General features: G+C 35.1%; 12 protein-coding genes, 2 long non-coding RNA genes, 1 other non-coding gene and 1 pseudogene across 19 annotated transcripts; 7 read left to right on the top strand and 9 right to left on the bottom strand.

Moving 5' to 3' along the window:
• Positions 1–9757: 9757 nt before the first annotated feature.
• LOC147555767 (uncharacterized) lies at positions 9758–10983 on the bottom strand. The gene has a single exon (XM_086658529.1). The coding sequence runs from the start codon at positions 10898–10900 to the stop codon at positions 9758–9760; it is 1143 nt and encodes a 380-aa protein (XP_086514655.1). The 5' UTR covers positions 10901–10983.
• A 2519-nt stretch (positions 10984–13502) lies between these two features.
• Positions 13503–15718, top strand: LOC147555766 (organic cation/carnitine transporter 4-like). Its single transcript, XM_086664338.1, has 2 exons — positions 13503–13965; positions 14417–15718. Exons 1-2 carry the CDS (start codon positions 13551–13553, stop codon positions 15586–15588), a joined length of 1587 nt encoding a protein of 528 aa, XP_086520464.1. The 5' UTR covers positions 13503–13550; the 3' UTR covers positions 15589–15718.
• A 140-nt stretch (positions 15719–15858) lies between these two features.
• Positions 15859–15946, bottom strand: TRNAM-CAU (transfer RNA methionine (anticodon CAU)). The gene is given in 2 exon segments: positions 15859–15894; positions 15909–15946. It is a non-coding gene; the product is annotated as a tRNA-Met (tRNA).
• Positions 15947–24181: 8235 nt separating this feature from the next.
• On the top strand, positions 24182–27739 carry LOC147555764 (Phototropic-responsive NPH3 family protein). Its single transcript, XM_086663923.1, has 3 exons — positions 24182–25072; positions 25860–26966; positions 27069–27739. The coding sequence occupies exons 1-3, from the start codon at positions 25004–25006 to the stop codon at positions 27528–27530; spliced, it is 1638 nt and encodes a 545-aa protein (XP_086520049.1). The 5' UTR covers positions 24182–25003; the 3' UTR covers positions 27531–27739.
• A 7676-nt stretch (positions 27740–35415) lies between these two features.
• LOC147555763 (large ribosomal subunit protein uL2z-like) lies at positions 35416–36658 on the bottom strand. Its single transcript, XM_086662816.1, has 2 exons — positions 36125–36658; positions 35416–35947 (listed from the first exon to the last, which is right to left on the bottom strand). The coding sequence occupies exons 1-2, from the start codon at positions 36562–36564 to the stop codon at positions 35605–35607; spliced, it is 783 nt and encodes a 260-aa protein (XP_086518942.1). The 5' UTR covers positions 36565–36658; the 3' UTR covers positions 35416–35604.
• Positions 36659–37108: 450 nt separating this feature from the next.
• LOC147555762 (antimicrobial ginkbilobin-2-like protein pseudogene) lies at positions 37109–37855 on the bottom strand (annotated as a pseudogene).
• A 1848-nt stretch (positions 37856–39703) lies between these two features.
• On the bottom strand, positions 39704–40503 carry LOC147555761 (antimicrobial ginkbilobin-2-like protein). The gene has a single exon (XM_086658528.1). It carries the CDS (start codon positions 40501–40503, stop codon positions 39751–39753), a length of 753 nt encoding a protein of 250 aa, XP_086514654.1. The 3' UTR covers positions 39704–39750.
• A 15192-nt stretch (positions 40504–55695) lies between these two features.
• On the bottom strand, positions 55696–62903 carry LOC147555760 (antimicrobial ginkbilobin-2-like protein). Its single transcript, XM_086664552.1, has 2 exons — positions 62371–62903; positions 55696–55984 (listed from the first exon to the last, which is right to left on the bottom strand). Exons 1-2 carry the CDS (start codon positions 62865–62867, stop codon positions 55696–55698), a joined length of 786 nt encoding a protein of 261 aa, XP_086520678.1. The 5' UTR covers positions 62868–62903.
• Positions 62904–64965: 2062 nt separating this feature from the next.
• On the top strand, positions 64966–67381 carry LOC147555759 (uncharacterized). The gene is made up of 3 exons (XR_015235267.1): positions 64966–65014; positions 65200–65414; positions 67256–67381. It is a non-coding gene; the product is annotated as an uncharacterized LOC147555759 (long non-coding RNA).
• A 1248-nt stretch (positions 67382–68629) lies between these two features.
• On the bottom strand, positions 68630–71027 carry LOC147555758 (protein neprosin-like). Its single transcript, XM_086658527.1, has 7 exons — positions 70818–71027; positions 70614–70700; positions 70241–70432; positions 69929–70096; positions 69523–69576; positions 69317–69418; positions 68630–68998 (listed from the first exon to the last, which is right to left on the bottom strand). The coding sequence occupies exons 1-7, from the start codon at positions 71025–71027 to the stop codon at positions 68630–68632; spliced, it is 1182 nt and encodes a 393-aa protein (XP_086514653.1).
• A 9099-nt stretch (positions 71028–80126) lies between these two features.
• BGLU41 (beta glucosidase 41) lies at positions 80127–84078 on the top strand. Of its 4 annotated transcripts, none has more exons than XM_086663420.1 (13): positions 80127–80331; positions 80768–80837; positions 80962–81020; positions 81383–81458; positions 81552–81623; positions 81728–81815; positions 82264–82519; positions 82613–82728; positions 82832–83055; positions 83145–83176; positions 83267–83369; positions 83477–83585; positions 83713–84078. In XM_086663420.1, the coding sequence occupies exons 1-13, from the start codon at positions 80221–80223 to the stop codon at positions 83912–83914; spliced, it is 1518 nt and encodes a 505-aa protein (XP_086519546.1). In that variant the 5' UTR covers positions 80127–80220; the 3' UTR covers positions 83915–84078. The 4 variants fall into 4 exon arrangements, 3 of the variants coding, with proteins under 3 accessions (XP_086519546.1, XP_086519547.1, XP_086519548.1); XR_015234987.1 differs by having other exon boundaries at positions 80153–80331; positions 83470–83585; XM_086663421.1 differs by lacking the exon at positions 83713–84078 and having other exon boundaries at positions 80153–80331; positions 83477–83589.
• On the bottom strand, positions 81197–85035 carry LOC147555756 (uncharacterized). 2 transcript variants are annotated; one of them, XR_015234989.1, is made up of 3 exons: positions 83560–85035; positions 82291–83360; positions 81197–81566 (listed from the first exon to the last, which is right to left on the bottom strand). It is a non-coding gene; the product is annotated as an uncharacterized LOC147555756 (long non-coding RNA). The 2 variants fall into 2 exon arrangements; XR_015234988.1 differs by having other exon boundaries at positions 82291–83348; positions 83560–84796.
• A 315-nt stretch (positions 85036–85350) lies between these two features.
• Positions 85351–86751, top strand: DYT1 (basic helix-loop-helix (bHLH) DNA-binding superfamily protein). The gene is made up of 4 exons (XM_086663425.1): positions 85351–85543; positions 85724–85894; positions 85979–86155; positions 86484–86751. Exons 1-4 carry the CDS (start codon positions 85391–85393, stop codon positions 86559–86561), a joined length of 579 nt encoding a protein of 192 aa, XP_086519551.1. The 5' UTR covers positions 85351–85390; the 3' UTR covers positions 86562–86751.
• A 1032-nt stretch (positions 86752–87783) lies between these two features.
• On the top strand, positions 87784–92975 carry LOC147555754 (mRNA cap guanine-N(7) methyltransferase 1-like). The gene is made up of 13 exons (XM_086663423.1): positions 87784–88285; positions 88403–88548; positions 89390–89458; positions 89569–89640; positions 90073–90174; positions 90446–90502; positions 90827–90965; positions 91373–91437; positions 91534–91584; positions 91769–91831; positions 92031–92154; positions 92313–92374; positions 92480–92975. The coding sequence occupies exons 1-13, from the start codon at positions 88210–88212 to the stop codon at positions 92579–92581; spliced, it is 1128 nt and encodes a 375-aa protein (XP_086519549.1). The 5' UTR covers positions 87784–88209; the 3' UTR covers positions 92582–92975.
• A 2033-nt stretch (positions 92976–95008) lies between these two features.
• LOC147555753 (S-adenosyl-L-methionine-dependent methyltransferases superfamily protein) lies at positions 95009–95956 on the top strand. Its single transcript, XM_086662901.1, has one exon. The coding sequence runs from the start codon at positions 95116–95118 to the stop codon at positions 95806–95808; it is 693 nt and encodes a 230-aa protein (XP_086519027.1). The 5' UTR covers positions 95009–95115; the 3' UTR covers positions 95809–95956.
• Positions 95957–115996: 20040 nt separating this feature from the next.
• Positions 115997–119218, bottom strand: DFL1 (Auxin-responsive GH3 family protein). The gene is made up of 3 exons (XM_086663419.1): positions 118445–119218; positions 117074–118002; positions 115997–116816 (listed from the first exon to the last, which is right to left on the bottom strand). The coding sequence occupies exons 1-3, from the start codon at positions 118759–118761 to the stop codon at positions 116236–116238; spliced, it is 1827 nt and encodes a 608-aa protein (XP_086519545.1). The 5' UTR covers positions 118762–119218; the 3' UTR covers positions 115997–116235.
• Positions 119219–130134: the final 10916 nt, after the last annotated feature.

Below are 130134 nucleotides of genomic sequence, written 5' to 3'. Positions count from 1 at the left end.
TGCAATTAACACATGAGTAATTATTGCCAATGAATTTTCCAATCTTAGCTCTAACTGGTAGGCTATTGGTGCAGCATTTCCAAAGGCATAATTTAATCCGAGGAATGGTAATCATGTTCCATATAAAGAACCAGTCCATCTGAGCATGATTATTATAGATAGTTTGGTTTCTAAGAAAATTATACATGGATTTGAGAGAGAAATTACCTGATTTGGTCAGTGTCCATATGGCGTTATCCTCTTCGTTAGGATTAAGGTTGATGCTAAGAATCGATCTGCAAATATCATTGTTAAAACACATATTAATTAAATTAGTGTTCCAGGTACCATTCGTAATGAGTTGAGAAACCATCTCGATAGTGCATCCTCTTTCATTATTGATTGGAGGTGGATGATTAGGTATCCAATAGTCAGACCAAATATGGATATGCTCACCTTTATTAATATTCCAAAAAATAAGGTTGTCAAGATTATGATGGTATTTGGAAATAGATTTCCAAGTCCAAGAATGATGATTCTTAGGCGGTGTTGGTTGGGGAGAGTTATGAAAGTATTTACCTTTGAGAACTTGAACCCAAATAGCTTACGGATTTTTAATAATGCGCCAATTGAGCTTATGCAGAAAAGCTTGATTATCGAGCTGAGGAAGGCGCAGACCTAGTCCACCCTGATTACGAGGTTTGCAAATAGAATTCCAGTTTATGGTGTGAAAGGTTTTGGATTTTCCCCACCAATAAGTCCTCTGAATGGACTCAATGCTGTCACTAATGCCTTTCGGAAGGGCAAAACACTGCATTTGGTATCGGGGAACAGCCGCTGCGATAGTTGAGATGACTACCGAGCGGCCAGCTTGCGAGAGAAGATGAGTTTGCCATTTGGCAAGTTTATTCTTAATCTGAGTGATGAGGGAATTGAAAGCTTGTTTCTTGTTACGATCAATGAAGAGCTTGGTGCCTAAGTATTTATCCCCGGAAGACGACTGATGAACTTTAAGTTCACGGATAATCATCCGTTTGAATTTCGGGTGAGAGTTTTTAGAGAAAAAAATGTTCGATTTAGCATAATTAATCATCTGCCCCGAAGCCTCGCTGAATTCCTTAAGGATCTGTTTCAAATTGTAGATATTCTCCAGAGAGTTTTGCCCGAAAATGATACAGTCGTCGGCAAAAAGAAGATGTTTTATAGAGAGGCTGGAGTGCGGAATGGGAAAGCCAATGAAAGAAGACTCGTTGTGGTGCTTCTCTAAAAGACGACTAAGACCTTCCATCGCGATGGCAAAAAGAAAAGGGGAAAGAGGATCACCCTGCCGAATACCCCTGCTCACATTGAATGTGCTGCCAGGGCGCCCGTTGATAAGAACCGCCATCGAGCTAGAGGTGATACAGGTCTGGATAAGGTTGATCCCGGAGTTAGAAAAGCCCATCAAGTTCATAACCTTATTCAGATAACTCCACTCGATTCTATCAAAAGCTTTGGACATGTCCAACTTAAGACCGAAATAGCTTTTGGGGCCCTTAACTTTTTTGAAAGAATGGATGAGTTCTTGGCTTATGATGATATTATCAGTGATTTGCCTACCTGGAACATAGGCTCCCTGAAAAGGAGAAATAATATCAACCAAAACAGGTTTAAGTCTATTAGCCAAGATTTTGGTGATGATTTTATAAGTGGTGTTAAGTAAGCTAATGGGACGATAATCAGCTGGAGTCTGAGGGGTCTTAGTTTTGGGAAAAAGGCAGATATGAGTGTGATTGGAAGTAGCCGGAAGCGTAGCATTCTGAAAGAACGAAGAGATCATCAACTGAATATCATCCTTCACTGTCTCCCAATTGGTTTGGTAGAAATGCGGCGGGAAGCCGTCAGGGCCAGGAGCCGCACCAGGTTTAAGAGCAAAAGTGGCCATTCTAATCTCGTCATGGTTAGGATTAACAGTGAGCGATTCATTCTGTTCATCCGAGATTTGAGGGAAGAAGCAGTCTTGAAGCCTAACAGACATCGAAGAACCAGCCGCGTAGAAATCTGTTGAATATGATTAGTAAAAATCAAAGCTATTTCGGTCTCATCATTGGCCCAGGTATTATCGTGTCTCTTAATGGACATAATCTTGTTTTTACGAAGTCTAGTAGTGGCTTTCGCATGGAAAAATTGGGTGTTTCTATCTCCTAAGTTGATGTTAGCTATTCTGGACTTTTCCTTCCATAAATTGTCTTGCTGAAGAAGAAGATTTTCAATCTGGGAATAAATGGATCGGAAGTCTTCAGCATTCGTAATCCTTTGCAGATTATGAGTAAGTTGTTTAATGTTATTGTCGAGATTACCAAAAACTTCTTTGTTCCATTTAGAGAGCTTAATGGCAAGAAAGTTAAGCTTAGAGTGGATAGGATTAGGGATAGAAAGCCAGTTAGATTTGATGAAACTAGCACAGTTGGGATGAGACATCCAAGTACGAATGAATTTGAAGGGTTTACGACCTCTATTAGAATGATTATCTGTAGAAAGCAGAATAGGATTGTGATCAGAGCCCAGAGTATCCAGATGATTTATCCGAGAATGAGGGTAATTGATGAGCCAATTATAGCTAGCTACTGCTCTGTCCAGCCTTTCTTCAATCAGATTACCCGCAAATTGTCTATTAGTCCAAGTATACGGATAACCAATAAATCCTAGATCGTGAAGGCCTAGGTTATTGATAACATTCTTATGTTGCTGGATAGTGGGAAGATGAGCCGGTTGACCCCCCGACTTCTCTGAAGGATCGAGAATACAGTTAAGGTCTCCAATGACAATCCAAGGAGCGTCATCTTTTGGAGCCACGTGAGCCAAATTATCCTATGGTTTCATCTTATTGTTTTTATAAGGACAACCATAGAAACCAGTGAGATAACTTTTAGTGCCCGAGACCGCTTGAGTGCTTTGAACGTGGATCATGTTCTGGTCCGCGTAAATAATTTCCATGTCATAGTTGGTATTCCAGAAAAGGCCCAGCCCTCCTGCTTTATTAATAGGTTCTATAATGTACTTGTTGTGGATATTGTGAGTGTTAAGCAGTTGGTCTATGTTCACATTCATACATTTAGTTTCTGACAAGAAGATTATGTCGGGATTATGCTCTTTAACCAATCTGATCAGATGCTTACTGTTGGGATTTACACCCTTCTACTAGTGTTTATAGCGGAAATAAGACATCTAATGTCTACACTAGTATTCCCAGGATCACATGCAAAACTAGTAATTAAACTAACGGAGATAGTAGATTACCTTAATCGCTTTTCCCTCGAACTAGTTGAATTGATTGAAGAAGACCAAGAGCTTCAAGTGTAGCTCCTCTACTTGGGACACGAGCAATCAACTTGATCTCCCACCTTGTTGTATAGCTAGCACACCAATGGTGGTTGGATAGAAGAACACCTTCTTCTTTGACTAGATAGATAGTTAATGGGAATTAGCTCACTTTCTCCTCTCTACTTGATGTGGTAGAGTAAGAAAGCTTAGAGAGAAATTTCACACCTTATTCTCTGCCCTAAGAGTGTTTATATAGAACCCTAATAAGAATCCACCTCCTTTTAGGTTTCCCAAAACACCCTTTAGAATAAGATTTAGGGAAATAGTCGAAAATAGCAACCATTGGTATTTTCTCAATTCCCTAAGGAGATGACGTCCAAACCCAGCCAAAATTGTCAGATTTAATGTTCATAACATAAGGAAACGTCCCTCCAAAAATCAGCCCAATCCGAGCCCTAAAAGTGCCCGAATCGGCTAAGGCCCAAAAACCCTGTTTTTGGCCTTTTTGTACTATCTTTGCCTAATTCCTTTTTAGGCCTATGAGATATGTTTATGGGACACTCCCATGATTATATCTCACTCCCACTAGTCATATCCTAGATCAATTTGACACTCTTATGTGTAACCCGTTGTAGGATCCGATCGAAGTTAGCCGCGAATTACTTCGTAATTCGACGATCATAGTTGGTCTCTAGCTACAACTCTACGATCCCTAAATCAATCGGACTTGATGATCTTCCACATCAATTATCCTATCCGACATATTGCTCGCATTGTCACTTTGGTCGAAGGACATCTCCTTCAACTCCTTCACTTACGATTAGCAAAGTTGTTGCAGCCTCTAACATTCCAAGCTAGAAGTTTAAGATTCATAGAGACCAACCAACCTAGTAACAACCAGAAACAAGAAGGAGCCTCTAAACTGAGGCCAAGAGAAAACCCCCCAAAAGCCCACCCCCTGAACTCGAACAAAGTCTAACGACACCCTGCACAAGAACTACAGAAGCAGACCCATCCCTTCCACAACTAAGGATAGCACCCAAAGCAATCAGCAACTGAAGATAACCCGCCCAGTTCTAGAGGCACTCAGAATCTCAACCTCTCCGGAGTGCCCTAGACAGAAGTCCAAGGAAACCTCTAAAAGAAGCCCCCGAATAAAGAATTCTGTCTATAGGCACTCACATTCCAAGCAATTCTATAATGATACGGAGAAACTTATATTAGAGATGTTTGAGAGAGTGTCCTCTTAAAGATTTGTAAGTGTCATCGCGACACTTAATAAAATATTTGACTTTTAGAGTGTTTATATTAGAGAATGTTTTACTTTAATTAAAGTACCTCTAAATGATTGATTACTTAGGAAATTAGGAGGCAATTTATAGATTAGATTTTCACACTTGACAACTCATGTTTTTATTATTTTTCTTGAATCTCAAATGAGAAATGTTCTACGTGTCTTAACGTAAAAATTTTTAGTTTACAGTGAAGAGGGGCATACCCGTACTCATTCCTTAGAGCATCTCCAATAGGACACTCTAACAAACACTCTATAAATCCTAATTGTCAAGTGTCAATATAGATTCTCTTTCCTAATTGTCAATTGTCAAGTGTCAATAGAGATTGTCAACTGTTAATATAAAGACACTCTAACGTTTGTTGGTCTCCAATGGAGATCTCTAAAGTCTTTGTACTTAATACACATGTCCCTCTTCAATCCAATAGATAAAAAGTAGTTGAAAAGTAAAGTTTTCTATTGGTTGGAATTCTGAAGTAACACTTAGAGAGTCTCAAGTGACACTCTCTAGACACTCTATAATAAATGTGTCCACCTCATATTAGACTATTAGAGTGTCTAACAAAGTGTTCTATTGGAGATGGTTTTTTAACAAAAACTCTAAAAAGTCATATGTGACACTCTAAGTGTTAGAGATTGAGTGTCCCATTGGAGATGCTCTTATTTATATTCTCCATCCCTTTATCACGAGAGAAGAGGGACATACCCATAGCCAGTGACAGAGAGAAGAAGGTGTCTAGTGAAACTTTTGTCTAGTAGCCCTTCCCTTTGCCCTTTGTTTGGGACCTCTCTCATTTAGGATGAGAGGAAGAGAGATGTCATGGTGGTGGTAATACTCGTTGATAACGATGGTTACAACTACAAAAATGAATAAAATTGGTTTTGAGAAAGAAAAAACGTTAAGGAATTTTAAACGTAGAAGTAAATGGGCCTTTAACGTTTTCGTTCTCACTAAATAAAAAGAAAAGTTCACCTCATATGTTTAAAACGATTGTGTGGCCATAGCTTTCAGTTTGCATCCACCTTTTTGTTCAAGTTGTGGGTGGGGTATAGAGAGTTCATATGTAGAGTAACCAACCGTCTAAAGTCTTACCTTTCAAACCTAAATGCACCTAATCCTATAAATTGTGGTCAAGGGCTTTTAATGAGAGTTGATATTTTCAATAATATTATCCATTCTAATCACACAAAACATTCCTTATTTAGAGATTATCACATTAAAGGGAAACAAGTTGTTTTCAAGAGTACTCGCAAGGACACACGCTTTCATGGGCTATTTACTAATGACAGCTTGTTTATAAAGTTACAACTATTTGCAATTTAGATTAGAGTAGTTGATTTTGATATCAGTAAGACGAGAGTATATAATTAGAACGATCGTATCTCAATATTTTAAAGTGAAAATAAGTATTATCTAAATTTAAAAGTTCTAAATTTTTTAAAATATTGAGTCAGGACGACATGCTAAATTGAGAATTGCAGTGTTCAGAGCAAATGTTTGCATTTCGTTGAGTGAATTTTGAGTCAAAGAGAGAATTTGCGTCAACACTTCAATTTTTAGGATGTTTGATGATTTTGGGTAATTTTTGTATAAATTTATCAAGAATAGGGTTGAGTAACAAAGCTACCCTCAAGCTTTTCCATTTCCCTTTCATTCTAACCGAAAATAAAATGGATTTTGATTAAGGAGTCGTACTTATGTTAGCATGTGCTATGTTTTTTCCTTATCTTTCAACGGACATCGACAAATAAATGAATACAAATAATTTTCATCCCCATCTTTCTCTTACATTGGAGTATTTGATAAACTCATCGCCTTTTACATAATTTTATTTCTTATACCACCATTATTATTATTATGGGACCCTAATGTCGTAAATGATGTCAACAGCCACATCCCATGCCAATTGAAAATGAATGATAACTATTTCTCTTTTTCTTAAATTTACGCAAAGGGAAAAATATACTCCATTCATTAAAGGGAAGAAAGATTTGTATGATGTTCCATTTCAGTTGGAGAAATATATTATATGTCAAACCACCAACTCAACCAAGGTATTTTGTCTCTTCATAGTTCATAAAATGAGCACTGAAATAATATTTACTGTACTTTATTTTAGAGTAAAAATGAATAATTGTCTGAAAGTAAAATAAATTGATAATGACATTTATAATATATTAGAGATTGACCGTATCAACTCACGATTACGCCATAAATAACTTTAGATTTGACTATCTAGTTTCAACATTAGTGCATTATATTTAACTAAGATATATTGGTTTACACAAATATCTGACTAAGATGAACTAGTTAACGAGATACGGCGACTAAAGACTATCCCTAGTCTTTCCAATATATGTTATTCTTTTTTTGTTAAAAATTTTCATAATTCTAATCATTTTTATTTTGACAAAGAAGGCAGACTCGTGAGAAAAACACCAAAAGCTTGATTGTTGCTTGTCCAATAAGCAATTTTTATTTTGACAAAGAAGGTCCAAATCATAGTATATCTACTTGTGGATAATGAGAATGTGAGGGGCTTTTCTAGTTTACTATTTCTTCTAAAAATTAACTCGTAGAAATGCGGTACAATTAGAATATACACAAATTATAGAATTAAGAGAATGCATAAATTTAAGAATCAAATTTGACTTATTCCACAGTCCAACTGTTAATTTGTAGCATAGGTCAGATTTCTGAGCACCTAAGACACACTACAATTCAATAGTCCGGGTAGGGAATAAAGCAAATTTGTTTCACAAATCAAACCAAGATGGAAGGCGTGCCTGATCGTAAAGCTAGGTTTTTCAAAAGTATATAAGTGAAGACATGTTTGCTAATTTGTGAGCACTTACTTTAGTTGTCCATATTTTCACCATACTGAATTTTTCTTTTTGTTGAACATTCACCATACTGAATTAGTGAATTATCCTTCCTCCCCCCGTTAACTCCCTACCTAAAGTTAGGTTGGGCTAAAAGTATGTAATGGAAGTCATGTTCCTTTGTTCATCAATTAGTTTGTTTAACAATTTGAGTCCTTGATTCCGAAAACAAGAAACGTGTGTGTATATAAACATGTATGTATAGTATCCATAAACAAACTTGGTAGGTTCATGAATACTATACTTAACAATCGAAACGCTATAAAATTCAAGATTTTATGGGTAAGAGATCCAAATTGTGCTCTAACAAGGCTTCTAAATCCAAATTTTAAGTAAGGTTGATATCTTTCTTGACCACTTAATAATTCTTTTTTTTCTATCTCCCAAGATGCCCAAGAAAGTGGAATGCACGTATGTGCATGTGAGAAGACATCAATATGTCCATGTGCCTTCCTTCTCAATTCTCTATTTACTTATTTATTTGGGGACATGCAAGAATGGATGTTTGTAACTTTGGATCCATCATCTGTCCATCCCATGTTTGAATTTCTCAACTCTTTCTTTGTTTATGTTTTATTATTAATATTTTAATGTCGGTTTTGTCGTTTTCAATTCTACCTTAATATTTTCTTTGTTTAATTTGATCTATTTTGATATTTATAAATAATTTAAAATTTGTACTTAAGATATATCCAGCGTTATAGAACTCTATATGTAATATGTGTGTATAATGTAGAAAAATAAAATACGTGAAAAGTAATATCTAATGTTCAATCGTCATTTTCATATATCATGGCGAGAGAAAAATCATAGTTCCATTCAAAGAATTTTTTATAGGTAATACAGTTGTGCAACTTACTAAAGAAGCGCTAGAGCCTGGAGGTTTCCCGTTTCCGGCATTATGCTTGTATACGGCAGTTTCACATATAAATGTCTGTGACTAAAAAACGCTTTGAAGTCGATCATATCCATTTATACTTGGGCTCAAGCTAGGGTAATATTAGTTGAATCAAAGATATAGGCAATAACTTACGGAAAATGTTTGAGCTCAACAGCCTGATTTCAGGTCAATATCCAATAGGGAAGTTTGTTGTAGGCGCCACCATTATGCTATAACCTCCCCCTCTACAGCAAAATCTTATGGGTTGTGGTTAGCAAAAGAAAGGGTGTGCCCCTAAAGCTTCCCACCACATCGTGTTTTATGATATTTTGGGTTATGAGGGCGCTCCTGTTATTATACAACTTGTGTGACAAGGGTGAGTACTATGGGGCAGAAAGCTTCTCAAATGAAGCATAATATAGGCTTTTTTGGGCTTCTGGTGATGCCTATTAACTCCTTTTGGCAGTTCTCAAATGGAAGTCTTATTTTTCCTTAAATCAAGAGTAATAGGTATTCATATAAAAAATTTTTTGAACATATCAATGGTAAACGCCCATAAATTCAGGGGAGACCACGAGCTGAAAGGAAATGTGGCCGGCCCAAATCGGTCAAACCATTAATCTTCTCACGGCCTGGCCGATTGAGGCCGGCTACGTCACGTTGACACCTTGTGACCCGCGATAAGCCCCAAATTTGGGGGTCATTCAGATTTTTTCATCACAAAGTTGCAAGTTCATCAAATCATTGAAATTTTTTAGAAGAAAAAGAAAGTCTCATAAGCAGAGTTCCAGTACAACTTAAACCCCTTGCACACATTCAGCTAAAAACCCCTATTACATTAAGAGAGGAAAATTATAAGGCCCAAAATTCGGGTCAAAATAGCAAATGAAGCCCAACCCGGAATAATAATGCAAAAAAAACCCAAAATTTGAAATTACAAAACATTTATGAAAATTTCTGAACAAAACACAATTTGCTCTCAACAATTTTGTATTTGCTCTCAACAATTTTGTAAATGTATGAACAAATTTGTTTTTGTTCACACATAATTATATATGTTGTCACAGTTTCAAAAGTGTTGTAATAGTTTCAAAAGTGTTGCCAACAGTTTAAAAATTGGGTTTTTTTTACATTATTATTCCCGAGTGGGTTTTTTTTCGTATTTGGCCCCAAATCTTGGGTTTTTCTTACATAGTTTCATTACATTAATACTACAGATAAAACTCCGGTAAAATCGCATCAAACCGCCATAACTCTATCAAAAAAAGGAACCCCTAATCTCAAAACCCTAAATTAGAATCAGAAAAACAACATCATCAAAATGCATCAAGCTAATTAAGTTTGTACATAAAAACCAAGTAAACGAAAACTACTACGTATATCCATTAACATACCTTCAAATCTTCAACAAATGATATTCAGATACGACTCGAAGAAGAACAAGATGAAGTAGTAGAAGAAGAAGACATCATCATCTGTTGAAGACCAACATTATTCTTAAGCAAAATCAACTGTTCCATTGAATAAACACAGCATTCTTGTGAGGATAAAATTGATTGAGCCACTGATGAATTTACCAGAATCTCAAGAAGTTGTTGTCGGTTCAGTTTTTCTAATCCACCAAACACATCAAAATTACTATAACCACTAGAACCGACATTATTGACAGTCATTATCTGAGAATTAGTTATAAAGCTTGACTGACAAGGCATTGATTCAAGCACGCTAACCTGAGCCTGTAAAAACTTTATGTACTTGTATGCCTCTTCTAGGGTTTTTGCTGTGTCCATTTTTGTATCCCATGGCATCAGCTTTTGCAGACACCTTGTTCTATCGCTTATCGGTTTTCTTCTTTGCTGAGCTAAAACATTCTGAGTAATTCTTTCTGGTGATGATGCAAGCTTAGTCGGTGATGATTTTAGGGTTAAGTACCTAGGGCTTGATACAACAACAGCGTTTTTTCTTTTCATTGATTTCGTCTCAAACTTGTATGAATCAGAGGTAGGTTCTGATGACAATGATGAATATCTAAATCGTTTCTGAGAAGGTTCATGATCTGTAAATCGCATTTCTTGTTCCGGATGATAGAAGATCTGTCTAATAGATCGATGAACTGGTAACTGATGATGATCATGAACAGAATCGGAATAACACATCTTGAAATTTCGATCATCAGAACTTCCTCCAATATAATTAGACGGTTTGATTGATGTATCAACCGGAGAATGATTTCGTTCTTCTACATAATCAAGATGTTCATAATTTTGAATTTGAAGCTTATCATCTGAATCTTCATTGATGAATCTCATCATATTAATATATTCATTACCTATTGATGATGATGATCTTTGAAGTAATAACTGGTATTTCTGTAACTCCGATAAACACTCCTCACTGAAATAGCTTAAACTAGCTACGGATGATGAATGATCAGTCTCCAGTGGAAGTCTCGCCGTTGAGATTCCAATGTCGTAAAGCTGTTGATTAGGGTTCTGACCGATGAATAATGGATCACCTGATTCTTCATTGATGATGAATCTTGAAGGATAATCTCCTTCCATTTGAACCTTAACTCTGAAAACCCTACCCAAACTAGAAGAAGATGCTAAAAACCTAGAGAGAGAAAAGAGAGAGAGAGCTTCACAAGTTCGTTGGAAATGAAGGAATGAGTGGCGATTTGATATGATTGAGCTTAAAACGTGATGGGATAAGAACACGTGTAATAATCGTAACGGTTCTACAATAATATCGTGTGTTTAGTTAGGCGGCGGGAGAATCAAGGACGATTCGGAATTGTACAGGTAACGAACAGGAAACGGTGGCGCTTCCTCTACTTGTCGACTGTTTGTCTCTTTTGTCGTTTCTGATTACCGGCAAATACTGATTACAGTTCCTGAATATATACACGTCAGCTGAAAATGCCGGTCACCTAGAGAGTATAAGAAACATAGACCGTAGGATTCTATGTGTATCCTTATCTTGTCATCTTATCCAACGGCTTAGAATTATTTCTTAGCGTAATGTAGAAAGAGGACGTAAGATCACACGGGCGATCACGCCCAAAACATGAGGCAAATATTAATGAGTTAATAAATGAATGCGTTATTTTGTTTTATTACAAGTATGCCATTCAGAAATAAATGCTAGTTTTGAGAATGTTTTTAGCTCGAAATCTTCATGAGGGTAGTGTTGTTATTTTAACTTTATACGAAGGGTGTTAATTGGGAGAGGAGGAAACGTACTAATGCTACGCGTGGCTTTACACGTCCCAAAAGGTATGTATAATTACAAAAACGCACCTCAATTTATGAATTAGTTCTTGAATGATCATTTATGTGATGCTAGTAGTCACACCATTTATATTTATTTTAAAGTGCACAACAACACATGAATTGAACCGAGTATGTAAACTATCATAATATAAAGAGATCTAACTACTGTATACGACAACCCAAAGACCATCTAGACATACTTTTATTTTATTTACACCGTAAATTATATATAAGGTGATATAAGAGGATAAGCTTCGACCTGGTGGATCGAACTCGTGGCCTATTTATAAAGTTTGAAAAAAAATCAGGGAATTTGAAATCTATCATGGACATCCGAGTCTGTTGGAGGCTATAGACACACGAAACCCACAGACAGTACCGATGCGACATGCCAAATGAAATAAATGGGACAGACTCGGATGTGGAAGTGTTACACGATATCATGGACCCCAACCCAATAACATTTGTCTGAGTGCTTATTAATATCCACCCATTCAACAATAGAGTGGGAATAGAAGTGGTTTAATATTCCATGGTTAAAGAGAGGTTACATGTCTAAATGACCTTCATTTATAGTGTTGGAACTTACAAACTGCGCCTTGGTATTGATGTGTTCATGTCGAAAGCGTCTGAAGATGTCGCTCTCTTAAGTAGCGTGTAAAAGTAGTTTTCCTATTCAATAGTGTAAACCTGAACCCGGACCATCTGATTTTCGATTAACTCGAAAGATCTGATGGGTTTGGACGGATTTTGGTCACTAATATTTAAAAGTAAGACACTCCCCAAGTCTGCCAAATACCTTCAATAGACATAAAACTCCGGAGTGTGACTGACCAATATTGTTTGTCATTTATAAATTTGAATTATTAACTTCTCACTTCTTCAACAAAAAAAAGAAAAAAATTGTTATTTCGAAAACGAGAAGGGTTGCTTTGCAAAGGGTCCATAGTCTCATCATTTATGCTTGTTTTAAGTGAACAAGAACGCATGTATTGCAAGAGTACGTAAGCTATTTGCAACAAAAAGCAGGAAAAAGGGTGCCTAAACTATAATACGTATAAAGGCATATGACTATTCACATCATGACCCAAAGTCCATCTTACTGTACTTTTACTTTATTTAGACAATAAATTACATAAAATAATACAAGAGGATAATTATGGTCGATCTGGTGGCCTGTTAAAGAGTTGGAAAAAAAATCTGAGCATCCCAAATTTATTATAGACACCCGAGTCCGTTTAGAAACCATGGACACATGAAACCAGAAAGGCAGAAACATATCTGTTTAGAAACCATGGCCTACTAAAAGTTTAAAAGTACGGCGCGAGTCTGCCGGATAACTTTACTCAACATAAGGTTCCAGAGAACAATATATCTAATCCAATCCGATGAGAGAGTAAACCCGTAGTCACCTCACCATAGCCGGACCCGACCGACCATCCCGACCTCTTGGTTAATTATTCTCAGGAATTGTCAACATTTAGTTGTCCAAGTAGTTTTTTTTTTTTTGTATTGACATAAACTCTAAAATCCTAGAGGTCTCAGGTTCGATTCCGATAGGAAGTTGAATCAATGGTTATTGAATTTGAGTTATTAATAATAAGTTTGTCGGGCTTTGGACGTCTTTAATATGTTGTTGGGCTTTAATCTTTTATTCGTTGTTTAATTTCGACGGTTATCGTACTTATCACATCTTCATGATACTTCATGATGTATCAATGTATGCAATGACTAACATAAATCGTAATCCATATTAAAAAAAAATAAAAATAAATAATATCCGGGATTAAGGCGAAGGTTAATTACCTACCACGAGATAAATCTAAAATTTCCTCTGTTCCTCCTAAAACTACTCCTCTATTTCTATCCAAACAAAGAACAAGAAGAAGATAAATTACTCAAGAAAAACGAATACCCGATTTCATAGAAACTCCCAATAATGTCTACATCATTGTCGGATGCCGGCAACCAAAATCTCACATCTTCATTACTTCCGGCGAATACCAATGCCGGAGAAGATGAAAAAATGGGCATTGACGATATGTTACAAAGATATTCAGGTGAGTTTGGGCCATGGCAATTAAAACACTTTATGTTAACAAGTTTGGCTTGGGCATTAGAAGCTTCTCATACTATGGTTATGATATTTGCTGATCATCAACCTGATTGGAAATGTACAAGTAATGATTCGGGTTGCTCAGCAATGGCAAAATCATTTTGTCGGTTTGAACCTGGGTCTTGGGAATGGGTTGAAGGATCAGAAAGTTCAACCGTTTCAGAATGGGGTCTTATTTGCGGTGATAAATATAAAGTGGGGTTGGTTCAATCCGCTTTTTTTGCTGGTTGTATGGTCGGTACGTTGTCTTGCACTAACCTAACTCTGTTTTTATAGAGTAATGTTAGAGAACAAGAAAAACTAGTCAGACTCGCCCTAAAAACACTATTTGGGTTTGCCTTGATTCGCGCTTCAGTGCATCAAACTCATGGCAGCACGAATCACAATAGGTCACATGAATTTCTTCTCAGAGTCTACTTGGTTTTTCCTGTCACCTGACATTTTTTTGTTTCAAATTCTAATCTTGGAAAGTTTCGAAATGACTAATTGATACCTAAATTTTAGATGTGAGGTAGAATCACATTGGGTAAATTGGCTAAATTACATAAGTAATCTTTAAGACCATGTTTGGTGTGCGGAATGGAATGTGAAAGCCAACCCGAGTAACACATAAATTTGTAGCCAAATGATTCTAAAAATTTAAAATATGTACTAGATCATAATTTCGTAATTGAACTTGAAAATTTCAGGTGCGGGTATATTCGGCCATCTATCGGATTCCTTCATGGGAAGAAAAGGATCTCTAACTGTCGTTTGTTTTTTAAATGCCATTTTTGGTTTCTTGACGGCTTTTTCTCCTACATTTTGGATCTACACTTTACTACGTTTCCTCACGGGCTTTAGCACCGGTGGCGTGGGCTTATGCGCCTTCATTCTCTCCACCGAACCCATTGGGCCTAATTGGAGAGGTTCCGTTGGAATGTCAACTTTCTACTTCTTCTCAGGTGGAATTGTAATTCTCTCTGGTATTGCCTACATTTTCCGTTCGTGGAGAATGCTCTACATTGCCTCTTCCATCCCCTCATTGCTTTATCTCACAGTGGTAATTCCATTTCTTAATGAATCCCCAAGATGGTATCTTGTTCGAGGGAAAATTGACAGTGCAATGAAGATCATGCGGGAAATCGCCCAAGGCAATGGAAATGAATTTCCAGAGGGAATTCAACTTGCATTAGATGACGAAAACAGCAATAAACCATCAAATGAAATAGAGAATTCGACAGAAGAGACTGAAGTGAGATCAAGTTCACTAATAGATGTCATGAAATTACCCATGACTCGAGTTCGTTTAATCCTAACCATAGTTATAAATTTCTTGTGTTCAGTTGTATATTACGGTTTGAGTTTGAACGTTGTAAACCTCGAGACAAATATTTACGTTAACGTGGTTCTAAACGCAATAGCAGAGATGCCAGCATTTACATTAACAGCAATTCTATTAGACAGGTATGGAAGAAAACCATTGGCAATGGGAACCATGTGGTTTAGTGGAATATTTTGTATAGCAGGAAGTTTAGTACCAAATCATGGAATATGGAAGATAGTGAGAATGGTATGTGGGATTTTAGGGATCTTTGGAATGGCAGGTACATATAATTTGTTGTTTATTTATACGGCAGAACTTTTCCCAACGGTCGTTAGGAATGCAGCTTTAGGGTGTGCAACACAAGCGGCACAGTTGGGAGCAATTTTGACGCCTTTTTTGGTGGTTATGGGTGGTGGATTTCCATTTGCGGTGTTTGGTTTGTGCGGAATGATAGGAGGGTTGCTTGCTTTTCTTCTCCCCGAGACTTTAAACCGTCCTTTGTATGATACTATGGCGGGAATGGAAGATGGAGAGAAAGAAAGTCTGGTTGGTTAAGGGACTCTAAAATTTTGTAGGTTCGATATTATCAAATGATGAGAGTTTGTGGAAATCGATTCAAATGATGAGAGTTTGTAATAATTGTGCATAAGTAGTTGGCAATTGGTATCATATTGTTTTAGCGCTACTGTCTATGCTTTCCCCAACCAGAGGTCGAGAACCTAGCTCTACAAGTTCAAGGTTTTGTATGGCTTCTTAAAAGAGTGAGTTCATATGTCAACTTTATATAGCTTAGGACACCTAAAACAGAAGTAAAAAAAGATGGAATGGGGTGAGAGAGGCTCGAACTCTCGACCTCAGGATTACTCGCTTTAAGCTATGAGACCTACGCGCTAGCCAACTGCGCCACCACCCCCTTGTGCTTTATTTCTCTCACTGGGCTTTATAGACTAAGCTTTTCATAAGTTCAGAAAGGGTTACATTTACCAAATCAATTATTAAATACTAAGTGCTTTAACTCAAAAAAATAAATTACTAAGTGCTTCGAAAGCTATTAATCCAAAGGAAATATGTTGAAAAAGGATAGGTTCAACTAGGAGTGGGATTTTGGCCCAGAAATCCGGAACCCGCCCACGACCGTCCGTGTCCGAAGGGTCCGTGACTGTCCGATGCCCGATTCGGTCTGTACTCGCCCGACCGAAAGAGCTTAAGCGGACGGACGCGGGCATAGGTTTCAAGGATAAAAAATATACGACCCTAGAAATCACTTTTCTTAATTTTGTCTTCGCCTCTCTACTTCTCTAGTCGCTATCTCCTTTAAAATCTCAAGATTTCATTAGTAACTCAAGAATCCACAATACACCGATACGATCCATGAGAAGAAGAATAGAACCGATCGTAATCCACGAGAAATCTCAATGATTATCCTTTAATTTTGTATTCAATTACGTTTTGGAATTGTAAAGTGAGAGTTTAGAAAGTTGTATTTAGCTACTAAACAGTTTTAATTCGCATAAAAATTACTTTATTTGTTGATTAGTGACCGGTGTCCGACCAACCGATATCCGGTTTGCCCGACTATCAAAATGGTCACGGACGGCCAATTTGTTGGAAAAAAATCTGAAATGTCCGCCCGTTTTGTCCGGATGCCCGACTGGACACTTAGAACTTGTGCCCGTTCCGCCCGGACCGGTTGAGTTAGTGTCTGTTTCCCGCCCGTCCGGACCAATTACTCTTGTAAGTTCGAGCAGGTCACACTCATAGTCTAGTACCACTTCCACTTATAGTACTATACTGCTTGAGAATAGCGTTGGGAACCGGTCCGGTCCAGGCCCAACATCATCATGTCCGACTAGAATTCCAGTTCGGGCATAACTTAAAAGTCCCGTGCCCAGAACCCGCCCGAAGCTCGATTTTTTCTTCTGGTACCCGGGTACCGGTCCCGGTCTCGGCCCAACATCATCATGTCCGACTTAATTTAAGATAGTAATTTAATTACTCTTTTGTTGAATAATAGGAATCTGGATCAATTTTTTCTATCATTTGAAATTAGGAGGGATAATTTTGGGAACTTTAGTCTAAAGTGATTTGATTTAGAAGTGTAATTCGGAATTTGGGAAGTTTAACTTCACTCTCATGCACCTAGTACAGGAAGGGCGGGTCCTCAAAGTAAGGTAAAGCTTAACTGGGTTGAACCTATTGGGCTTTGCTAAAGTTTATGGGCGCACGTACTAACCTATAGGCACCGCACAGAGTTTGCTAGGAGTTTCAACAACTTCCATTAGAAGATGACAAAACGACTCAATAAAAATACGGTCTCCACTCTCCACAACCCACCGACATAATACAGCACGTTGTTCATGTTTCAAAGAGTCCTTAATCACAAGATTAGAATCTAAAAAGAATTCTATAAAACGTGCTCTATTGGGGCGACCACAACCAAATTAACTAAAGCGACTATTTTAAAAAATGGGCTTAGGGTCCAAAAAAGATGACCCTAAAGAGGATAAGATCCAGGGCAGAATTTAAATGAGTTGCAGGTCCAATGGTATGCAACTGGTGGGCCTGAACTGAAAAGCACAAAAAAAAGATGTGCCTTATTTCTTTAATACCCTAAATAGCCTTCTTACTCAAATGTCAGCTTAATATTAAATTTTCCTTTCTCTCTCTAACTTTCCATATCTTTTACTTTTTTTTCAAACAAAAGCTTTCTATCTCTCGATCAATGAAAATTGTATCTCCTTTTCCTTCTCATTGTATCTATCTCTTTCAAAGAGAGACTCATCACCATTTTTCTCTCTTTCAAACTCACTCACAGTCAGATTTGTTTTCATTTTATTTTCAAGAATCAAGATCGGAAGATACAAAGATCTATACACTAAGAAGATCTATGATTATTGATTTTGTTAGGGTTTGATTTCTTGAACAAAGACTTGTGTTTATTTTGTTAGGGTTTGATCTGTACACTAAGAAGATCTGGGATTGTTTTCATTTTATCTTCAAAGACCTATGTTTATTTTAATGGTGAAGAAATCAGATCTGGGATTATTGGTTTTGTTATGGTTTGATTTCTTGAACAAATTTGATGAAAGTTTATTGGTAAAGAAATTTAATGGTGAAGAACTCAGACATGTTGGTCTTGTTGATTTGGGGAAGAAATATTGAGATTTGTTTTTGTGTTTTTGTTCTTCATAGATCTTAAGGGTTTTGGTTCTTCAACCTATTTTTCTCGCGCCTTCTTAGGAAGTTGTTTCGGTTCTCACATTTTCTCACCTTACCATGATGTAGATGGTAAACAAGCCTTACGAAGATTCAAAATCGAAGGCTATGGAAGAACATTACAACATGTACTAAATGTGCTATTTAGTTCTCTCTACATTGTTCACTTGAAAATGTTATATTATTTAAGCATCCCTATACATATGTCCATGAACTTACTATGTTTGAATGTTTACACAATTTTGTTCCATGTACACCAGATTCATTCGTTACAAAAAACCCGAGTAGATTAGAGCCAACAAGATATATCGAAGAGGAAGAGGAAGGTTACTGAAGAACAGTTAGAATGTAACATACTTGTATTACTATCGAACTGCCCCTCTACAATTAGAATTGTTTAGGAAATAGATTTGTGTACAAGAAAAAAATTTGTGTACAGAAAATATGTTCGGGTACAGGGGAAAAAGTTGTGTACATGGCAGAAAGTTGGGTTTAGAGGAGAATGAAATCAATATCTATTTCACTATGTTTCATGAAATTGTTTGAATATGGTTTATCATATTAAGTTTCCCTGAATTTGTGAATGAATTTTTCTTGAAATGTAATGTACAGTACTGGACATTGGATTGTGTATTGTACATAATAAAATTTCTTATACTTTCTATTCAAGAAGTGTCTAATACATAACAAAATATCCAGCACATAAAAAAATGTCCAGTACATAACAAAATGTCTTATGAATCTTTAATGAAATAGTTTACCTTTTGAAAGGAATGTATAGGAAATTTTATTATGTACTGTACATAACAAAATTTCCTACACTTTCTTTTCAATAAGTATTCAGTACATAACAAAATGCCCAGTACATATGAAAATGTCCAGTACATAATAAACTTTCCCACACTTTCTAATCATATGTCTAGTACATAACAAAATGTCTTATGAATTTTTAATGAAATAGTTTACCTTTTGAAAGGAATGTACAGGAAATTTTATTATGTACTGTACATAACAAAATTTCCTACACTTTCGTTTCAATAAGTGTTCAGTACATAACAAAATGGCCAGTACATATGAGAAGGCTTATGTTTATTTTATGTACAGTGTTGTTTCTTGCCGATGATGAATGAGGATGGCTATGTAAATTATTTTATTATGTTAACAAATCAGATTATAATCTTCTTAAATTCTGTAAGAAACTTCATACCTTACAGATCAGGGTATTTTATCTCTTTTTGTGATACGAGAGTGATGATGATATCAGGAAAAGATTGTATAGTAAGTTGTTAGGTGTTCAGTAAAATATTATTTTTATAGTACATTACAAAATGTAGAATACAATCTTCAGTTTTTGTTATATTTATCGACATAGATATATGTTTACGTGTTGTAAATATCAAAACGTACTGTAAATATCAAAACATCCTACACATTTCCAAATGTACTGGGAATTTAAAAATGTACTACACATTTTCCCAATGTACTGTACAAAATGTACACTATCTTATTTCGAATTTTGGATAGGAACCTACTGTTGAAGTTTCACTTTGTACACGTTTGTTATCATTTGCATCTTAGAATTTTCACATAGTAAGTTTTGTAGAGTTCAAGAAAAGTCATGTAATGTAAGTGCATTATTTTATGTACAGTACATTTCTAAATGTACAGTTGGAACGCATTGTAAACCAAATCAAGAGAAGGCTTGTAATGTAGGGTATATATTTCTATGTACAATAAATTAGCAAATGTACAAATAAAATGTATTGTTAATACAAAAAATGTATGATACATAGCAAAATGAACAGTAAATTACGAAAATGTGTAGTACATTACAGAATGTACAGTCAATGTTTTGCAAAACCCAATCAAAATAAGGCTATGTAGACCAAATACATTACAGAATCTTTAGTACATTACGAAATGTACATCACATTACAAAATGTACTTAATATTACAAAATGTATTTAACGTTATATATTTCATTTGCACACTTTGACGCATTACATTTACTAAGGAATGTGTTGGTAGCTTTCAACAAAAAAAATGAATATAGAGGGAGTGTAACATATTTAATTTTCATTAAAAAAATCTACCAATAGACAAGGAGAGAAAGTTTGAGAAAAGGAAAGTAGTTAAGATTGGAGAGAGAATTTTTTTAAAAGGAAATAAAGTAAAAAATAGAAAATATGGAGAGAGAAAAATCTAGAGATAAAATAGGAAAAAAGAATAAAATTCAAGATAAGCTATTGAGTGTAGGGTAAATACGTGTATGTACAATAAATTACAAAATGTACACTTAGTTTTTATGTACATATCTGGTTGTAGTAGATGATTCTCCTCCAAACCAAACTTTCTTTCCTGTACACAACTTTCTCCCATGTACACAATTATATTTTCTGTACACAAATTTATTTCTTCTACACAAATCTATATGCTAAACATTTCTAATTGTAGTATGGACAGTTAAAATGTAACATAAGTATGTTACATTTTAATTGTTTCTTCAGTAACCTTCCTCTCTCCTTCGCTATATCTTGTTGGCTCTTATCTACTTGGACTCCTGGAATGAATGAATCTGGTGTACATGGAACAAAATTGTGTAAACATTATAACATACTAAGTTCATGAACATATGCACAGGGAACATATTAATGTGCAAACAATATAACATTTTCAAGTGAACAATGTACAGGGAACAGAGTAGCACATTCAATACATGTTGTAATATTCTCCTAACAGTTGGGTGGAGAGAAAAAAATCAATGATAAACTACTAAAAAAATCAGATGACATAATGTCCGAGTACATCCATTTATGTATTGTAAATTTATTAAAGGTACACGATATTATCTACTGCAATCGAAATATAATCTTAGTCAATGGGTATATGTACAGGAAACTATTTACCGGGAAGGAAACAATTTACCGAGTCGAAAACTATGTACCGAAAAGTTCATACTGAAATTTTTTGTTAGATTTAGGTTTTTCCAATAAAAATGAAACAAAATAGTTTTGTTAGATTTATGGTTTTTAAATAAAATGAAAGAAAAAAGCTTTTTCAGATTTAGGGTTCTTGACAAAAACCAAACTAGAAAGTTTCGAAGTTTTATGGTTCTTAAATGAAAACCAAACAAAAAATTTCTTCGGTTTAGGGTTTCAAAATAAAAATCAATCCCGGAAAGATTCTCAAATCAAACCAGAAAGTTAATGTGATTTAGGTTATGTTGATGAAAGAGAAGGAAAAAAACCATTTTAACAAACTCAAAATCTCATCTGAAAGTTTCTTCCCCAAATGAACAAAAGTTTTTTTTTCACTTGTGAAGAAAAACAAAAAAGAAAATGTTTAAGATCTAAGCAAATACTTACATTTCTGTGTGTTTCTTCCCCAAATCTAGGCAACATTGAGGGAGATTAACTTTTCTGAAATATTTTTTGAAGCTTTTACTCTTATAATAATGGCAGTCAAGAAGTGATGTGGGAAGAAAAGAAGTTTTTAGAGAGAGAAAGAATTAGTAACTGGTAAAGAGAGTGTTTTGGATTTTGAATTGATGAGATGGGATGGTTTAGTGTACGGTTTAAAAGAAAATGGAAAGGCGAGTGATTTTTGGCACGATTTTAGGGATGGTTTTTTCGTAATTTCGCCGAAAGAACATGCCCTTTCCGTCATTTAACACTCAATCTGACTCCTAGGACCTGCCCCTAATTGTTTCCCTGACATGGGCTGGCCTCTTATTGTGGCCCTGTTTTTGGGTGTTTTGCCCAACTCCTCTTTAGTTAAGGCCTTATGTTTTGGATTTTGAATGTCACTTTTGAAATAATTATATTCTAAACAAACAGGTACCTTTGTAAAAGTAATAACAAAGTTAAGATTATGTGCAAGAGGTCAAAAACTCACATCCTCGCCTTATGTTCGATCCGGATTCTACATCTTCTACTTCTTCCCTAAATTAGTCTTATTTGAGTTTACTATTAGCTACCCAAGGTACTATAGGTTCCATTCACATTCTTTTGTTACTTTTGGTTTTTGTGACACCAAACCGCTAAACCGAGATAAATCTTTTTATTTAAGATCAGTTCTTATATATTATTGTTCCGCGTCATGTATTAGAGAATCTGAGAAATAGTAAATATGTCTACAAGAGTTCTTTTATCACTGGTCCTAAAGACAAATTAGAAGTAATAAATTCTTTCTAGTTCTAACAAATCAAAATTCAACTCTCTTTACTGATTCTAAAATTTCCAAAAATATGACAAGAAATATATCTCTCATCATAAACTGGAACATCGCAAACTAGAAAAACCCAATAATTGGTTTAATTTTTGTTCCATTATCCAGAACCACTGGTTGTCCGGTCTAATAACAATAATGGTTCTGGTTATGGAACCTGATGATACAAATAAATGGTCATTAGTTGACTGAGGTCAATGAGTCAAGAGAACCAAAAGCATGTGGGTCAACCCGCGTCAAGTCAGCAAGAGATATCGAATCCGAAGGAGGTTTGTCACTCAAGCTCGAAATTGGGGGATCGACACGATTGACATAGGAGCCTAAGCCTTGCCCTTACTCAAATACAACCAGGTCTGCCCCTGAGATTTGTGGAAAGGTTAGGGGATCCACGTAAGCAAGACCGATACCCTAAATCTTAAATATGGAAGGTGGAAGCGTGCCAAACGCTTATCGACTTAATCCCGAATCTAATCAAAGATCTCAGTCGGTGAAGATCTTAAGTATTTTCCTAACTCGTGCTTCAAGAGTCTCAAAATGAGGAAACTTCTTCTAGACTCGGAAAGATGTCTATCGAAGATCCTTAAACAGAGGAAGTCCTAAATATCCAAGATACGAGATAACTCCAAAGGGAACCCCTAAATCTCATAACTACGGAATAGAAGTTCCAGTACAATACGCTGGGTCTCAACCGCCTTATCATCACCGTCTATTGGCCGTCGATCTTAAGCAGCTTATACAAGGGCATCAACTCACCTTAGACCATCTCTAACGAAAAACTAAATTTAGAAATTCGGAGTGCCACATAGGAATTTCTGAGTTTTTCTTAAAAAATCATCTTCAATACAAAACTCAACTATGATCTTAAATATGATGTGTCCAGAGTGGAAATATCTCAAGAGGACACTCTATTACTAGAGTGCCTACTTGAGATATCTCGAATTGTCCAACTCATCAATATTTTAATTTGAACCAATAGAAATCAATGACTAATTATTTTTTTACAAAAATAACCATGCCATATAAGTAAAATAAAAAAGTTTAGAGTTTTGCATTGGAGACATACAAGAATTGAGAATCTCTATTTTTGCCACCTAGGAGTGAGAATCTCAACTAGAACTCGACAAATAAGACGAACACATTTTTTTGAGTTTTGCATTGGAGATGCTCTTAAACAAGGTATGCACTCCAAAGTTTAATCAATACTCAATCTTTTATCTGCAAGGACAATCTGACTGTCTTGAGCATCAGGAAGGTTTTCGAACTTCTTACAGGTTTTCCCCAAATTTCCAATAGCAGAAGCAGGAGTAGGAATGATCGTGAAATGAATCAACCTAGCAGAACCAATCAATTAGACGCGGATGAAGATCAAGTCATCTTTGTTCTGGCTGATACTAGATTGCCGAAAATCAACATTAGCAGAACCAATAAATTACTAAGAGCACCTTTGCCAATGAAGCACCATCCCCTAGGGAAACACTCATGTAAATTGAAGCTTTTTCCTCCACATCTTTAGGAGGGTAATATATCTCTCTCTGTCCAATATTTCAAGTTTTCTATATGCCATTTATATCTCCAAGTAGATTTAGGTTTCACACAAACTACATGGAGACTACTTCGAGATTAGACTAACTTACGTATATTCTATAAGCATAGTCAAACATAAACATCAAAATGTTTTAATTCAGGTCTAAAAGTAATAGATTTCAGATATAAAATCCAATGAGACCCGCAAAATTTTACATTTTCCTAGTTTTTCTCCTCAAGAAAAAAAGGGGGAAAGTGGAAGAGACAAGGACAAGTCATTAAGATTTTTAGATCACATGGAAAAGCAAGAAACTTTAGCATTGGGGACTAGAGGGGAAGAGAAAGAAAGAGGAGTTGTTGTTCAATCCACTTTTGAATATAAAAATTGTATAGGGTAGTAGTGGGTAAGTGACATGATATCTCCTAGTAATGCTTGACTATAGAAGACACACTTGTATTGAACAAACCCACTAGAATATGTATATAAGATGAAAGGATAGACAACAAGGTGACTTCAACTCTAAGACACTATTAAGGTTCTAAACAATTTTTTTCTCTTCTCCTTTCCCAACATTTCTTATATATTTATTTATTTGATTAAATCTTTTCCCAAGTAGAAAACTTTTGCAGGAATGTCAGAATGGGTGGGTTGGGGCCACTACATATCTCTACTAGTAACAACAACTGTTTTTCTATGAAGGGTCTCCTTCTTCTTTCTCTTCTTCACTATTCTCTCTCTCTCTCTCTCTAAAGTTGAGAAACAAGATATCTATATTTTCCTAAGTGAGTGAGTAAACAGTAGAAAACAAAACTGACTTCTTTTAGTTGTCTTGTTATCAATCAAAGAATATTACCTTATTCATGTCCTCTGTGTTGATTTCTTTAAGAATTCTTTCTTCTCTGTTCTCTTTTGTTTGTTCTTTCAAGTTGTCTTCTCTTTAGCTAGTCTATTGAGAATTTGGTTTAGGGTGTGTTTTTGGGGATTCATTTTTGTTCTAAAATCATGGAAGAAGTCAGTAGTTGTGCTCTTGAAGTTGATGTTAATGGGGAAGAAACCTTCTTGGTGGATAAGGTAAACATTTTTCACAGATTCTTAATTCTTTTTTGTATGATGAATTTGTTTCTGTTTTCCTTACTTGGGTTTTCTTTGATTTAAAATTTTGTCTTCAATTTAAGCTCAATCAAGTATTGATGAACTTGCTTCTAGGTTACAATTCTTGATTGATTGGTCAAATGTGATTATGTTTTCATTATAGATTTTGATTTTTAAGGGTTACCCATTTTTACCATGATCAATCTTCTCTACTTTAACCACTCATTAATGTCATCCATTAATAATCCTGGTTTCTTCTCTCTCTCTCTCTCATCCTGTTTCACAAGATACAGTTAAGCATTGATGAGCTGTTCCTAGGGTTTGAATTCCCTCTTTCCCTTCTTTCATTTATTACAGCTTTTAATGAGGATCAAAGTTGTTACACCTTTCTTTGATTTCTTTCACACTTTATGAAAGAGACTTGAATAGCTTGAGACTTGAGTGAGGTTGCTCTAATGACCACTTATTTAATACTTCACAATATATAAGGATCTTTCACCAATCTCTGTCAACAATTTGTACAATATTCTCTCAAATTTGGGTATTTGCTAGTTCTTAGAAATTTAATGCTTTTGATTATATACCACTTAAAGCTTTTACCTAGCCCTATATCTCTAGCTAGCCTATATTCTTAGCTAGTCTTCAAATTGCTACAAAATTACAATTTTTGTTAAATGAACTTGTACACATTTAGTGCTTTTTAGGAATGAATTAGTTAGTGGATATAATGTCTCATCTAACAATCTAAATTTGTGTTTTAATGTAGAGAATTATTTCGTCGTACTCGGGTCGAATAAGCAATTTATTTGGTAAAACGGCGGATACTAAAGCGAAGAAACTTAGGGTGATATTTCATGACTTCCCCGGCGGAGCAGAGGGTTTTGAGCTTATGGCAAGATTTTGCTATAACAATGGCAAAACTCATATAACTCCATCAAATATTTCGGTCTTACAATGTGTCGCTTATTTTATGGAAATGACAAACGATATATCGGGAAGTAGAAATTTAATCGAACAAACTGAAAAATCACTTGAAGAGATTGGTTATTGGAGCTGGTCTGAACTTTTGATAGCTTTAAAGAAGAGTCAAGAATTAGTTCAAGACAAAAATTCTTCAATTCTACTTGAGAAATGCTTAGACCTGATAGTATCGAAGTTGGTTTCAGCTAGTGATGAGAGTTCAACTATTTCTTCCCCAGAAAGCTCTGGTTTTCGCTTCTCATTCGATACTAAAAGCACAGAAAGTGGGAAGAACAATTACTCTAGACCAAATTGGTGGTTCGAAGATCTTGTTAGTTTGGACTTGATTTTGATTGAGAAGTTGATAAAGGCAATGCTCGCACGAAAATTCGACAATGTCACTATTAGTAAGTTTCTCTTTTATTATCAAAAATCAAGATCTTTTAGTGTTAGTATAGATAAGAAGCGAAAAACGACAGAGACAATTATCGATCTTCTTTTTTTACTCGATTGGAATTCTGTTTCTTGCAAGAACTTATTTGAGATTCTTCGGGTAGCTTTGGGTCTGAACATAAGCAAATGTAGCAGGAACAAGTTAGAGAGTATGATAGGTTTGCAGTTAGATCAAGCGAATCTCGATAATCTACTTGTTCCACCCCCACCGGGGATTAATTCTCTGTACGACATAAATCTTGTTTTGAGGTTCTTGAAATCGTTTCTACTCGGAGGCGATTCTTGGGTATCGGTAACTAGAACGAGAAAAGTTGCCAAACTAATTGATCTGTATATCTCAGAAGTTGCTCCTGATCCTTCTTTAAAACCTTCAAAGTTTATTGCATTAGCCATTGCTGTCCCGGATTCTGGGAGAGACTCTTATGATGGGATTTATCGAGCTATCGACATGTATCTTGAGGTATAATCAGATCCTTGTTTATCCTTAATCTTCATTGATTTCAAAATTGTGAAACTTTTATATTGATTTTCGGTTTTTTCCTTCCAATTTGAACTTCAATAGGTACATTCTGCATTATCTGAAGAGGAAAAGATGAAGATATGTTGTTTATTGAAGTATGAGAAGCTATCATTAGAAACTTGCAAACACTTAGCTCAAAACTCGAAATTTCCGCCAAAATCAACAATTCAAGCTCTAGCTTCTCAAAAATCCAAGCTCAATAGCTTACTCGAAGAAACCGATCACCATAAAACATTGTCCGATTCACGGTGTAGTTATACGGGGAATGAAAACAAGGGTAAGAAGATAGAGAAAGATAAAGAACAAGTTGTGGTGTATGCAAGAAAACTTGATTTCTCAACGGAGAATGAAAAGCTAAGAGAAAATTTTCAAGGAATTCAATGGAAAATGATTGAATTGGAGAAGGTTTATAAGAAAATTCATACCCAAGTTTCTAAAGTCATTAAATCTAAAGTATCAAGTAATACAAATTCTAGTAAATCCTTGCCTAGGTTATGTTCATGATGGAATTTTCTTCTTTTATTTTGGGTTTGATTATTTATTTTATGTGGTATTTTTTTATGTAATTTATGAAATTGTGTAAATAGTATGAGAAATGGGGTTATTGTATTTTGTAATAGTTCTTTTTGTTTTTGTATGGAAAAGTGAAAGATGATGATTTGGAAGGAGTTTCTTTTGTATGGATTAATTGGAGAAAGAAGCTTTTTGCATGATGAATATTCTCCCTTGTTCTTATTATTATGAGATGTCTCTTTGGGACTTTAGGGTTAGGTCACTTTCTCAGTCCCACTCAATCTCATTTTTATGTGTACTATTCTACTAGACAGCTGGGTATGCAAGTAAAGGAAACATGTTTGGGTGGAACAAAAGCTGGCGGGTGCATCAACTATGACCTCTTTTTCTGTTCTCTTTTTCTTGTTTTATTTTTTTTATACAAGTGGTTGCTAACTTAGATTAGATGATGTAGATTGTTGCGGAAGCGTAAAAGTAATGGAATCCACCATTGTTATTAAACTAAACTAATGAAATAATGCTGATGAAATAAAGATAAAAGCGATAAAACGATACACTTGATTAATAATAAACGATAAACTTGATTAGTAATAAACTTGATTCATAATATTCTCTGATCTGAATGACCAACACAAACTGGACTTCCTTTTATAGGAACTAAGACACTTCTAGATAGACTCAAACTAGGATTCCTATATATCAAAGATACTCAAACATAGAAACTTCTAAACCTGAAACTCTCAAATCTAACCCTAATGGACTCGGCCGTGAAGCCCAATGACTTGAACGTGAGGCCCATGATGATGGCCTCCATCATACTCCCCGTCCGAGAACGAACTTGCCCTCAAGTGAGACTTAACAATGCGATCCTTAATTCCCACTTTGCACGAAAGTTCGCGAAAATCTGAAGAAGACAATGATGGACCAAATCACTGACATAAATCTCATATTGCAAAGAATCTCGCAAAAATAAATGTAGGAAAGAAACTTCTAACAAATTGCGACATCTCCCGTCGTCTTTTAGTTTGATGAAGAAGACCACGAACACCACATAATTCACTATGGAAAAATTAACTATGAATTTCATCATCCACTTCATCACTTTCTCTATTTCGTCCTTCTCAATAATAACTTGAATTATCTTCCCTCGTTCATCTTCGTGAAGTTTATAAACTCTAAGAAACCTAATATCGAACAGGTGATGGGCATCAACTTCGACACCTATGTTCATTGTTTCTTTGAGAAAAGAGACTCTTACAAGAGGGAGCATGAACTTCTTGGTACTAATGTCTCGTGAAGGAAAATCACTTTCGTCTTCTTCCTCGGTCATTGATAGAATTTTGTTCCGTTTGTCAAGAACTTCTTCAACATCATCGATCCCGGTGACCAAAGTAACGTTGGAGAACTGCCTACTTGATTCAATCATTGTTTCAGCATATGACAAATATTCATCCAAGGGTAGAAAAACATACCTGAAGATACTTTTCAATGTCGTCCAATCGTCTATGAATTTTTTTCCTTCGTCAATGAGTCTCCATTGCATTGCATTGAATTGTTCATAGATTCTTTCGGACATATGTTGTTCCACGACAAAAACCTTATCTTCGACATGTACATCTTGATTTCTGAACCAATCCTCCATCTGTTGAATCCAAAAATCTATATGGTATTGACCGTCGAAGAGAGGAATTTTGGAAACGTTATTAATTTTTTCTTGATCTTTTCGATCAACGTAGAATTGTTTAAAATCTCGAAAGGGATCCCAACCTAAATGTGGAAAAAAATTCCAGCATTCAAGGAGAGATGTATCCATGAAAAAAAATTCATCTGTTCCCAGATTCTTCAAGCTCTGAATACCAGCTGATGTAGATTGTTGCGGAAGCGTAAAAGTAATGGAATCCACCATTGTTATTAAACTAAACTAATGAAATAATGCTGATGAAATAAAGATAAAAGCGATAAAACGATACACTTGATTAATAATAAACGATAAACTTGATTAGTAATAAACTTGATTCATAATATTCTCTGATCTGAATGACCAACACAAACTGGACTTCCTTTTATAGGAACTAAGACACTTCTAGATAGACTCAAACTAGGATTCCTATATATCAAAGATACTCAAACATAGAAACTTCTAAACCTGAAACTCTCAAATCTAACCCTAATGGACTCGGCCGTGAAGCCCAATGACTTGAACGTGAGGCCCATGATGATGGCCTCCATCATTAGAGGAGAATAGTGAATTGAATCTAGCAATTGTTCCACGAGGGATGTGAAACTATCTTAGGTACTGTGGTAACATGTGTTGTTATCGACAATGTTGTCAGAAGTAATGAACTCCGACAATGAAGTTTTTAGTGTTCTACCAAAATCATGTAAGTCATTTAAGAGAAAAAGGTTTTAACCGAACTAATTGACTGAGAAAAGGGTTTATATGTATATCTGTGTCATATACCTTGAAACTCGAGTATTCTCTAGAAAATTAGCAGGTTCTTAGCTCACAACCCGACTGAGGTAAAAATTGTAAGGTAAATTGAGTTTTACTAGCCAACTCGCCCAAATCAATCTCTACATACAATATACCCTTGATTCGGATTAGATCATTATGTATTTGTACAAAATCTACAACATTCTCACTAGTTAGATTTTTTAAATGTCGTTGGTAATGTCTCTTCTACCAATTCAGTCATGAAATCTTGATTCAGTAACTCTCTAATCATATCAGTTATTCAACTCACTCGGTAGAGTTACGTTCATCACTCCTTTCAATTACTCTCTTATCATATCATCAATTCAACTCACTCAACATAACTAAGCGTTTGAACGACCAGTACTAGCTAGGATTATTACTTGACTTTTTTATTACATTGAGATCACGAAATTAAGTATTAAAATGGAGAAGACTAAAGAAAAAGTAAGAAGCTTTCCCTTCCCTTCAACCCTACTCTTCCCAATTCACGACCCAATCAATACAAAATCATAGATTAACTCTGTCACTTATCCATTTTTAACTCCCTAAAGCTGTCATTTAAGTATTATTAAAATAAGGACACGATAGGTATTTCTAGAAGTTCGTTAAAGTTTGTTATCTCCTTCAACTGGTGTCAGGCTCTAGCAGGAACCAAATCAAAGAAAGAACCAAATGGTTTGGTTCTGGTTCCCATAAACTTAAACCCAAGTTTGTTATTATACTCAAAATACCTAGGATCGGAACAAAACCCATAACTTGTTAGATGTTTAATGGCCAGCGCTTTGGGAAAAGCTAAATAGTTTCCGGGGTATGAAGACTTGGTCAAAAATTGGTCAATTTTGTTTGACAATTTTATTTAGGTGGAAAGCAAAATACTTCTCCACCTCAACTCTCTCTCCACCTCACCTCTATCTTCTCCGATTAGGTCGCCGGGCGGAAAATTTTCCGGCCGGCGACCATAAAGAAAAAAAAAAAATTTTCACTCTCTCTCTCTCTAGAAACTCCGGCTAAGGGAAACCCCTTCGCCGGGGTTTCTAGAGAGAGAGAGAGTGAAATTTTTTTTTTTTCATGGTCGCCGGCCGGAAAATTTTCCGGCCGGCAACCTAATCGGAGAAGACAAAAAGGTGAGGTGGAGATAGAGTGAGGTGAGGTGGAGATAGAGTGAGGTGAGGTGGAGTGTTTTTTTTAATTTCCGCTTAAAATTTATTTCCCCGGAAAATTTCTAAAATTCTACATATTCCCTTTAAAATTTCACACCCCGGAAACTATTTAGCTTTCCCAAAGCGCTGGCCATGTTCAATTATTGATTCCTATTCCAGCCAAAGATCAAAGTAGTGGGTGGGTCAGGGCCAGAACCAGAACTGAACCGTTCCTGTTCGGTTTATAATCTTGGGGTTATTTTCCTAATGGCCCCCAACTTTGTGACCGGCTTCCCGCCTGGCCTCCTATTTTACGAAAAATATCCATATGGCCCCTTCCGTTATAACACCGTCACTCTCTCTCCTCCATCATGTTTTCTCTCTCTGCCAAGTCACGCCACATCATCTGTTACGCCACCTCACGCCGGCCGGCCAAATTTCCGGCTGACGACCTTCAACCAAAAAAAATAATAATTTTTTTCTCTCTTCCTCTCTCTCTCCAAAACTACTCTGGCGAAGCAAGACCTTCGTCGGAGTGGTCTGCTCACCACTCCGGCGAAGGTCTCCCTTCGCCGGAGTAGTTTTAGAGAGAGAGAGAGGAAGAGAGAAAATATATATTTTTTTTTTAGTTTGAAGGTCGCCGGCCGAAAATTTGGCCGGCCGGCGACCTCTGCCGGAGAAGGTGATGAGGTGGCGTAATAGATGATGTGGCGTGACTTGGCAGAGAGAGAAAACATGATGGAGAAGAGAGAGTGACGGTGTTATAACAGAAGGGGGTCATATGAGTATTTCTCGTAAAGTAGGGGGCCAGGCAGGAAGCCAGTCACAAAGTTGGGGGCCATTAGGGAAATAACCCACGATTTTGCAACAAAAAAAACTAGAACAGTTGGTATCTAGGGTTTTGTGAAGGTGGAGGAACCTCGAGATTCTAAAAAGTGAGAGATGACGTTACATACGCAAACATGTCTTTTCTCTCACTATCTTTCCTACGACTTGCCTGATCCGTGCAACCAAAGTAACGAGGCTTTATTTTGGTCTTTTAATCCCATACTCCTCTTCTCATTCACTTTCGGTACTCCGACAGATCATTACCGTTTATATCAGTGAGATAGAGTTTTTAGATATTCTGTTTGGGGTTCTCGAGGAAAAGGTAGTTGATGACTGCAACGTGGCAGTGGAAGGGGTAGACACTCTTGTAGTTATATAACAACGAGGAGTATGGGATAAGAAGTTCTAGGATTGAGACATCGAGGAAGCGGTGGCGGGGAGTAAGGTTCGTTGTTAAAAACACCACTAAGGATGGAGGAACATTGACCGCAACGTTAAGAAACAACTAACTGAGGGCAAACTGACTTTTATTTTGTTTTGTTATACCTTTTGGCGCGTTAACTCCACGGCAGTTTAGTTACAAAAAAAACAAAAGAGAAGTGAATATTGGCAATTATGGTCCATTGGTCCTCTCTCGGCTGAGTTAAATGTCTTGAGTATTATATAGGCCCCGAATCAATATCAATTGTCTCCGTTTAGAGTCAACAATTAGTTGCCATAATCTCCAAAATCCTGGAAGTCTCATATTCGATTACCAGAGGAGATGGTTTCTATAGTTTATTGAACTTGGGTTATTAAGGTATAAATAATGTTGTTGGACTTTAGACCCTAGTTTAGTTGGGCTATAGGCCTGTTTTTGTAAGAGTTTGAATTCGGTAGTTTCGTGCTTATCACATCTTTGATGTATCAATGCCAATGTAAAGACTATCGTAGATCGTAGTCAATTTCCAAAAAAGAAAAATTGTGTCCGCTTAGAGAATATTTTTTCGTAGGGAGTACAAAATGTTTTAGAAGAAAAATGAAATTAAGGGTCCGTTTGATACGTGGGAAAATGTGAGTAAGAAAGTCGTTTTCCCAGGAAAATCAGTTTTCCGCTGTTTGGTTGGTCACTGTGGGTAAGAAAATCAATTTCCTAAGAGAAAAAAAGCGTGCATATGGTCTAATTTTTTTTTCCCCACCTTTTGGATGGGAAAGTTGATTTCTCACTCTCTCCCTCCTCCCATAACTCTCTCCTCCCGTAACTTTCTCTCTTTATTTCTCTCCTACCGTAACTCTCTCTGTTCATATCTGTCCAATTAATAAATAAAACTGAATTAATAAATAAGTTTAAATTCTAAAGGCATTCCTTAAATGCCTAACATTTATATATTGGTTAAAGACCCAATTAATAAATAAAACTTAATTAATAAATATTTGTCCAAAGGCACCCCCTTAAGTTCTAAAGGCACCCCTTAAATCCCTAACATTTATATATTGGTTAAAGGGCGAATTAATAAATAAAAAATAATTAATGAACATTTGTCTAAAGACACTCTTTTTCTCACCGTCTTATCAAACTCCTAAATTTGACTTTGAGGTAAGAAATTCCTCCCTTTTCTTTCTAATGGGAAAGAAAGTCGTTTTCTTATCCATATATTTTTTTCGCGTATCAAACGGACCCTAGAATTCTTTTGTTTCTTGAGAACACTCACCTGCCCTAAATATCTTTTAACCTTTTTATTTCTTCCTCTTCTCCTCTCACCACTACCTCTGCTGCAAGCTTAGTCTAATTTCCTGTGAAGGGTTCTGGCTGAGGGACCTAGGCCTGTAAACGGTAGCTTATCGTATCGGATATAGGCATATCCGTATCCGAATCCGATAAGCTATCCGAATATCCGTATCCGATAATTATCCGACGAATATTATAAATCAATATCCAGATCCGATAATATTAACGGATATCGAATAATATCCTATATCTGAAACTTTAACAAAATTTTAAATTTTTCCCATAATTTTTTAACCATTTGATCTAAATAATAAATCTCAACCATAAATTTTATATATGATTACAAATCAATTTAATTTATTATTGTTTTGTTTTATTACTTATCGGATACGGATATTTATCGGATACGGATATTTATCGGATCGAATATTAGTGTATCCGTATCCGATATCCGATAAGAATATCCGAATCTGTATCTGATATCCGAAATTTCAGAATTTTTTTTAAAATTCGAATACGGATGCAAATCGGATGTCGAATATTCGGATATCCATTGACAGGCTTAGAGGGACCCTCTCGCCAGAATTATCTTAACTACTTTAAGATGAGAAAGTTACTAAATAAGATGACTCTGTAATGATTTTATACTATTAGAATTATTTCAAAATTGTAACTTTCTAAACGTCTCTTTTGCTGTAGAAGAATACTAATTTCATTGGTAAATCATTAAACTAATTGCATTGCAATTATATCTCGTAAGCACTAATTCGTGAGAGAAATTGGCAGACAGACACCTTTCCTGTTGTTAATAATCATCTTCTTCTTTGTTTGGTCGAAGTTTGGGTGGGTTTAACAATTGATTTGGGCCAAAGTTAATGATCCGAGTAAGTATAATTGCGGGGTCATGGTAAAAACTTAATTTCATTAATTTTCCCCACGAAGTAGACGAGTTGCAATATGGTTCGGAAAACCTAAGTCTGGTGAGAAGGTTAACGTTGGGTGCTTACAGATTTTCTAGCGCCTATAGAAAATCTAACTGTTGCGGCAGGTGCTTATATAGCTATCCGCTTACAGCCATTTGGCCCAGCGCATTTAGAAGCGCCCTTTAGAGAAATAGAAGAATCCCCAAAACCCAAGAAGTTAACAAAAGCATAGGAAGCAAAGTGGCGGTGAGTTTCATTCCAAAAAACAATGGCTAAACAATACCCACTCAAAGGAGATCACATTTGGAATTAATATCACTGATTATAAGATGAAGTTGCCAAGGTATCTCATCTTATTGGGCTGTTATTCCTTGAACCATTGTAATTGCATCACCTTCATCAATAACTCTGCTGAAACGGTAACGATAAGAAAGTTCGACCTTCTGCAATTTCAATCGAATGTTCATTTATAATGTTTGATGCGGTGGCGATAATAGTTCCGTCTTGATCTCATACGACTGCTTCACATGCTCTAACCCTTTCGTAGCGAAATTGCATCCACGTTAATACTGGTTTGATTTGATTTGGTGGCGGAGGGATCAATTGGCTTTGAAGTCGTTGGGCGAACGACGGTATTGACACCTATGAGATATAATTGCATTGCAGGATGGAACTTTGTGGTTGAAGACAACCATCCCAATGTTTAGGCCCTCTTTCAGGAGCCCCACTATACCTGCCTACTAGATTTAGATACTAGATCCCTTTGTTTGCTTTTGTATTTTCCCATCCACACAATTAACTCTTAACATAAACAAAATCATTACTAAATAATTATCATCACCCAACTTTACTATAATAACTAATGACCAAACCATACTTATTAAATCAAAAACATCATAACGATTGTATGGAGACCTAATAGAAACGAGGAACCAGAAAATAAACCAAAACATGAAGACAACGGAATCAATGATCATAATAACCTACTAAACTAAAACTTGTCTGCCTTAGAAGAAGCAACAGCAGCTGAACCTCTTTTATAACCTGTTCTTCTAGCAGCAATTTGACCAGTCTTGGCACCGGGTGGTTTCGAACGACTAACAGTACTGGCATGACCGATATGCTGGTGGTTACCACCACCATGAGGATGGTCCACTGGATTCATAGCGACACCACGAACCTTGGGCCATGAGTTTCTCTTCACTCTAAACTTGTGGTACGCGTTTCCTGCCTTAAGCAATGGCTTCTCAGTTCTACCTCCACCAGCAACTTGGCCAACCATGGCTCTACACCCACTTTGTACTATCTTCTTGCTTCCTGATGGGAGCTTGATCCTAAAAATATACACACAAAGGATATCATGCTTAAATGATACCTAACCAAAACCCTAAACCTTAAACCCTAATAAAGAACAAACCCTAAAATATTAAATGATCATATTGTACTTCTATAGACAAAACCCTAATAACGAAAAACAAGCATGCAATAATAATGAAAGATTAGAGGTTTACCTAGAAGTACCATTATCAGGGTTATGACTGATAACAATAGCATAATCACCAGAAGCCCTAGCAAGAGCACCTCTATCACCAACATGATTCTCAACGTTACAAACAACACCTCCTTCAGGTATAGAACTTAAAGGAAGAACATTACCCACCATTAAATTAGCTTTCTTCCCACAATACAGGAACTGACCTGTATACATACCTTCAGCAGCAACAAAAAGTTCATTCTGTTTTTTGTATCGAAAAGGGTGACGGAAAGTGACCTTGGCAAGTGGTGCACCACGACCTGGATCATGAATGATATCGGTAACAACACCTTTCAGGTAACCATTTCGTTCACCGAAGTCGAGACTTCTGAATCTAGCAGGACCTTTTCGGTGATGAGTGTGGGATTTGAAGACAGACCCAGCTCCTTTACGTTGTGCACGAATAACTCTACCCATCTCGACTTGACTCTAGGGTTAGGGTTTCTAGGAAGAAGAGGGAGAAGAAGTACTATTTAATAGAGGAGTTAAAACCCTAAAAAGGTTTACTGCTAAGGAAGGTCTTTTAATATTGCCGGTTTTAATAAAACTAGGGTTTTGGTGTTTATGATATAGTTTGGTACGATTAGTGTCCATTTCTTTTTTGGAAATTGACTACCATGTACGAATGGGCCTATAGCCCAACTAAACAATTGAATCCATCTCCTCTTGGGCCTATAGCCCAACCAAACCATTGAATCCATCTTCTCTAGGAAACGAATTTGGGACCTCCAGGATTTTTGGAGTTTATGTCAACATTATCCATCACTTGAGCTATCAAATGTTGGCCGAGTAATTGACAATGTTAAAAGCTAAAAAGTTGAAATAAGTATTTATTTGTCAACGGCAATACAAGTATTGTTGGGTTCGTCAAAGAACTTATTTTTTTTCATACAATATTAGAGTAACCCTCCTACTTATAAGCCCTAGATATAAGTTGAAGTGTGGATCAATTCAATATAATCTAAGCATTCACAAAGGGATACAACTCGTATCCAATATTGCAACTCCCACCAACAACTCTTCCTCCTTCCTTCCCATTACAACAACTTGGAAGTTGAGACAAAGCATCATCTAAACACTTCTTACATTCACTAGTAGACAGATCCTTAGTGCATTGAACTAGTCCATATAGTTTCTTCGATCCTTCGAGCTTAGTCTCTCCACTAGCGAACGATACACCAGTCAATGTAGCCTTATCAGATAGTTGTGAGAGGAACTCTTTTGTTTTGTGATTAAACGAAACAGGATCACTCACGTTATTAACATTATACAAAGCGAATTTGTTCTCATTATCTATCTTGCCAAAGAACTTCTCGTTCGAGTACTTTAAAAGACAATTATCGTACCAAACAATGGCTCCTTTGTTATTCGGACAAAGCTGCCGAATCTTGCCACTGGCCTTAACAATACAAGTTTTACAATCCTTCGCTTTTACGTCACCACGACATGAGGCAAGACCGTGAACACGATATTCTACCCGTCCCAAAGATCCAAGTCCAAAACCAAAAGGAGGTGAAGTGTAAGAGAGGTAACCAAACAAATTGTTTAGATTCTTACCATAAGGACCATCAATGGGGTAGCTTTCTTTGTTAAAACAAACATGAAAAAGAGGGTTAGGACTGCTAGTACTTTGAGCAAGAGCATTGTGGAGAAAGAAAGATAAGAAGAAAAGATAGTTGACAGGGTGTAATTTGATGAGAAGAGACATGGTGGTGATAAAAAAATTGAGAGATGGTTATGTAATAATAACTAAGTATTGGAAGAGATTTTAATGGTCTGTGAAATTTTGGGTTTGATAACTAGGCTTTTATATAATGGGATTTTAATGGCTGACTTTTTCTAAGTATGACTATATATGTATGAAGTTAGAATTATTCATCATGAAATTAACCCAACTTGGTGGGCTAGCTGCTTCTTCTTCTTCTTTTCTGTTTGAGCAAATCAACCTTAATTCTTGTTGGAAAAAGAACTGAATTCATCAAATACCCAATAACTATTGGTTGCTTAATATTTAGTTTACTTTAGTTTATTAGATATAAGAAGGAAGTTCTTTTAAAATTAATATGATGTGCTTGTAAGGATGAATTTTTCTTACAATGGGACTGGGCATTGTCTTCTAGGTGGTTTGACTGTCTTCTCGGCGCGAACCCAACACTATATAACCAAGCTGACCCATTCATCTTTCAACAAAACAAAATATTTAGATCCATTTGTTTTGATAATTTAGATCCATTTGTTTTGATGAGCAATTCGAATAAAACAAATTTGCCTAATATATAAAAATTTAGACCCTCTATTAGGGTAGTGTTTGTTTTGCTTCCTAAGTCAGGTCTTAAATCCGACCCAACGTTTAACTTGTATGAATGATGGATATTGGTTTTCTTTTTTTTCTTTAAATTAGATGATTCAGATTTCGACGAGCTAGATTCAAATTCTAACTAGTCATATTCATTGCAATGAGAAAAAAATAATAGTATACCACCTAAATCTGACCTTTCGGTTTCAGTAGGTGTTTTTGTTGTGTCTAAAGCCCCAACATTGTGTTTTCTTCACATCAGGTAACCTCTCATTGTGTCATGTAAGTAGGGGATGGGTATAAAATTTGGTCCGGTTGTTTGGATCTCTGAAATACCTCGTTAAACTAACTTTACGTGTCCACTGATATCACTAATATTTCTCAACTTATAACTTTAGGGTATAAATAATGTAATAAATTTGTCTGACTTTAGGTCATGTTTAGTCGACCTTTAGGCCTCTTTCATCATCGGTTTAACTTAAGGCAGTTATTGTGTTAATCACATCTTCATGATGTATCAATGCCTTGTAATGACTAACATGATGATATTTTTACAGTGTCTTCCATGTATAATCATTTGACACAATATCAGGATTACAAACTTAGTAATGAGACAATTAGCAAAAGAATTTGCAGATTAGGAGTTACACCTAGAATTCAAATGTTTGTGCGGAAAGCTTGCTTGAACAATTTTCATGTCCCATCTCTTATTGATGAGATTAATTGATGTTCCTCTTCTTATGTGTCAAATGTGGAGAAGCTATGGTGGCACTTCAAGCGGTACTTCGGGGCATGGTAAACAATTACAGGAAGGTGGTGATAGAACCGAACGAGATGCAAAGTGGGTTCTTGATAAGTTAAACAACAAAGCATCGTTTGCTCATTGGGCATCAAATTACTGTTCGGGTACTATAAGATCACTTGGATCTTCTGTTGAAAATATTTCTTTTATCTATGTAAATAGATACAAGAACAAGGTAACTGATGTTCTAGCTAAATGAAAAACTACTTTGTCTGATGTTGATTTTATTCCTAAGTTGATAATGAGCCATTTAAGGGAAAAAAAAGATATGGTATAGAAACAAATTTATTACATTCATACAAATCAGAAAATGCTAGGAAACAAGAAAAACTAGGAAGACTCTACACAAATATCTTATGTAGCTTATTGTGGTTCGTGCATTTGATGACTCTGATCTACTGAACCTCGAACCACGACAAACCATATAGGATTTCTGCCCAGATTCTTTCTGCCTTTCATGTCCCTTTGTATATATTACTGTACAAATCATGGCAATTAAGGTAGTTCAAGCATTGACAAAGGGATACAGCTCATATCTAAAATTACAGCTTCCACCAACAACTCTTCCTCCTCTTTTACCATCACAACAGCTTGGAAGTTCACTTACTGCTTCATCCAAACACTTCTTACATGCACTACTAGACAGATCCCTTGTACACTGAACTAGTCCATACAGCTTCTCTGATCCTTCCATCTTCATCTCTCCCGTAGCGAACTTTCTTGGATTCATATAAGCTTTAGTACTCAAACCCACGATCAATTCTTTAGTTTTTCGGTTAAACGAAAGCGGATTACTTACATTTTGAATATTATATAAGTAAAACTTATTTGCATTATCTATCAAGCCAAAAAACCTCATGTCAGAGTATTTCAAAAGACAATTATCATACCAAATTATGGCTCCTTTATCACTAGGACAATGATCACGAATCTCCTTCGTGGCCTTAACTACACAACTCTTACAAACGGTGGGGTTTACGTCTCCTCGACATAACGCAAGCCCGTTAACACGATCTTCCCGTTGCTCATTAGACTTAGACCCAAGCCCAAAACCTGTAAAAGGAACAGTGACAGAGAGTGTATTGAATAGATTGTTCAAGTTCTTATCATATGAACCATTAGTTGGGTAGTTTTGTGTGTTAAAACAAACATGGAAAAGAGGGTCAGGACTGCTTGAACTTTGAGCAAGAGCATTGTGGAGAGAGAAAGTGAAGGTGAGAAGATAATAAAGAGGGAGTAATTTGATGAGAATAGACATAGTAGAATTGGTTATGGAGATCTTGGTGTGTGTGATGAAATATTGGTTTGTGAGTTTGAGATCAATAGGTGAAGACCCTTATATACAGGAGAGCCAAAGTTGATTTGTATTTGCTAGATAAAGTCAATAGTTGACTTTTTCTACTCGGTAAGAAGTCTTATAGTTAATTGATGGGTTGTTTCCCAAATGGCCCCCTACTTTATGACCAGCTTCCTGCGTAGCCCCCTATTTTATCAAAAGTACGCAGATAGTCCCCTTTTTCCGTTAAATGTCTGTTAACTTACTCTCCTCCATCTCATCAACTCTCTCTGCCATGACATATCTCTTTGCCACGCCAACTTAATTTTTTTTCTCTCTCCACCTTACATGTCTCTTCTCCAACAAAGGTCGCCGACCGGAAAAATTTTCGGCCGGCGACCTTCAAACATAAGAAAACATAAAAAATTCTCTCCTCTCTTTTTAAATACTCCGGCGAAGGGGTTTCCCTTCGCCGGTGGTCTGGTTCCACAGACCTTCGAAGGTCTGGTTCAACAGACCTCCGGCGAAGGGAAACCCCTTCGCCGGAGTGTTTAGAGAGAGAGAAAGAGAGGAGAATCTTTTTTTTTAGTGCCTGAAGGTCGCCGGTCGAAAAGTTAAGTTGACGTGGCAGAGAGAGATGATGTGCAGAGAAAGGTGGCGAGGGAGATGATGTGGCAGAGAGAGGTGACAAGATGGAGGAGAGAGAGGTGGCGGACATTTAACGGTAACGAAAAACAGAACTATCTAGTATTTTTGGTAACGTAGGGGGCTACGTGGAAAGGTGGTCATAAAGTAGGGGGTCATTTGGGAAATAACTCTTAATTGATTAGTCAACTAAACAACAATTCCCCACCTACAAAAATGAGAAGAAATGGGATTTTTGTATTCTTGAAGAAAATAAAGTCGGCAGCTGTTCTTATTAATTAGGTTTCATACTTTGAGCAAATCAAATGAGAAGATCTTTTTGGAAATAAATGAGAAGATTATATATAAAGAATTAAATAATGCGGCACGAAGGGTCTCTTCTCTCTAACTTCTCTGCCTAAAACCGTTTTTCAGATCTAGTCAATTTCCTCCGGCGAAGGGTCCTCCCTTCGCCGGAACTTTTATGTTTCCTGTTTTAGTTTCTTCCTCTCCTCTCTTTCTCTCTTTTGCAGTTTAAAGATTTACCAATCTCATCTCCTCCTTTAACCCACACCTTCTGTTTGTGATGGATGTGAATAGAAACCTAATTGGTTTCTAAGTGCTTACATGTTATTATCTCAACAAACATCTTTTATTCATCATGATTCTTTTCTTCACCTTTTATCTTTAGACTATATTGGTAAAGAACAGAAGAGAAGGAAGACTCCCCTTCCATCTAACCGTTTCCTCAACAAAATCTCTTTGGATTGAAGAAGAACAGGAAGAAGAAGAAGAAGAAGGGCTGGTCCTTTTTATTATCTATCAAGAAGGGCTGGTCCTTTTTCCCTATTATTATTGTTTGTTTTTAACATTAACATTATGTAGTTCCTCCAAGTTTATATTTATGTATCTGTAATGGTGTAGTTCCTCCATGTTTATTTTATTTTATGAAGAAGAAGAAGAGAAAAAGAAGAAGAAGAATAGAAAGAAGAAGAAGAAGAAGAAGAAGAAGAAGCAGAAGAAGAAAGGAAGATGAAGAAGAAGAACCAGTAGATGCCAAGCCAAACCCATCGGTGGTAATGTGATTTCTATGGTGGTGAGATGGCGACGATTTTCCGGTGACGGAAGTGGTTTTCTGGCGGCAGCGGCGATTTTCCGGTGAACGACGGTTTTTCGGCAAGAAGGCGATGGTTCTTTTATTTATTTTTCTGTAATATTTTGTCGACCTTTAGGGTCTTTTCATTCACGATCTTTAGGATCTTTTGTCGGCCTTTAGGGTCTTTTGTTTTGAGTCAGTGTCTAGTCCCATTTCTTTCTCTTCATGAGGCACTTTGCATTTAAATGTATGTAACTCTCATGAAGTTTTCAGAGGAGAGAAATAAATGATGTATCATCCATGTAAACAATGTGATTTTATCACTTATTAATGGAAATGGTTCCCTTGGCTTCAAAAAAAAAAAAAAAAAAAAAAAAAAAATTAAATAATGCATATCTCTTAATTCACACAATGTCTCTTAAAATTTGAGTTAAGGAAATGAGAAAATGTCTCATTTGTTCTTTCTTTTATACTTTACTTATCTAATTATTACTCAAGAAATCAAACTATTGATAAAGAAATTTTGACCAAGATAATATGTAATGAAACTAAAGCATATAGTTTTAATGGCTTACTAAATCATGTTACTATGTCGACACATTTTGATCAGGCACAGGATAAAATGGAACTATTACACTCTGATCCAGGAGAGAACTAATTTAAACGAGAAAATGAGAGAAGCGAATAATAAAGAGCATTCTAACCAGTGGCGAGGCCAGCAAATTTTATGAGTGGGGGCACTTTTTTGTTACAGTTAGTGAAAGAATTCCATAGTATACGATCAGGCTAGAAAAAAAAAAATTCAACAAAATTTTATTTATAGTTTAGATATTCCAGGGTAATTTTGATGTACAACAAGTAATAATTTTCTCATCAATATGGTTGGGAGATCTTTCCCCCAACTGCATTCCCAAAAAAGATTAAAATAAAAAACAAAGGAAGGGATGAAGAGATAGTGATGAAGATTAAGAAAATGTGGTGGAGATGATGAAGAGCAAGTGATCGTAATGGAAAAAAATAAGGATAAACTTTTCTTTCTAATAACATGTTTACTATAACAAACGTGTAAAAAAACAATCTTGAAGTCCGAAATACAAGTCACTGAAAAATCAGACAGAATCAAAATTAAGAGAGTTATTTAGAAAATTCATCATCTGTACGAAGTCGTTTTATTAACTTGGTCACTTTGAGGAGGCCAAAATTGAATTAGTTCAATTAATAAGAACCAATTTTAGACCAAACATGAACTTTATAAAGTATTTTCAATAACCAGTCATCTTAAACCAAACAATACTTTCAACTAATGTAAATAGTAGACATTGTACGAAAAAAGTATAAGTAGTGGAAATTCAAGAAAGAAAGGTGTTGTGTGTGGGTTGATCCCAAAACCTCCACAATGTAATCCAAGCGTTTCATCACTTGAGTTAGAGAAGAATTTTGTTTAAATTGTGGAACTATAGATACATAATATAGTCACAAGTGCAATTTAACACATACAACTCACATTAGGGTTGTGGGGGCACGCGCCTCACGACCCCCTATGTGGGCTCGCCCCTGATTCTAACTTACTTTTGGTCAAAATATGAGAAGGAGAGAGTCGTCATCAACTAAGGAGATATGCCAGCATAGTGTCATTCATCGTTGACTTCTCATCAATCGTTTTCGACTGGCTTTTGACCTAATCAGAAACAAATTGAGCAAATGCGTATGAAAGAAATTTGTTTTTGAACCAGATGTGGTTATTTTGGTGCAAATTATGACTTAACCAATGAGCGAATCAAAATGAAGGTTCTTTTTACCGACGGTGAAATTCATATCTATGTGAATCTGGTTAGTGAACTTTACCAAAAACATACAACACCTAGTTTTCTCGTTTGGTCCACTAATCAGTAGGTGTGAAGCAATTGATGTGTAACTCATCTAATTCTACCACATATTTCAATTCGTTTAGTGTGGAAATAATAAATCGTCTGATCTTCGGGTTGAATAACCTATTTTGAGTATAAATATATTCTAGTATAACCAGTATTCTAAGAGCATACAGTTCTGTCAAACATGTTAAATGTGGAACATCTTTCAACGAAAAAATGTTACTATGGAACATGACTCCATTAATCAAGAAATGCATACCCCACGTCCTTCAGCCGCAGGCAATGACATTGATCGTGTCATGAAGTGATACATCACGAACGTGTTTCGAATGTTGTAAAACGTATTTCCCATTGTTAGAACTAGTTAACCTTTGTTTAGCATAACTAAACCTCTACTTCAAACAATTAGCAATGAAGCTCAACAAGAAAATAGAGCTCCGGGAGCATTTGGCTTTAGGTTCCCTATTTAGCTTTAGGTCTCCTTTGATTGGGGCTAATATTCTCCGCCATCCCTCTTTCTTTTTTAATCAGGACGGTTGATAATAAATTTCAAAGAAAGTATCTAAACCGGAGTTGGCTAAAGATGTATCTTAATTGTGTAATGTCTTAGCATAAAACAAATTTGAATCGGTAGTCAAAAAAGAAAACAAATCATTTCTCTTTACATACAAATTAAACACTAAGTTTTCTTCGGAAGTCTATTTTATTTCAATCAAATCATCCCATCATTTACATTCTCTATTTAAACAAGTTAAGAGAAGAGGGAGAGAGAGAGAGAGAAAACAGATTTCTGCTAAGGTAACAGAAAAATGACAAGTTAATTACTAACTAACTTTTCTTGTTGTAGGTTCAAATGCACTGAGGGTGCCTTTAGCAGAATATGAATAGTTGAGCTGGGCTGAAGAATTGAGTTGGGCTGGGCTTTTATTGTCTTGACTGAAGATTAGACTTTGTCTTTAATACTTGACCATATAAAAGACAACTTGTAACCCTAATCTTCAGTTGTCTTTCCCTTCAAAACCCTAGACCTCACAAGTAACCAGGAAAACAGTGATGGAGGGAAATTGATGCAGGCACGACCGGGCCGGACATTCCGTCCGTGGGCCGGACGGAAACATTCCGTCCGTGGGCCTCACGACCGGTTCAACTTCTTAGGTCAGTCGGCCATATCATTAGGGTTTTAGGAAGAGCCCAAGTTTAGTAAGATTCTTATTGAACCTAGGTTTAGAAAGTTGCATTATTTCAGTATTTTCATTAATTAGGAAATTCAGTTTGAGTCTATATAGGAAAGTCTAATATCCTATAAAAGGAGGTCCAATATGTCTTTATGATTTATGTTGAAGAGAAAAACCAATCAAGTTTAATAAAGTTTTCAGTTATTTAGAGTTATTCGATCGTTCTTTATTCGTTCTTCGTTTACTTTTATTATCTTCTTTAAATTCCGCTGCGACTACATCAAGTGGTATTCAGAGCCATCAAAATTCTAGTTTTTTTTTCACACAAAAAAAAAAATTATATACATATCTATGGATACATCTCCTCTTGAATGTTGGAAAATTTTCCACGTTTATGTTGGGATCCTATTCGCGATACAACTAAATTTTATATTGATCGAGAAGATGAAAGAAAAATTCATCATGTTTCTAAAATTCCACTATTCGAAGGTCAATTTCATATAAATTTCTGGATTCAACACACGGAAGATTGGTTCAGAAATCAAGATGTTCATGACAAAGATAAGGTTTTTATGGTTGAGCAACATATGTCTGAAAGAATCTATGAACAATTCAATACACTGCAATAGAGACTTCTTGATCAAGGTAAACAATTGATAGATAATTGGGCTATATTGAAAAACATCCTCAGGTGTGATTTTCTTCCTCTCGATAAATATTTGTCATATATAAAAACTGAATCGAGAAGACAGTTCTCTAAAGTTACTTCCATCACTGTGATCGATGATATCGAAGGAGAAGTTGTTGACACAAGGAACAAAATTCGGTCGACGATGGAGGAGGAAGAAAGAAGTAATTTTCGTCCGGTAGACCTAAACCCTAGTCGTGATAGGAAGCACCCGTGCCTAGTCGAACTTTATTCGTACTAATTTGCTGACTATGAACCAAGAATATACTCATTGATTTCGATGTTTAATATGATATATTGATATGAACTGATAGCTACAAATCCCCCAAATTCCATGATCCGCTAAAGCAAATTGACATTTTGTATACTACAACCCTTGCTCACTTTTCCATCATACAACATGTTCACACGTCTGAAGACTCGGACATCATTACAGTTCATACGACATTTGGTACAACGACGACATTTATATTTAGGGTGAAATTCGTCTCTTATTAATGTGTTCCTTGGAAGCTTAATACTTTTATCCACCACTGAACATATGAGTAAGTTTTTTTTATCTAAGTTAATAGTTTCTCAAACCGAGCAAGGAACGACCAACTTATTTCAACAAAAAAAAAAGAGAGCAAGGAACGACCAACCAATAATAACCTCTTTTTGGCAGTATACTGAAAACAATGGACATATCAATGCCAATGAAAACTATTTTCTTCGTTACTTATCAATGCCAATGAAAACTCTTTTTGGTAGTATACTGAAAACAATGGACATATCAATGCCAATGAAAATAATGGACATATCAATGCCAATGAAAACTTTTTTTGGCAGTATACTGAAAACAATGGGTTGTACTTGCCGGGGAGATTTTGAGGTTGAAACTTTGATTCTTTACCAAGAATTTCTTCATGGTGAAGACAGAAAAGGATAGAGAATAGCCAATGGACTAATGAGGTATTTGTTTTAATGTATGAAAACATCAAATTCAGCTTTACTTCTTACTTGGTATGGTTCATGTTGTTGTGACTCCAATCTTACTTTCGTCGATAGTAGTACTTTTTTGCCCTTGCATATGTTGTTTTTCGTCATCAGATAACCATTTTATAATTGTAGAAATTAAACTTTCAATCGTTCATTTCTCATCTCACATTGGTAATAATACGTTTAATGATTCTCGATTTTGTAGATTATAAATGTTTATAATCAATAAAACGAAAGTCTAGCAGGATTTTTGCCAGACGCTCGTGGGCGTATATAATTGCATTGATTATCTCACAATTTCTTCTTATTGGATTACTTAGTACGAAAAGAGCGGCTCAGTCAACACCTTTCCTCATTGTTCTTCCAGTTTTCACCATTTGGTTCCATATATTCTGCAAAAATTGGTTCGAGCCTGCCTTCAGAAGATATCCCTTCGAGGTATGAATATTATATACTATATTAATTAATGTAGTTGCATGAGCGAATGAAAGTATTATTGAAGCTTCAAACCTACCTCAGTATTATTAACCCAAGAGCCAATTTTGTGCGCCCGTTATTAACTTTTTTGGATCATAATGTCAAGACCAACAAACTCAACTGTTGTTCTTCATTACTTTCCCATTTTCAAACAACTGACCACATATGTTGAGTGGACCATTACATTTTATTTTTAAACAATGGTAAAGTTTCAACATGGTTTCCAACTTAACTTTGTTAGTTTTTTTAGATTACTTTTGAATATAACGAAATTTGATAAGAAAACCCGATGTACAATTGCATTTGTCCTAAATATTTGATGTTGCTTGCTATAATCTTTTATAAATGTTATTTGAGATGAATAAGATCCTACAGATGCTTTAAAAAATTTAGCGATCTTCATTAAATAAGTTTCGGCTTTATTTAAGGAACTCTACGGATTCTTATTATTTTTATACTTTCCATAATCCCAAATCTATCTTCAAAGGTCAGTTATCAATTCACTTTGCATCCTCAGGTGTATTTATATGGACAAAAAGAGTTGTTTAAATTTTGTAACGTAAGTTAATCTATTGTTGTGAATTTGAATCTTTCCGCAGTTTGATTTTTTTTTCCCCACCCATGCTGTCTTTGTCCTGTTTTAAAAGTGACTTATCATCATTTCTTACAGAGATGGATATGTGGTTATAGAAGTATTTTCAGTACATATGAATATGGAGATAAGAAAGTATTATATCACGTTTATGAAACTATTTGTGTTATTCAACAAAGTACTTTTGTTCTTTTGGTCATTAAAAAGAAATAACTCTTTCTTTCCGTCCAATTTGTATTCTTTGAATTAATTTTTGAGTGACCCCTAATCTGACTTGGTGCTTATTGAATATATGATTCACTAAAGATAACTCTTTATTTTGAAATTATGTTTGTATTGATGAACTCTGTAATAAGATATCGTGTCTATCTTTAAAATGTTTGTAGGAAATTAGCCCGTTAAGTTAACTCTTTCTTTATGTAGGAGGATGCGCCTGTTATGTAGTTTTAAATAACCAGAATTACCTGAAAACATTAAAGTTTCTTCGGCATTCAGGAATGCTTCAACTAGAATGTTAGCAAATGCAAAAATTTGAGGATCATAAAATGCAAATACTTCAAGAAAGTTGAGCGTTGAAGCAAAGATGAATATCGAGCCTCATACTCAAACGAAAAATTCAACTGTGAAGCAGGTATTTACTAATTTTCAGGCCTTGTGAGGATCGACCACATCCCCTAATTTTTGCAAGATGCGGCGACTCCTTCAATCAACTGAGTATATATTCTTGTGTAGGAAACTAATGAGAGTGAGGAAATACATATTGAGGATCGCAGACCCCTCCTCTTCAAAAGGTTTTATCTTGAGACATTTCTTATTGTTATTTATGTTTGTCTTTTTTTTTTATCAAATAAGTGTTTTGGTTTTAGGTTGCCCTTCACATGGCTTAAATTTTGGTTCAAATTATTTTTGGATAGTAATTAAGCAATTACATTACATGAAATTGACAAAAACTAAAGAGGGAATTATTGATTTCGATCTTTCTAAAAAAGTGTGATAATTAGTAGATTCGATTTCATAAAACAATGTGAATATCATTTTAGCACTTCGAAAAACAAAGAGTCTTCCTTACTAAGTTCAACAAAAAAAAAAAAAAAGAGTCTTCCTTACTATATATATATATATATATATATATATATATATATTAACAATGGTCCATGTAAGCCACATAATAATAAGCAATTCAATATAGATATCTTTGATCCCGTTCAATGAGCCTTTAGCATAAGGGATTGATAACATTTTTTGTTGAAAGGATTGATGGTTACTTCTTCAGTTCATTTCATCTTTATGACGACACTGACCCAGTGGGTTGACTTCTTGACTTTGAAATTATCTTTTATTTATCACTATTTCTAATAAACCAAATTCCTGAATCCATGCTATATTATCAAGTCGAATTTTGAATAAGTAATGTTCTAACTTTCTGAAATAGGAATGGCTGATTCTGCTGGAACAATTTTAGTTACTTTTTAATTTAGCTGTTTCTTAGTCTTTAATAGCTTTAAGTGATTTTTTTATTTTCCATTTGTATAGGAAGAGGAAGTGAGAAACAGCGAGGTTGGGGGATTGTTGGAAAAGAATTTCAGGTGAACTATAATCCAGTTGTCGGGTTAAAGAAGTCACACAAGAGAATCACGAGCAAACTCGTTTTACAGAGGAGATCAATAGAACAACAATGATCAAATATCTTCACAATTATCTAACATCCACAAGAATCGTATCTCAAAATTGTGAAGATTTGAACGAACATTAAGATAACGGTGAAGATTTTAGGCTAATGTAATGGATGTCTTCTTTTAAAACTTCTTTTCTTTCCTCATTAAAGGGTACCATTTTTTGAAATGCTTCGGCAAGTGAAAACTGTTCCTGAATTTACACGAATATTACATTATATTGGTTTTGTTTATTAATTTCACAAATATAATTGTTGGTAAATTTAACGAGTTATTTTTATTTAGGTTATTACATGGTTCATTAATTGTCAATTGAGTTTTTCTAAAAAACTTTTTAACTTATAATTTGTATTACTTCTTCGGTTGCGTAAAGGACATTGCCCTGCCCAGGGACGGATCCAGGATTTTCACTTAGGGGGTGCCATTTATATACTTAAATTTTTTTTCAACACAGTAATTAACAAAATATTTATATTCATTAATTATATTAATACATCAACGACTACAAACGTAATTGACCTCTACGAGAGTTCACAATTTAAAATGTTCGCATAATCGTCTCATTGTCAATTTCACTAAAAACTTCTTTTTCAATAAAGGCTACTAAACTATTATTCAGCCACGGATCACTCATCTTGCTTCTTAAGCGTGTTTTAACTAGTTTTATAGCTGAAAAAACTTTTCAACGGGGGTAGTTGCAATGGTCATTTGCTCCTTTATAGAAATATCTCGTGCTTCATCAATCAAAATAGAGAAGGAAGCATCACCAAGATTACTAATAATCCACTTAATAGTTTCATATGCACATGAGTAAGCAATATCTTTTTCAATATTAGGAGCAACCAATTTTAAATTTCCAACAGTATTATCAAATGTAACTGCATAAATTTCTGGACAATTTCGAGCAAGAAGCTTTAACAATTTAATGAAATTACCTGGATTTTGTGAAATCTCAGATTCGTCATTTTCGCGAAATGCCAATCCTTGTTGCAATAGATACCGAACGACCTTTATGGCAGCGTTGAGTTTTGTAGAGATTTATGGTAGATGAATTGAAGTTTATAGGTTTTAGGGTAGTTGAGTTGAATTTTATAGAGTTTATGGTACATGAATTGAAGTTTGTAGGATTTTATGGTAGATGAATGTGGGGTTTAGAGTAGTTGAATTGAATTTTACAAAAATTTAGGATAGTTGAATCGAATTTTATAAGTTTTATGGTGATGAATTGATGTTTGTTGGAGTTTATGGTAGGTGAATTGAATTTTATAGGGTTCATAGTGATGAATTGAAGTTTGTAGGAGTTTATGGAAGGTGAATTGAATTTTATAGGGTTCTTGGTGTTGAATTGAAGTTTGTAGAAGTTTATCATAGGTGAATTGAAGTTTATAGTGTTTAGGGTAGTTGAATGGAATTTTATAAGAATTTATGATAATTGAAATATTAAAAGTAAAAAGTATTTCAAAGAGTGAGATTCGAACCCAGCACCTTACCCACCCACAACCAAAAACATACGGTTGGGTATGTAGAGGGTGTAAACATGTAAATGTAAAAAACCACTCCAAAACGCTAATAGACGGATTCAAACTCGGGATCGCCCGTTCCTAACACCCGCGCCTTACCCACTAAGCAAAAGTCGTTTTTGTGTCAGCTTACTACATCAGATTTACTTAACGTATATTCATATTAAAAAGAAAAATTACTACTACTATATTATTTTTTCGGGAGGATCCATGGGGTGCGACCGCACCCCTTCACACCCCCACAGATACGCCTCTGGCCCCGCCCGTAGGCCTAGGGTTGTGCTTAGTACTTAATATACAAATATTATTAATAAAATATATTTATTCTACTAATAATATTATTAATTTTTAATAATACTTAATACATAAATTATTAATATATTTTAGATTAAATACAAACATTATTCATACATTAAATATAAATAACATTTAATAAGTACTGTTTAATAAAAAGGCGTGAAAATCTAAATCCGTACTTGAAAGATATTTGAAAATGGCTGAAGTTAATTGAAAATTTATTAATAATTTATGTTATTCTTATTTGTGAAAGTATTGATATATAATTAAAATTTTTAATAAGGTATAATTAATTTGTTTTACAAAAATGTATACAAAACTAAAATGTATATACCATTAGTTAATTAGATAATTAAAATAAACATTATAAAATGAAAATTAATTTTACAATGGGGAGCACGAATTGGATTAGAGGGGAATACATACCAAGCATATGAAAAATATTTATTTAATTTAGCGTAACTTATAGAACAGTGTAAGAACATGAGTTATGATTATATGTTTTTTTTTATGACGAAAGGTATCACCCAATGATTATATGTTTTTTTTATGGCGAAAGGTATCACCCATTCCAAACAATGATAGGAATATTTGAGGATATATTGAAAGGGTTAGATTATTTGGGACCATCCCAAATAATGATAGGAATATTTGAGGATATATTGAAAGGGTTAGATTATTTGGGACCATCCCAAACAATGATAGGAATATTTGAAGATATATTGAAAGGGTTAGATTATTTGGGACCATCCCAAACAATGATAGGAATATTTGAGGATATATTGAAAGGGTTAGATTATTTGGGAACCAAATGTTGAATAATCAAAATATTGGAGTGGAAACTAAGACTTATTCTTACGCCATCCCTTATTTTATAACCAAGCAAATGAATTATGTTTATAGAAAAGTTTTCTGACTTTATGGCTAGTTCAACACTTATAAATATAGATAATACTTATTAAATATTATTAATAGAATACTTAATGTATAAATATTGTTAATAAAATACATTTGGTCTACTAATAACATTAACAATTTTTAATAATACTTAATGTGTACATTATTAATATATTTAAGATTAAATACAAACATTATTAATAAATATTAAATATAAATAACATTTAATAAGTATTGTTTAATAAAGAGATGTGAAACTCTACTAATAATATTAATAATTTGTCATAATACTTAATGCATACATTATTAATATAATTTAGATTAAATACAAACATTATTCATATATTAAATATAAAAATTATTTAATAAGTACTATTTAATAAAAAGGCGTGAAACTCTAAATCCCCATCATTTGAAAGATATGTGAAATTGGTTGAAAATTAATGTTTAATTGAAAATGTATTAATAATTTATATTATTCTTATTTGTATAAGTATTGATATACAAATAAAAGTCTTAATAAGGTATAATTCATTTGTTTGTTATATAAAAATGTATATGTCATAAGTTAATTAGATAATAAAACTATACATAAGAATAATATATATATATATATATTAATAGAAAAAATCTTGCATTTTCTTTTTCAATTGCTAGTGAGCAAAAATATTTAGATAAAACCTTACTAGGGATCTAAAAAGTAATATTTTATTCCCATCTCCGTCTCTGTTTTTCCGCATTGTAGTTCTTAACTAATTGTCTTTAAACATCATTGTCAGCAGTTGAATCCTCCTTTAATGTCTTTGAATATTTACGGGGTTTCGCTAATTTGTTTTCATTTTCCACACCACGTTTTCTGCCTGACACATTCAACCCTTAACGAGCCTTTATTCTTCAGGATAGTATCATCCGATCACTTTGATTATCCACCCGAAACCCTTCATAACTTTCTTCGAACATGACTATATCAGTAATATCCCCACCATGGCTTCTCTTGCTACACGTATTGTTCTTCCTCAGATTAATTCCAGTATGGTTTTTTACATGAACATTGGCCTTGAGTTTTTGTTTTATCCAGACCCTCTAAGCAGAGCTGGAAAGCATTTGAAGGTTTATCTACGTCGTTGACTTACGCTGATTCTCTAATTTAGAATCGGATATTCAGATCTTCATGCTCGCTCGATGTGTCTTATCTGTTAGTTAGCTGAATGGACCCTTAGAGATTTAAGAGAGGTCGTGTTCCGAGTTTAGTGGTACTTATTGCGGCTGGACAGAGGTCCTCGAAGAGGTAACTTTGTGGCACTTTTAGTTACTACTTCTATTACTTTGGTGAATCCCACTTTAGCATCTTCTCTCCCTGTTCCTTCTTCTATCATGTAAATTCTCTTTATAACGAATGAAAATCGTAATCTTCTAACTTTACATTTTCACAATGACCAAAATGTTCTTTCTTTCTTTTGAGTTTTATTTTGTGGGATACTTCACACTTAAAATAAAAAACGTTAGTGGGTCAGTATAATAATGCATGATCTAAACTTATTACAAAAAATATTCTCTTTTCTTGTACCTCCAAAAACAAAAGGATATTAGTTCTCTATTTCTATTGGTCTTGATAACCTGCGAAAGATTTTCAATATTTGACAATTGTACCTTAAATACAGGACTTAATTTCGATGTAACCGTTATTTTGTGAGTGGTCATAGCTTGGGCTACCGGGTTTGTAAAATTGTGAATCATTTGCCTGAGCAACACAACTTAATTTTCAGAACATTGGATATAGACAACCCGAAGAAATTTTAGTTTAGGAATGTCTTTATTTGATTTTCCAGTCTAACTTACTTTGGCCGTCACTCAGTTAGCAGACTCGTCTGTTTAATGACCTTCAATGCAGGGCTTCCTTTTATTTGTGAGTCATGGTCGTAGCTTAGGCTATCATGACTTGCTATTGTTTGGGGGGGCGGGGGGGGGGGGGGGGGGGGGAATAATAGTATACCACCTAAATCTGACCTTTTTGTTTCAGTAGGCGTTTTTGTTGTGTCTAAAGCCCCAACATTGTGTTTTCTTCACATTAGGTAACCTCTCATTGTGTCATGTAAGTAGGGGATGGGTATAAAATTTGGTCCGGTTGTTTGGATCCCTGAAATACCCCGTTAAGCTAACTTTACGTGTCCACTTATATCACTAATATTTCTCAACTTATAATTAACTTTAGGGTATAAATAATGTAATAAATTTGTCTGACTTTAGGCCATGTTTAGTCGACCTTTAGGCCTCTTCATCGGTTTAACTTAAGGCAGTTATTGTGTTTATCACATCTTCATAATGTATCAATGCCTTGTAATGACTAACATATATCGTAGTTGAGTTCTCCAAAAAAAAAAACAATTTTAACTATAAACAATGAGCGGCGTATTCCTCTACTTAATTCCTTTCTTTCTCCTGATATTGTGCAAAAATTACAGTTGCTCCTATCATGTATTATGCATTGTCTCTAAATCGTGATGATATTTTCACAGTGTCTTCCATGTACAATCATTTAACACAATATCAAGATTACAAACTTAGTGATGAGACAATTAACAAAAGAATTTGCAAATTAGGAGTTACACCTAGAATTCAAATGTTTGTGTGGAAAGCTTGCTTGAACAATTATCATATCACATCTCTTATTGATGAGATTAATTGATGTTCCTCTTCTTATGTGTCAAATGTGGAGAAGCTATGGTAGAACCGAACGAGATGCAAAGTGGGTTCTTGATAAGTTAAACGACAAAGCATCGTTTTGCTCATTGGGCATCAAATCACAGTTCGGGTACTATAAGATTACTTGGATCTTCTGCTGAAAATATTTCTTTTATCTATGTAAATAGATACAAGAACAAGGTAACTGATGTTCTAGCTAAATGAAAAACTACTTTGTCTGATGTTGATGTTATTCCTAAGTTGATAATGAGCCATTTAACCAAAAAAAGATATTCTATAGAAACAAATTTATTACATTCATACAAATCAGAAAATGCTAGGAAACAAGAAAAACTAGGAAGACTCTACACAGATATTTTATGTAGCTTATTGATATTCGTTTTTTTGAGGACTCTGATCTACTGAACCTCGAACCACGACAAGTCATATAAGATTTCTGCCCAGAGTCTTTCTGCCTTTGATCAACTTTTGTCTTTTAGTGAAAATGAGTCATTAAGTCAAGAATTTTGTCAAGGATTTTGTACATGTAGCACTCCCGTGGCAATTAAGGTAGTTCAAGCAGTCTTAAAAGAAAAAAGGTAATTCAAGCATTGACAAAGGGATACAGCTCATATCTAAAATTACAGCTTCCACCAACAACTCTTCCTCCTCTTTTACCATTACAACAGCTTGGAAGTTCACTTACTGCTTCATCCAAACACTTCTTACATGCACCACTAGACAGATCCCTTGTACACTGAACTAGTCCATACAGCTTCTCTGATCCTTCCATCTTCATCTCTCCCGTAGCGAACTTTCTTGGATTCATATAAGCTTTAGTACTCAAACCCATGATCAATTCTTTAGTTTTTCGGTTAAACGAAATAGGATCACTTATGTTAGAACTAAAAGTCGCGGAAGCTATCGAACCTATCCTAGAAATTGATCCGATTATGAAGATTAATCGAAAAGCTAAGCCAAAATCAAATATGCGAACAGAATTTAACGAGGTTCGGCTTAAAGCCTACGTCCTCGGGCGAACAAGAAATCTTTATTGAAGGATAGATGAAGACGACTCACACAACCCGCAAGTTCGTCCCAAGATGGTACCGTATAGAAAATTAACCTTCTATACTAAATCTTCGACGACCGAGAACACCGCTCAAAACTATGAACAAATTTCTCTCTCACTTGCTCTCTCTTTAGCTCTCTCTAAAGAAGAGTTGTTGTTGCTTGTGTTGGTTGATGTTGATCAACCCCCTATTTATATTATTATTAGCCGGTGGGATTGGAATCACATTGAGCCAAAAATTGGAAACATCCCAAAATTGAGTTTCCAACTATTCTCAAAACCGCCAATTGAGTTTCCAATTTTTGGAAACATCCCAAATTGGAAAAACCGCCATAAGCAAACAACTATGCCTCCAAAACCGCCTCTTCAATTTTAGAAAATACCTCTTACAATTCTCCACCTCGTACACAATTTGATATGCTTCAAATTTTGGACGAACACCAGGATACTCCTTGTAAGATATATCTGCTTCTTGTAACTTCATCCGACTGCACCATATGACCATGGCTTCCTACGTACCCTTTTTTTTTACAGGATCAAGCCTACCGTAGTTCTACCAACCCTTCACATAAAGATTATCTTGTCGCCATTACGTCCTTTCGGGCGACTTAACACGAGCCTATTTGTAGCAATTCCAAGCAATGCTGAAACTTGCTACATGTCACCACTTTAGTCAACATGTCCGCGGGATTCTCATCTGTGTGTACCTTCATGAGAGAAACATCACCTTCCTCTATGACATCTCGTACAAAGTGATACCTGACATCGATATGCTTAGTACGAGCATGATGGACCTGATTCTTCGCCAAGTGGATCGCACTTTGACTATCACACCATACATCTACGCACTCCTGCTTAATCCCTAGATCATCCAAAAGACCCCACAACCACAATGCTTCCTTCACACCCTCGGCCATAGCCATATACTCGGCCTCCGTAGTGGATAACGCAACTGTAGATTGTAACATCGATCGCCAACTAACTGGAGCACCATGTACCTTAAATACATAACCAGTAGTAGATCGTCTTCTATCTAGATCGCCAGCATAATCCGAGTCAACATAACCGCTTACCTGACATGTGTCTCCACCAAAGCACAAACCCGTATCAACGGTACCCTTTAAGTACCTCAAGACCCACTTCACAGCTTCCCAATGTGTCTTTCTCGGGTTTGCCATAAACCTACTAACCACACTGACCGCCTGTGAAATGTCCGGACGAATACACACCATAGCGTACATCAAACTGCCAACTGCACTAGCATACGGTATACGATCCATATGATCCTTCTCCACCGTAGTAGTGGGAGATTGTTTTCCCGAGAGCCTGAAGTGTGGTGCCAAAGGTGTTGACACCGCCTTCGCATTCTGCATCCCGAACCGAGAAACTACTCGTTCGATGTAACCTTTCTGATTCAAGTACAGTTTCTTACTTGACCGCTCTCTCTTAATCTCCATTCCCAGTATTTTCTTTGCAGCGCCCATGTCTTTCATCTCAAACTCTTGACTGAGTTGAGATTTCAACTTATTTATCTCCACCATGCTTCTAGAAGCAATAACCATGTCATCCACATATAAAAGGAGATAAATAAAGTCACCTTCGCGAAGCTTCTTGATGTATACACAACAATCATAGTCACTTCTGCGAAAACCATGCTTTAGCATGAAAAAATCAAATCGTTTGTACCATTGGCAAAGGAATTGTTTCAATCCGTAAAGAGACTTCCTCAAACGACACACTTGATTTTCTTTACCCTCAACCTTGTATCCCTCAGGTTGAGCCATATAAATTTCTTCTTCCAAATCACCGTGCAAGAAGGCGATTTTAACATCGAGTTGTTCCAGCTCAAGATCACTGTGAGCAACAATACTCAATAGCACCCGAATAGAAGTATGTTTCACGACCGGTGAGAAAATCTCATTGTAGTCGACCCCTTCTTTCTGTGCATAACCCTTGGCCACTAGTCTTGCCTTATACCTTGTACCCTTGATTTCGGAAGAATCCTCTTTCTTCTTGTACACCCATTTACAACCAATAACAGACTTACCTTCGGGCAATGGGACAACCTCCCATGTCTTGTTCTTGTGAAGAGACTCCATCTCTTCTTGCATAGCAACCAACCAACTCTCTCTTTCCGCCGCGGTAATAGCTTGTTTGAAGGTGACCGGCTCGTCGTCTTCCACCGAGAGTGCATACTCAACCACATTTGCCTGCCCGTAATGCCTAAGAGGTTTGTCTGACCCTAACCTCTGTACCGGCTTATATAACCGTTTCGGCCTAGTGTGTACCGAAACATCCTGCTGTTGTTGTTGTAAAACTTGTGTACCTTCCCCTTGAACCTCCTCATGATCGGGTTCATCAATTTCCTCATCCTGAGTATTATCCTGATGCTCCACCTGATTATGATTCCTAGAAACCCGTTGGTCTTCGGCTTCTACTTCCACTACTTGAGCTTTAGTAGACCCAACATCACCACAACTAGGCACCGTAGCTTTCGCCGTAGCTACAATAGATGATGAAGGAGTTGAAGGAGATGTCCTTCGACCAAGGTGACAATGCGAACAAATTGTCGGATAGGACAATTGATGTGGAAGATCATCAAGTCCGATTGATTTAGGGATCGTAGAGTTGTAGCTAGAGACCAACTACGATCGTCGAATTACGAAGTAATTCGCGGCTAACTTCGATCGGATCCTACAACGGGTTACACATAAGAGTGACAAATTGATCTAGGATATGACTAGTGGGAGTGAGATATAATCATGGGAGTGTCCCATAAACATATCTCATAGGCCTAAAAAGGAATTAGGCAAAGATAGTACAAAAGGGCCAAAAACAGGGTTTTTGGGCCTAGACCGGTTCGGGTACTTCTAGGACTCGGATTGGGCTGAATTTTGGAGGGTTAGTTGCTGATATAATAAACATTATATCTGCCAATTTTCGTGGTGTTTGGACACCTCCTCCTTAGGGAATTGAGAAAATACCAATAGTTGCTATTTTCGACTATTTCCCTAAATCTTATTCTAAAGGGTGTTTTAGGAAACCTAAAAGGAGGTGGATTCTTATTAGGGTTCTATATAAACACTCTTAGGGCAGAGAATAAGGTGTGGAATTTCTCTCTAAGCTTTCTTACTCTACCACATCAAGTAGAGAGGAGAAAGTGAGCTAATTCCCATTAACTATCAATCTAGTCAAAGAAGGTGTTCTTCTTTTCCAACCACCATTGGTGTGCTAGCTATACAACAAGGTGGGAGATCAAATTGATTGCTCGTGTCCCAAGTAGAGGAGCTACACTTGAAGCTCTTGGTCTTCTTCAATCAATTCAACTAGTTCGAGGGAAAAGCGATTAAGGTAATCTACTATCTCCATTAGATTAATTACTAGTTTTGCATGTGATCCTGGGAATACTAGTGTAGACATTAGATGTCATATTTCCGCTATAAACACTAGTAGAAGGGTGTAAATCCCTACAGATGACTCATCAAACACCACATCTCTGCTGATTACAAACTTCTTGTCTTCCGTACACCATAGCCGATAACCCTTGACTCCTGTAGCATATCCTAAGAAAATTGCCTTCTTTGCTCTATTGTCAAGTTTGTTACCTTTAACATGGTAATAGGCCGTACAACCAAAAACCCTAAGTCTCCCGTAATCTGCATGTTCACCTGACCACACCTCGTAAGGTATGCCGCCATCTAAAGAAGAATGTGGAGACCTATTCACAATATAACAAGCTGTAGCAACAGATTCTGCCCACCATTCTACGCCTAATCCCGAATTGGAGCGCATACATCTAGCCTTCTCAAGTAGTGTACGGTTCAATCTCTCTGCGACTCCATTCTGCTGAGGTGTGTTTACTACTGTCCAGTGCCTCACAATGCCTTCCTGATTACAAAACTCCTTGAATGCCCCATCCGTGTACTCGGTCCCATTATCCGACCTTAACGTCTTCAGCTTTCGACCAGTTTTGTTCTCAACCATTGCTTTCCACACCAGGAATGTGTTGAATACCTCATTCTTATTCTTCAGAAAATAAAGCCAGACAAATCTCGAATGATCATCAACGAATGTAACAAAATACCTGGAACCACCCTTGGAAGGTAACTTTGCCGGTCCCCAGACATCGGTGTGTACGTAGTCTAACACCTCTTTGCTCCTGTGCTTGCTTGTAGAGAACGTCACCCTGTGTGCCTTCCCGAACACACAATGCTCACAAAACTCCATGCAAGGCTTCTTCATGTCCTTCAACAAGCCTTTCCCGCACATCAGAGATAGACCCTTTTCTGACATATGCCCAAGGCGCATATGCCAAAGCCTCGTACTAGCCGTTGGATCCCTTCCACTGATTCCTACTGCTACATCTCCAGTAATTGTTGTCCCCAAAAGTTTGTATAAATTACCGTAACGAGTACCTCTCATTACCACCAAAGAACCCTTAACGACTTTTATGGAGCCATTCTCTATAATTATCTTACAGCCGTTCCGCTCCAACACACCAAGGGAAATTAGATTTTTCCGCAAATCGGGTATGTGTCTTACGTCCGTCAATGTTCTCACCACTCCATCGTGCATCTTGATCCGTATTGTTCCGAGTTCCACAGTTTTACATATACTATCATCACCCAGTATAACTGTACCACCATCTATACTCCTATAGGTAGTAAACCACTCCCTATTTGGACACATATGGTGTGACGCCCCTGAATCAAGCATCCACTTATCGAAGATCTTCTCAGACACCTCTGTCACCGAGAAACATTCGTCCGCCTCTTCTGACACATATCCCGCCTCTTGCATCTCTTGTTTCTCCTTGTAGCCTTCGTTCTTTTGCTTCAACTTTCTCTTTGGACAAGCCGCTTTAAAGTGGCCAAGCTCACCACAACTAAAGCACGTTTTCTTGAAAGAGCCTCTAGATTTGGATCTAGATTTCCCGCCCTTTCGCTTTCTCCTTTCATTACTCCTCCCCCTCGTTACAAACAACCCTTGTGCTTGATCCTTGTCTACTCCACCCGACGCCATACTGCTAGTAGCAACCTTACGAAGGTCATTCGCTAATAGCGAATTTCTCATTTCTTCCATGCTTAGACTATCACCAACAAGCATCAAAGTTTGAACAAGGTTCTCATAGGAATTAGGTAATGAAAGTAACAATATGAGGGCTTGGTCCTCATCCTCAACCTTAACATCAATATCCTTCAAATATGAGATAATCCTGTCAAACCTATTCACATATTCCTGAATAGAAGAACCCTCTTCCATTCTACATGTGAATAATTTGGATTTTAAGTAGACCCGATTCGTTAAAGTTTTCGTCATGAAACTGCTTTCTAGCTTTAACCACACACTCGCCGCCGTTGTTTCTCCGTCTACTAGGAACGCCACGTCCCTCTCAAGACACAACATAATGGTAGCCCGTGCTTCGAGATCTAACTCTTCCCAATCCTCATCTAACATATCTCCTGGTTTCTTTCCCGTCAACGTCTTGTGTAATTTCTGCGAGATTAACAGATTCTTCATCTGCATCCGCCAATAAGAAAAATCATTTTTCCCATTGAACTTCTCTATCTCATATTTCCCTGCTTTGACCGTACCACTTCTCGATCCCATCTTCTCTTCGTTCAATCTCAACAAGGCTCTGATACCAATTGTTAGAACTAAAAGTCGCGGAAGCTATCGAACCTATCCTAGAAATTGATCCGATTATGAAGATTAATCGAAAAGCTAAGCCAAAATCAAATATGCGAACAGAATTTAACGAGGTTCGGCTTAAAGCCTACGTCCTCGGGCGAACAAGAAATCTTTATTGAAGGATAGATGAAGACGACTCACACAACCCGCAAGTTCGTCCCAAGATGGTACCGTATAGAAAATTAACCTTCTATACTAAATCTTCGACGACCGAGAACACCGCTCAAAACTATGAACAAATTTCTCTCTCACTTGCTCTCTCTTTAGCTCTCTCTAAAGAAGAGTTGTTGTTGCTTGTGTTGGTTGATGTTGATCAACCCCCTATTTATATTATTATGAGCCGGTGGGATTGGAATCACATTGAGCCAAAAATTGGAAACATCCCAAAATTGAGTTTCCAACTATTCTCAAAACCGCCAATTGAGTTTCCAATTTTTGGAAACATCCCAAATTGGAAAAACCGCCATAAGCAAACAACTATGCCTCCAAAACCGCCTCTTCAATTTTAGAAACTACCTCTTACAACTTACATTTTGAATATTATATAAGTAAAACTTATTTGCATTATCTATCAAGCCAAAAAACCTCATATCAGAGTATTTCAAAAGACAATTATCATACCAAATTATGGCTCCTTTATCACTAGGACAACGATCACGAATCTTCTTCGTGGCCTTAACTACACAACTCTTACAATCGGTGGGGTTTACGTCTCCTCGACATAACGCAAGCCCGTTAACACGATCTTCCCGTTCTTCATTAGACTTAGACCCAAGCCCAAAACCTGTAAAAGGAACAGTGACAGAGAGTGTATTGAATAGATTGTTCAAGTTCTTATCATATGAACCATTAGTTGGGTAGTTTTGTGTGTTAAAACAAACATGGAAAAGAGGGTCAGGACTGCTTGTACTTTGAGCAAGAGCATTGTGGAGAGAGAAAGTGAAGGTGAGAAGATAATAGAGAGGGAGTAATTTGATGAGAATATACATAGTGGGATTGGTTTGGGAGATCATGGTGTATTTGATGAATATTGGTTTGTGAGTTTTGAGATCAATAGGTAAAGAAGACCCTTATATATGGGAGAACCAAAGTTGATTTGTAAGTATTTGTTAGATAAAGTCAATAGTTGACTTTTTGTACTGGTCAGAAGTCTTATAGTCAAATGAACAACAATTTCTTACCTAAAAAAATGAGAAGAAATGGGATTTTTGTATTCTTGAAGAAAAAGAACTCGGCTGTTCTTATTTAATTAGGTTTCATACTTTGAGCAAATCAAATGACAAGATGTTTAAGATTTTTTTTTTTTGCAAATAAATGAGAAGATAATATATAGAATTAAAAAATGCATATTATCCACCTAATGGAGATTATTAGACTCAATTCCAAGAGTCAAAATCAAAGGGCCGTTTATAATTTACATTAAATTTGAGTCAAGGACATGAGAAAATGTCTGATTTGTTTTTTCTTTTAAAACTTTATTTATCAAATTATTATTTAAGAAATCAAGGTATTATTGATAAAGAAAATTTGACCAAAAACTAGTATGTTATGAAACTAAAGCATATAATTTCAATGGCTTACTAAATAATGTTGGTATATCGACACATTTTCACACATTTTGATTGAGCGCAGATAAAATGGAACAAATACACCCAGATCCGGGAGAGAACTAGTTTCAACAAAAAAAAAAAGGAGAGAAGCCAAAAATAGGGCCGGTAATTATAAGGCCCAAAATGGGGAAGTTAAAGAGAATCAGGCCCAATACTAAATAATAATGAGGAAAAAACCCAGTAGGTAAAAATACAATTTTACCCTCCAAAATGAAATTTTCCGCCCAAATCAGCGTTCTGAACATTTCTGAACAATTCTTGGTTTGCTCTCGACAATTTTGTAAATTTCTGAAAAAATCTTAGTTTGTCTCAACAATTTGTAAATTTTTGAACAAATTCGTTTTTGCTTAGACATTGTTTTGCCAAAATATTTCGCATTTTTTTCTTTTGCATTTTACATAGACAAACAAACACAAACATTTTGGCTACAACATTTTTCGATTTGTCTCGTGAAAAAATAAATGGTTTTCGCATTTTCTGTTTTGCTTTCGACATAAATATAAAGACTAAAGTATTTTTTATTTGTCCTTTACAAAAATTAAAATGTTATGCATATTATCCTTTGTATTTAACAAATCCGTTAACGAACAAATAATATTTTGACTAATACATTATATATGTTGTTAAGAACATAATTATATATGACGCCAACATTTTATAATAAGTCGGGACATTATTATAGATATTGTCAACATTTTATAACAACACAATGATATATGTTGTCAACATATAAGGGTAAAAATGGAATTATGAAAAAAATATGTTGTCATGTTAACAACATAATTACATATGTTGTGAACATTTTGAAAAATGTTTAAAAAATGGGTTTTTTTGACATTATTATTTTTGAGTGGGTTTTTTTCTTATTAGGGTCTAGATTTTTGGGTTTTTCACTCATTTTTTCCCAAAAATAAAGAGCATTCTAACTTACTTTTGGTTTTCAACAAAAAAAAAAAAAAACTTACTTTTGGTCCAAATATGAGGAGAGAGTGGTCATCCACTATGGAGATAGCCAGCATTTGACTTCTTGCCCGTTGATTCCGAGTGGCTTTGACCTAATCAGTAACAAATTGTGCAAAGGGGCAAGAAAGAAATTTGTTTTTGAACCAGCTATGGTTATTGTAAAAAATTCTCCAACTCTATTTTATTTCAATCTTGATTGTAATAGTAGTACAATGTTCTTAATGAAAAACTATTATTACACTAACTTATATACTAAGTAGAGAGAGAGTAGAGACAGTCTGTTATTATAACAGAAAAGAGAAGATTAGTTGTTAGATTAACTAACTAACTAATCTGTTTTATTATTTCAGGGACACTGTGGGTGCCTATAAGAGAAGAGTTGCTGAGTTGCTGGCTTTGAAATGGACTCCTTGTATTCACTTTGACTTGGGTCTTTGACCATACAAAGAGAAACATCAGAACCCGAGTTCTAACATCCCCCCCTCAAACCGATGGTGACGACTCCGAGAAACCATCAGTTTGTCTTCGAGATTAGCAAAATAGAGAGTAAAAAGGTCGTTGGAAAGACAACCAAATCAACTCATGAGGTAAGACAACGAAAGCAACTCTGTTACTGTTGTAGATAAAGCTTTATCCAGCTTCTTTTTGACGATTTTTGCTATACTTGCTTGTTTCTTAGAACTCCATGAGATAAACAAATTCCCGAGCTCACAACCCTTTTTAGATATCGAAGTATCTTCTTGATAATAATAACCATGCTTGTTGTTGACAGCTTATGTATGAATTGTGCCGCGTAATGTACTGCGTACGAGATGTCTAGACGAGTAAGAGTGAGATAATAGAGTGCACCTACCAAGCTCCTGCACTGAGGTGAAGTAAACAACTCATCACCATCAGTGATGGAGACCCTTTTTACACAGGAAATTGGTAACTTTGCTGATTTTGAATTTAATAGTGGAGCTTTCTGAAGTAACTGTAAGCTCAAAGGTATATTTCTTTTGTGACATGAGTAATATGCTGGTAGAATCTTCATATGTGACTTCTATACCATCATATATGACTTACTGTGATGCACAAACATTGAGTTGTCAATTTTACCATTCTGAAAGCCATATGAATGGCTTATTGTATTTGCCTTGAACCTTTGTAAAGAAAACACCAATTTTCTGTTTGAACTTGTATAACCACCACTTACAACTCAAAATATTCAGTTGAATATTGTAAGGGGCAAGAGAGCAAGTTTTGTGTTGTTGAAGTGCTTGATATTCTTCATTCATAGCATGGCCCCATTCATTATGTATTTCTGCCTCTTTATATGTTGATGCTTTAGTGGGTAAGGGAAGAATTGATAGATAGGCCATATTGACATTGTGAGGTGAGGAGTAGAGGGCCACAAAGTCTGCAGGTAACTGCTTACTTTTGATAATGCCATCCTTACCTCTAGTTACCACTTGATCAATCTCTATAGTAGGTGTTGGAACCTGTGAATTAACTTGTGAAATGGTTTGGAAACTAGATGTCCCTAATTCATGAGAAGCCAAACCTTTAAGACCTGAACTAGCTGGTGAGCTAGTATGAGTATTAGATGTACCCAGTTCAGTGGTAAGGATTGAAGAGTTGGTGACTGTTGGCAAACGTAATGAAATATGTGGCCTTGAATTCTGATCACTACTTGACTGTATTTTACTGATGTTGGCATAAGGATAGTTTCCTTCATCAAAAATAGCATGTCTGGATATATATAGTCTCTTTGTAAGTGACTCATACCATTCTTCACTTGGAATATCATCTTGGAGCATTTCTGATTCACAATCGAAATATACATCCTCCTGTTCTTGAATATCTATGGCAGTATAACACTCATGAAATTGTTGATTATCACTTTGTGCATATTCATATATTTCTGCATCTTTACATTCTACTTCATATGAATAAGACTTAGGTGATTTGACACCTTTATTAACATCTAGTTCTTCCTTATGAATATGGTTTTCAGTATGATAACCTGTTAGTGACTTATTTTGTTTGTACCTGAAATAACATACTCCTGCTGAATGGCCCCATCTCTTGCATATTCCACATGGAATTGAGGAAAAATCAAAATCATATGCCCTCTTATTTTTATATTGAGCACTTTGATTATTCGGAACAACACCTTCCTTCTTAGAATGAGAGTGATTTCTATAGTAAGATGGTGAAGGTTTGTATTTTTGAATTGATTTCCAATTTGATATGTTGGCATAATAGACTTCTTGATATGTCTCTTTATTAGATAACCATTGTTCATGTTGAATGAGCCTAGATTTGAGTTGGGCTAAAGATAAATCTTCATTATTGACTCTTAGGGCAATAGTAAACTGATCATAGTCAGATGTTAGACCTTGAATTGCTATTCTAACAAGGTCAGAATCATGTACTCTATCATGAATAGATAACAAAGAGTCTGAGAGTTGTTTGATTTCTCTCAAATAATCTGCTATAGAGGTATTTCCTTTCTTTAAAGTATGCAACTTTCTTCTAAGTTGATCCTTCTTGGATTCAAGTGCTTCATTATTTGTTAGATTAAGATAATCCCATATATCTTTAGCTGATTTCAGACCATATATATCCAAATACACTGATTTTGATAAGACACTTTTGAGAAATGACTTTACAAAACTTTCTTTTGATCTCCAACATTGAAAATCTGGGTTTACTTGCTCTACATTATGAATGTACTGAAATTGGGGAGGTTCTTCTATAGAGCCAGTGACAAACCCTAATAGCTCATAGGTTCCAAGTAGAGTTTCAACTTGGTCTTTCCACATTAAATAATTGTTGTCATCTAGTTTCTCAGTTATAAAACTAAAGACAGAGGAAATGGGAGGAAGATTACCTTGAAGCTGAGTTGCCATGATCAAGAAAGGATGAAGAAATGATGAAGAACCAATAGATTGTTGGTGATGAGTGCGGAAAAACAGTAAATGATTCTTGATCACTGAGTTTACTTGATTTTGGCTTTGATTTTACTTGATTTTACTTGATTTTACTTGATTGTGATCTTGATTTTACTTGATTGTGATCTTGATTTTACTTGATTTTGATCATGATTTTGTTTCATGTTGAATGATTGCTATTGAGTTGGAGAGAAGAAAACTTAGCTTTGGATCTTTAACCTAACTGATACCATGTAAAAAATTTTCCAACTCTATTTTATTTCAATCTTGATTGTAATAGTAGTACAATGTTCTTAATGAAAAACTATTATTACACTAACTTATATACTAAGTAGAGAGAGAGTAGAGACAGTCTGTTATTATTATAACAGAAAAGAGAAGATTAGTTGTTAGATTAACTAACTAACTAATCTGTTTTATTATTTCAGGGACACTGTGGGTGCCTATAAGAGAAGAGTTGCTGAGTTGCTGGCTTTGAAATGGACTCCTTGTATTCACTTTGACTTGGGTCTTTGACCATACAAAGAGAAACATCAGAACCCTAAATTTGTAACTCTTCTTCTTCTTCTTCTTAACCCTAGTTCTAACAGTTATTTTGGTGCAAATTAACATTATATCTACTAACTTACCAATTAAACTGAAACTTTAGCCCACTAACTATAACCACTAGTAACATTATATCTACTAACTTACCAATTAAATTGACCCACTGACTACTTAATTTTTAAAGTAGGTAACTAACTAAATTGAATTTACATAAATTTTAACGTAGTATTTAACCTTAAGAGTTTGCTCCGAGAAGAGTTTTGTTTAATTCTAAGCCTTCGCAGTCCAACAATTTTGAGTGCAGAGCTTCTTTTGTTGTTAATAGATTTAGAATGCAGACTGCAGAGGTTGATTGGGTGTAGCCATACTAGACTAAGATTAAGCAAAATATTTTTGAAAGTTATTTTGCTTGCCCTGCCACAAACCTCACTTTAGCAGTTTTCTTTTATTTTTATACTCGTATTAAATTGCACGACTAAAACACTTTGAGCAAGAAAATTTCGTCTTAAATTCACAAAGAATTGTCTGCAAATAGATGGAAGATATTCTGAATTATTTCATAACATAATTTTTTCTTCATTCTCCGATGCAATTCATGAAACTTAAAAATGACATTTTACTTACTTCATAAGAACGTTCCGAAAAAAATAATTTATGATAAATCGAATTTATTTGTTCATACATTTTCCATTGTAAGCACAAGCTATACTAGTAGGAAAGTTAACAAAAGCCACCACTGAATCCTCCAAAGGACATAACTTGCCCAAGACCATCTAGGTGTCCTCTGTATGTGGCATCATAATAGAAACAATCAACTCGTTTTTCCAAATTTTTATCATTTAAGTCATTTAATACGTTTTGGTCATTTAAGTATTGCATATTTGTGATAGCACTACCATGATCCACATTTTCATCTGGCCAAACTCCACTTCCCATAGCTGGGGTGATACTCGCCACACTTCCACGCCTTACACGTCCACCCCAGTGAATATTAGTCGCACCCACTGAAAGTAGAGGTAAAAGGGCATTTGGGAAGTATCCAACGTTTTCGCCTTCATACTGTAACCACCAATCTTTTGTTTCATTTGACTGGAGACAGAGAGACATAAATTTATTTATTATCGACTCACGCCAGAGAAGATAAACATCATTGTGAAAATACATAATTTTTTTTTTTGCTAGGGGCAGGGCCATGTTTAGACATATTGCTCACCTCACTATCTTTACAAACCCCACTATATGAGGTTGGGCATACATAACTTTACAAACCCCAATGTCCACAACACTTTTTTAATTTGGTCGATGTTAGTGGACCAAATCAAGTTAAACACAAAGACATAGGTAAAGGATTTAAATACCTGATACACATAATCTTCAAGAAAAAATTGATTTCCACCGGAAACAGACGTGTGTGTTGCTCAAAGGAGAACCAGGAACTAGGGTTTTAGAAACTTGTACAAACCCAGGACATAAAGTATTAAAACAACCTGTGGTTCGACCCCCATCAGCCTGTTGATCAAGACCCATGCGTAAAATTTTCAATTACCACATTAATACATGATAAGAAATAACTAAAAAATAAGGTTTATTATATTAATCCATTTCAAACTTACCGTCCAATATGTGAACCCCCAAGTACTATTGTCACCAGAAATTTTTGGATTCACCTGTTAAATTTTAATATATTGAGACATAGTAACTAAATGGCAGCCACCCAAAAAGGTTAAGATGATGAAATTAGGTTTGGCCGATTATCTTCATCTATCATCCCAAGTGAAAAGAAATAAACCAACTGAATATTCCATTTCTCAATATAAAAAAAATATGTATGTTCATAAATCAACGCTGGTAATTGGGCCGATAAAAAAGTGGCCCAAATAGTCCGATAAGGTAGATATTGCACATCACATCCCACATGACATCAGTATGATGACAGCATGAATGTGTCACGAGCAATTTACCTATTTCCGACCACTTTTTAGCAGACCAAATAATATTTTTCTTTATAAATATACTTACCATCCAACCAAAACGTATCCCAGAATAGTTGTCGTCAGGACCTGAAATAAGACCAATTTCTCCAGTACTATATTGATCTTGGCTCACATTTGCAGGATTGTATATTGTTATATCTCCTTTGGCCCCAAAAAAATTCTTCCCAGTTTCTTGATAGATAAACTCTGCTGCCTAATAGTTTTTATTTCAACCGAGTATAGTTGCTTAGAAAAATAATAAGTGCTAAAGGAAAATGACTGTATGTCTAGACAATATCCCAGACTGAAACTGCTATTTGATGAATAAAATAGAACTAATTAAGGAACAAATACTTACAATTTCATCAACAACTAATTCATTAGGTTGAAAGGTTTTGGCTCTAATTAAATCTTCTTTACTTGTCCTTCGAATCGGAACTGTTCCTTCAAGACACCCTTCCACACGCCTTCTCGAGCTTAATTTATCACTTTTACTAGATGTGAAGGAAGTTTTATCTCTCAAACCAGTTGGGTCTAAACTTGGCTTCATCTAAAAAGCAAAGATATTAAATTTCTTAATAGGCATTCCCTTCCTGTACACTTTTGGTGATCCCATACCAAGATTATAGAAAGAGAAAAAATAATGCAGAAAAGAATATGGCATCTACGACTTCTTTACGAGTATGCTAAGGTTGAAAATTCCTCTATAAGTTGATGGAGAATAAATTAACCTGGATTTTGTGATTCTTTAGCAAAGGATGATCGAATGCAGGTTGTTTGTGAATGTCGACACAATCGTAAATCTCGCCCCATGCAGTCTTTTGTTATACACAATAACAATCGTCGTTAAATATAATATAAGTTGAGTAATAAAATAACATTTAGAGAGAGAGCTAGAAATTAATAATGGAAAATGAGTGAAGGGAAAGACGTACATGGAGAGTTTTGATAGGTGTCTTGTTCAAAATCTTGAGTTGTGCTTCCAACTCCAAATCTTCTTCTTGAGATAAAGTACCTGTTGATCCCTCCACTCCTACATGATGAGGACTCAAAGATAGAAGAACCAAATGTATCAATACTAACAAGGAGGAGACAACCTTTGAACCAATTGGATTATTCTTACAAACACTAGAAGTTGCAGCCATTGGTGATTATTTCAGCACTATCTTGTGGTTTTAAGTATTATAAAATAAATATTTGGGTCCGAATACTGGAGTTTAAATCTTACAGGTGACTTATATAAAATTTTGAGGTGAGTGGAAATTTGGTAATATCTGTTGAAGAATATTGATTATTCCTCTAAATTTACAAAATATTTAGACATTGATTTAGTTTTAAAAATTTGATAGAAATATTAGGAAATTAGAATAATAACAGTCTTCATATATTTTGTAGATACATGGAAGAAACTATATTGTATAATCTCGATGATGCATGGACATATATTCTACTAATTATTTGCATACATGTAGAGAATGCTCTCCCAAGATGAGGAAAGTAAGTCTTTAGTGTGTTTCAGTGATGCAATCTAATCAGATATCTCAGAAATAGTAGATATATCGAAAATAGGAAATGAGATGGTCAAACCAAATCCAATATATTTGAAGATACTTACAAATAAAAAATGTTTTCGTATATTTACGATATCTCTTGTAATCAATAATGGAATACTATAATAGCTATCTAATAATAATATTAGATACTTACAAGAAATATTTCAAATGCTACATTTATTAAAGGGGGATTGGGTGAAGGGTCCAAAAGGAGGCCCTTACTAGGATTCCCATCCTAGGTAGGCAAAAAATAAAAAGCAGGTCTAAAGTGTCAGGTTGGAAACAAAATGACGAAATGGCCCTTGGAAAACAAATTATTTACGGTTCATGCCATCGAAAATTACAAAATTGTCATCGAAATTACTCTGGAAACGATTTTTTCTCTGAAAAAGAATCTGACAATCCGTCCATCAGAATCTGTACTGTTAAGAAATTTACGGAACTGCCACCGAAAAATTCCCGGGAAACGAAATTTTTTGGGGAAATTATTTTATTTACTGGAAATTTTTTTCTATACTAGACACTTTTGCTGGGCGGGAATTTGAAATTTTGTAAAAAAATTTAGGCGGGAATTTGAAATTTCGTTTGAAAATTTCAAAATTTCGAAAAAAAAAATTTTGTGACCGGGAAATTATTTTATTTACTGGAAATTTGGCGGGAATTTGAAATTTCGTCTAAAAAAATTTGAAATTTTAGACGGAAATTTGAAATTTCAAAAAAATTTGAAAATTGGAATTTTTTGTGTACGGGAAATTATTTTATTTTACCGGGAAGAGATGGTTTGCTGGTCGGGAATTTGAAATTTCATTTGAAAATTTCAAGTTTTCAAAAAATTTGAAATTTTCGTGCACTGGTAAATTATTTTATTTACCAGTCAGTTTTTTTTTCAGGAAAACGTCAGCATGTCCCGTCCAAGGGCAAGAGGGGGATAAAAATAAAAAAACTGGCATTTGGACCTGCAACTAATTTTTGGGCAAGAGTGGATTTTTTTTGGGTTTACCCCCCAGATTTTGGACCTTTGACTCAAAAATCCTTTATTAAATGGTGTCTGATTCAATAAGTTCGAGCTCAAACTATGAGGTATGAGCTCGACCTCTCCTAAGAGTTGATTTTCAAGAATCTCTTCCAACATCGGTACATTCGTCTTTCAATTTCTCCTTAAATCAAGGGCAATATTTCTTTTTTTTTGTTGATGAAAATAGGCTTAGCCTAGCTTTACTGATCATAATTAATCAAAGAAATGTTGGATTTATCTCTGTCCAACCGACTTACAATACATTCAGGAGTTACGACCAATTCAATTGGCGTCTCATAGTTATTCCCAAACTTTTCATTAGCTAATAAATGTGCGAATTCATTCGCACTTCTAGAACAGTAAGAAAAACAACAATTTGATATTGTATGTGACACTTCTTTTATACCCGTTAACAAAGATCGGATCTTCCAATGTATCTCTTCTTCCGGTCCCGAACATGCTTTAATAACACTCAGAGAATCTCCTTCAATGGTGCAGTTATATTGATTGAGGTTCTTCGCTATCCGTAGAGCCAATTCAGCTGCCTTTGTCTCTGCGTCTATGGCTGAACATGCAAATGCCGATTGCACCATAGCTATAACAAATTCCCCTTTGAAGTTCCTACAAACAGCAGCAAGTTTCGCCTCTCCCTCTATAAACCCCGCGTCGAAGTTTATTTTTAGATCTTTCCTGTCTGGCGGTTCCCACCGAGTACTGCTACTTCCTTCAACCAGATTTGTACCAACTTCTTCTTTGTTGTTTGTTCGAATTCTTCGCTTAATTTCTGAGCTGCCATTATTATTTCCCGGCTACTATAGCATTGTTCCCCGAAGTTGAATTTGTTCTTCGTCTTCCATAGATACCACATGGTACATATTCGTAGCTCAATCACTTTCTCATCTTCATTACTTGATAACCAACCACATAAAATATCAATGAAGTCTTGACTTCTCTCAATTCTAATCCCCAATGGTGAGCAATTACAAGTTTTTTTATCAGCATTCGACATTTTCTGAAAATATGATTTATATCCTCCTCTTCTTCATTACAATACGTACAAAGTTTAGAAATTTCTAGGTTAAATCGCAATCACCTTTTCTTTGTAGCTAGTGCATCATGTAGGATTCACCATATGAATGTTCTGACTCTCGGTGCCAAACTAAACTTTGACCAAACTGATTTTCATGTCAATGAGTATGGAAGCTCGGTCCTAAATGACGAAGACGGTTTATCCTTCACCATTGCCGTGTACACCGATTTGCATGTAAACCCACCCTTAGGCGTGTGAATCCAAATGATTTTATCTTCTGTATTTCTTGTGGGGAGATTAATCTTCATAATTTCTCTTGCTTCATTACTATCAAAGGTAGTTTTTTTTTGCATTGATAAGCGGAGGAAGGGCCCGACGCGTTACAAATTATAACTTAAATCGAAAAAGCATGAAGACTACCAACTAAACAACTAGCACTAAGGAATTATACAGAAGAAACCATAAATTAGCCCCATCCTTTCCTCATCCTCACTGTACCTCGAGTATCCATGCTAACTATATGTAGAAGTTCTGGCGGCAAATCAGCAACATCCAAAAAAGTCTCTCCTGACCCTCGTTTCAACTTAGATAAGTAGTCTGCGGCTTGATTGGTTTCCCGCACAATGTGTTGAACTCGAACGCTCCGGAAATTAGCCTTCAACCTTTTAACCCTATTCCACAGGCCACGGGCCTTCCATGGGGGCTGCTGACCTGGTGCAGCAAGTAACGATGCCACATTCTTAGAATCCAGCCCTATTACAATGTCATCAAACCCCAAACTTTGCGCAATTTTCATTCCCATCTCTACGCCTTAAAGTTCGTGAATGATAATTGTCTTTCGCGTCGTCTCAGCAGTACCTGCCCCTAACACAGTCCCTGATGCATCTCTTATGATAGCACCATAGCCCGCAAAAGTGTCACTCAAAGCTCCATCGGTATTTATTGTGACACGGCTCGGTTCAGGCCCAACCCATTTATAGAATTTGTACGTAGGGTGTGTTAATTGGATAGACAAATTCCAGCGTTCCACTACTCTTCGGTTATCAATTGTGTCTTCAATAACTGGTTTATCAAAGGCAATCTTGATTTTAACTTCGCCCCGTATGCGGCCCACAATGACCGAAGGACTAGATGCAGTGCTTCTAAAAATCCTGTTGTTTCGCTCTATCCAAACGTGATACAAAAAAGCATTGAAAACCAATCGGCCTAGTCTCGCTAATAAAGTTGATCCCAAAAAATTTTGTAGGCACCATGTAATCTCCGTTTCCCAGGAACTTGCACTTAGATGATTAAAACCAAGGAGGGAAAGTAGCGTGGCCCATATCTGAAAAGTAAATGGGCAACCAAAGAATAAATGAAAATCTGTCTCATGATCCCTGTGACAAAACGTGCACAGAGGGTCAACTTGAATACCCCATATCCGAAGGCGGTCTTTTGTTTTTAGTCGTCTACAAAGTCCCATCCAAGAAATATGGCAATGTCGGGGTATACCCCCAGCGTACCAGACTAGGCCAACCCAACTTGGTTTTGGGCCTTGAACGCGCAGCGCCTCATAAGTATCCTTGAGAGTAAATATTCCCGCTTTGTTGGGCTTCCAAATAACCTTGTCTTCACTTTCTATATCCACCTCCACCATTTGAGCTTCAACTGCTATAGCGCCTAACATATTACCAATGTGAGTCGAAAAATTCCACCCATCTTGGCCTATGAAATCCGAGACTCGAGCCTGTTGGTTGGGGTAAGAGTTATAACTATAACGTTTATCGAAGTGTTCGAGTAGGAGCCCTCTCGGATGCCTGATATCTGTCCAAAATTTTGTATTCCCGCCATTACTAATAAGAGTCAGAACCAACTTCTTTGTCTGATCTCTACTTTGAAGAATCTGTCTCCAACACCAAGAAGAATCGTTCGGTGGTTTCATTATCCAAAAAGACTTAGTTTTGATAAGGTTCGCCTTAACCCAGTTTACCCATAAGGTATCTTTCCCTGTAATAAGATACTTTCTTCCATGTACCCATATTAATAATCAACTCTTGTACAAAAATCAACTGGTTCACCTGTTCTTCATTGTTGGTTCTAATAGGTTTGAATCCTCTTAAAGTTGGGATCCAAGGGTCCTCTCAAATTCTAGCCCTTCTTCCATTACCAATAAGATAACATAACCATTTTTTTCACTTCTTCTCGTAACTCAATATGCTTTTCCAAGTAGTCGTGAAAGGAGTATTTGACTTAGAAGTAAAAGATCAAAAATCAAGGTGTTTAAGATATTTGGCCTTAAGTCATCGAACCCAAAGTGCATTGTGTTCATTTTCGAATCTCCACACTAGTTTTTCCCAATTTATGTAGTGCATCTTCAACTTCTCTGTATTGTGTCCCCACAAAAAATTTCTTTGATATGTTTTATGTGTCTGCAGCACTTCTTTTGGTACCAAATTTGTCGATACTAGATAATTCATTGTTCAGCAGTATGGTCCTACCTGCATGGGATAAATAACTTCTCTTCCATCCTGATAATTTCTTCTCCACTTTTGAACCAAAAAATCATATGATGATATTTTGTATTTCGGCTTTAAAAGAAAGTTCCCCAAATGAACATCGTCATCCTCCATGAGTTAATATTGTTGTCAGACGCCTTTCCAAAGAAGAATAAATCATCGGCAAACATCAAGTGACTAACACTTGGTGCATATCTACTAAATTTCAACCCATTATATAACCCTTCTTATTCCGCTTTAACCACCAATCAAGTAAGAGTTTTTGAATTTAGGATGAATAAATAGGGACTAAGTGGGCACCCCTGTCGTAATCCCCTTTCACTATATTCGTCTACCATTCAACAATATAGCGAAAGATGATGTAGTCATACAATTCAAATCAATAAATGTGTGTTTGCAATAATACCATATCTCTTCAACACTTCCCCTACAAACTTCCAATCAACTCGATCATAAGCCTTTGCCGTATCAACTTTTAAAGAAAAGTTGCCCTCCTTAACCATAGTATGTGATAAGGAATGGAAAATTTCCTGAGCAATGATGATATTATCAGAAATCTGTCTGCCAGGAATAAAAGCATTCTGTACATCTGAAATAAGCTTCCCGTATAGGTCTGATTCTATTTGTTAGAATCTTGGTAATAACTCTATATAAAATATTGCATAAAGAGATAGGTCTATAATCAATTGGTTTCGCTGGATTCTTCTTCTTAGGTATAAGAACAATATTAGTATGATATAAGTTACCCGGAAGTTGCCTTGTTTAAAAAATCCTTATGATTTGTATTGTAACTTCATCACATATGATACTCCAACACTTCTTGTAAAAATAGCAGAAAATCCATCTGGGTCAGGTGCTTAACGTGATTTCATCTCCTTAATTGTTTGTCATACGTCATCCTTCGAAGGCGGGATGCTTATCGACCAATTCTCGCTTGCCATTAACGATTTATCAGTTAATACTAAGTTTTTCGGAAATTCAGATATTGGCTCAGCCCTTCATGCCCCTTAAAAGTAATCAAGAAAAACATTAGTAATAACGGTTGTATTATCCGACCAAGATCGGTTGTCTAACTTGATCGTATGAATATTATTTCTTCGTCTTCGATTTGGAACTAATAAATGAAAGAAACTCGTATTTGGATCAATGTCTTGGATCCAATGCTTCTTCGCCCTTTGTAGCCAGAATAATTTCTCCATTCTTCTCAACCTAGTGAGGTTTTGAGCCACTCGATTTTCTTCCTCTAGTACTACCTGAGTCGGCTGTTTCGACAGCACTGATAATACTCCTTCTCAGTATCCGTGATGCTATGAGAAATTTGACCTACATTGTCCTTGCTCCATACCTTCAATTTCTTTGCTAGATGTGGCAGTTTATTAAAAAAATCCCCCTCTTACAGTACCCCAACTCTCTTTCATTATATCTTCAAACCCATCATGTACTGTCCAGTGAGCTTCAAACCTAAATGGTATTTGACCTCTTATTTTTGGTTTTTCAGTATTCAATATGATTGGAGCATGATCACCATTGAATCTAGGTAAATGTTTTACGTTTGAATTTGGAAACCGAAGTCCCCAAGCTGGATTCACAGGGACTCTATCAAGTCTTTCTCAAATGTGTGTAGTTACCTATCTTCCATTTACCCAAGTATAAGTAGGTCCCGAATAACCAATATCAATGAGTTCACAATCTGAAATCATGTTTCTGAATTTTTCGGATGCTCCTCTATTCAAACCTGAACCTCCCTATTTTTCTGTATCATTAGCAACTGCATTAAAATCTCTTATTGCACACCACGGTTCCTGTATCTGATTATTAAAATCTCGAATAAAATTCCAAAATGCTTCTCTACAGTTAGTATTGGCCGGAGCATATACTAATAACAGACTCCAATAATTTGTAGCATCAACTTCCGAATTCTGGAATGTATGTGATTCGCGGATGCCGAAATAATCTCAATATGAATTGCATCTGATATCGGGGAACGCTGCGGCGATTGTTGACAGAACAACCGAGCGACCAGCTTGAGAGAGGTAGGAGTGTGTCCAATTTGACAATTTAGACTGGATTTTGTCTATAATATCACTGAACATCTTCGTTTTATTAGCCACAATGAATAGATGAGCTCCTAAGTGTTTTTCCGAAGTGGAGGCATACTTAACCTTCATGGTGAGCATAATAAGACGTTTAAATTTCGGGTGAGAATTTTTTGAGTAGAAAATGTTGGACTTGGCATAGTTGATCATTTGCCCAGAAGCCGCACAGAATTTATTGAGGATGTCTTTGAGGTTGTGAACGTTATCAATAGTATTTTATTGTTTTATTCGTTATTTTTCTTATTTATTAGATATGTAAAATGTCGGACCCTTCAACCGTTGACAATTTCAAATAAAAAAAATACTAATACCCCACTTAGGTGGTGTTTGGTTTTTTCATTGTCAGAACATGACTCGTATGATTGTCTTAATCTGAATCGTCTGAATCAAATGGATCCAAAATAAAACCAAATCAAGTATTAAGACGAGTGAGACATCATGAATTATATAAACTCGAAGAATATGAGATTTAGCTTTAGTTAATTCATACCTCGAGCCAGAACTAGATCTTGACTTAGAAAAAAATCAAACGATACCTCTTACTGTATCGCCTTTGTACATGTAAGACTTGAAAAACAACCTTTTTTGTCTCTCATTTGACACTTTTATATTTTTTTTCTCCAATAGCAGTTGAAACGCGTAACTGTTGGGGGTAATGGCCCTTCCATCCAAGGATGGTCATTAGGTGACCAAAAGTCCAAAATGCAAGACAGAAAATATCAAATATTGCATTACATGACTAGACAAACTACTTCTATACAAGAAAAAAAACGTTATTTTACTTATTTAACCGAAGTGCCCCCATTTTTTACCCTACTATCTGGAAGCAAGATTTGGTTTTGACTTTTGATAGGTGAATGCCCCTACTCAAAGGAAATTCCATTATTTGTGATTAGGGGTGAGAGTCGGTCGACTCATATGCATGTAGACAGTTTTCCTTTGAGCTCGTATTGATCCGGCTCATATATCTTAGACCTACTAAAGATCTTCGGGCTCATTGGGCCGGTCGTTTCCACCTTTCAGGTTCCTTTGAGCTCGTATTGATCGGGCTCATATATCTTAAACCTACTAAAGATCTCTCAGGCGGATCTTCAGGCCGTACTATGACGGATTCTTAGTAAACGATCATATCGGGTCGGACTCTAGGTTAGAGGCTTTGCCTGTGTCCCGTCTCAACAGGCCGGGTAAGCTTGACTCGAACTCAACTTGTCCGCCAACATCTTGCGATCCAGGGACACCTTCGGGTCACGAATTTTCGAACCGTTTTTCCAACCCTATTTGTGATAATGAGATGTTTATTTTTTCTGATGAAAGGTCATTTAATATTGTGAGTGCATATAGTGAAGGGGACATCAAGATGCACGTTTTTACTAATTTTAGATTTGTCTACTCGAATTACAAGATTTGCTTTTTCTTTTAAACCGACAACGTTGTCGTTACATTTTGGCATTGATACATCAAAGATGTGATAAGCTCGATACCCGCCCACTCAAACTCTAACATGACCAGGCCTATAGCCCAACTAGATAATGGCTTAAAGCCCAACTACACTACATTATTTATACCCTAATAATTCCAATTCAAATAACCAAATATTCCACCTTCTCTGGGATTCTTTGACCTCCAGGGGTTTCTAGAGTTTATGTCAACACCTTAGAACCACTTCGGCTACCAACTGTTGACACAAAATTTGCTTTTAGATTTAGTCGACTAATATTTTTTTTCTCTGCCACGTTATAACGCGTAAATTGCTCAACATAACCCCTTTATCATTCCAATTTTAATAAAAAAAATTAGAAAGTCTTAAGCTTTCAATTAGTAGGTCTCGAAATTGGAAGTCAAGAAGAAGCAAACAACTTGGAAATGAAATGCAGAAATTGAAGTAAACTTGGCGGGTAAATAGTGTATCAGTTATCTTTTTAACTTGTGCTTATCCTACGCCAACACTTTCCTTAACCACCATCACCACTAGGCACAAAGTCCATATCCATCACTAACGTGCACCCAAAGCAACACATATTTAATACTAAATCTTCTTCTTCTACTCTATAAGATGCTTCCAAGAGTCACACCATCTTCCCCTTTCTCTTCTTTTTCATCTGTTCAAACATTTTTCCTTTCAACCACTTCTTGAATATCTAAATTGAATATGATCTTACTCTTCTTTCTGCTTATTGGGTTTTTTAACAAATCTGATTGCTTCAGTAGAGTTGATTTTCCTGATGGATTCATTTTTGGAACTGCCTCTTCTGCTTACCAGGTTTCATTTTATTTTCCTTTCTTCCTTGGATTTCATATTTTACTGTGGAGAGAGTATGAGAGCGAGGGACGGAGAGAGAGCGTTGGATGCGACTTTCCCATGTTTTACGTGGGAAAATATTTCACTTGATTTTCTAACCTTTTTTCCTTACGGAAATTCGGTTTTCACACTGTTTTGGTTGTATCAAACAATAGGAAATCGATTTTCGTAAGAAAATTAATTTTCCAACCTGATTTTCACAGGTATCAAACGGACCCTAAGATGGTTTTTTTTCTTTTCGGAAACAGTAAGATTCGAACCTCATTAGAGAGACCTACATGTCATGACTCATGACCCAACTGAAGTGGGTTTCACATTTTCATTAAGAAAATGAATTGTTGAACGTAATCAATTCGAACTGACTCTCATGTGGTGGTGGTGGTGGTGGTGGTGGTAGGTTGAAGGGGCGGTAAGAGAAGGAAACAGGGGAGCTAGTATATGGGATACATTCACCAGGCGGAGACCCGGTAGGCTGTATAGCTAACTTGAAAACAGAGCTCTTGAACCTCTTTTTAACGAGTATAACTAAACCATAAAGCATGATCAATCTTGGGCAAACGGATAAAATTAACATTCATATCTTTTTAATAGGAACAATCATAGATTTTAGCAATGCAGATACAACGGTCGATCAATATCATCGTTTTAAGGTAAATACTTCAAATTTAGTCAAAAATTTCTAAGGTTTCCATGTTTTTCGAATGTTTTTAATCCTAAATTGTTGTAGAAATAGAGAAGTAACATAGAATATTAGTAGAACCTGAAATGGGTCCACGATTTATTAATTCTACTTAGATAAGATTGCTTAATCATATTATTCGTTTCATAAGACAGATAAGAACATTATCAATATTCTATTAGGATAGAAAATGATATTCCAACTAAAGTTGCTTTCATGACAAAGATATATATCATTTTATTATGCCTACCTGCCTAGTCAAATAAACATAGGAAAATAGGAACTTACTTTTTACTACTAAAAGTGATTAGATCGACAAATCTTCACTTACAGGATGATGTCAACTTGATGAAGGATCTTGGAATGGATGCTTACAGGTTTTCAATATCATGGTCGCGGATCTTCCCTAGTACGAAATGGCAGCTTCACCCAGTTTTCTTTATCTTCGTCGTTTTCTCATTTGCATATAATTTGTTCTTATTTTGAGTGTCAACTTGAATAGATGGGACTGGAGAACCTAATCCAGAAGGAATAGATTATTATAACAACCTCATAGATGCATTACTTGAAAAAGGTTTGTCTTCGAAATATCTGTATTCTAGAATCTAGAATTCTAGATCGAATTATGAAAGAATTCCAAACGGATTTATGGGTTTCGCTCTCTTTTATCCCTCTCAGGGATTGAACCATACCCGACGCTGTATCATTGGGATCTCCCACAAGCATTAGAAGACAAATATGATGGATGGTTGAGCAGTGAAATAGTGTAAGTACTAAGGTGGTATGGAGATTTGAAATCTGACTCAAGATCTATTTGCCTTGAGATAGATTTGAGAAGGTCGTTTATGTTAAGTTTGTGGCCATCCAACTCAAAACTAATTGGCAATGAGTGGAGAGGACCTATACTTTATATTCTTGGTTGCTAGTTACCCATTAGTTTAAATGGCTTTCTCGGACCGATTTTGGGTACATTATATTATTTCAGTTAAGCATAAAATACGTCTGAGTTAAGCGTTCATCATCTAAAATAGTCTTCAATGATCATTATGCTTATGGCTAGTACAAGCCACTCAATTACTCAAATTCAAACAAGTCAGACTCAGGCGAGTCAGATGCAACCAGTAAAAATTATAAACAACCAATTCCTTGTTTCAGAAAGTAAAATTGGATATGAGTCGGTTAAAAGCATTCCTAAAGCGTCACTTTACGTACAGAAAGGACTTCAATAATTACGTGTTTACCTGCTTCGAAGCATTTGGTGATAGAGTGAAATACTGGATCACATTCAATGAGCCTCACGGGTTCGCAATTATGGGATATAATAATGGGCTTCAAGCTCCGGGGAGATGCTCCATTCTTGGCCATTTGATATGTAAGAAAGGGAAGTCATCAACTGAACCGTATATTGTTGCTCACCATATCCTCTTATCTCATGCTACTGCTTATCAAACTTACCAACTCTATTTCAAGGTGACCCATCCCCGAATTTTGCTATACTTATGATTTTGACGGTTTTCTTGAAAAAGAAATGATTTGAATTGGGATTTTGCTTTCATCTTTCAGGAAAGGCAGAAAGGCCAAGTTGGAATCGCTCTTGATTCTAAATGGTTCGAACCTGTTACTGATGCCGATGAGGATAAAGAAGCTGCACAGAGAGCGATAGATTTTGCCCTTGGATGGTAATCTATGAACTAAGAACATCTTAGAAAAAGATACTTAAAAAATTTAGATAAAATGCATGTTCTAGTAATTAGTACTTAACAAAATAACTACTGGAATCAGGTTCTTTGATCCACTCTTTTTCGGCAACTATCCTCTTTCAATGAGGAAACTTGTGGGTATTAGATTGCCCAAGATCACAACCAAGATGTCTAAATTGCTTATAGGATCGTACGATTTTCTTGGCATAAATCATTATACTGCATTATATGCACGAAATGATCGAACGAGAATTCAGAAACTGGTCCTGCAAGATGCTACATCTGATTCTGCAGTTATAACATCTTGTAAGAATCCAAAAGAACTGTCTTTCAATTTTTGCATTTCAAAGATTTCTTTTCAGTACTTAAATTGGTTCTCAATGACTTCATTGTAGCTCATCGACATGGAATAGAAATTGGAGAAAAAGTAAGTACCGACCTTGTTTCAAAATTCGCTCCTCTAGGTATTTATACTTGTAAGCGCGAACTGAAACACCATTTACATTTCCATCTTCAGGGTGCTTCTGGCTGGCTTCGTATAGTCCCATGGGGTATTCGAAAATTGGCTAGATATGTGAAGGATAAGTATGGGAATCCACCTGTTGTTATTACTGAAAATGGTGAGAAAATCATACATTTAGAACTAAACGTCAACGTCTGTTAAGAAACAAGATACTACCGATCAACCAAGAACATTAACACAATTACATTTAACTTAAGTGTACAGGTATAGACGAACCAAACAATCATTTTATGTCCTTACATACAGCTTTACAGGATGATCAAAGGATAAGTTTCCATAGGGATTACCTCTCAAATTTATCTGCTGCTATAAGGTAAAAACTGGACCCATCTGTAGCTGCAAGTTTTTCTTCAAGTTTCCTGCAAAATTTATGATAGTAAAGAACGAAGAATTGGTTAATGAATATTGGGGACTTGCTTTTTCTCTCTAAAACAATACAGGGAAGATGGTTGCAACATTCAAGGATATTTTGTGTGGTCATTACTTGATAACTGGGAATGGAACTCAGGGTATACCGTTCGATTTGGTCTCTATTTTGTCGACTACAAAAACAACTTAACTAGGATCCCGAAGGCTTCCGTTAAGTGGTTCAAAGATTTCCTCAAGCCAGATACGGAAACCAGGGTCGAAAGTTCTCGCTAATTCTTGCTTGAATTCATATTAACAACATAATGTATAGTTTCTTATAATCTATACTACAAAGTTAAGATACCAAATTAGCATTACAGCAACCATAAAAAGACATGGGTGACGGGTTCATTTGTAAAGCTCCGATATATGAATTCATAAACACTTCATTATGATCAGATAATCGACCATAATATGCATTTTCATGCTTGAATAATTAATTCTTATCTCAGATTGAAAGTGCAGAATCTAAAGAAACCGAATTCCAGAAAGCTAGAATTACGATATTATTAGAATAAAAATCTGGGATAAATGACAAATTCGATGGTCGTTCTTGGACAAGTTATAATGTCAAAATTGTTCCAAACAATACAAGCGCTTGGGAGGGCACTGAATGAGATATCAGTTCTTGTACATTTTTCAGTCAGGCAATTCATCAAACACTTTGACTGCATAACCTAATATTTCAATTTGTAAAAAGAGACAGATGATCAGATTTGAAAACACTCTTTTGAAATTTAAGCAATAAAATAGACACTATATGTTAGGAAATTCAGTTAATGTAACTAATTTCTTTTCTTAAAAAATCACTTGAAAGTTGAAATTTATTTTTATAAAAATAGTTAAATACTTTTAGTATCTCCCTATCAAAAAAAAAGTAAAAAGTTGCCTTTAAATTATGTTTGGCACACCCTAAAGAAATGCCGATAAAAAACAATTTTTTTTATAAGAAAATTGCTCGGAAAGTACTTTACAAAGTAGAAGCACATTCTAAGTTATGTTTGGTAAACGTAAATAGAGTGTCATTTCAACATAAAAAAAAGAACATAAATAGAATGTCCGTTATCTATAAACACATCTAAAATGGTGCTATACTGCTAGTAAGCAAAAGACATTAGAAATCATATTTTCAAAAGGATTCCTCCAAGAAGGAGAATTCAAATGAAAGGAGTGATACGATTTGTGATTTTCTTTCTTTAGAATAATTAACAAAGTAATCTTGGTTTTTAGAATGCAAGAATGCATCGGAAATTGATTTCGAAGACGAAGTAAGATTCCCAAAAGGGTAATCCTAAACCTGAACTGTGAAATAGGCTTAGAATGCAATCTCTATCAATTTTACTTTTGACCAAATTAAACAATAAAATCGGGTATTGTGTTTATTGTGAATCTCGTTTTCATATTTAGTAATAAACTTTTTTTTTTCGCGGGCCAAACATGGAAGTAAGATTGGATTATGTCATGAAACAAACTAGGCACTTTTAGTTGAGACTTGAGATACTCCAATATGAACTCCTACAATTGCAAAAATAACATCTTCACCAACAAATTGTGATTAGTTATTTAATGTACGGCCTTTTAACAAACTCCATCTCTCTAACAACATCCTCCCACAACTTCCTCTCTTACTCTACTCTTTATATATATGTTGCCCTTTTCCCCCTTCTTTCATCTAACTATTCTCCATTAGAGTGATAACAGGGTGCGAAAATGAGGAGAGATGGACGGGGTCGAGGGAGACGAACGGAAGAAGACGAAGTTGTCGAATACAAGTCTAAAAATCTTGAAGCTGAGAGGAAAAGGAGGGATAGAATCAACCAAAGACTCATGGATTTACGTTCGTTAGTCCCCATTATCACTAATGTAATCACTTTAATTACTCCTTTACTAATTGAAAAAATTTATATGTAGGATATCTGTACTTACATACTTCTCACACAAGATGCCCGCTCACAACCCTCTCGAATTATATATATTCTTGTTTTTTTTTTTACTCTAACCCAAATTCATTAAGGTACAGTTCTCATTTTCATGAAAATTTAGATGACTAAAGCAGCCATTATCGAAGATGCCATGACATACATTGAAGGGTTACAACAACAAGTAAAAGGTTTAACTGAAAGTCTTCATGAAATGGAATTACATTCGCCCGAGCCGGAGGAGTTTGAAAACGAAAACGAAAATGGTGAAGAGATGGAGAAACACAGTGTACAGGTCTATGATTAAGCTTATTCTAATTTCTTTGTTTAGAAGTGATTAATTGTCATAAAGTTGATTCATATGTGTTTGAAATGACAGGCGGAAGTTAAGGTAACTCATTTAGAAGGAAATAGATTTTGGATAAAGATAGTTTGTGATGAAAAAAGAGGTTGTTTTACCAAAATAATGGAGGTCATGAATTCACTTGGATTTGAAATTATAGACACAAATTTCACCTTCATCAAAGGAGTTACTTTAACTACCTTATGTGTTAAGGTAAGCTAAAAATATTCTAGACACCTTTTTTTTTTCAATTCCAAGTCTGAAATCTAACTTGAGGCAGGTTTCTAACCAAACTAGTTTTTTTTTCAATTTTAGATTTATCTTTTTCTTTCAAAATTGGGGCTCATCCCTAAATTCACCTAGTGGCTAGTGGAGTGTCTTGCTCTAGCCTATTGTGGGCTCATCTCAATCGGACTTTGTTTACTTATCTAGTTAAGTATCAGAGAATTCAGATGTAGATGAGTTAGAGGACAGTTGTATAAATTTGAGGAACAAACACACGAATACCTGATCTAAAATTTGTGGGGTGTGATATTTTCAGGGAAATCATGTAGAATTATCTCAAATGGAGCAATTGGAGGAGTTTCTCTTAAAAGTAATTGTTGAAGGGGTGAATTAGAGACCTAATGAGATATTGTGATCCATTCTTCATGCTTTAAACTTTACATCTAATTATTTTATTTCAACTAATAAATGGGTGTTTAGATTTTTAATATTTCAAATTTGAATACCTACAATCGAAAATAAGGTGACAATCTGCAACTTATAATATTTTATATGTCTTAATAAAAATATCTATTAGCTACAAAGTTTGTGACTTTAGATGTGCAAATCTTCTTGTTTTCCTTCTCTTTAATTGTTTTCTATGCCATTAATTGCCCACTAAAAAGGATATTTTCATCGGATGCTATTCTACCAAAACAAGTATACGTATTTTGTCTATTTCATGGGACGGAACAACTACACATATTTTTATTATTGCTTCAATGCAAGTCAGTTTTGTTATACAATTTGACTTTAACACTATATGAACTACAAAGAAAAAACTACAAAACATTGAAGATATGATTTTTAATTATTTTTAATGGTAAATTGGGAGGGGCCATATCCTAACAAAACACAAATAAAATTAACCTCTTACTGATAATCTACCTATCTTCTTCAAGAATGTTTAGTAATTCCATCGTTAACTCAGAAGAGGGAATTTCCAGATACAATCGGTCTGTTTGCCAACTTGCCAAAATACCAACGGTCATTTTGTTTTCATATAAGTGTTCTCAATCTTGAAATACTCAAAGACCTTTCAACCAGATGACTTTACTCGGTATAAACCAATATTGTCATGGAAGCACTCATGGAATATTTGAACATTGAGGGAGATTGAAAGTTTGAGCCAAGCCTCACTGCCTTGCAACTGATGTTATTGTTATCGGGTTTGTAGATCCCGCCTCTGCTCCGTGCACATTGTCATAGTGATCTCGTACCATAGCACCATCGTCACAGTGATCTTGTACTTAGAGCAACTCCAACCCTGGTTGGTTGAGGTCCAAAATTCAAAATTTGGCCCTCTTCCCCTTGGATCAACTAGGGCAGCTCATCCCCAAACAAGCCCTCAGTCGACTCTTAAAGAAGACTCGAATGAGGGCTACTCCCCCCATGACCGTTGGGGCTCCATAAACAAGATCATACTCTTAAAAAAAATTGAATTTCAGAGAAAAAAACTAAACATAGTTTAGACACGTGGTTCGCACGTAACAGACGATCATACACATTTTTCGTACACTCACACGACGTGTTCCACATATCCACAAATTTTAAGCCCAAGCTCCTTTTAGGTTAGGAGTTGATTTTTGGAGATTTAACCCACACAGGAGTTCTGAAACCCGAATATTGTCCATGCAAGTAAAGGTGTAAGTGGAATGTGAGAGAAAGTTAGCCTACGCCATTGTACTTCCATTGGAATATTTGGTGTTAATTACGAAGCTGTCCAAGACAGGTCTCTCTCTCTCTCTCTCTATATCTCTCTCTCTAAATCAGCGCTGTTTGCTCCGAGCAATTTAGGAATTATTAGTAGTACTTGTAAACAGCAGCAACTGCCTGCCTGCCTATTCATTCATCTCTTTTTCCCTCTTCAATCTTCAATTCAATTTCTCTGCCGAAGAACGAACTCATATCTCTCTCTAACTTCCAATACTTACTACCACAGATTGAAGTCAAAACAGTATATATAATCACACGGAATCCCAAATTTCCATCTTCCTTCGATTATGAAACGAGGGTATGAATCTGCTTCGACTTCTTTTGGTCAACCTCCTCAATCCAGACAAAGATTAGATCCTACTGGTAATTCCTCAAAATAAAACCTAGTTCCCCTTTTACTCAGATTTCACCTTCCTTTCGCGGTGGTGGGTTGTTATAGAACTTGTATTTATAGGGTTTCCTTCTTCTTCTTCTTGTTAGGTGGTGGTTCACAGTTTCTTGAAGAAGATGAAAGCACAAAGAATTTGGCGCGAAAAGTTGCCGACCATTATAGTGCTAGGTCAAATCAGACTCTGGAAGAGAGAGAAGCTAGTCCTATCATCCATTTGAAAAAATTAAATAACTGGGTATCTCTTTTTACTCATTATTATTGCATAAAATTTCAATCTTGTTACACAAAACTGCTCAGTTTATTATGGATTACTTTTCCCCCCTTTTCTTCTTTGTTTCTATTTCCAAGTTTATGCCTGTACTTAGTTGAGTTACTGAACAAATTTGAGGTGTTAGATGGACTAGTCGAAAACTAGCAAGATACATGAAAGCAATTTTGGGATGAATAGAATATCAAAACCTAATTGATTCAACCACTTACTCAGTACTCATCAAGAAATGAGAACAAATTGAGGTGACTGAGTATTCATATAAGAATATATGCTCAAATTGAACAGGACATTTCACAGAACTCTGTGCTATTAGCCTATTACTTACTCTATTTGGAAGCTTCTGTTTAGAGGTTTCTAAGTTGATTTTTTCTGGAGGAAAGGCTCTAATTGTTAGTCGGATTGTGTTGAAACTTGATATTGAAACTAATATAGGTTCCACACACCTTTTCTTGGGAATTTGTGTTTACTGGCACATGTAGTACAAACCTAGTAACCTCATCATATTTGACTCTTAAATCACTGTTATCCAAGCATTTAGTGTAACAGCACGCAGTAACAAGAGAACTTTGCCCTCGTGGACTTTGTCTTTATATCTGTTTATCCGTTAATGCTTCGGTAGACATATGTTCTTGAACACTAACAAGGACAACTGAAATGTCTGTAATCTTTAATATATGTTCACATATGATCGATGTGTTTTCCTGTTCAAATATAGGATGAAAACTGTTCTCAAGCTAGGAATTTTTCTATTGAATTGATACTTTTTAGCTGATACATAATTGGTTCATGTTCTTATTGTTCATAGATAAAGAGTGTTCTCATTCAATTATATACTCGACGTGGAGATGTAGTTCTAGATCTTGCCTGTGGCAAGGTACGTCCTCCATCTCATTGCTAATGCTAATTATCACGAAGCCCTGGAGCAATTGATGTTTTTCTTTCATGTCATAAAAACTCATTGTATACATTCTTTTTTTCAAATAGGGAGGTGATTTGATCAAATGGGACAAGGCAAAGGTTGGATACTATGTTGGTATTGATATAGCAGACGGCTCGGTAATTCTTTGAATTTGCTTTTTTGTTACGTTTGTCTTTGGTTCCACTGATTTTGATCATGGTTTAGCCTATTCATGCATTATCTTAATTTCTTTATGTTAAGTTCTCATGCGAAAAAGTGCAAATTTTTTTCATGTCCGGCGCTGTGACGCATCTAACGTCATCTGAGTTTGAAAATATTTGCCTATTTGGAAAATACATTTGTCAGATGAGATATAAGAAAGAAGACTACGCCCTTTTCCCTATTGGTTTCTTTTACGGTTTGTCACCAACAGGGCATGTAACCTGCTATTTTCGTAAAAATATTGTATGAAGGTTTTCCAGTATCTGATTTTTCTTTAGAAACTCATAAATAAAAGAATTTGCTTCATACTGTATCTGTATCTGTAAGAGATGTCATAAGATTCTTTTTGTTTTCAACAACTATCACAGATAGAGGACTGTAGAACACGTTACAATGGGGATGCAGACCATCATCAACGCCGCAACAAGTTATCTTTTCCAGCACGCCTTCTCTGTGGAGACTGTTTTGAGGTACTTTCTTGTCAACTGGATTATTAAAATGTGGAAGTAAAACCAAAAATTATTAAATGTGGTTACTATAGCAAGTAACAACTGCAGTGTGTTACGTTTTGTAGTTCTTGGCGTGTGGCCAACATTTCTATGTTTTTTTTTCTGTGTGTTTCTGTCTACAGTGATGTCTATTATTTGATGTATGTTTGCTGCTTATTCACAATATTGATGTGTTATTTTCGAAAGTGGGTGAAGTTGATCTAGTTTGTCTTTGTATATGTGATGGCAATAGGTTCGCTTGGATAAAGTTTTGAAGGATGATGGACCATTTGATATTTGCAGCTGCCAGGTGATTTTTCTTACTTTTCCTTAGATCTTCAGCATGAAGGAAATAAATCTGCTGCATGAATTTCTTGTAGTTTATTAGTTTGAGGCATGGGTCGTCAGCGCAGATTAAATTTAAGGTTCACTGTATCTGATTTGCTTTACTTGTATCCTGTCACACAGGAAATTGTATATGCTTATGCCTTGTCTCTTCCATTTCCTTATGTTGGTTACGGGTCATGCGAAATATATTCTTTGGTCACTTTGTTGGGCTCTTTATAATTTATTAGATATTAGTCTACTACCTTTGATAATAGTGTGGATCAACTGGTACATATGGCTTTTGCAGTTTGCCATGCACTACTCTTGGTCAACGGAGGCACGTGCGCGGCGAGCCTTGGCCAATGTATCTGCGTTGCTTCGTCCAGGAGGGACCTTCATTGGAACAATGCCAGATGCCAATGTGATCATTAAAAAGCTTAGAGAAGGTATGAAATTATGAACAATTAATGTATTTATGTGTTGTTGTCTGTAGATGGAACCTTTTGTGACAGTTTTAAGATCTTTTATTGATTGGAAATTCTCAACACGTAGTTTGATTGAGTTTTCTTCTCTCTATGGCACCATCATAGAGTCTATTGTTGTTTCAACTAATAGTCCTTGCAAAAATCTAGCCAGATCAGGTTTAGCTGGACGTTAGCAAAACTTATGTAGAGTTGTAGACATTCTTATCTGCATCCCGTATTAATTGTTTTCCCCTTATTTACTCAAAATTGTTGATTACAAGCTTGTCCTGGGCATGAAGCACAATATTCGAGTTCTTGATTGGCTGATTCAGTATAGATCGTTTCTTGTCTTTTTTTCCTGGGAATTAATCTATATTGTTATTTTGCAGCGGAAGGACTGAGTTTTGGGAATAGTGTGTACTGGATCCGGTTCGATGATGAATATGCTCATAAGGTGGAATCATCTCTTATTCTGATTTTCTTGTGCATATACGTATGGTTATTCGAAATTTCGAATATGCTAATTTCTATTGTCTTTTTTTGTGTATAGAAATTTAAATCGTCTAATCCATTTGGTATCAAGTATAAGTTCCACTTAGAGGTTAGTTCTTCTTGTCTTCTCTTATCAATATAGCTCTAGTAGTTATTGAACTATTATCTAGTTCGTGACTGTTATATGAAATCCGATTTAAGTATGTGAATCAAAATAATATATGGTTCTTCGTGGCTTGGTATAAACCGTGATGCAGGTTTACTATTAACAATAAATTGTTTCTATGATGCAGGATGCTGTTGATTGTCCTGAATGGATTGTTCCTTTTCATATATTTAAATCGATGGCAGAAGAGGTCTGAATTTATCGCTTAATCGTTTTCTTTAACTTGATTTGATAATGTAATTTGTTGAACTTATGTCTTCTCCTTTTTGCTCGCTTCCTGATTTTACATAGCTACCTTTGACGTAGATAATACACTTCTTAACTCTTAAGTAGCTACACCGTTAAAAGGTAAACCTAACCTGAGTTTATTTCCTTTAATCATTTTGCAGTATGACTTGGAACTAGTTTTCGTGAAAAACTCCCATGAATTTGTAAATCAGTACTTGAAAATGCCAGAATATGCTGAGCTTATGCGAAGACTTGGTGCCTTGGGTGATGGAAACCAAGACCGAAGTGAGTCTTTTCATTATTATATTTTATCTTTTTTTTTTGTTCTGCTTTGCTTTCATTAAACACAATTCTCGATCTGTCCGATATAGCTGTCCTATGGTTTTGTTAACGTTTGTTTCTCTCCATGAAAACTCGACTAATGGCTTCCTATAACGTTGTAGCCACCCTATCACCAGATGAATGGGAAGTCGCTTATCTATATTTATCATTTGTCTTGAAGAAGGTAAAACAATCTTGTACCAGATTAAATGTTTACGATTGTAAACATATATTCCCATATACTATATAATAGTGATTTTGAGCTGAAACTTGAGTTCTTTATTTTCAGCGAGGCAAACCAGATCCAAGTCAGAAGAGAGGTGATAGAATGAACAAAGGACATACACAGATAGAGAAGGATGATATTATGTACATTAACAACCACGACTGAGAGGATGCAGTGTTGTTCGTCTTTGCTCGGATTAAAGCTTAGAAATGCTACCATTTGCATGTTAGGATGGAGTTGCCCTCAAAGTGAGCACCTAGAACAACACATTGATGACAACTAATAACTCTCTCTTTCCCTCCCTCCCTGTTTTGCGCTCCCTCTCTCTTTGTTTTACGCGTGGTCGAAGTGGTGTTACAGGTCGATCAGCAGGTAAGAGTGTGTCCGAGTTGTATTAATATATTTGTCAAGAAAGAAGAAATAAAAAGAGGAAAAGAAATTTTTGGCATTATGTATTCTACTTCAACTAGGGGATGAATATCAGAATAGTTCAACTTAATCCTTGAGATGAGAATAACCAAGAATTTGCTTCTATTAATATTGTTCTTTTTAATCTCCACTAATTCAGTGTATTACTATTGCTACTGATTAATAGAAAAGTTTATAGTGGGTTTGGTTGTAGGATTCCTACCAAAAAAATGAAATTGGGTAGGAATCAAAATTTCTTGGTCTATTTGACCAAAAATCCTAAGACTCTTGAATCCTAAGGAGTTCTAAATCCAAAATTTGTATTGGACTACAAACTCTCCCTACACCTTAAGATTTGCTAGGATTTTGGATGAATAACCTAACATTTCAAACTTCAAATCAACCAAAATCCTTATGAACATATTTTCCTACAAAATAATTATTTAAAAAAAAATTAATTTTTTTTATTCAGAAAAACTGATTTCGAAAACTGTTTCTTTCCAAAAGTTATTTCTTTTTCGAAATCTTTTTTTTCCGCAAATAACTTTTTTCCTTGAAAATCAATTTTTCTCGAAAACTGACTTTTCCCCGAAATTTTCACCGAAACCGTTTTCCCCGAAAACCCTTTCTTCATAACGAAAAATCGTTTCTTTTTTTTTTCCCCCGAAAATCGTTTGTCCTTGCAAGTCTTTTTCCTGAAAACCAATTTTCCCCTATAACCGAAATTTCCTAAAAGTTGTTTTTTCCCTCGAAAATTTGTTTTTTTTATAACAGAAATTTCTTGAAAACTTTTTTTTTTCACGAAGAACGTTTTTCCTGAAATATTTTTTTTAAAGAAAACACGGTTTTGGAAAAACGAAAAAAAACGATTTTCGTGAAAAAACAGTTTTCAATAAATTTAGGTTATCGAAAAAAATGGTGTTCAGCGAGAAAATCGGTTTTTGAAAAAAAAAATTCAAAAAAAAATGGAAAAACCTTTTGCGGAAAAAAAATTATATTTCGAAGAAAAAGATATTTGGAAAAAAAAACAAACAATTTTGAGAAAATGATTTCTTCAAATAAAAATTTAAAGAAGCGTTTAAAAAACTCAAATAGTAATAAATCATAGGATTTTTATTACTTACCAAACAAAAAAATTACTTGGAATTATGAATCCGTGGAATTATGAATCCGTGGAATCATGAATTTGAAGCAATTATGAATCTATGGATTCATGATTCCGTCATCCAAACACACCGTTAGTCAGTTATGAAGTTCAAAGAGGTAAGTATGTTTGAAATTGTGGCTGCTAAGTGCCCGAGAAAAAGTTGTTTTTTAAGAGTTTATCAAAGAAGGTATTATCATAAAAATGACATATAATGAGTTTATCAAAGAAGGTATCATCATAAAAATGACAGTGTGATTGTTGTACTTTTTGGTATTTGTGAATCTAGGTGTAAATGTTAACTAGGGGTGGGAGAAATGCCTGAAAGCGGGATACCTGACCAGGTCTGTGAACGCTCGAAATCATCCATGCCTGACGAGGTTTTGTGGACCTCCAAAATCAATGATGGGTAGTACCTCTCCGCCCTGTTATATTTTAGTGGGTGATCCGAGTCCGACTCAAAATTATCCGCGGACATCTGTACTCGTCTGATTCTCTCTCTCTCTCTCTCTACCTCTTCTTTTTTACCCAACTTTAAAATCTTTTATGCCCGACCATACCAACATGGGAACCTAGCTACCCTGCCTTTGAAGTGCATTTATCAGCTCCCTGAGTCACTAGAAACAGGGTGAAAGGCTCACTACTTAGACTCGGGTGGCCACTCGCTCTCCACTAGCCATTGGATGAAAGACGTACCTATCAAGTTGACCTGGGTTGGGATGCGTCCCATAAAGCAAGAATTCTTCCTTCGAATCTATCAAATGTTTAGCCACATCCGCAACGCCATATACCCTGTCACCTTCTAAATAAGCGCTTCTTCGACTTCAAAATTTTCCACTAGTCCCCTTATTGGGATGCTCAATGTCATATTGGTTCTGTTCTACCAACGAGGAGCCAGAGCCTAAAGAAGTACTGAGAAAGAGATAATAAGTGTTCTGTATAGGTTGGCATATATACTAATAATGTGGTCAGTGACTCAGTGGTGCTATATGATCTTAAACTGACAACTTAGATTCGGACGTTATTTTAGTTGCATTTGTTTTTTTTGTGGCTTTTTCAATTTTTCTCTCTTTGGCCGTTCCGTTTTATTGCAAAAGTTCATTTTTGTTGCTTAAGCCAAAACTCTTCCTCTTCTTTCCAAAGAGAAATGGAAAATCACATAAGAATTCTTCTAAATAGGTTATCATGTGCATCAATCACAATTGCAACTTTTACCCTAATTCTCCTCCTAATCGAAACCCCAGAAACATGCATTTCAGATTCAGACCCTAAACCCTCAATCAGATTCCCCAAATCCTCTTGCGATCATACCCACCGCGAACTCGTTTCAATCGAAAAGAAGAACAAACGCACTTGGTCCACAAACGATTGGCGTAAAAAGGTTCAATCTTTAACCCAATTCTTCAATGAAATTCAAAATCTAGGGTTTCTCAGTAACCATTCTAGAGTAATTTGTGTTTCTGCTGGAGCTGGTCATGAAGTAATGGCATTAACAAAGATGGGTGTGATTGATGTCACTGGTGTTGAATTAATCGACTCTCCTCCTCTTGTAAGTAGAGCTGATCCTCATAATCTTCCCTTTTTCGATGAAATTTTCGATTTAGGGTTTTCAGCTCATCTAGCTGAATCGTTGTTTCCGAATCGGTTTGTTGCTGAGTTGGAAAGAACGGTTCGGCCTGGTGGAGTTATTGTTCTTGTTGTTGTTGAAGAATGTTCTGATGATGAATTGGGGGAAATTAAGGGTTTGTTTGGAAGATCAAATTTTGTTAGTGGTCGTAATGTTAGTTTGATTGGATTGAAAATGACTAGGATTATCATGAGAAAACGAATTCCACCTTGAGTTTTATGAAACTCTTGTGTTTATTACTATGATTGTTTTCTTGGTTAAAATAGTTATAAATCAGTGTTATCACTTATAATTGTACTCATAATTCATTCTTGGGTTCTGATTTTTATGATGAATATATACTTTTCTTGGATTTCTTAGTTATACCATGAATATATATGTACATGGTGTGTTTTTCTCCTTGTCGGAATTTGAATCAACCATCAGTCGTTTGAACGAGTTTGATATCACGAGTCTGACAAAAACAAACAATTTGAAATCTTACTCGAAGCTAATTTTGAATGTGGGTTTGATTTTAGATTTGACTTAGAATGGTGAGATTATCAGGAACGATGAAAATATTAGGACAAGTGAGATTATTAGGAATGAGATTCGACTTCGAATCAGATGCTATCCTGCGCATTATGCGAAATTTTGTGCATGTTGTCAAAACTTAAAAAATTCGGGTGATCTTTCTTTTTTGAAGTAAAAAAGGTTAGTATATATTAACCAACTACTAACAGAAGCTAAAAAGAAAGAGATATCTAAGGGAAAACTACATATTAACAATCATATTCTCCCAAGGGTTGAGCAAAATACTTTCATAATATCTTGTGATCGGAGAGTAAATCAACGCCTTAATCAACATAGTGACTCTTAAGGGAGTACTTCAACATTCCAAAAAGGCGATCATTTTTTTCTAACGAAGTGCTCCATAACACACAATACAGAGTAACTTGTTGGCGAAAGCCTGTAGGAGTGGCTGATTTCTGGAGCTTCCACATATTGAAGAAAGATCTCAAAGAGTGTGTCAATGGAAATGGGTATTTGATAATTGGAATATTGAAGAAGGGGCAAGTCAGAAGCAAATGAATGTGATTTCTTCCCCTTGATTGCATAGATAGCATATATTGGGATGCTGAAACTCTTTCCGTTTTAACATGTCAATAGTAGTAAAGGACTCTAGAACGGTAGCCCATAAGAAGAATGAAATTTTAGTTGGTTCGACGATACCTTCTGGAGAAGTGTCTTGAGTTTGATCGTTACTGAAAATATAATCAATTTAGTATGCGATGGTGAAAATACCATCCTTCGCTAATTTCCATTTTCGTAAGTCCGAAGCTTGAGATAAAAAAAAATAGAGGTTCCCAGCAAGTCCAACGAAAAAGAAAGTCAAAAAAGGTGTTAATCCCCAGTCGAGCTAGCTAGGATTCCTAGATCTTAGTCTCTTAAACTGGAATACTTCTTCTATATCCTCAAACGATCTGGGATAGAGTTTTTGATATTCTCATTATCAATCAATCCATCCTCCCAAAACCACAATGATTTAACTAAACAAACAATTAAAGAAGTATGTGTAGTCTCTCTCTATCGCTTGGAGTGAAACCGCAATTTTACAGTCATAAGATATTGAGATTCCTCTTTTGAGTTAGTCTTGTAAATTTGATAGATGCAAGCTCTCTTATTCAATGATATTTGGTAGATAAGTCAAAAAAAAAATGATATTTGGTAGTTTGGGTAGATAGGGTTATCGATCTTGTATATTTGGTGGGAAGGTTTCCTCCTCGCGGGATTCTTGTGTCCCGAGTTATTTAGGCGCGCTTCAACCCCTACTACCCCCCCACCCCACCTCGTCCCTCGCCCCATATTTCGGAATTGGGTTATCAGCTCCAGTTATGCAGACATTGTTGTCTATCATGGAAAAGTTGTGAATTTTTATAGTAGCCTGCCTTTATTGTTAAGGGCGTTCCTTTGCTCGCAACATTTGTAATGGCTTCATGCGGAAAAAGAGTGCCTTTTAACAATAATAAAAGGAGCCATTCCCAGAGAAGTCCTATTACTTGGATTAAAGGAAGTATTAAAGGCACCATCTGGAAGTGTTAGAACAACCTACCTCATGGCAAATTTCAGAGGGAGAGTATGAAAGAGATGGGCTCCACAAAATAAACATAATCCGGATATGATAGCCCTTCCAGGCCCAAATCCAGCCAACTAACTAACATTGTCAGAATATTATAGTGGGAAATATTATATACACTTACCATTTCTACCTGCCACACTCCCATCCCATTTTTTTTTTTTTTTTTTGTTGAACACACTCCCATCCCATTTGACTTCAACAAAAAATCCCTTATATGTATATGTGTATAAAAAAAATGGTGTGCATTTGAAATTTCTATATTATAGTACTTTTAGGTCCAAATTTTGGATTAAGCATCTTTACCATTACCAATATCATGGACGCCTATAAACTTCTTTAATCTGAACTTCATTGTATAGTTGGTAACCACTAAGGTTGTGTTTGATATCCATGAAAATAAAAGAGTTCCATGGAAAGTCTTCCACGGAATTTATCCAGTGGAAATAAGAGTTCTTTCGTTTGGTATTCATCTATTATTCCGTGGAATTACGAACTATATTATTTGGTTGACAACTAACATCTACGAATATAATATTCAATGAAGAGTTTTTATTTATTCTTTATGTAGTCAAAATAACATTTTTACCGTTATGTTGCCAAAATTACATTTTCATCCTTATGTTGTCCAAATTACGTTTTTACCCTTATGTTGTCAAAATTGTACTTTTACCCTTATGTTACAAAATTATTTAACCTTGTGTCACTTTGCTAACTTAAGAGTAAGAATGTCAAGTTGTCGATAAAACAAGACAAAAATGTAAATTTGACAACGTATGGATAAAAAAGAAATTTTACTAATATAAAAGGGTAAAATTGTCATTTTAATATAAAAGTGTAGATACCATTAGTAAGAATGTCATTCAGACCACATAAGGATAAAAATGTCATTTTGGTATTATATGAGGGTAAAAATGTCATTTTGACACATAAAGGTGAAAATGTCATTTTGACAATATAAGGGTAAAATGTCAATTTGATATTATAAAAGGGTAAAAATGTCATTTTGACAACATAAGGGTAAAATGTCGATTTGATATTATAAAAGGGTAAAAATGTAATTTTGGCTATATAAAGACAAAATGTCATTTTGACAACTTGTAAACATGTCATTGGTAAGAAAATGACAAAAATGTAATTTGTCTAATGTATAAGTAAAAATTTATTTTGCTACATTTTATGGGCAAAAATGTCATTTTGAACATATATGGAGATAAATATTAGGTTTCATGTAAATGGCTATATTAAACTATTTTTGTTTTGATTTTTGACTTTTCACGGAAACAAATTCCTAGGGGGGAGCAAGGAATTAAAAATGGACTATTTCATGGAAATAGATTCTCTAAGGAATTAAAGCCGTAGAATTACACTTCGTATCAAACGGTGGAAATTCCTAGAGGCACCTTCACCATAAGCGAGTGAGCTCTATCACCTTATAGGCATCCCCTATTCCCAGCAATTTATCCTCACGGAAGAAGAAAAAGAATGGGGAGAAGAAAACAAAAAAGATCAAAACCAAGATGGAGAAGAACAACAAATGAACAAGAGATGAAAATGTCTAGAAATATAAGAAAAAATGAGAGAAATTTAGAGGAAGGGAAAAACTCTAGAAGAACGTCCTCGCCCAACTTACAGACAAGTCAAGGGTGCCTATGTATGTTCCATTTTAGAAAAGAATTTGATTACTCCAGAATAAATTTTTTCGTTTAACAAAAATTAACTTGGTATAACAGCAATGTTATAGACTATTGGAGGTTACTCTTCTAAAAATCAGTTAACAAATAAAATATTGTTCACGGTTTGTCAACTTTGCAGATTTTAATGTCCAGTATTTAGATAATCCGTATGCACAAAATTAATGTTAATTTAAGACCAAAGACTCATTTAAAACTAAAATTTATAATGAAATATGAAAAAGTTACTCAAAAGACTTCATTTTTATGTCATCTAAAAGTGACTTCATTTTTATCTATCCAGCCTCCATTTATATATAATTTAGTCATACATGTCATGTTAGATCAAAGCATCATAATTAAAAATTCTTTTGTTCTTATTCCATTCAACATTAATGAATAATTTGGGTTCCCCAACAAACTAACAATCCTATATTTTTATATTTTGTTATTTAGTTTTGTTTGTAAATTTCAATTCAAAATTAGTGACCTAAGATTTGTGGGTCTTGAAATCTAACTACTAAAAAAAGCAGTCAATGGTTAAAGAAAATAACACTTTGGGGCTCAAGAAGACAATATAATAATCAATTAATTTAGGTTATAAAAGTTTGGGGTGGGAATCATTTTGGTTTACCAATCTCCTTCAACTATGTCTTAATTTATTTTATTTTTGTTGTTAATTTAAAATTATTTCATGTTAAATCTCAATGACCTAAACAAGATAACACTAACAATTAACAACTATTTGTTCAGCATTATTGAAGCCAAACCATAATAGTAAAATATAGGTTAGTTCCAAAGATTCGTCGAGAGTTTTCACGTGTACATTATTGTATAGTATTGAAATTTCAAATAAATTTATCATATTTTTGCACGTCTAATTATAAAAACATTTTGATTTACATCAATGTATACTAGCCCGCCGACAGTATATTAATCTAATTGCTTGTTAATTTGGATTAAAAGGAAGTTACCGAGTAAAAGGGTTTGGAATAATGAGATTATTATACAAATTTTTTATATACTTCAATATTAGTTTTTATAATAAATCGCTTATTACACCATCTCAATTAAACACCATTAGTGGGTGTAAGTAGAATGTAAATAATCTATATAATAAGGGAGGAGGGTATTTTCCTCCTCCTCCTTCCAATGGTTAGGATCTCCTCTCAAATATTTATCTTTAATGGTTAGGATTTACTCCATCAGAGTTTGAAGGTTAAGATTTGATTAAAAATCAACACAAGTTGAGATTATAAGAAAGAGCATTTTTTCAATGATTCCATTTTTCTTTGGAATGACCTAAAGGCACTCATATTATTATTGTAGGCGTCTCAGCCATATATGGATCCCTTAAAACATTAGCCTTTCAAGGGCGCCTACAGTTACAATGTGGGGCTCGTATAGATTACATTCGTGACACATTTGATAGAACTGTCCGTGCCCAGCGGGCATGGGTTATACCCTCGTAGACTTATATACCATATGGGGGTTAGTTTTCTAATGTATAATTCAAAGTGGATTAATCAAATCCTAATACGGTTAACATTTGTCCAAGTGGTTGATAGTGTTGACGTGAATTCCGAAACTCTTGAAGCCCCAGGTTCGGTCTCCAGAAGAAGTAGAAGTGTTTATCACATCTTATGGATGAAGTATCAATGTCACTGTAATGACTATCGTCGGTCATTTTTTTAAAACAAATTTCCTCCTCCTATACTTAATGATAGAGGTTGTAACTATGATCGGGTTTCCCAACTTATTATGAACGGTATGTGGAATTTAACTGATATCAATATGTACTTTACTAATGAGATTTGCAGGGCGATTCTTAGCATCAATCTAAATCCCAACGATGAAGATAAAGCTATCTGGACTTTGACTAAATCAGGTAACTTCTCCCTTAAATCCATGTATAATTTTTTACGAACCAATACTCTCTATAATACGCATGAACAGATGGACTGGTTTTTCATATGGAACATGAATACTATCCCGAGGATCAAACTATTTCTATGGAAATGCTGTACGAATAGCTTACCTGTAAAATCAAGGATCGGCAAATTCATCGGTAATAATTACTCCTGTGTGAACTGTAATGATGAAGAAACCATAGATCATGTTATGTTGCATTGCCCGTTTGCGAAAGCTACTTGGTTTCATTACCAAGTTAGAACTGACCACATTAGTAGCACGATTCAATGGATTCATCAATGGAAATCCCTTGATGAAGAAACTATTAATCTGTATGCTAAAATACTTTGGTTTCTGTGGAAAGCCAGATGTGAAAATTGCTTTACAACGATCAAACAGACTCCAATGCAATTGATAGAAAGGATCAATAAAACCACTACTACCCCTCTCAGAACTGAGAAATACTCTACCATGAAGAGTCAAGATCAAACGGTTATTCAATCATGGAGACCTTCATCGACACCTTATATTAAAATAAATGTAGATGCCTCTTTTGTTAATTTACATGAACAGGCAGGAATCGGTTACATTATGCGAGACGCAAAAGCCAACTTTATTCTGGCAGTAGCAGAGTGTGTTCGAGGGCAAAATGCCGAAGAATGTGAAAGCTTAGCGGTACTTTATGGTCTACTAAGCGCGAGGCAAATGAACCTATCTTATGTGCATTTAGAAAGTGATAATAAAGCAATAATCCAAGCTCTCAATGGCGAGGAAGGATGTATTCAATGGCAATCTCAAAGTATCATCCGACAGATCAAAGAAGTCAAGGATAATTTTTCAGGAATTATATTCTCTCATGTGTCTAGGAACAGTAATAGTTATGCAGACGCATTAGCCAAATGGGGGCGTGCTCACGGGTGTAAGAAACTTTGGAATGATGTTGTCTCTTTCTTTTCTGATTTCTAGTTGGTTTGTAATAGACGCTTGGTTTTAATGTATTTTCCTTCATCAAAAAAAAAAAAAAAAAAAAACCACAGATAGGAACATATATTCCGAGTAATGAAAATGGATCATGGTTGAATCTATCCAGTAATGCTTAGATTCATTGGGCAATTGAGATTAGTCGGTAATCCATCTCTTTCCAACCCAACAAACTTCAACCAATTGTAACAATTTCCAACTGGTCCATTTGATTTTGGGTTAGTTCTCTTTTACTCCAGCCAGTAACCAAATGACTGTTTTGGCCCCTAATAATGTATGTTGTCCGTTGTCTCGTATAAGTGTTTGTGTTTTCTTTTCAACCATGTGATGGTGTCGAGAAGATTCATACTGTTAGACAAAAATTGGGGACTAACAAGGAAGCTTAAACACTAAATACAAAATTGTCGAATAAGGTCTAGTTAGTCACAATTGGTGGAGGCAGATTATACCCTCCTGGCCTCCTATATCTAAACTAGTAATTGGGTCATTATCCTAAATTAACAATTTAATCAACTATACCTTCGAGTTGTAAGGAAAATAAATTTGGACTTCTAAACAAAATAAACCTGAATTTAGGGGAGTATAATTGGAGGAAGGTCCCACTAGGGACAACACCAACAACTCAACTCGTGTCAATTACTCCCATCAACTCAGACGCTCGTGCGGGGGGCCAAGTTTGAAACAGGGTGGTAGTTTAGCACGTGTAAATGATGATGTGGAAACAATGGATAAGTCAAATGAAGTCAACATCCAAAGTTGAGAGGTAAGACCATAAAATGAGTCATTGTTGTCATCAAAGTGTGTCTGGTCTCCCTAACCACTACTTACTTTGTCGACGTGGTTATGTCTTTTGTCACTACCACTCCCTTTTTTTATTTTTTATAAACTTCATGACTAAGTTCATCTAATTTTTTTTTTTTATGAAGGAACTAAGTTCATCTAATTGATCTTTCAACAAAAAAAAAAAAAGTTCATCTAATTGATTTTATATATCATGGATAAAAATTAAAATTACAAAAACTATCAAGACCATTATGTATTATGTGTATTTATCTTTCATTTCGTAAATGATGTCACTAATTCACAATGAGGTCGATTTCTATTTTTTTATTTTTGAAATTCTTCTATGTACATATTAAAATGGAGGATGAGTTTTAAATCCAAAATCACAGGATCAATGAGTTTAAAACTCAATGATAATATTAAATAGAAAATAAATTCATTAGAAGTAATTTACATGTCTAACCTCTTTCTTTCTAGAGTTAATTTCTATATGGCCCCCTACTTTGTGACCAGCTTCCTTTATGGCCCCCTTTTTTCGTAAATTCAAATATGGCCCCCTATTTTCAAGTAAATGTCATTACTACCCTTCCTTTAAATCCTTTTCAAAATTTAAAATAAAAATAAAATCTTAATTCTACCTCATTTCCCTCTCCACCACACATCTCTCTCCATGTCAACTCTCTCTCTCCACATCACCTCTCTTTCCAACTCACCTCTCTCTCTCTCTCTCTCTCCAACTCACTCCTCTCTCTCTCTCTCCAACTCACCTTCATCTTCTCCGATTAAAGTCGCCGGCCGTTTCCTCTCATCTCTCTCTCTCTCTAAAAACTCCGGCGAAGGGGGTTTCCCTTTGCCGGAGCCGTGAATAGACCAGATCTGGTCTGTTCATGAGCAGACCTCTAATGGTCTGTTCACGGCTCCGGCGAAGGGAAACCCCCTTCGCCGGAGTTTTTAGAGAGAGAGAGATGAGAAGAAATTTTTTTTTTTTTTTTGGAGGTCGCCGGCCGGCGACTTTAATTGGAGAAGATGAAGGTGAGTTGGAGAGAGAGAGGAGTGAGATGGAGAGAGAGAGAGGTGAATTGGAGAGAGAGAGAGAGAGAGAGAGGTGAGTTGGAAAGAGAGATGAGGTGGAGAGAGAGAGGGGTGAGGTGGAAATAACTTTTTTTAAATGTTTTAAATTTAGAATTAAGAAGGGTAGTAATGACATTTACTTGAACATAGGGTGTCATATTTGAATTTACGAAAAAAAATGGGGCCATAAAGGAAGCTGGTCACAAAGTAGGGGGCCATATAGGAATTAACTCTTCTTCCTACTACTACCTAACCAATCCCAGATTAAAGTAAATAACCTAGATTAGAAGATTCAAATGTATTTTCAGTTTCATAAAAATAATTTTTCAATACGAAGTTTTCATCCCTATAAAAAGTTGTTTTTTTTCTTTTAAATGAATGTTTCCATAATCTTTTTACCTAAAGAAAATCTATCATACTTCTCTCTTCTTCAGTTCACCGAGAGAAAACCTAGAGTAATCGCAGAGAAAAATCATCCATGCTTTTTAGTCTTCATCTAGAGAAAACCTAGAAGAACATGATGCTCAATCGATTAAATTTCTTCATTTACCATATTCCCGTTTTTTTTTTCCCACGATAGATTGTTGCACAGTGCATGATTTTGTTGTTGTTCTTAAAGTTAGGATATCAATCTTATTCTTAAAAAAATCTTTCAAATTTTATCCCACTGTTTCTTTCTCTACAATCTTGTTTTCTTTAGAAAACTTATGTGAAAAGTAATTAGAGATTTGCGAACGTTTTGTATATTTTCATAGTATTTCAAAATATGTTCATTTTCAAGATTTTCTTTACTCGAATATTCTTTTTCAATGCTCTACTCTCAAGCTTTGATAAACTATTCAAGAGTCACAATACGATTTATCAATACTTCGTAATTCAACTCGAGAACTTTTTTTTAATTCATATAGAGAATTTATAAATGGATGTTACGCCCTTTATATACTAAATGACTTTCCATTTCTTACAAATGTCTACTTTATTACCTTCAGGGTAATTCTCGATTCATGTTTCGACTTCAAGTCTGAAGACTAAATTATTTTGTAAGAAAAAGTCATATGCAATGAATTATTTCGTCAAAATTTGTCCAATTACTTAGAGTAATCTAGGATCAATATGCTATTTGTAGCTATTAATTTTCAAAAATACATCGTCCGAAATGATTTATTTGATTTCTCAAATTTTCGCAGCATACATATAGTTCAATGATCTCATTATGTGCCTTTGCAAATGGTCAATGTCTCTTTTAACACATACCATCTTCAGACGATTTTATTAGGAACACGAACCACATTTATTTTAATTTGATAGCCTCTGCAGTAGGACTCTGATATAAATTGTTCCTTCAGTTTCCAGGAGTATATGTTATTGATCAACTCTGATCAATTTCCATGACCTTTATCCGTATATGAGCATGTTAAGCTCTGCAAAATAATAATATTTGGAGGTAGAAATCTCTGTATATTGATTCCAAATGAGAGAAACTTGATAATTTTCAAGTATTTTACGACATTGAATCTAGCACTTGCTCCCTCTAATGTCGATAGATATGTCTCATTTGATATGATCTAAAGATTATACGTCATGTAAGCACATACTTCAAGGTTGTGACAAAGACGGAAAGAGAGTCGATTGCTTCAAGCAAATCTTGATTTATTTATTTATATCATATAATTTGTAGGACAAAAACTGCGATCTAATCACAAATTCAAGTGTGAGCAATTTTGTTCTAATATCACAACTTCAAGTGTGATTGATTACATGTGAAATATTTCATCTTCATGTGATTTTTTTTTTTTATTAAAATCCATCATCACTTTCTCTCTGGGAATTACAACTTCAGGTGTAATATGGAAGCGGATATTCAACAAATTCTATTTTCCAAGAATTTACAACTCATCATCGTCCAAAGACGCGAAAAAAAATATTATCACCACTTGAATAGATATTTTGAACTCGGTTTAATCTTTTGCTTACCACAAGTTCAGTTGTAATCTCTTAAGCATCAATGGAAAATAATTCCAATACTGAAATATCAATATTTCTCATTCTTCATGAATGAGTAAACAAATTTACTTTTGCATAGATTTACCGTTTTGGTGATAATGAACCAACTCATAGTGGTTATATATATTTTCATCCTTTAGAGATTTGATTTATTATCATCTCAAATAAAATTTATACTTCAAACTCTTTTAGAAATTTTGAGATTTGAAGATTTATATCACACAAACCAAACTTCAGGTTTGGTAATCTCATATACAAACATATGCTTCAGTTTGACCAAAATCAGAAGGTTATATTTTCTCCTTGAAAGAATTTTCATTAAGGGTTAATTCTGTTTTGGCCCCCAATTTGTGACCAACTCACCGTTTTGGCCCCCATAAGTATCTGACAGTTCGTTTTGGCCCCCCATAACCACTTTTCGGGCAGCGGTGATGTCATCAAGTCAAATTCAATACTTTTTTATACCCGAACTATCCCTCTGACCAAATCTTCTCTTTCCCACACCAAATCTTCTCTGACCAAATGAAAAACACTATTAATCAATTAATATTCCTTTTGCTTTTGTCCATCTGTCTCTCACCATTTCTTTCTCTCTCTACTATTTTTATCCTCCTTATTGTCTCTTTCTCTCTCTCTTTAAAACTCTTTTACAAACAGAGGTTCATCAAATCGAAGAACTCAAAACTTAGCAACATTACAATTTGAAAATGCGTTTTTCCTCATGGTGTACTTGTATTGTTTGGTACTGGGTTGTTGGGCGTCATTAATGAAGTAGGTACTACTAGATAGGTAGATGAAACAGAAACATAACCACATGCTCCAGAGTTTACATAGAGAGATTGTAGGATTTTAAGAGATAGAAAGTGAGAGATTTGTAGTTGAAGAAGTAGACATTAATTTCTCTTCACCTCCTGATTACTCCATCGGCGTAAATGTACGCCTTCAATGGTAACTTTACCACTCTCTCTTTGTTTGTCTCTAATTTGCATTACTTTCTCTGTCTAAGTTTTACAGATTGAACTAGGGTTTGAGAAGAACTAGGGTTTATGACATGTTGTTAGTCTTTGAAACTTACTAGATGAAAGATCATATCACTAATAAGTTTGATTAAATCCGGTGAATTCATTATGTCGGACGATTAAGATTACTAAAGTCATTACTTTTTCTATATCGAATATGAGAAGATTCAAGCGAATTCTCTTTTTGTTTTTCTTTGAATTTCTTAGATCTACACTTTCTCAAGAATTAGAGAAAGTGATTCCACTATAGTTCAAAGGAAACATTTCAGATGGTCCTTGAAAAATTAGAGAAAGTGATTCCACTATAGTTCAAAGGAAACATTTCAGATGGTCCTTTTAACAGATTAAGTTCTTGGAACCCTAATTTAGATTCATGATATGATTACAATGGCATCTTCTGCAATTCTGCTGGAAATGTTGAAAAAATCGTTCTCTGGAACATGAACCTCGCCGGAATATTATCACTGAGTTTATCCAAATGGAAATCTCTAAGAACTTTATCTTTGTATGGAAATCGATTTACAGGAAATATACCGGTGGCTGGATTTATCAAGAAATAGTTTCAGTGAAGAAATTCCATTTGCTTTATTCAAGGGTTGCTTCAAAACTAAGTTCTTTTCTCTCTCACATAATAATCTAACTGGTTTGATTCCTCTATCGATTTTTAACTGCTTGAATCTTATTGGGGTTTGATTTTTCTTTCAATAATCTTACTGGTAATTTTCCTCCACAAATTTGTGAGTTACCTAGTATTTCATATATATCTGTTAGAAGTAATTCTTTAGAGGAAAATTCAAGAACAAATTTTAAAGAGAGAGAAAGAGGACAAGAGGGAGGATAAAAAAAGTAGAGAGGGAAAAAAATGGTGAGAGAAGATGGACATAGGGGTGGGAATCGGTCCGGACCGGTCGGTATCGGACTCTTAACTTCATCGAACCGGTCGACTCAGACATAAACTGTTGGTGACCATCTATTTACTCGGGCGGACTCGGACGGTCACTCTCAAGAATTCTTTGTCCATTGACCGTCCAAGACCGTTTATTTTACCGGTCCAGTCGGACACCGGACGGTCTCGGTCCGGACTTTCCAATAAATTTACTTAATTTAGAACTTTATTTTTATTACCACAAACAAAATTACTTACAAATGAAGATGTTTAGCCAAGAAATCAAAAGTAAATATAAAAAAGAAAAAACACAGTTGATCATCATTCGACAAGATATAATTAAGCCATTCACTAATGTTTGGTCTTCCAGAGGACTATATGACTATAGCCAACGAACATCATATATTTATATGTCTATAAAATTCAACGGTCAACTTCTAAAAATGAGGACAGTTTAGTCGGTCAACCTATTCGGTCACTCGTACCGGTCGGTCAGCGGTCGGTCCTTCGACATAAAATTTTGACCGTGACCGTCCGCCAATTCTTTCGGGCCGGTCGGACACTGACCGTTATGACCATCGGGTGTCCATGGACACTTTTTATCTCGATCGAACGGGTCGGATAGCGGTCTTCCGGATCTTTTTCCCACCCCTAGATGGACAGAAGCAAAAGGAATATTAATTGATTAATAGTGTTTTTTATTTGGTCAGAGAAGATTTGATGTGGGAAAGATAAGATTTGGTCAAAGGGATAATTCGGGTATAGAAAAGTATTGAATTTGACTTGATGACGTAAGCGCTGCCCGAAAAGTAGTTTTGGGGGGAAAACGAACTGTCGGACACGTACGGGGGCCAAAACGGTGAGTTGGTTACAATTTGGGGGCCAAAACGGAATTAACCCAATTAACAGATCTAATAAGATAGGAGACTTTAACTACTTATACGAGATAATTTTATCATAGACTGTAAAATATAAGTCACAAAAAAAATTACTCTTCAAGGACTCAAATATGTCATTTTTTAAAAGAAAAAAAATACTAGTTCTTTCTTCTTAATGAAATTACTTGCCATATATTTGTGAAATATTTATCAAATATACACTTGCGGTATGCATATAAAACTAAAAATGAGTTATAAGAGGAATAACAATTTAATTATTTTGGAGACATAACTTACCTTGACCATTACCAAAGAATAAATTGGATTTACATTCTTACTAGCTTGCAATATTAACCCTTTAGTCATTATCGTCTATGTAATTTTCATATCCTTTTGATATAGTTTATTATTCTCAACAAACATAAAGTCAATGGTTAGAGATAAATAAGAATAATAAGAAAATTTGAATATACAATAAAGAAATATTCAAATACCTTTTGACTTGCCAATAAGAGTTGATCAAACTTACTAATATTTTATTTGTTTATATTGTGTTCAAGGAGGTGGATAATTTCTTCTTTCCTTTGATCATAGAGCAATTTGTGTTGATAACGTGTTGTGAAAAATAAAAGAGGGAAGAAGAAAGACAATGGAAATATAAACCAACAGATTGTAGATTGTAGACAAGAATAGCTATATTGTATTCTTATGTATGTGGAAAGAACTTTACTTTGATACATTGGTACCTAATTAAGTTAGAGACCTCTTTGTATAAGCCTATAAAGAGATACATATCTAATACAAGAGTTACATATAATCAATGATGCTTGAAATACAAATAATGGTGGAGAACTTATTGTATTGGGAGTTACCAAAGTGTGTTGGTCATCCACCATAAATCAAATATTTATAACATTGTTAAATATATCTTGATTATCAATTATGAATGTTACATCAAGTGAGAAACTCAAATAACATAGTGACATTATAGTTAATAAAGAAAAGTGTTTGAGACCTCAAAATTTGTATAAAATCAATCTGTACCTATTAAAGTCGGGTACCAGGTAACCTTCGGGTACGCATCGATATACCAATTAATAATGAGATCTAATTGGTCCAGTTGGATAATAGCCGTCGGATACTAAATACTTATCGTGTATCAAAATGAGAACCCAAAACTGACATAAATGGTTTTGATTTTAGTTCGCTTCTAGGTAAACAGATAGTTATTGCATCCCCTACTAAAGGATTTTATAGAAACCATGTTATGACTCTGATGAAACATTCGGTCTCGTGGTTAAACTTGATATTATTTGTATTACTTTGTCTATGGGGGTTCGAAAAGGATGGAAAATTCTTCAACATGATGTGAAAAATGTTTTTGTTCACGGAGATCTTCGTGAGGAGGCGGGGTCATGTAACAACCACCGAAGTGTAGGACCGACCCGGGTAAGTTTAGGGGGCTCCAATTTATATATAGCTAGTATTTATTATACTGTTTTTAAGTACATATATCAAGTTTGTTTGGGCAGTAGAGTTGGCAGAGTAGTTGGTTAGAGAACCTATAGTCTAAGGTTTGTCTCTTATGAGATGCATCATTTTTTAACCGATTAAAAATAGGCAGTAAAAGAACAAAAGTTTGTTTAGTGAAACCGATTAAAGTTAAAGTATTAAACGTGCGCTAATTAATAGGAAGTTAAAAAAACATAAACAAAATCATAACAAAAATAAAGATTAATATGCAGTGTAGGGGACCCGTTGATACGTTCGCCTAGGGCCCCCAAAAGTCAGGGTCGGTACCGAATGAGTGCATTACATCTTTTAATCCCACGTATATTTGTCGCCTTAATCAAGCTCTTTCTTTTTTTCTTCTTGTTCTTCCCCCTCTTTTTTTTTCTCTCTCTCTCTCCCTCTCCCTCTCTCTCTCTCTCTCTATATATATATATATATATATATATATATATATATATCAGGCGAAAGAGAATAGTCCATTAGTAGGAGATAGATAAATAAAGAGAGATGAAAGAAAATATAGGGAGAAGAAAGAAAATAGAGAGAAAAGAAGAGAGGAAAAAAAGAGATAGAAAGAAGAAAGATAAAGAAAAAGAAGCCCCTTTGCCGGAGATAAATAGATAGATAGAGATGAAAGAAAGAAAAGAGAGGGCAAAGAAGAGAGATGGAGAAGAAAAAGAAAATTAAGGAAGAAGAGAAAGAAGAAAGAGAAAGAAGAAGAAACAAAAAAAATTAAGATTAAAGATCGCTTGGAAATTTGACCTTCCGGCGACATTCGTGTGAGATGGTGATGAGGTGGCCGGAGAGATGAAGTGGAGGAAAGAGGTGATGAAATGGAGGACAAAGGGAGAGATGAGCAGAGCCGTGGCTGAGAATCTGAGGGCCCGGGGCCAAATTTTATGGGAGGCCCTCTTGTACCTTAACATAAAGTTGAATATGTATGTAACATATCAATAAATAAATATCCAAAATTATTAATAATATAGATGACATTAAATTGTTCACGAAACCAAACTCGTAGTATGAAGTTTCTAATGATCGCTTCAAATAATTTTTTTAGTAAAATTTATTTAATATGCAAACAGTATACCAACTAAGTAATTAGACTCCAATCAAAGAAAACATAATAAATGTTAGAGATGAAAATCCATACATGTAGAACTAAGATTTCATGTCAGAATAGGCTAACATAAAACTTGATAATGTTGTGCAAATTATTTTGGTATAAAACCGAAAACTATATAAATCCTTCGGTGCAAAAAATTTAAAAATAAGAGAGATATTCATGTTCACGAAGTCTAATTTCATTTGTACTAGTTTAAAAAACAAGGTTGAATTGTCTCTAAAACCATGAAACCCTAGAATATTTGAAACCTCATTATATACAATAAGAAGAATTCTTAAGGGTATCAACAACAATAAGTAGGGGCGCTTATAGAACCACCCTAAGAAAGATAAAAAATAGTGTTCTTCACGGGAGTCGAACCCGTGACCATTGACGCACAAAACAATCTCTTCTCTGTTGAGCCATACATTACTATTTTATATGATCTTAGTATTTATCATTATTAATACGAGAAATTTGAATTGGGCCCATGTTTGATGGGAGGCCGAGAGTGGACGCCCTGCCCCCCCCCCCCCTCCTCGAACACGGCCCTGGAGATGAAGTGGTTTGAATACTTCTAAAATTTTTGAGAATTAATTTCATTTTGGGTCCTAAGGGTACTTCTGAAAAAAGTTGAAATTTTTTGGCCTTTGGGAGCAAAAACGAACTTCTGGACACTTATGGGGCAACATGGTGAGTTGGTCACAAATTGGATGCTAAAACAGAATTAACCCTTAATAATATCACAACTGAAACAATCAAAACTCTAAATATTTTGACGTTCTCTCGCTATTAAAACTAGTAGATACGATATAAACAACTCTCCGTAGCAGAATTGAGAATTTGAGTTTTTTATTTGACTATTCTTGTTTTGGATTCACTTGTTGGAGTGATGATTTAGTCGATTTGTTTCAACAGTGGAGTCAAACTTGTTCGTACTTAAATCTAAAGAAGAGTTTGGTTGGTAGTATTGCTACCAAAGAAACTACCGAAGAAGAAGATTAGGCATAATAAACATGATAATTTTGTTCTTAAAATAAACACTAATGTTTTGCTTGATGGGGTTAACATTTTTACTTGAATGTCCATTTTCTAATACTTATCCAAGGAACAAGGGAAGTACACCTGAAAATGAGAACCTACAACCGTCCGAAAGCATCTTCCGGGCTATGATGGAATCCCATTCCTGTGCAAAACAGTACCTCTCATTCTCTTTTAGTGTCGAGTTGGTTCGTTACTCATTTTCTTTTAGTGCCGAGGTGGTTCGGTTGTACAAGTATGTTAATGGCCACAACATGTCCTTGAAGTGAAATCCAAATCATTTTATCGGTAGAAACAAAAACCATGCTAGAGCAACAAAAAATCTAGGCAGACTTTAGAGAGAAAATCTAGATCAACGTTCGAGATTCTGAGACTTGTAAGAGAAAAAACGTTGACCCATAAACGTGGGTCGTTGGTTTCAATTTCCCTTCCAAATCGGCTTTAACTTTAGACAATTCAAGGTTTTAAAATAATGTTTCCCGAAAAATTACATGATTATCCTACAATTAATTTACATATCAAACAAATTGCAACGACATATGCTTAGCCTATAAATGTTGTATAAATGTCGTAAGCTTTTTTACAACAATAATCCTCTCCCCGCAATATCTAAGATGGGACGACCAATGTAATAAAATAAATTAAGAGTTAATTTATTAAGCATTTTAATAAGTAGAAGTTTAATATAGTTTACTTAACATGATCTTGATTTATTGAATGGAATGTGAAGTGGATAAGTGGGAATCTATCCTAGAATGAAACCTAGCTAGGATTAATTAAGAATATTAGGTTTATTGCAAAATGCAGATGAATCATGTTAGTAAATTCAAACATGTTTCGATGTTTTTCAAACATAAAAACACAATTTAAGGTAGATTTTATTTATCTAACATGTCTTTTCTTTGTTTTTTTTTGTACTTTATGTGTTTCATTGTTTAAGAGTGTATTTATACATATAATTCATTTGCTAGAAACCCAAATATTAAATAGATGTACTAAATAATGCCTTTCCAAGAATAAAAATTACTTTGAACAGTATAAGAAAATATATGAATTACTCGTAAGGCCGACAAATTATCTAACAAATACGTTTTAATGAGATATACTAAACAATATTTTTCGAAGAATAAAAATTACTTTGAACAATATAAAAGAAAAATTGTAAGGGGGACAAATTATCTAATAAATACAACCTTATACATATTCCATTAAAGAACTGTCATTACAAAATCAAACTGTGTTTCTATTGCGACAGGTCAACTAATCAGGAGATAAAGGAAACACAATCAGACAAATAACTTATTATGGCAACTAACAACAATGGTATTGTCAGTTCAACAAAAAAAAAAAAACAATGGTATTGTCCACCAACCTTTGGTGCACTGGTTGGACACCCCTCATAAGCCCATGAGGTCGTGGGATCGAATTTCAGTGGGAGTAGTTTGCAATCAAGATTTATCCCATGTAATTTAGGCTATAAATAAAGTTAATAATGTAACAAATTGGTTGGGCTTTAGACCTCTTTCATGTTGTCGGGTTTTAGGCCTCTTTCATTCATGGTTTAAATTAGGTGGTTATCGTACGTATCAGAACGCTAAAATTGTATTTCAACAAATAAATTACTGCTCTTTCAACAAAAAAAAACAAATAAATTACTGCAAAATTAAAATCCTTTTTATCCAAACTCCCTAACCAACAATTTAAACTGAGTGGATATCAATACAGTACTCTTATGTTATCAGAATGCTAAAATTGTATTTCAACAAATAAAAAAGAACGCTAAAGTTGTGTTGGTTAATTATAAGATATTATATCATCTTAAAAGAATAAAATCCGGAAAATGCAATTTAATTACAAAGAGAAAGTCATAATCCAATTAAGGAGTGTACTTAAGTTTCATGTGGTCATTTACCACCTATTATTGGATTATCTTAGTATTCGAAATGGTAAAGTCTGATAAAATTAAATCTCGAAATCAATTAACAAATTATTCAATGGGAAGGCCGATATAGTGTCAAATAGATCTGTATCATTTTTAAATATGTACCCATAGACCTTTTTTTTGGAAAAATATGGATGGATGTAATAGTATGGGTAGTGTGGTACCAAATGTACCTAATTTATTGAACAAGATAACAAAGAAGTGGGGAATAATAAAGGAGAAAGAAAATACCTTATCAAGTTTGGATCAGAGTTTCTTTTTCAGCTTCTGCCATGTCTCCCCCTCTAAGTTCTGTTCATGTAATAAAGGAAAGAAAATAACTTTGTTGGTGACAATGTCTTCTCTTCTGCCATTAATGCTCTCTCTCTCTCTCTCTCTGACTCTCCTGAATATGTATCTTCTTCTTTTTTCTCTTTCTTCCTAGACATGATCCTTTAAATCCCTTCTTTAATAAAAACCTGGTCTTTTTGTCTCTTCAATTTTTCAATTTCAAATTATTATATCTCTTTCACTTTCTCTGTTTTTTCCTCCACTCCTTCTTATTCATCTTCTGCCAGATCTGACACTTCTTGTCTAATGGTCGGTTCTGTATAATTTCCCGGCAACTGTCAGTTTCCGACGAGTCAGGACATGGGTTGTTGACCAGAAAATTGATTATCTTAGTTTAGTCCCCCCGTAATAGATTGTTGTTAAAATAAGGCCCCAACTTTGAATTATTATTAACTTTAGCCCTCTAATAACAAGAGGGTAAATTTATGTTCTGAAAAAATGATTTTAAATGACAGATTTTGGGGTGTTCTTGCACTTGAGAATTGATTTACAGTAAAAGATTTTGCCTCATCCAAGCACCCAAACACCCTGTTACTTAACTTTATTGAAAACATTTCGGTACTTAATGATTATTGTAAGAGCAATTTGCAAGCTGAGAAAATTGACAATTGTCATCTTCACCATTACGGTGTCAACTTAAAACCAAACAAAATGTCAGGACTAACTTGCTATGTCAAAAGCACAAACCGAAAAATAAATTAGAATAAAAAATGAGCTACTTGAAGTGACTCAAAAAATATCGAAACCTATGTACATTTATAAAGACATTATTCTAATACATATTTACATTATGATTCATGATTGAGACTGGTAACAAATGTGATGAAACCAAGGTTTCGTAATAGATTGCTAAGGTCAACTTGAACTCTTGAGATAATATATTTTACAATGGTTAATTCCAAATGACAACCTATCAACAAATTTCAAGAAACAAACTCCAAAGGAAAGAATTTTGCTTTGCAGAGATTTGCTATTGAAATTTTCAGTATATGTTTGATTAACTTACACATATACATATTGACATAATTTCTAAAGAAGATTAGAAACTTCAATACTGAAGAGATTGGAACTCTAGTGTCATCAATTTAGTTTCTTTGATTATTGATTAAAAGAAAGCGAAGGAAAAAAAGAAAATAGAGAGAGAAGAAATTAAAATTAAAGCTTCCTTGAAATTAACAGGAACTTTCGTGTACAAAGGATGATTGATTAATTAAAAGTACCTACATACTAAACAACATCTAGGAAAAGGAAAAAAAAGAAAAAGATGAGTTAATCTAAGAGGAACATTTCTTCTTGGAGATCATATGATTAACATTAAAAGTACTAATTAAGATATTTCTCTCTCTTAATTATCTCTCTACATTTTCTCCTTCTTAGCATCTTCAATTTTAATTGCGCCATTGCTTGTGACCAGGTACCCATTTTGGACATTTAGGGCTAAAGTAATTTGTAACAGCCCTTGAGTTTAGAAGCTCAACAATTGGTTCAAATTTTACACATCTAGGAGTCTTATACTGATTTATTGAAGCCCCTCGACTAATCGCATAGTCCATAAGCTTATCAAACGTTCCATTTTCGACGATTTTAATCTCTAAAGGTCCAATTGATTTATCCGAAACTCGACCTTGACGATAAACACTGTTTAGTGATTCTTCAATTGTTAAGCAACAATCTTCAAAAACAGAGGGAGGAATTGGTGTTGTTCCGTCTAATCGAAGCTCCCAGTAAAGAACATAATGTCCTGGAATTGTAGAAGTATCTGCATAGCTAGTATATTCCACTAGAGATGCATCAAATGGAACCAAATGAGTCATAGCATTTTTCACTGCATTTTGTAGCTCTACCTCGTCGGTTTTATCGGAATCGATACTCAGAGCGACGTTTTTTCGGCAAACAAAGCTAAATTGAGGGGCCTTGTTCTTGAATCCGGTCACTAGAAGCACGTCACCAACTCTGTAACGGTAAAGACCTGAAAAGATTACACAAAAATGTTAACAACTACTTACTCTAAAAATTAGGTAGTAACAAAAAGGAAAGTATATTGTGTAAGAATCCAATGCCTGACCTAGGCCCGAATATTGGGCCCTTGTGACCTATATAATGTTTGGGCACGAGCCCGAACAAAGAATAGTGTTCGGGCCCAAATTTTGCATAATGTTCGGGCCTAGATCAGGCATACGATTCGACAACAAAATCGTCATGGGTAAGAAGGAAATAGAGTCTTACCGGCATAGGTGGTGACGACGAGCTCGTATTCTTGACCAAGCTTAACATCAACAAGATCAACCAACTCCTTCTGTTCCTTCTCATTAAGTGATTTTGGTACTGAGATATTGGTGTTGACTCCACTGTTTCTTTGAACAGGCAAGAACTCAAAGTAGGCCATGGTAGGAATTAGGGTGTAAGAAACATCACTAGGTTTACACAAAGGTTTAAGGTTTAACCCAAAGTAACATTCAGAAGATGCATACATGGTACAAACAAGTGGGAGTCCATTGCTGTAGTAATCAAGGGTTGGGATATACTGAGACATAGTTCCAGTAACAATAACATCAATATACTTTGTGTTTGGCCATAACCTAGTTATGATCCCTTTCCATGATTCTTTACTACATTCTGTCTCAATAAAATCAGCTAGTTTTGGGTTAGGTTTAAGAATATCCAAGACGGCTTCTCTAACCGACGGATCGGTAATTAGGGCATCAACTGTTCCGGTTCGAATATCGTGACACAAAAGGGTCCAATGTTTTTCGAGGAAACGAATAGCTCGAATAAACCCGGAAGCGAAAACAGCACCAACTCGAAGGACTTCTTTGTTTTGGTATAAACCACAAAGCATTTGAGAATACATACTTTGGTAAGAATCAGGACAGAGAATGGTTTGATTAGGGCTAGTATAATTGGTGTAAGGATCATAAGGTCTGTTTTTGAAATGTGAACTTTTATAGTAACTAGTTAGAACAGGACGAGCAACTAGTCCTCCTGGGGTTTTAGCTTCAGATTTTATGAACAAAAAGTACATTCCTTTGCCTTTATCAAGACCAGGAACATATTGATTCATTACTGGCATCAATAGACTATAAAGTAATGATCTTCTCTCTAATTCTTCTTCAATTGTTGGCATTAATTTTCTCTCTCCTGCTGAAGTTCCAGAGCTACAAAATTTATCAACATAAAAAAAAACCATTAAAAACACAATTATTAACAAAACCGACCCAAATAAGAAAGAATCAATTAAACTAAAAAAATAAACACAACCCACTAATCATTTAAGAATTTTATATTTGGGTTTTGTATCTTGAAATCTAAAGTTTGGGGGTCAAAGGAAAAAAAATCAATCTGGTGGTGAGGTTAATAAAAATGGAATCTTTATGGATCTTGGATCAGAGATAAAAGAAAGAACTATCAATCAAGGGAAAGAAGATAGATCATCATGAAATGATAAATTTAGGGAAAAACTAAGAACTAGGACATTTGGGTTCTTGGATTTTGATTTTGAAATCTCAGAGGGATTAAGAAATAAAAGTATGAAAATTTACAGAGTATCTATATATATATATATATGGTTAATGAAAGAGAAGGGGTGAGTTGACTCACCTAGTCAAGAATTCAGAAATGGGTTGACCACAAAGGATAGGAGAAGTATCACCATTGGCAATACGAGTAATATCAGGTTGAAGATCTTCATAAGTAGAAACAGGGATAATTTTTTTGAAACTCTCACGATCTATACGACCATTAAGATCATATCTCTGTAAATATTCAACATGAGAACTTCTAGTTAAGATTTCAGCTAAAACATTCTTTTGAACTTCATCAGCATTCATTGTTACATCTTCAATGAAATCAAGTGCTTTTTTGCTCTTTTCAATCACAACATATTCATCACATATGTTCTTTGGTGCTTCTGGCATGGTTAAATTCTTTTTCTCAAACACTAGTTTCTTTTCTAGAGAGAGAGAGAGAAAGAGGAATTAGTGAGTAATGGATTAATTTGAGAGTGAAAGAGAGATACAAAGTTGAAGAGGAGAGTGATTTGAGTGTAAGAACGAATGGGGTTGAAGGTGATATATATAGAGGTTGAGTGAAGGTGAGGGTGGCTATGTTGCATCTCTATCTTTCCTTTACCCTCCCCAAGCCCCCCATCTAAAACAATTTAATTTATGTTATTTCTCCTTTCGCCCCTACATTCGGTGACTAACTTCCTTTCTGACCCTATATTGTTGCAAAGTTTTATTCGACTATTTGTCATTTGTCGTCAATAGTCTAACAATTGGTTGTCAAGTATGTATTTCTTTTTTTTCATTGCTTCAAAATGTACAATGGAGATTAAGAGGGATAGAGAATGAATAAAAAACTAGATAGATGAACAAATTAATCTTATTCCAAAAATATAGATTAAAGATGAAGATAAAGAGGTAGAAATAGTGAAAGAAAAGCTCAATAGAAGAACGTATTAAAATGACTATATCTAGAAAAGCAATAAAAGAACTACGTAACATTCCGGTGGATCGATTGTTTTTTGCGTAAGGGTCAAACTAGAATGTAAGAAAAGTATAAGGTTGAAATAAAAAGTGGGTCATGAATGAGGGGTTAAAGGGTAATAGCTCTTGTAATTTATTAAGTAGGGGTATTTTTGTAAATTACACAAATTTATATTTCTTCATGAAATTTGACTTTTTATTGTATTTGTTTGTGTGCTTGTCGTACAAGGAAAAAAAAAATGAAAACGAGGGGAACCGTTTCGGGATAAGAGCACCCTCTCAAGGCGTTTAAGGGGCAGCCATAACTGAGTTTTGACCGGTAATATCCGGTAAATATGCGGTAAGTACAGCGAGTACATGCGTGCTTGTACCGCGGATGTCCCACAAAGAGCAAGCAAGCCGTTCCCGGGTAATTTGGCATTTTGATGGGAATTTGATTTCCCGTGAAAAGTGAAAAGAAATTCCACACGCTTAACAAACACGCACAGAATCAAATAACGGGATTCCGTTTCGCCGACCCCGTTTTCATCAAGTAATTTGTAGATAAATTGAAAATGACGTTTCTTAGAAATCAAAATATGTGGAATTAATACATTGGAGTTACTTGTATGACTCTCATTAGCGACCATTATAGCTGCCCAACTTGATGTATTCATAACATGTGTTAAAATAGAAATACATGACTTCACGCATATACTGTTTGATATAGGAACCTCAATTTTTTAATTAACCATTCATATTAACTTTACTCCTCTAGGAAACAACGAATATATACGATATTAATTTTGGAAAACTAATAGGTAGAGAGAACATATTTACTCGTTTGGATTGTAATGCTCATTCTGTTTATAGTTTTAGGTGTTTGGACTTAAATTTTTTATAGATTGTAAGAGTATCTGTGACTCCGTGAGTGAAACTTGTACAATTTTAACATAGTAGGAATATTTATGGGTAGGTTCTTCACTAGCTAAACCAAAGTGTGGGGTGGAATTAGTATATCTACTTTGAGGAGTCATCTAGTTAAGTTGTTAGTTTACTTCACATGTCACAAGTTTGATTATTAAAGAGTTGTTGGAGTTTGTAACAAACCTTTCCGGGGTCACTTACGATAATTTAATTTTTCGCAAGATGACATTGGATTATTATTACGATATAAAAACCGATAAGAACAATAGAAAACATAATCAAACAATGACATTTGAAGGTCGGAGACATTTTTATTTCTTGAATAGACAAACCCATGTTCTTGATATTATGTAGAACTAGTTTCTCTTAAAGTTTAAGGTTCCATGGTTAGGTCTTCCATTTGATCTCATGCTATGGATGGTCTTAACATAGAAATATTAGATATTTTACCATTTAAAACTATAAGACATGAAGCACTACTTTTAACATCTTAGGTATGGAAAATTAGGTTGGTGATATTAACATACATGTTAGCACATAGTGATCTAGCTTAAAAGGTAGGTGGGATAGCTGAAACGGATTCTAGGATATCATTAAAGCTATCAACGATATGCAACACTATTCTATAATCTGAAGTTACGTTTTATCTGTGTGTAAAATTAGTTATTTCACGTGATTTTATCGCGTCAATGAAGTTAGAGCTTAAACAAATTTTCCCTCTCATACCGCAATGTTATTTTTCAGTCACAAAAAACATCTAAATTTGGGAATTGAGCTTTTCTTGGATATATTTTTATAAAAATATATTGTACACCTAAATTTATACTGTACACAAATAAATTACGGACATAATTTAAATTTGGATTTGAATTTAGATCAAGTCATTACAAAAACAAACACAACCTAAATGAAGTAATTTAGGTGAATGTCTTAAAAATATATATTGACATCTTACCAATGCAAGAACTAGTCTTTTGTCTTTCTTGTCCATGTGTACATGTGTGAGTATATATATCTATATAAAGTGTAGATGGAGAAGAAAGATATGTCATCTCATGCATGCATGAACAAGTTACCTCTTCTTTGTCTATGGTTGATGTAGATTGTTGAGGTGTCACTCTACCATATGGATAACAAGTAGTCTCATTTGGGTAATCAACCAACTAGAGAAGTTAGCATTCATTTCTTTGTTCCTTTGATTATAGTCACCATTAACAAAAAGTGTAAAAAATTGGTTGAACTAGGGCCACCACTAAAGTATCTAAGACAGAAAATAACTCCAATGCCTAAGAAGACAATGACATTACTAATAACAAATACTTGTTATATTTACATTTCAACTACTACAAAGAGCACAAATTAGGTGGTATTCCTCTATCATTGCCATGTTGTCTTTCACTACCCGAAAAAAAAAAAAAAAACAGTCGTGAGTCATAACTCATTAAAGACAAGTTCCTTTGTCGGGAGACGATTTCTTTTGGGTTCTTTCCCGCTAATTACACGAAAAGCATCTATAGTAGTACTACTATAAGATCCTATAGTAAAAAAAGCTAGAGAACTTTGAACTTTTGCAACATAAATGAAGTATTAGGGATAACTTTAGATAACCATTTCTTTTTGTAGTGTTTGAAAAGTTTACAACTCATACTACCATGCATGGTAGTAGTATTGTTGTTTGTTTCTTATGTAATTTGGTCTTCTAAAGACAAATACACAACTTATGTTTGTCAACAGGTTCATTCCCCTTGGAAAGAAGGAAGATTTTCCAAACAAAACTTTATTACACACTCACATATTTGTAAAATAATTGGTATACACATAATTCAAGTGAAATATAATTCGAGCAAACAAGAAACAATTGTGTGTGCAATAACTTAAGCAATGATACAAGATAAACTAAAAATACATCAATAAATTAGGGTAGTTGGTCTACTCTTATAACGTCAAATAATAGTAACTTGTGCATTGTGAACCTTACTTTAGTTACATATATTGTATTCGTAATTGTAGTTCATACATCTAAATGTTTTGTTTTACTAGAAAAATTTACGAGTCTATTCAGAACACCTAAATTATGTTTGACCAATACATATAACGTTCTTTAGTAACTCAAAACTATCAATCGTGACAAAGAGACGGACATTTTTTGTGTAAAGTTGGCGTCCCCTGATTAAAGCGGGATGAATCTCAACCATTAAAAGAGAATTCACGCTAACTTCACGCTCAAATTATCCGTCTCGCTGTCTTTTTCGTATAACTATACAAGTATGACAAGAACTATGCAGTAAGACGTCATTATTGTGTCATCTAATGACCGAGATAATATTTTGTTGTTGACACGTGGCAAATCCCTTTGGTGGGGATGGTTGTCAGCTCAAAGGATTTTGACTTGGTCATCTTAATGTGTTTGTGGGAAACTATTTGGTTAACCGTCCCACATGTCGTTGACCATTGACTTAAAATGGACGGTGGGTATTAAATGAGTAGAGGAAAACAGCAAGGAAATGGGCCAAATGGCGGGAAGTGGAATTCCAATAAAGTAAACAACAAGCAGGATAGAATGAATAGTTTGCTTTGAGGGGAGAAAGAAGAGAGAGAGAGAGAGAGAAGGAGTAGCATGAGCAGGAGGAGAGGCAGTGGGGGCTGTCTTGTGCTTGGTGCTTGGTTTTTAGAGAGAGAGAGAGAGAGAGTAGAGATTGTTTTAGTGAGAGAAAATGTGAGAGTGGTTGAGAATGTTTACATGAGAATGTATGTTATTTAGGAGACAATGACAGTAATAGCTTATCTCATTGACCGTTGACTTTTAATTTTTAAAATATAAAAAAGAAATGTGGTTGCTTGATTTGATTTTAGATTTAACCTCTCGAGGTTGTGATAGTGAATCAGTCTAGTCGAAGGTGGAAGAAAGAAGAAGTTTAAAGAGAAATTCTTTGATTGTAAGACTTTCTCATTCTATCTGAAAATCACTCATATCCACTAAAATATATAAATTGACAAGAAAAAATCTTCACACAAATCCCTGTTTTCCTCCCTAACTTGTCTCCTTTAATCACATTTTCTCTCTTTTTATGATTGATCACAAATACAATATCTCTCTACCCTTTTTTACATTCTATCTACCATGTGCAATAAAAGAAAAGTAATTAAATTGGTAGAGAAGCCTAGCTATTGTTGGGTGGTCTTAGATCTCTCTCACCCCAAAAGCTAGCTCAAGAGGTAAGGCTTCTCCCACACTTATTAACACACCCCTTGTCCCTTCCGCAATCAATGTGGGATTATCTTAACAGTTATTTACAATTGTTTTTGTTGGAATTACATGAAGTTGGATTTAACTGGAATCGTATTTCATCATTTTGAGACACCAAACATATTTCAAATCAAGATCTAGATGAATCGTTTGATCCGTCCATCGAGCTCTTGAATGTAAACCTACAGTTTGTCCAAAACTGATTCCTAACAAATCAGTTACTAATACTTTAAATTGGTGTAAGAAATAGTTCAACTAAACTACGTGTGCACTAGATAGTCCTACAATGAAAAGTAAAGAGAGAAATTTTTTCCTTCTAATAACCTACCCTGTATCTTAGGGTAGTAAGTTAAGGAATGATAACATGTGTTCGCATGGTTTGCACCATACCCTCGCAGGCGGGTGGCGTAGGCAAATGGGTGTTTTAGGCGCTTTAGTAGCGCACTTTGTACTTCACATATACGCATTGCCATGAGGAGCAATCGGGAACTATTCTTTTCAAATTTGTGATCTAATCCGACAGTGCACAAATGTGGGTGCATTAGGAGAATCCAACGATTAGATGATCCAAGGTGGTTAGGATTTGAACAAACATGACATTTGGAGATCTAGGCGCCTAAGCACACTTGACTGTCGGCAAAGACAACAATCAAATGTGCCCGTTGGGAACACACGTAATAACATCTGTTCGCTGCCTATATATACTAATCAAATTCTGCAACAAAAATAGAAATCAACTACAACAGGGACGAAACCAGAACTAAAGACTAAGAAGGGTCAAACTAAAAAAAAAGAAACAGAGAAGTCTTAAAACTAAGTTTACAATTTAAAAATATACGTTGTCTCAGGGGATTGGACCCAGGTCACTCGGGTTATAAGCACACAATCTTGTCAAAAAGCCTTCAACACTTTCTTGCTAATTTTTACGTATTTTTTGGACTAATATTGTAATCCTTATGAATTATGGTGTGTTCCCGCTGAGGGGGGCCATGGTCCCCTCGGGTCTAGTTATAGTTTGTCCCTGAACTACAACATTTTTAGAGCATTAATAATCCGAAGCATTAGAGTACTAAGAATTCATTTAATTCGTCAAAAGTTCATATTACTTACTCAATGTTCGACGGACATTGACAAACTAGACGCACCATCTAACCTCTGGAAGGTAACATTGTTTCATTCCATGAGACAAACATCGGAACTGTTGGTACAGGTAAAAAAACTTAAAAATGTCTTGAGGATGGAGATTACTCGACTCAGCGAATCTCTCTCGCATCTCCTATTCTTTTAAGGTTTTGTTCCTTTCATTTTACTGTATTACCTTTTGATGATAAAAGGACTTAAAAGTCCTTATCAAAACATAAATAAACTTATATATTGATAAAATGGATTTAAATGTCCGTATTTAAAACATAAATAATTGTTGTTGTGAAAATGGATTTAGAAGTCCATATTTTAATTGCCAAAACATATTTAAAAGTCGGTATTTATAACAAAACCTTATTATTCAATTTCTGAGTCGCCAGAAAGAATTTTCATTAGTTTATCACCATATTTTCTAGTTTAATATACTGGAGAACAACAATCTTAAGACAACTTAACATTATTTCGTTTTTGTGGTTCGTACATACTAGTTTACTTTGTCCCTGTTATGATTATAAATTTTTAAAATTAGAGGATGAATAAAATACTTCATCACTTTCAGTGATGACTCCACACGGTTGTGTTTTATTCACTGATTAAGAAGTAAAGATGGAACAATTGAAAAATTGTGCTATACATAACAGAAGTAGAAAATCAACTTAATAAAAAGATAGCAATCAGAAGTAACAGGGGATGAAAGTGTGAATATCTTTTTGCTAAAATATGAGGAAAAAAATTAGTATTGTTCATCAAACATCAGCTCCGTACACCTCTAGACAAAATGGATTATGCAGCGTCAAAAAGTAGAACTTTGAAAAAAAATGATGAATGTATCGTTGTTAAGTTCCAATTTACCTCAAAACTTGTTGGGAAGGCTATCTTAACAGCCAACCACATATTAATTAAGTTATCTCACAGGATAACAAGAGAAATTCTTTGTGAAAAGGAAGGAAGTCATCATTTTCAGTACACAAAGGTGTGGGGGTTCCTTGCTAAGGCACTAGTTCCCCCTTCTAAAAGGATCAAGATAGGACCAATAGATTACATTTACATATAACTACCAATAAATAGTAGTGCCTATCGATTCTTGGTTCACAAATTAGATATAAAAGATACTATGTATTAATATGAAGACAATTATGAAATCTAGAGATGCAAAGTTCTTCGAACACATCTTTTCATACAGGCAACACCATGAAATCGTTTTGAAAATAAGGAACAGAATTGAAATGAAAATAGATCAAATTCCAAAACTATTCTAAAAAACATGACATGTAAATCGAGAAAAAAATTTGAACCTCGAAAAAATAAGAAGACAAAGGCACCTAAGACCTTTGGTCCACTTTGTCGCCTTGATGATTGGAGGTGAACCTCAAACATTCACAAAAGCTACGAGTGCACCAGAAGTTCCAATCTAAAAAGAAATTGTGAATAGTGAAATAGATTTCGTCATGCAAAACCATACATGGGAGATGGCTGACTGATAATTGGCTTTGACCACTCAAGAACTCTATAGATTGACTTGGGCGGCATGTGTTAGATCCTTACATAACGCACAAGCGAACCTTTGATAGAGGCCACAAAGAAGTTGACCAGAAAGATTTCTACCACCTGAACCTGAGTTAGCAAGGTCGGCAGGAGTCTCCTAGCCACCTAGAACTCTGTCATGTGAAGGCAAACACATAAAGTAATCCGAGTAAAATCCCGTCATTTGAGACTGAATCAAAGAGGTCCGTAGATGAAAGCTCGACACTTTCGGCTCTGTTCAGCCTAAAACAAATGACGATTGCGCTGAAGGCCAGATAGTGCAGAATATCCTCTTGCCATAAAGTTACGATCATACGACCATGATCAGAGAGATTCTATTAATGGATCTACCACATGACCCTTATCAAGACGGTTCTTGACCAATGCAAAATCACAACCGGTGATTGATCATTTCCATACAAACTTATATAAACGACTCAGGTTTGCCTTGAAAAGGGATCCGATCCTTAACCCTTGAGAATTCTTTTACTCTTAACTTCCACACTGAAATTTTTGAGCGTCAGTTTTTCAGGTACTTTCCATCAAGTAATGAGCAACACGAAGGAATCAGAATCAGTCGAATCAAAGTAACAAGGACAATTTTTCTAGAGATACCCGAGGAGTCATTTTTCGACATCATCAAATTTCACCTCCATTGTGAATCGAACTTGTGGTCTCTAGATTTTCGGAATAGATGCACAACCAGGTCCAACATGTAACATGCTAATCAGTAGTTGAGAATGTGAATGCCTTTTAGTCCTTGTGTTTGGATGTTGTGTTAGTAATTAACCAACATCAAAAGTTAACACAAGCAATCCTAATGCCCTTACTCCGCCTATCGATCAGGGGAATGTAGTACACTAAGGTAGAAATTAATAAAGTTATCTCATTAATATGTTTACTGTATAGCTAGCACGACATTTGGGCTACTGAAATGTAAAAGGAAACAAAAATAAAATAGGCCACTTTATGAGTGGCTCCAAAAAGATTTTTCGAGCATATGAGCCAGCTAATTGGCGCGATCGAAATCAAAACCCTATGGTGAAACAATTTTCTATAAAGTTTCAGCCCATCGAAAAATGGATAGAGATATGGAACGAGGTTTTGTGTTATGTTTAACATTAATCTTTTAATTAACTTATTAATTAGTCTAAGTTTAACATAAAGTAGATGGTCCCTCCTCGATCTAGTGTCCCCTCTTAGCTGGTACTATAGAAGGAAAAGCTAGTGATAGTACTAACATGCATGGGGAGACTAGTCTAATAATTAATATATATTAAGGAAATAAGATTAGTTTAATACTATGTACTAATAAAATTTCTAGGGCACGTAACGAAGCTGATATTAATTTAATTATGTTCATATATGATTAATTCAATATATGATTAATTCAAGTACATTTTTTAATCAAATCAATCCGTGCTTTCTTACTATATATAAATATCTTAATTGACACCCAAAGATTTGTAAAACCTAAATTATTATCATTAATCACATGCAAATGTCTCCTATTGTCGTCTTAAATTGTACGTATTTAAATGGAAAGTACGTTTTGTTCGGCGGTTTAATTGGACACTCTTAAAGGTTTTAGATCTCATGTTTGGTTATATTAAGTCATTAATTAATCATGATATTTAATAGTACTGTTTAATTTGGTTAATTAAACCCATATATTGGCCCTTTGAGAGAAAAGGTTCCTACCTTTTTAAACCATGCATGAAAAGTATGAATTAGAGAACTCTGCATGACCTTAATTATTAGGTATTGTAAAGGAGGTTATCAATTATAGTGATGAACCCATATCAACATTCAATTAGCAATTTTAAAGAAAAATAAAATAATTTAAACTACCATTAAAGAACTTTAAGTTGCATTTGTCTATTTAAGTTAACAACCATATGAAAAATTATATATATATATATATATATATATATTACACATGTCTGCCTAGGGATCAAAGTTATGTTCAATTGCTATTAGAAAACATAATATTTTAGAAGTATGATATACTTAGAGAGTTAGAGTAGTTTGGTCTTTTTGTACTCTAAATATTGTTTTGTCTTTGCCATTGTTTTATTTGTTTGTTGCCTTGTTAATTGCAGTTTTGAATTTTTCATTATAACTAAATATTGAAAGTTTGTATCCTTTTATAAGCGCGGAGTCTCCTATGATCTAAGATGAATGGCAAAAAAGAAAAGATTAAAATTACATGTCTCTTACTAAAATTTGTCAACACAGCGAAACCCAACTTCTGTTATAAAAAACAACGAAGTGAGGAGCCTCGTATACATTATTAGTGCTCGACCAAGATAATCAATCGAGTGGGAGTAGATTCAGGGTTGCCAAAGGCTCTTCATGTCCCTCTAAATTATCCATCAAATACAAAAGGCAGTATTTGACAATGGAATATATGCATCAAGTGGAACTTGATTAATTTCCAACTTAATTAACAATTGAATGAATGCATTTTGGAGGATGAAAGTTGAGTTATTTGTTTCATCATTATATTTGGAAACCCTAGATGACAGGTTACATCAAGAGTTATGCAGCAGGTCCACATTATATCTAGGGCAAAGGGTGGGGGGCACCCCTAAAAAATCAAGAAGTTCATGCAGACATGCACCAAACATAAATAGTGACTTGGGGAATTGACATGCATATATATGATACTTTTTCAATGTGTACTTCTAAGTCTCATATGTATTGCTTTATGGATGTTATATCATCACCATTTAATGTCATATGTCTTCCACTTCCTTCTAACATAAATCCAAAGCTAAAAATGCATATTACTATTTTAATTTCCAAAAATATTATAAAAAAAAGTCACCCCCCACTATTACTAAAGCTAATCTAGAGAGAGAAATTACATCATCATCATCTTCTTTATAGATGTGATACTTCTTAAGAAGTTGAAATTAACAATGTCCTTTGTAAAGAGAAGTCCTTATCTGTCATTAAAATTTCAATTCCTCTCTTTCTCCAAAAATCAAACTTTGCATCATAAGGTGCTGTGTTTGTTATCCTGCTTAATTTACTTTTCATTTTATCCTTTCACTTCTTTTCTCCTTTCTATCTTTCTTTCACTTTCATGGACATGATTCTTACTCATCTTGAGCTATAGGAGCTTCATCTTAATTACTTTCTTGGCTATGGAATCTTCCTATCTTATTACTATTGCCACAGTCCTACATCACTTAATATCCTCACAAAGGCAAACCATAGTACATTTCTGTCTAAAAGATAAATACTTATGTCTAGTACACTAGACTTCATTTTATTATATTTGAAAAGAATAGTATTTGTTAATTGGGTGGTCTTACTTACCCCAACACAACCCACTCATCAACATATGAGGTTTCCTTAGGGGTAATTCCGAGAGAAAAAAAGAAACACAATTACATAAACTATTACTTTTCAAAAACAGGAACTTCAATAGATCTCAAACTTGTTTTATCTTGGTACAATACTAGTGTTGGGTATTTTTCGGCTCTCACGTCCTGAAAACTAGCTTAAGAGATGAGGTTTTCTTACACATTATGAGTTGACCACTTCGGGATTGTTCTAATGGAGTTAAAAAAAAACTTGACTGCATTTTCATTCCACATTTCAAAATTAAATTTGAATCAAATAAGTCGTGTGTCCTTCCATTTTTGCCCCATTTCATTTTCCATTACATATTGCAAAGCAAATATGTTGATAAGAAAACAAACTAAACCCTAAATCTAACCTATATTTCTTTCAACAAAAAAAAGCCTAACCTATAATTAATTCAAATAATTAATAAAGTCAATAAGCTAGATATTATAGACAACAATTTTAAACCAATAGCTTGCTAATGTCGAATGTAGTAGGAGTCAATTTGAATGGTGGAACGCGATTTATGTGTCATGGGACAGGATGATTAATTTGCTTTTGATGTGGTTGTACTGATTGTGTCAAAAGAAAGAAAGATTGAAAGCTAACTTGATTAACTTAAGTAT

The sequence above is a fragment of the Eschscholzia californica genome, unplaced genomic scaffold, assembly GCF_041429995.1.
Source record: "Eschscholzia californica isolate CP2 unplaced genomic scaffold, dmEscCali1.0.p SCAF_2, whole genome shotgun sequence".
NCBI lineage: Eukaryota > Viridiplantae > Streptophyta > Magnoliopsida > Ranunculales > Papaveraceae > Eschscholzia > Eschscholzia californica.
Note: the sequence above shows the minus strand (reverse complement) of the source record. Positions and strands in the feature narration are given on the sequence as shown.

Excerpts from the sequence above, each read along its gene's own strand:
- LOC147555767 (XM_086658529.1), bottom strand. The coding sequence starts at position 10,900 with ATGGAAGGAGATTATCCTTCAAGATTCATCATCAATGAAGAATCAGGT.
- LOC147555766 (XM_086664338.1), top strand. The coding sequence starts at position 13,551 with ATGTCTACATCATTGTCGGATGCCGGCAACCAAAATCTCACATCTTCA. Across the intron at positions 13,966-14,416 it reads TTTTGCTGGTTGTATGGTCG|GTGCGGGTATATTCGGCCAT; the intron begins GTACGTTGTCTT and ends TGAAAATTTCAG.
- LOC147555764 (XM_086663923.1), top strand. The coding sequence starts at position 25,004 with ATGGAAGAAGTCAGTAGTTGTGCTCTTGAAGTTGATGTTAATGGGGAA. Across the intron at positions 25,073-25,859 it reads AAACCTTCTTGGTGGATAAG|AGAATTATTTCGTCGTACTC; the intron begins GTAAACATTTTT and ends GTTTTAATGTAG. Across the intron at positions 26,967-27,068 it reads CTATCGACATGTATCTTGAG|GTACATTCTGCATTATCTGA; the intron begins GTATAATCAGAT and ends GAACTTCAATAG.
- LOC147555763 (XM_086662816.1), bottom strand. The coding sequence starts at position 36,564 with ATGGGTAGAGTTATTCGTGCACAACGTAAAGGAGCTGGGTCTGTCTTC. Across the intron at positions 35,948-36,124 it reads CCTGATAATGGTACTTCTAG|GATCAAGCTCCCATCAGGAA; the intron begins GTAAACCTCTAA and ends GTATATTTTTAG.
- LOC147555761 (XM_086658528.1), bottom strand. The coding sequence starts at position 40,503 with ATGTCTATTCTCATCAAATTACTCCCTCTTTATTATCTTCTCACCTTC.
- LOC147555760 (XM_086664552.1), bottom strand. The coding sequence starts at position 62,867 with ATGATCTCCCAAACCAATCCCACTATGTATATTCTCATCAAATTACTC. Across the intron at positions 55,985-62,370 it reads CAAAATGTAAGTTGTAAGAG|TGATCCTATTTCGTTTAACC; the intron begins GTAGTTTCTAAA and ends TTCTAACATAAG.
- LOC147555758 (XM_086658527.1), bottom strand. The coding sequence starts at position 71,027 with ATGGCTGCAACTTCTAGTGTTTGTAAGAATAATCCAATTGGTTCAAAG. Across the intron at positions 70,433-70,613 it reads TAAAGAATCACAAAATCCAG|ATGAAGCCAAGTTTAGACCC; the intron begins GTTAATTTATTC and ends TTTGCTTTTTAG. Across the intron at positions 69,419-69,522 it reads GGGGGTTCACATATTGGACG|GCTGATGGGGGTCGAACCAC; the intron begins GTAAGTTTGAAA and ends CTTGATCAACAG.
- BGLU41 (XM_086663420.1), top strand. The coding sequence starts at position 80,221 with ATGATCTTACTCTTCTTTCTGCTTATTGGGTTTTTTAACAAATCTGAT. Across the intron at positions 80,332-80,767 it reads CTGCCTCTTCTGCTTACCAG|GTTGAAGGGGCGGTAAGAGA; the intron begins GTTTCATTTTAT and ends TGGTGGTGGTAG. Across the intron at positions 82,520-82,612 it reads CTTACCAACTCTATTTCAAG|GAAAGGCAGAAAGGCCAAGT; the intron begins GTGACCCATCCC and ends TTCATCTTTCAG.
- DYT1 (XM_086663425.1), top strand. The coding sequence starts at position 85,391 with ATGAGGAGAGATGGACGGGGTCGAGGGAGACGAACGGAAGAAGACGAA. Across the intron at positions 85,544-85,723 it reads TAGTCCCCATTATCACTAAT|ATGACTAAAGCAGCCATTAT; the intron begins GTAATCACTTTA and ends ATGAAAATTTAG. Across the intron at positions 85,895-85,978 it reads TGGAGAAACACAGTGTACAG|GCGGAAGTTAAGGTAACTCA; the intron begins GTCTATGATTAA and ends TTGAAATGACAG.
- LOC147555754 (XM_086663423.1), top strand. The coding sequence starts at position 88,210 with ATGAAACGAGGGTATGAATCTGCTTCGACTTCTTTTGGTCAACCTCCT. Across the intron at positions 89,641-90,072 it reads TTGATATAGCAGACGGCTCG|ATAGAGGACTGTAGAACACG; the intron begins GTAATTCTTTGA and ends CAACTATCACAG. Across the intron at positions 90,966-91,372 it reads CATTAAAAAGCTTAGAGAAG|CGGAAGGACTGAGTTTTGGG; the intron begins GTATGAAATTAT and ends GTTATTTTGCAG.
- LOC147555753 (XM_086662901.1), top strand. The coding sequence starts at position 95,116 with ATGGAAAATCACATAAGAATTCTTCTAAATAGGTTATCATGTGCATCA.
- DFL1 (XM_086663419.1), bottom strand. The coding sequence starts at position 118,761 with ATGCCAGAAGCACCAAAGAACATATGTGATGAATATGTTGTGATTGAA. Across the intron at positions 118,003-118,444 it reads ATTTCTGAATTCTTGACTAG|CTCTGGAACTTCAGCAGGAG; the intron begins GTGAGTCAACTC and ends TAAATTTTGTAG. Across the intron at positions 116,817-117,073 it reads CGTCGTCACCACCTATGCCG|GTCTTTACCGTTACAGAGTT; the intron begins GTAAGACTCTAT and ends TAATCTTTTCAG.